General features: G+C 39.1%; 3 protein-coding genes across 5 annotated transcripts; all 3 read right to left on the reverse strand.

Annotated features, from left to right (window-relative positions):
* Nucleotides 1–25,575: 25,575 nt before the first annotated feature.
* On the reverse strand, nt 25,576–75,579 carry apbb1 (amyloid beta precursor protein binding family B member 1). Of its 3 annotated transcripts, XM_088921295.1 has the most exons (14): nt 75,428–75,579; nt 67,423–68,147; nt 50,641–50,846; nt 48,309–48,365; nt 47,767–47,852; nt 45,145–45,205; nt 42,250–42,396; nt 36,842–36,969; nt 35,085–35,199; nt 34,378–34,462; nt 34,132–34,227; nt 30,615–30,730; nt 29,935–30,111; nt 26,684–29,268 (listed from the first exon to the last, which is right to left on the reverse strand). In XM_088921295.1, the coding sequence occupies exons 2-14, from the start codon at nt 68,117–68,119 to the stop codon at nt 29,095–29,097; spliced, it is 2,145 nt and encodes a 714-aa protein (XP_088777421.1). In that variant the 5' UTR covers nt 68,120–68,147; nt 75,428–75,579; the 3' UTR covers nt 26,684–29,094. The 3 variants fall into 3 exon arrangements, with proteins under 3 accessions (XP_088777420.1, XP_088777419.1, XP_088777421.1); XM_088921294.1 differs by lacking the exon at nt 48,309–48,365 and having other exon boundaries at nt 25,576–29,268; nt 34,147–34,227; XM_088921293.1 differs by lacking the exon at nt 48,309–48,365 and having other exon boundaries at nt 25,576–29,268.
* A 1,497-nt stretch (nt 75,580–77,076) lies between these two features.
* Nucleotides 77,077–91,525, reverse strand: smpd1 (sphingomyelin phosphodiesterase 1). Its single transcript, XM_088922461.1, has 6 exons — nt 90,862–91,525; nt 85,922–86,694; nt 85,511–85,682; nt 82,739–82,815; nt 81,444–81,589; nt 77,077–80,962 (listed from the first exon to the last, which is right to left on the reverse strand). Exons 1-6 carry the CDS (start codon nt 91,072–91,074, stop codon nt 80,556–80,558), a joined length of 1,788 nt encoding a protein of 595 aa, XP_088778587.1. The 5' UTR covers nt 91,075–91,525; the 3' UTR covers nt 77,077–80,555.
* A 5,068-nt stretch (nt 91,526–96,593) lies between these two features.
* ilk (integrin-linked kinase) lies at nt 96,594–131,118 on the reverse strand. The gene is made up of 13 exons (XM_088920654.1): nt 130,935–131,118; nt 127,316–127,583; nt 115,401–115,566; nt 114,209–114,304; nt 109,631–109,727; nt 108,491–108,574; nt 104,967–105,052; nt 102,897–103,006; nt 102,132–102,259; nt 101,722–101,843; nt 100,818–100,917; nt 98,764–98,894; nt 96,594–98,458 (listed from the first exon to the last, which is right to left on the reverse strand). Exons 2-13 carry the CDS (start codon nt 127,402–127,404, stop codon nt 98,309–98,311), a joined length of 1,359 nt encoding a protein of 452 aa, XP_088776780.1. The 5' UTR covers nt 127,405–127,583; nt 130,935–131,118; the 3' UTR covers nt 96,594–98,308.
* Between the last annotated feature and the right edge of the window lie 5,102 nt (nt 131,119–136,220).

A 136,220-nucleotide genomic window follows, 5' to 3' on the forward strand; every position in this document is an offset into this window, starting at 1 on the left:
TGTACTCAGGCACATATGACAATCAAATTAATTTGAATACAACACAGCAGCTTCAGTGTTGAACAGTAAGTTTTTGTATGGGACTATCAAACTGACTAATGGCAACTGAGACAAATTGTCATTAGAAAAGGCCATTGTATGTCCACAGTTGATCTGTTGATGTGGAGACAGCATGAAGTTCAGATCCAGAATATTCAAACACAGGGAGAGTCAACACTTACTTCAAGACCATCAGAGAGACACAATAAAAACGAGGACCCAGTCCTTACTTTGAAGCAGCCAGACTAACGAAATAGTGTAAATTCACAATGGGCGTGATGAGACACACAATCCATACTATTCTAGGTCATCTTTACAATCTTTTGAAGTAGAAAGTTAAGTGGATTTTAAATGGCTGAATTATTTTATTTATTTTCACCTACTTTTGCCAGCCTATTACAATTAACAGTAAGGTTGATAAACCAACAAGTGATACAGTATGTAAAGACACTTTCAAAAATGACTTATCTACCTTGAAATAGCTGAGTTTCACAAGAAAGAGTTTGTTTATAACCAGTCCCAAGTAATTATAGTCATTGATAATTGCTATAGTTTGATCATTAATTACAGTAGATATGAGGGGTGTTACACTATTTCTAAAATCAATAACCAATTCCTTTGTTTTCGAGAAATTTAGCTTCAGAGAGAACATTTAGAAATGATTTAGAATGCGCCCACGATGACATTCTGGGTCTTTTAATAAGCTGACCAGGGTTGTGTCATCAGCAGACTTAAGTAGAAGTCTGTGTGTTTGTTCTTACAATCATTAGTGTACAAAATGTATAATATGACTAGCACTGTGGTGATCCAGTGGACGTGTAGCTAATTTCAGATAATCACCCCTAATTTGACCTGTTGAGACCTGTTTGTTAAAAAGTGTAGGTCTCATCTTATCAAGTTACTGTTTAAAATGAAGTTCTTTGAGAGCTTCTGTGATACCAATAGTAGTTGTATTGTATTAAAGCAGAGAAAAAATAAACAAATAAGATCTTTACAAATTTCTTTGCTTGGTCAAGATGCTAATTAACCAGATTTAACATTGAGAGTATTGTGTCGTTTTCTTTCTGACAGTACCTTAGCACTGATGTAGTTCAAAAGTAAGACTATTGAACTTGAACTTGAACTTTATTGCCATATGTAACCGGTACATGTACTGGTACAATGGAATTCTTACTTACAGAAAGTCTCTCGATTGTAAAACAAGTGTAAAAACACAAAATGCAAACAGTGCATCAAGACAATATACAAACAAAAAGTAGACAATGTACAAGTAAACGTAGACAGTTTGAATGTATACAATACAGACGTGTAAACAATGACTGGAGATGTGCAATAAATAAGAAATCATAATGAGGTAGATGGTGATGGTGTAGGTGTGGTCCGAGGTGGATGGCTAAATGTGTTCGCCAATCTCACTGCTTGTGGATAGAAGCTATTGAAGAATCTAGTGGTAAGTGTCCATATGCTCTTGTATCTCTTGCCTGAGGGCAGTGAAGTGGAGCTCATGCCCGGGGTGGTGACTGTCCTCTGTGATGGCCAGAATTCTACCACGGCAGTGGTCCTCATAGAGCTGTTTAATCTCGGTGAGACCACAGCCGATGATCTTCTGGGCCATATTGACCATTCTCTGCAGTGCCTTTCTCTCTCGAGAAGAGGTGCTGCCATACCACACGGTGATCCTGCTGGTGAGGATGCTCTCGATGGTGCAGCGACAGAAGTTCGCCAACACAGGTACTGGCATCCCCCATCGCTTGAGGCACCTCAGGAAATAAAGGCGCTGCTGAGCCTTCTTCATGATAGAGTCAGTGTTCACAGTCCAGGTTAGATCTTTAGAGATGTGAATTCCCAAAAACCTAAAGCTGGTGACTGTTTCCACTTCTGTTCCATCAATACTGAGTGGGCTGTGAGTGTGTGGCCTGTGTCTCTGAAAGTCCACTATTAGCTCCTTCGTTTTATTTACGTTCAAGTACAGGTTATTGTTACGACACCACCTAAGCAGCTGTACGACTTCATCCCTGTAAGTGGACTTGTCATCATCGCTGATCAGGCCTATTATAGTGGTGTCATCTGCAAACTTAATGATGCGGTTGTCGCTGTGTCTTGCTGTGCAGTCGTGAGTGAACAGGGAGTACAACCTTGGACTCAGACAGCAGCCTTGTGGGGTTCCAGTGCTGAGGGTGAGTGGTGTTGATGTTTTATTGCCTATCCGCATCACCTGTGGTCTCTCGATAAGAAAGTCCAGCAGCCAGTTGCAGACAGAGTTGCAAAGACCTAATCCCCTGAGCTTTGTCACCAGTTGACTGGGTATGATGGAATTGAATGCTGAACTGTAGTCCACAAGCAGCATTTTCACATATGAGTTCTTAGTGTCCAGGTGTTCCAAGGCTGTATGTAGAGCCAGGGAGACAGCCATTCTCATAGTCATAGACATTGACTATTGTTCTTGACTGACTCACTTTTATTTCCATTGCGACTCAGCAGAGACCATTCCCAGCCAAAACTCCGCAAGTCACTGCAAGAGAACCTGCAAAGACAGGGAGTGCAGCTTGGCTCCCACCACGCTGACAGATGTATGGGAATGCAGTAACAACATCATTGCTAGCAACTGTTTCCATTCAGAGGAGCAGCAATATAGGATGGTCATGCAGATGTCTTCCCGTACCTGTCGACAGCAAACAGCTAAGGTAAATTCCTTCTCAAGAACAATGAATCTTGAAGAGGCGATCCTATACCAATTATCTATCCTCCCCCCCGAAGATTTTGACAGATAAATTGGTAATAGATACAGCCAAGATAAACCCACTCAATCACATCATGTTTCTTGCTGGGACCTCTTCAAAATTAAATAAAACAGTAAAATAAATGCATGTAAAGTGTAATTTTTGAACTATACTAATTACAAATTAAAGTTGGCCATTTGTCAGCCCCACTGCTGGTGATTGTTTCACTGCTGGCACAACACATAGGTTAAAAAAAAACTAACTGATGCAGTGTCCAAATTCCTAGGAGTGCTTTTCTGAGATAAAACATATGAACCTCTTCATATGAATATGAAACTACAGCTTTGTATATTTTGTAAAGGTACAGTAGGAGTCACAGAATGTTTATTTTATGGACATCCAAAAATGCTGCATAGATACAAAACACCACCATTATTGTAGCCCGAGAACAAACTTGCACACTGCTGATGGACACATTGGGAAAGAAAGAAGGGTAAACAGAGACTACCTTAACAGTAGTCCACAAATAAAACTATTCTTTACTGTTCAAAGTATTTAGTCCCGTTCTTTTCAAGGCATTAATCTATATTATCTTTTTGTCAGGAGTTGCAGCGAAGTGGCTGGTTTGGACGAGGCAGTTGTAGGTCTTTTTCTGAAAAGGTTCCGTTTAGTACCAAAAGTATCCAAGTCCGAAAACATTAAGCGAAGCCGTAGTCAAGGGATAGTGCTAGAGTTTCGAGAGCCAAAAAGTTGATTAGATGAGTATCTTTCCACAAAGGTTGGACGAAGGTTGAGCTTGGGAGAGGGAACCTCAATAGTGAGCGGTGACTGAGTGGAATGAGAGGGTATAAATAGGGAAGATCATGTGAAATGATAATTGATTAATTAGTGCATGGATATCTACGGTGAAAGGTGCTTGTGGGTATGCAGTGACGTCTAAGTGCTTGCATGCGGTTCGTGACACTTGTAGGTCGATACGACATAAAGAGGTGCTGTTATATTTTGCTTCTAATGGTCTGCTGTCCATGGTTACCTGAAAATACATTATTCTGGCAGTAAAAAAAACAGGTTGCATCAAAATTACCACTTTTGCTGAGTAAGAAAGTTATAACAGAAGTAACAATAAGTAATGAAAAACATGCTGAAATTCAGTCATAATAACAGAGGCATTAAAGAGGCATGGGGGTGTATTAGTAATACATACTGAAGATAAAATTATCTATTTTTCAGAGAGATAATTGAAAAGGAAACACCTTTACTCATACATATTCTAATATCTCCTTTTCCTGGAAATTCCAATTAAAAGGAATTTATTGCAACCATCGTGTAAAGACCATTTTGTCAGTGGTGGAATATCCCACAAATAAACAAATAGTCTTTATTTTTCACACATACAGTACAAAACCACTTACTTAAATGCATACAGTACAAATAATGTCATCCAAAGTACAAAAACATCCACTAGGATTAATTCTTTAAAAGGATTTAAACTGGTATAGAAACAATGTGCCATTGATTCAAAGGATAAACCCTAAGGGACTTGAGCGATCCCTGTAATTTAGCATAGAAATGCACTTCAAGGTCATTCACTAAAAATGAGGTTTGCCTTACAATTGAGGATTCTGTCAATTAACTACTGTACATCGACCAAACTGCTGTCTCGGCACTCCTACTCTGCAGTGTCACCTTTCAGCCTCAATTAGGCAAGTCTGTGAGCTGACGCATCAAGCAGTCTTGGCAGTGAAAGAGGTTTCCTTTTACAACATCCTCTCGATTAGTACGGTAAACCACTGCAACATGGCTCAGGATCCCAGGAGCCAAATATATTACATTCAGACCCCAGTTCCTCTGGCAGCCCTTCATACTGTGCAGTGCAGATTTCACTCTTTTTTAGACTACACTTCTTTCTCTTGTCATTTTCCCTGGGTTAATGAATTTCGCTCTCAATTTAATGCTCTGCATTTAGCAATTTCATGGTTTCTTTTTGGGGCTCTAAGATGGTTAATTCATTGCATTCAGCATTCAGATGTTAATGGCATCTACACTTGCATATTAAAAATGGGGTAGAATAACTTTATTTAGTAGTTGTGATGTCATATTAATGATGGAGTCCTGCTGTCTGTGGAAGAAGAGTGGAAGAAGAGTCGTTTATTTCGTTTATTTCGTATGCCTACGGGAGAGCAGCCTGCACCAGCCAGTCTCTCCAAACAGTTATAAAGTTGGTCCTTTTATACAGTGTAACAAACAAAGTTTGGCGTAGACAGCACATAACGCAATATCCTTAACAAATGTTAACACACAATGTTCACAAGTTGGGTTAATGGACAATCCATTCTATATATGATACGTTTTAGAGTACAACTTTAGAAAAGAGGATATGTGGTCAACATTTCATAAGACGTTGTTTTCATGTTATTCTTAGTCATGTTGACAGCACATATCCTTGTGATGCTTGCAGACACACAAAGGTGAACAAAGGTGAACTTGTTGAGAAGCAAGAAAGATTAAAGAAGAGTAGTTTAACATTTCTTAATTCCTCATAGTTATAAAAAGATTTGCTCCTTCACAATCTCCCCTGGAGACCAATACTTTGCAGAAACACAATGCAAAGGTGCACTTGATTCCTTATTTTTTTCTTAGGATTATTGATGTGGGAATTTATTTTTCTCATCAGCACTTGGGGCCTTGCAAATTCACACCAATCTCTTCTGCGTTGTCAAGCTTTCCTTTTCTAAAATTCATTATGTTCCCTAATTAAACACAAGACTGTGTTCAAGCAGCAATCTATACATATAACAGTCACTGAGGCTCTCCACATCTCAGACCTGTCATTGCGGAAGTTGGCCCCCTGCTTCATCAGCCCACACAAAAAAAGACGGTTTTACACTGGCACCTACTAGCTCGCCTTTCCCCAGTCCTTGGGAAGACCAATATTATCAGCATTTCATGTTTCCCTCCTAAAACTTGCATTCATTAACCCATCTGTTCTGAATGAGCCTTCTCCACCAGTTGATGACTGCAGGGAACTCTGTCCCCTTTAGAATCAGGGCTCCCACTGATGCCAAAACAGTCTGCATACTTAGCCCACTGGAGGGGTCATGGACCATAAGAGCAGATGTGGGTGCCTATCCGCGACCTTCATGAATCATAGATGGTCTGCGCCTTCTACACCCGGTTCCCCTGGAAGTCCCGGAGTGCGCCCATTAATTTTTAATTTCTCATTTCTCATTTCTCCAATCAATCCCCTGATTAATCACCCCTCTATAAATTCCCAAACAGTGTTCTGATATTTGGGCTAATTCGGAACAGTGCAAGCCCAGGATTGCAGCTTGAGTCCTGTAGCTGGAGCTCTGCCTGTCAACAACCACAGCTGTCAGCTGCAGCTAGACACGGGGTAACAATTTCACATTTAGTAATAACAAAAGGTACCAATGTAATAACATACAGTATACCGACTTTAATATTTTACATGCTTAATGATTTATTCATGTTTTAAAAATTCACATTTTGCCATGTAGAATTCCATTTTTATTCTGGTACACAATGATTTTTCAAAAGGTAGATCTACAGTACTTATAGTACAATGTATGCTCCATTTATTTTTTTAACATAAATCCGACTATTCAGTTAATATGTATGTAATATTTAGTATTTGACAGCTTATTTAGGCTTTAAAGTTAAGAAAAAGAAAGAAAGAACCTTAAATGTCCCTTTAATAAAACTCAAGACCTTCAAGACAAGAGATGATTTTTCTGATTTCTCAAATTCAAGCATGTGTAGGACATCAAGACGTAGAAGACATTATAATTTAAAAGTCACAGACATGCATTAATTAAGTGAGCGAGCACCATGTAAATAAATTGACAAAAATCAATATTGAAATAAACCTGGAGTGTAATATGATTTTTTAATGTTTAATATTATTTAATAAGTAAAATATGGTTGTTGCACAGGGATTAAGGGATTTGTGATACAGTTGGTACAATAAAAGCAAATTAATCTTTCAGACCTTTCATGCTGTCTCATAAAAAATGCATTTATTATGATTAATAACCAAACAAAGTTTTGTGCAATTATATACTGTACATGTTCACATTATTCAAAACAAAGTGGACTGTGGAGTCATAACATGTAGAATCTTATTCTTTTAATTTTAAAAACACTAGTTTTCAGACAGCTACAGCAATAGTATTTTGTAGTTCTTCTGTCATTAGATCTTGGAAACTAAGTAGGCTGGTTCTGGGCTGTACTAGGATGGGAAACTGATTGCCCACCCTGGTCTTAGCCGACCACTGTGTCTTCTGCTTTTTGTTCTATTTAAATTATTTGTCCCAAAGCAATTGATTTCCATTTGTGCACCTTTTTTAAATTACCTTAAACTCTAAAAGAACAAATATGATTTGTTATTTGTATCAGCTCTGTACTGGTTTATGAATTTCAAAACTGCCATCTTTCAGTTCTGTTGCCTGAAATGTACAGATCCAGCCATTCAGAATGCACGAAGTGCATCAAATCTTGGTAGGTGTGGCACTTCATACCACATTATACTGCATGCAAATTGAAATATGATTATAGTATCCAGAAGCACCTTGTAAAACCGTCAGGTGGAGCTAATAAAGCTAAACGTCTCATGTACAGCATTTGAGCTGTCACCAAAAAATGCCCGGTTTCGAATCAGTATAATGTGGGCAGTATACTTGCTGTTATTGTAAAAAGATAAATGTTGTACTGACTTAACATCATTTTATAGTTATATGAATATGGAATCGTGTAACTAAGCAGCTAAAATATCACAGGTGAAACATTTTGACAACCGTTTCTTTTTTAAAAACTTTTATTGTCCTTGTAGTGGTAATGGGCAAAGCACTGCACCCAATGGTTCAAAGTGCAATTAGAGTATTACTTTTGGTTTGTTTCTTATATAGTGAATACATAAAAATAGTCCACTATTATAGCTTGTTGTTGGCTCTGGCTTGAATTTGTGTATCTGGATAAATTAAGTGATGGTTTTGTGATTAAGGATTTCTTTGTGAAATTCTTTAAGTTAAACAAAGGAGGGAAGAAGGGTTATTTTTACAATTGGCAGTCCAAGATTCTGACTGATTTAATTCCCCTCATTTAGCTGAAATGGATAAAGAAATCATGCAGCATTGGAAGGCGTTATGTTTCACTAACAGACACTCCGACTCAAACCTGTGTTGTACAGTGATATAGACGTGAGTAATGTCATCCCAATTAAACAATGTGCTTATCGCACAAATCCTGCTAAACTAGAAATTAGACACAAGAAGTGTATTATTGGACAATGTTGTGTGGCTCTGGCGGAATTTCTCTGTAAACTGAAGAGCTATAGAGGAGACATGTTGTGTATCACCTCTTTTTACACTTCTAAGAACATTCCAATGTAAATGCGACATGGAAAATATTATTAATAACCTTTAAAATCTAAAGCTGTTAAATCTACTTCACACCTGCATGTCAAGATCGCAGTTTCAAAATAAAAAAATATTAAACCTTTGATTTGATGAGAACGTTGTGATTGTTTCGTGAGGATGTGAAATGTGACCATTTGTTACAGTTACCATCAGGAAAAAAAAGTTTATTTTTTATTTATTTGTGGCTGCTGCAGTGGCTTGCAATGGCTGGATACTTAACACTCCAAAATTGTTTCATCAGTCTGTCCATGGGGAGAAGGGGGGGGCTCTCCTTGATAGCTGACAGTCCTCAATAGGCTTAAGTGAAAAATGTATAAAAACGTCATATTTACAATTTGATGAAAATAAAAATGTAAAGTTCTCTAAAGCTTTCTCAGTCAAGAGCAAGAGTTCATGTAGGGAGCTGTGTAAGCATGCGTAGGCAGCAAATGATCAGCTAAAGAGGGAAGAAAACGCTTTCAGAGAAAACAACATTTCAGGTGTGAAGAATACAGATCCTTAATTCAACTGCAGCCTAAACCTTTCCCCACACACCCTCCCCCCACTGCGATTTGAATATACACAAATAAAGCACTGAAAGCTTTACGGTAGATGATCAGGTGTTTTGCAGACGTAAGGATAGTACGTAATTCTGGCTTTATGAAGTCACACCTGGGATTCGATTAATTCAAAATAAGTTTTTTTTTTAAACTGCACCAGGTACTAAATCTTGTTTATATTAAAGTTATATCTTTATATATACTGGGCAGTGGTGGACGGTTAGTGGACGGTGCACTATTTTGTCAGCAACCTGCTAATCTGCTTAACACCTGTAGAAAACATGATTTTATTTCTGAATGGAGTGCGTGTTGCATTTACAAAATTAAAGTGTTTCAAATGTTTAATTAAGAAGTAAAAAGAACTTACAGCTTACACAAAGACTCAAAGACTCTACCTGCATAAAAAGTGTTTTTAAATGTATATACTGTATGTATTTGGTGTATGTATGCCACAATTCTGGATGGCTGTGGAGGAATAGGATTCCCCCAGTAAAGAATACTGGGTGTGTCTCCGAACTGATTAGAAGCTTTGCAGCTGCCGACTGAAGTAGCTGTGGTAAAGTGTAAATAACACAACAAATAAATAATTCCAGTAACTTGAGGGAATAACTAATTAGATGCAGATGCCAAGCGAGCAGCCCTGGGAGACAATGAGTCTGAGACCCCTGTGAAACCTCTGTTGGTGAAAAAGGGTCAGCTACAGGACATTCAGGCTGAGGCCTCTAAAGCAGAGAAGTTGACATGGTTAGAGAAGAATGTGGGGCTGCATGATGATGGGGTGTGGTGCTGCCTGCATGCCCTCACAGCCTAATGCCCTTTGCAGCCCGACAAATTCATGCTGTCAGACACCCAGGTGAGAGTCAAATGGTACGCCGGTTGTCCCAAAACTGGGTGGGGACTAGATTTACAGCAGTAGCCACTGATGTGGTATCGCGATGTGATGCTTGGCAAAGAAACTCAACTACAGCTCAGGTGTGGGTGCAATGGCTCAGAAGGACAGCCCCTGAGGGACCTGTCATGTACTGGCGAATTGACTATTGTAGCTTTCCGAGATGTAAAGGAAACACTGGACTCTTAACGATGGTGAATCTGTTCTCCTGGTGGGCTGAGGCCACTACCTCTGTAACTCACAGACAGTTGATGATGAAGATAATCCCGTGGTGCAGACTGCCCTGCCACCTGGATTCTGGTCTAGGGGCATACTACACTGGGAAGGTGTGTAAAGCTGTAATTGCCTCACTGGGAGCGAGGTGGAATTTACATTGCCCTGATCACCCGTAGTCTGCGGAGATGGTGGAACAAATGGAACTCTGAAAGACCGACTGATGAAATATCAGACTATAGGAACACTGTGGGTAGATGCTCTATCTGCGGCCCTGTGCATCCTGCGGGCTGGAGCAAATGGAACTGCGAGACTGAGCCCATTTGAGATCATCATGGGCAACCAATGAAACTCCCCGGAGGGCCAAATTTGGCTAACGGACTGTTGAGTTTGCTAACTAATTCTCTATTACAGTATTATAGGTTGTTAACCAAAGCGGTGCACAGCGCTCGTGAACAGGCTTGGAGACCTCCAGTAGGGGGAAGACACGACCTGATACCTGGCGAGTGGGTGTGGGTGAAGAAGAGATACCCTGCCAGATGTTGCAACCCTGCTGGGGAGGGACCATATCAAGTGCTACAGATGCAGCCATTCAAAATGGGTGGGGTATTTCGCGGTATACCCCGGTGGGAGTGTTGCATCAAAACGCAGTATCACACAGTATCACGCGGTGTATCGCGTCATTTGACGTCATACCGGAAAGTATCCGGAATCACCTTGTAAAACCGCCAGGAGGAGCCAATAAAGCTTAACCTCTCATGTACAGCATTTGAGCTTTTAAATTTAAACTGTGTATTACAGCATGTTAATCATCAGTCATTAAAAAGTTGGTATATTTTTATAAAAGCAAGATTGCTCAGTTAAACAAAAGTACACAACCTACCTTTATCAGAAATATTTATGCATCAAAGCCTTTACCGAAGATATTACTAATAGTATTAATAATGAATGACATTGGACAAGCTGTAAACTCAAAGTATTACGCTGGTCCACATTCTTTCTAACCGTCATTTTAAACAAAAATACTTTTAGTTTTTTCTTTGACAAACACCACAGCATTTCGTGGATAATTTCTTTAGCACATTTGTACAAGCACTTGGAATCTGTCCAAGCCCTACTTTGTCAGGCATTTTCTTTTACTGCAACAGACATAAAAACTCCCTTGCTTTTAACAGAGCGTTTCATAATTTCTAACTACGAAAATTATTTAAACTGCGACACTTATCATTCAACCAGAGCTCAAAATATCACAAGGATCCTCAAGAGCACATCAAAGACTGTATTAAAAGATACTTGTATCAGATACATGAGAATCCAGGCTTTTTTATCAACACTTTCTTTTCCATATACCAGATATTATGGAACCACTTCAGAAGGGTGTCAGCCAGTCAGATTCCAGGAATCGGTACTTTAAAGAAGAAATACACAACGGTATTCCATTTCTCCCTAAACATTTTAAGCATCAAAGTCTTTAACTAACATGTGAAATAGCGTGTAAAAAAGTGGTAGTTTTAAGCTTTTCTGCTAATATAATATGGAATCACGTATCTAAAGAAATTAATAACGATATGATTATATTCGTGTACTGCGACAGGGCTGTGTAGGGCTGTTTTGCCTCAAAATCAGACAAATGCAACATAATTTGGGCTGTGTAGTCTTCTAAGTATCTTAATAAACTTTCAGCATAGCTTTCTCCCCGTTTAGATTTATTTTTCTTGGGATCTTGGGATCAAACGTGGAAAGATTAGATTGTAATCTTTTTTATTTTTTAAATACATTTTAGAAAAGTGTAATCTATACTAAAAAGCTGTACACCACCTGCTATAAAGATACATATTGTAATACTTTCGGGCTCGGATAGGACGAACACAAGAACTCAGACTTGCGGAGTTAAAGCAAGTTAAAGCCTTGATTTTATATATCACCTTTAAAAGTGGCATCTCAAAGCAATACAGATTACAAAGTAAATACCCAACACTGATTGTACCCATCTGTCATGCTAATAAAGACCTTTAAATTGAATTTAATTTTATTACTTGTTTTTCAGGAAGTTAAAAAAGCACTTGAATTACTTATCCAGTCTCTCGAAATAAAATTATTTTTTAAGCAATGCAACTAACGTCGGGCAACATGTTTTTTTTAATCCAACATTGACAGCCACATCTTAAATCTTGTCAGTCAGCTCTTTTTTCTCTATTTGAACTGTGGCGATTCAAACAACTTGGGATAACAAGTGGTCTCAAAGTCACCAAGCTCACAGAGCTTCAACAACAGATTACAATTTCCTTAGTCCTTCCTTAGTCTTCCTGAAATTGTCAGATTATGAGTGAATAAAAGCATTTTATTAAAAACACATTTGCGTTTGTTTGGGAGCTATATTATGTATTTTTCATATGTAATATATAATGATGTGTTCCTGCTTACACATTGCACGACTTTAAAAGCTAGAAAAACAGGTTTCGATTCACATTATCTGGCGAGCCTTGTTTTGTCAAAGGAAAATTCTATTCTGCTCTGAGAATGTAGGGGGGAGGAAGAATGCCTATGGTCTTTTCACTTACTGCAATACACCAACGCATTAGCATGTTAAAGCGATTTCATTGAGGAGCCTAGCTTTCTTAACTAGTAAGTACTGTACTTACTGGGTTTTGAAGGGGAGGAGGTGTCTTTTGCTGGAAATCTCGCCCCCTTCTACTTTGAAAATACCTGTGAAACCGGTTTAATTCGTCACAGCCAGCACTCCCGCAGAGAGGGGGGTTGTACTTGCAGTGCATCGGTATAGATGGGAAAGCCAGAGCCGAGTCAAGTCTAGCCATGTGTGAGTCTAGTCTCACAGAGCTTCAACAGCAGATGACAACTTGTGAGTTCGATTAAGAATGAATAAAAGCATTTCATTAATAACGCGTTTGCGTTTGTCTGGGTGCTGACAAAGTAAAAAATTACTTTTTGACAATGAAGAACTGTGTGTGTGTCTCTCTCTCTCTCTGCTGGCGTTTGTAATCGTTTTGTATTTTTAAATACATTTTAGCAAAGTAATGTACCATAAAAGTATTGTGAGACATATTTGGGTTAACATGTTCAGTGTTCAGTGTGTGGTAATTTGTTTGGTGCGAGTGTAGTTTTATTTAAAATCTGACCCAGGGAAAAGTGTGGTGTGGATGGCTGAGGAGAGAATGCAGGCTCGCACTGTGTCCGTTATTCTTTTTGTCTTTTTGTCTTTTTGAGCCAGTGAAAGCTCTGTTGTCCTTCACATGAATGCCTGAATCATTGTACCGAACCCAGGATTTTACAGTATTTTTTCTTTTTTATACCAATAACAGCAACATACAGTTTACATAATATGTTGATGTTCCAAAATTAATATCGTTTATGACCTTCGTTATGCTCTTCGTTAATGTCTAAGCCGGAACACATCATTATATCTCATTTTGTATTTCTTTAAAAAAAAATAATAAAAATCGTTTGCCCAGCCTAACAGTATTGTTGTTATTGTTTTTATCCTGTAAAGCGCTTTGAGGAGCCACCTTTAAAGGCGCCATATACAATAAAGTTCATTATTATTACTATTGTTAATTTGCTGGACAGAGAGGTGAACATTATTACGCAGAAGACAAAGATAGCGATTTACGTTGCATTGTGCATTGTGCTGCTGTAATACAGTTTTAAATAATTAAAAGTCTAAACATTATCAGCTTTATTTATGGGTTTAAATAAAGGTGATTTAAACGCGATTTAAATCAATATAAATGTTTATATTGTAACGCATAGGTGACTATTCATTGTTATTAAAATGACTTAAATTCGATCATGTTGTGATATTTAGAAATATAAATTTGTTTGGTGCGAGTGAAGTTTTATTTAATCTCTGACCCAGGGAAATGTTTTATTTTTTAAAAGAAATGTTTGTTAAAAAAAAAAGTCATGGCTTCGACCAGATTTGAACACACAATGTGTGATGTAGGAGTCAGGAACTTAACCCACAGCACCACCGGCAAGGCCACATGAAGAGTGTTGAAAAAGCCCTACAAACATTATCAACAGACATCGTACAGCGTGTACTATTCTTGTGTTGCGGTACATGAATATAATTATTGTCACGATTATAGTCCCCCCTCCTTAAGGGTGCTCCAGCCCTTTCACTCAAGACTTTATTCTCTGCACCTGTTTCCCATTCCCAGCCCACCTTAAAAGCCAGGCACTGACGCTCATCCGGGCTCTGCATCTGATTTCCATATCGTGCGAGTCCGGGACCTGGAAGCGCCTGGTCCCGTTAAGGTTTTAACCTCTGTTCCCGTTCCTGTTCCCCGTCCGCCGGTTCCGACCCGGCCTTCGTGGTTTTTAATTCTTTGTTCTGATGGATCTCCTGGTTTTGGATTTACCCTTGTGTTTTGGATATTCCCTAAGGACTACTCTTTTGGATTGTTCGCCTCGGCCACACCTCCCCCGTGCTCCAGCGCACCTTGGACACGCCCCCCTGTCTTCAGCCCCTTATTCCTGCATGACGTTTCCCCAGTGTTTCCCCACTCCGTCGGACTGTGTCGTCCGCATAGGCTCCGGAAAGAACTGTTCGTTACAATTATATCGTTATTAATTTCTTTAGATACGCGATTCCATATTATATTCCCTTTTAATCAAATTCTAAAAGTATGCTTGTTGACTCCAGTATCACGTTAGTTAAAGTCTTCGATGCTTAAAATGTTTAGGGAGAAATGGAATACTGGTGTGTATTTTTTCTTTAAAGTACCGAGACCAGCCATATACTGTATGTTTATGTTCCAAAATTAATATCGTTTATGGCCTTCACGCGCGTTACAGTATGCTCCTATTCTTTTTATGCTCAGCTACTAAGATTTCCCTTCAGTGGTAAAATTCCATATAAATATTCAATACTAAAACGGGCACAGTAAAGACATTTAAATCTTTCTACGACCGACCAACGCACCACGAGTGCCCCTGTCGGTCAACCAATCACGTACCGCAGTATTTTGCGTCATGATGCACAAGGCCGTAGCCAATTACCCGCGGTACGTGTCTGTGCTGCGTACTTTGAGTGGCTGCATCTGTACTAACTACCGACTCTGCCATCTGAGTGACAGGATGAGATCGCTGGATCCACGCATTGCACTGTCACCGAATGTATCAATACATTCCTGGTGTTGTCATATCTATCACCCAGAAAAGATAATCAGAGTTGGGTCTATATTGCTATACCAAGATCCTGACGATAGGTCTCCACATGGCTGAGGTCTGCATTTGGGTCCTGGGGTGGAACTTTATTACAATATTTATTTGTAGGGTTAGTATTACTTATATGTATAATTGTAATCATCACTTGTACAAAGACATTGCTCAAATCTTGCTGTAATGGTGGAACTCATAATGTCATGGTAATGCATGCCTGTACACCTAAAAAAGATAAGATCTGCCATCACATTGTTTGTGTAAAAAAATAGGCAGCACTGACGTATGCCATATTTTATAAGGGGGGAATGAAGAAAGATATAAGATGTGAAGAAGGGGTTAACTAAGTCCTTTCTGCATGAGGACTGGACTTCTAAGTGACAGAGTTATGGCAGGAAAGGGGGATAACTGATAAGGATTCCAGCTAGGAAACCCCCCCAGGGAAGAAAACCTAACACAGACCATTAAGAGTGACCAAAGTCACTGGCCGGATACCGTGACCTCCCCCCATTACCATGGTAACGAGCTACGTCAGAAGTGGCAGAAAAGGGCTATATAGACTGGAAGTTTTGTACCAGTATTTCGAACAATACTTCGGTCTTATTGTTCCTTGCATGCAATAAAACTGATCTGTTTAAACTTCATCTCGGGATCCAGAACTTAATTGTCTGTTACAACAGTATGAAACTGAATAACCTGATTGATGAAAAAGGCTATTTACCCGAACAGGACTTCAGGGCTGACAAAACTAGGCTATTTACGAGGTGTCTGCCTGATCAATAAGAATATTGAAAAAATATTTTCAATTTTTCTATAGTTTTTTACAAATTATTTTTAGGATAACACTTTGATAGTGTAGTGTTTTTTGTTAAGTTCTATCATATTTCTCTGTTTTTGTTTTATTGAAGGTGAAAAAAAGAATTTTAAGAACTTTCATAGGCTCATTCACAACTCCTGGTCCCATAATCCTATTGTTCACATAAAGTCTTAAGTTTATCATCCATGAATTTACCTACACTCTTTAGAACATAACCCTTGCAGCTGGCAAGACCTTACATTACTGTGCTTAAACACTGTCCTACACTGACAGGTTAAATAGCTCAACCTTCTTAGTCTCAAAAAGAAACGATTCTGAGGGGTTTTGATCTAAGTATTCAAAATCCTCATCAGGAACCAGGAGTTACATATGGAATCTACAAGTATATTTACATCTGAGAACATGAGGTACTTCTTCACACAAAGAGTTTTGGATCAAATAACTGCATATTACCAAACAGACTAGATTTATCAAAAGCCCTCCTCTGATATGTTCAGAATTTATTAAAATATGGAACCACTGGTAGCAGGTTTTAGCCCAGAGGAAGTTTTAAACTTGGGAGATGGGTTTGTGTATCATGTACAGTGGAACATTTGAACTTAATGTATGAAAAAAAATGTAATGCTGATGAGACAAAACAGATGGGTGAAGCACATTGTAGTTACTGTATGTATCTCTGACTTATTCAAATTATTTTTAGTTTTAATCATCACCTGAACATTTTTCTATCCTATTGTATTTTCCTCAGCCAGGCTAATTTATATGGACTTTTACAAGGCTCTTTGATGTCTGCTGAGAAAAGACCTGAGACAGTATTTCCAAAATCACTAGAGAGAGGGAGTCCTGTTCTGTTGGAAGCCCTTTTCTGTTAGAATCCTACTACTGGATTATAGCTCTTATACATTGCTCCCTTCTTTGGGAAGATCCTTTGGGAAGGTCCTCTCCACCTGCCTGCCTTCCCTCTCATTTTCTCTTCACAAAACTCTCCATAGCAGAGGTATAATATAAAGTACAATGAGGCTTTCATTACATTTTCAAATAACATAGGACCTTGTCAATCCTTAATGAAATTTCCCAAAAAATCAACAATGACGGTCTTTTCAGAGGCAATGGTATGAGCAACATCCTTGGCTAGAATACTCTCCTGAAAGTGATGCCTTGTATTGTTTTCTGAATGACAAAATAGTAGACATGCATGGAAGTCAGTTGGGGTAAACCAATGGAAAAATGCAATTCTGAAAATAAAGGAGCACTGTACTTCAGAGCCACACATGATAAGGTGGAATGCATTTAAGAAAAGGGCACTAGATGCTGCCTTTGAGTTGGCTCTCTTGTCCAACAGAACCCAGAATGATCTGATAAGTGCTCTGGCTACTTATGTGCAAGGAGTCTTACATCAAGAAGTCTGGTGTGTTCAAATATTCTCAGTTCTAATTGATTAAACTACTGATGTGTCTCATATGGAACATGTTCAGGTGGGAAGCTGTGTCAGCATGCGTCAGCTGCAAAAGAACAAGTAATAGGTTTATACCATGCTGAAAAGAGAAGAAAGAAAACACAACGTTTCTGCCATGGAGCCTTCTTCAGGTGTGAGAAAGGACAGTAAGCAAAGGTAATGTAGCATAGGAGGGGCAGGAGGCGGGAGCAGTGTCACGGATGTCGGGAAGGACGAACCATGGAATGGCAGGAGAGCGAAAGAGTTCAGGGAATGCAGTATAGAAACCTATGCCCTCAGGTAGCGGACGTGGGGCGACCTGGTGCTAGGTGGGTTTCAGGACATCCGAACGTCAATGCTGAGCCCCTGCAGAGTGCAAGACCCGGAAATATATCGCCCCAGGGAAAGAGAGACCAGAAGGACAGCAAAGCAGGAAACTAGGGACAGGACAGAGTAGGAGCGCCCTTTGGCTGCAGAGGGCATGACAGTACCCCCCCTTCATGGGCGGTTCCTGACGCCCATACGAATAAATGAGCTGCACAGTACTGGGTGGAGGAAAAACCTCATTTAACTGAAAGGAAACCTCCGGGAGTCCACAGCTGAGAGCTACCCCCTCCTCTGGGGTAAAAACCTTTATTGGGTGGAGGAAGGGGGGGTCGAGTAGAGCTCTGGAGACTTAAAACAAAAAAAAGTACATAAGCACAATCACAACAGACATAAACCTGGGAGAGACCAGGGTGACAAACCACAAAAAACAGATAGGAACCAAAAACAGACACAGGGAGCAGGGGGGACCAAATAGAAACCTATGCCCTCAGGTAGCGGACGTGAGGCGACCTGGTACTAGGTGGGTTTCAGGACATCCGAACGTCAATGCTGAGCCCTAGCAGAGTGCAAGACCCAGAAATATATAGCCCCAGGGAAAGAGAGACCGGAAGGACAGCAAAGCAGGAAACTATGGACAGGACAGAGTAGGAGCACCCTCTGGCTGCAGAGGGCGTGACAAGCAGGGGACAGACAGAGTGATCAATCAGGTAGTGTGAAGTCAGGATAGGTGAAGAGAGGTGTGAAATGAAACTAACAATGAGAGAGAATTTAAAAGAAAATGAGTCTGTCGTTGAGAGAAGTCGCCCCATCGTATCAGCATGCAACTGTCCGACTACTTACATCTCGGCCTTTCTCGACAGCCTTATGAGACCGCTGGTTGAAGGTCTTCCCTCATACATCAAGGACACCAACCACGCACTCCAAATTTTTAATGATTTCCAATTTCAGCCCCCCCGAATGCTACATTTTTACCATGGACATTACATCTCTTTGCACCATCATTCCCCATAATGATGGTCTTACAGCTCTCAAACTGCTCACAACAGCTCACAAACGCACTGTGCTTGATCCACCCAACCACACCCTTATATGCCTTGCAGAATTGGTTCTCACACTGAATCCTTTCTTATTCAATAACCTTTTTTATCAACAAGTTAGTGGAGTTGCCATGGGCACCAGAATGGGACCCAGCTATGCCAATATTTTTGTTGGCTGGGTAGAAGAACACTTCTTCGCTTCCTACACTGGCTTTGTCCCTGACCTCTACTAATAATGACTATTACTTGTTCATATGCCTCCCTTGTTGTACTCTATGTGCATGAGATGGTTATAAAGGAGCATTTTCTTGAGCTTTGTAATGTACAGTCCACAACAGGGGAAGAGCTTGAAAATATGGTGATAGACCTTCTGAAAAAGAACCAGCTGAAAGTAGACGATATCCGTGGCCAAGGTTATGATTGGGCGGCCAATATGAGTGGTTCTTACAATAGTCTTCACTCTAGAATACAAAGACAAAATGAAAAGGCCTTGTATGTTCACTGCTATGCACATTGCTTAAACCTTGGTTTGGTGGAGATTGCAAAATCTCCTATATTCTTTGTGGATTTTTTCACAATTGTGGAAAAACTTTACTCCTTCATTGCCAACTCCACAAAACGTCATGCAGCATTTGTGCAGACACAGAAGTCAATGTACCCAGCTCAACGTGTTCCTGAGTTACAGAAGCTATGTCTATGTCTAGCCATTGATCCATAATCCACTGTTTGTGCAAACAATTATGTTTGGGACATTTTTAAACACTAAACATGTACAGTATATATGCATTTTTGGTAAATAAAATGAGTTATTTGCTATTTGTTATATCGACATTGTGTGAATATGTGAAGAAAAGGGAAGTTCTCCCTTAAAAGTCACCATAGGTGGTTAAATGTTCAGGATTTATAAAAAAAATTATATATGGAAGGTTAGGTATAGTATATAAAAATCAGATTAAAAGAAGTATATTGATCTCTGGTCATAATGTGCAAAGTTTAACCCAGTTTTGTAGTTAATACATTTTTCTTGTAGAAAGGCAAGTCATTGAGTTTGTCATGAAATAACCTTTTCGTATTACTTGCATGGCATCTCCAAGTCACTTTGGTGTAAATGCAATTATTATAGACTTCAGAGATTATAAGAAATGTACAACATGGTAAAATCAGCTGCGTTATCTTGTGTTACAGGAAACGTACATGCCACATCTGTCAAATAGCTTGGACTTGTGCATTTACATGGGCCTGATATAAATCTGTTATTTATACTGTACCACCACAGAATTAAAATTGTAACCTCCAAAATTGTACTGTTTTGGTGGTCCATTTGCAATATGTTAACAGAACATCAGATTTATTGCTTTACCATCCCTGCAAATTTTCCTTTGCTTTTCTTTTGAAAACCTTTGTGCCATTTTTGGGACATCACCCACTATGAGGTACACATGTAAGTGAAGGGCATCTGCAAGGTGTGCTCACACCTCTCACTCAGTACTGTGCTCATACAGTACAGATGCTCATACTTTTGGAACGTGGCAATCAACTGGAATTTCTCACCAAAGGGGGTAAAAAGCTTTGCTTGGGGATTTTGGAATACATCTACATTAACACTGAGAAAAAGGATATGAAATGCACTACTGTCATTGGTTTGGCTCTGTGCCTAGCAATTGCTGAGATTTTCGCAAATGTCAGAATTGAATTGTTTAATTACATTATTATCATCCCCCAAAACTGGTGATCCAATTCAGTTAATCTCAAGAAGCCATCAGACATGCTTACAAAGAGCAAAGTAGGCTTTTACTCTGGCCCAATACCACCTAATTCAACCTTCAGCAGGCTGAGTCTGAACATGACTTGAGTAAAGAACTACAGGACAAGCAGTCAATTTGTAAACATGCAGCCCTAACAGAGAACAGAGGATGGCGTGAAATTGCCAAATTTAAATGAATGACCGCCTGGCCAAAATAAAGTAATTACAAGCTAATTTCAGTAATATAACAGTTGTCCTGCTGGTCCAGAAAAAAATAAGTAAGATTAACTAACATGCACACAATCACCATGGGGAATATTCCATTGATCTTTCATCTTTTAACACCCTACAGGAACAAAAACAGTTCCATTCTCAGTTTAGATTAAGAGAAGCTGGAAATTCTATCACCTTAGGGTTTTGAGACAGGCTGAAAGTAAAGCAAAATATTAAATATTTATTTATTTTTATTATGTGTGTTACTGGAGATGCAGGAAGATGTACATCAAATACCACAACCGTCATACTTAGACAAGGCACCCTTGTGCAATATTTACTTAAAACAAGATAATCCCTACTTTTGTTCTCTGTGTCCATCTAAATAGCCATAATTGTCAGAGTTCAGTTCAGTTCAGTTCAGTTCAGCTGTGCCCTGGAAAGTTCAGTGAACTTTCCAGGGCACAGCTCAGAGGTTAAAAAAATTACCCTTTTGAAATCTGAATTTTATAGATCTTTTATTGAAAATGTTAAGATACTGTACTTGAGTACACTTCCGTTACAGTGGGAAAACAATAAGATCACCAAATACAAGACTTATATGAAAAATACAGGAGAAAAGTGGTCTATCCATATGTTACTAAAATAAGAAAGACTCCCTGAAAAGAAGGGTAGTTGAGAGGTGTAATATTGAAATTCCAGTAGCAAGATTAAGCTAAAAGGATTCCCCAGACAACATTAGCATAGTATAGTAAAAAACAAGATTTTGAAAGCAGTGATTTGTTTTAATGCTAACTGCTCTAGTAAGACGGAGCAGTCATTGAATTATTTATGTTTCAAGTAACTGCTGATTGCAAACATACATACCCTCATTCCTTTTTTTCCTTTTTTTATTATATAATGTTAGCATGCCCAAAGGGGTTGGGCAACCAGTTGACCTTGGACCCCTAGAGGTTTTTTTTGCTCCTTACTAAGGAGTTTTTGGTCCCTCTCCTCCTTTGTCTTCTGGTCTTTTGTTCTGTATTGACAAAATGTATGGTCACTTGCATTGTTAAGCGCCTTGGGGCAACCTTTTTGCGAAAGGCGCTATATAAAAATAAATTGAATTGAATTGAATACATACTTTTAAAAATGCCCACAGAGTTGAACAGAATGTCATTTTAAGTTATATTGGGAGAAACACTCATCTACAAACTAAACCATCAGTCTATAGACAAAAGTAATCTTTTGACTTCCAATTAATACATGTTGGGAGTTTTTTTTATTTTGACACTTGATTAAGGTTATATAATCCAGGTGGGTAGCTGCATCAGCTTGCGTAGGTTGCAAAGGAACAAGTAATAGGTTCAGGTGTGAAGAAGGCCCCATAGCCAAAACTGTGTTTTCTTTCTTTTATTTTCAGCATGGAATAAACCTATTACTTGTTCCTTTGCAGGTTATATAATCTATTATTTGACAATCAGGAAAAAAGAGCACTTGAAACCTTGTTTCCTCTCCAATTTATTATTTACAGCTGAAATCAAATTAATAACCTGAAGTTATTAAAATAAGTCATTATTAAATTACCTTTGGAAGTTAAACCTATAATACTGGAAAATTTAAGAACACTTTCAATGTGACTTTCTCACAACACATGATTGCTTGATTCTTACTGTGGTATGGAAATATTCATCCTAACTTGAGCTCTTTGTAGTGGGCACACTACACTATAACAATTTTTGTAATCATAAAAATCTGTTTTATGCATCTATCTTAACATAGCTGATAATGAAATGTACATAAATGGTACAGTCTTTTTTGTATGAACACAAAATGTTATTTATGTTAACACCGTTTATGTTAAAGATCTTTCACAGTGCTTACTAGTTTTTACAATACAAACCTTTTTGTTATAAAACAGTTATCAGAGTATTTATGCAGTTTGGGAGAGACCACAATCAACTGCAGCTACCTTAACTTTGTTTAGGTGTGTAATATTTATTCATATCATAAAATTGTATTTATGCTATTTATTCATCATATTAAACTTTGAGTTCCAAGTTTATTTTACTGAGAGACTTAAGTTAAATCCTATTGGCATGGTAAAAAAGACCTTTAATCTATTCCAAGATTGAGCTTTTTAGCCAAAATTCAAAGCACACAGTGAAGTACATTGGTGGATGCATCATGGTGTGGGGATGCTTCTCAAAAGCAGAGAATGGGAATATTGTTAAAAATCTTGAGAGATTGAGAAAAATTGAGAGAATATTAACTTTTCAGCAGGATAGTGATCCAAAGCACAGGGCCAAAGCAACATTGGAGTGCCTCAAAAATAAAAAAAGTGAATGCCCTTGAGTGGCCCAGTCAAAATCCCAGCTTCAACCCCATGAAGAACCCCATTGGTGGCATGATTTGAGAACTGCTGTCCACAAGCACTGTCCAAAAAACTTCAATGAGCTGGAGCAAATCTGCCAAGAGAAATAGGTGAACATCAGTCCTGCACACCAGTGTGCGAAGCTGGTAGACATCTACCCCAATAGGCTTAAAGCTATTAACTTGAACTTGAACTTTATTGCCATATGTAACCGGTACTGGTACAATGGAATTCTTACTTACAGAAAGTCTCTCGATTGTAAAAAAAGTGTAAAAAACAAAACAAAGTGCAAACAGTGCATCAAGACAATATACAAACAAACAATAGACAATGTGCAAGTAAACATGTAGACAGTTTGAATGTAAACAATACAGACGTGTAAACAATGACTGGAGAACATTTTATTGCATCAAAATGTGGCTCTACCAAATATTTAATGTGTGGGGTCTGAATACTTATGCAAGAAACATATTTCAGGTTTTTACTTTGATATCTGATGACAAATAAGTAATTTTGTCTATAAAAAATGTTTGAGCATGCGAATTTGCAAATAAAAATACTGATTGGAAAAAAATGTGTATCATTTGTAATAAAAAAACTGAATTGAAGTTTTAAAGGGTCTGAATACTTTTGCAGGCACTGTAAAGTAAGTCAATTTGTTTGACATTATACTCACAAACTGTATTTCAAAAGAATTTTAGTGACCACTGTTTGATACCGCGTATTAAAAGCAGCTTATAAGAGGATACTCTACCTCTGATCTTATCTAAAATATGCTTTAGTTGTTAAATATTGTTAATGAACAGGTCTTTCTATACAATCTGGCTGAATATAAACTATTTTTCTCATCCCATCTGTTGCAGATGCTTTGACCTTTTAAAAAAAATGTCTTAGCTCTACTGGCAACATTACGAGATTTAGAGTTAAAAAAACATTATTTTTGGTTTAACCCTAAATTGTCCATTTTAATTAAGAAAAAAATAATCTAGCTTGATAAAATCCTAGGGTTTATATGTTTCTCACTGGGTTTCCTTCAGACAACTTAGAAATAGATGTTCACATGCCATTTAAACACTCTAAAATGGACTGTTTATTAAACCACCAATTTGTTAATCCTAAATTTAATTAATCCTGAAAATTTCCAGAAGACATCTAAACAAAAGGGAATATTTGTCCATGTCTGAGTCAGCTTTGAACAGCTAGACCCATGTGTAGTAGTAAAGAATGCCCTATAACAGGGGTGGGGAACCTTTTTTCTGCCAAGGGCCATTTGTATATTTATAATATCATTCGCGGGCCATACAAAATTATCAATTTAAAAATTAGCCTGCTATATTTGGTCAAACATTTAATTAACTCACCCCTAATGTGATGGCTGGAACTGCTTTTCTTTGGTGAGGCGTGTGATGTTAGCTGGTATTGATGATGTTGCTACTCGCAACTGCTTTTCCAGGTTTCCGTCAGTCAGTCTGGAGCACAGTCGACTCTTTGCGATGGTAAGTTTTGAAAAGAACTGCTCGCAGCAGTAAATTGTTCCGAACAAGTGGGAAATTCATCATTGCTTATGTAACGTTTATAGAACTCAAGCAGTGGGAGGTTGTTGTACCTAGCTTTCAGCTCATCGTCACTTTGCAGCTGAATGATTTCGTGTTGTAGGTTATCAGGCACATCAGCTGGTTCCACATTGAACATTGTAGCAAAGATGTTCAATTCCATTTGTTGACTTTTCACGTCTTTGAATCTTTCATTAAATGCCCCAATTAGTTTCACACATTCACCAGCATATTCAAGTGTCGTAGAAGAGGCTTTTGTCCTTCCAGAGTTGAGAAAAAAGGATGTCACACCACTTAAGTTTTAATAACTATCCAGTGTGTGTGTCGCCAGCGACGCGATTATTTAGCTTTGATCGCTTTTCTAATCCTGCATCTTGGATTTGGAACATATCCAACGTACGTATCATCGACTCTTGAGGTCTTTTCTGTGTACTGTAATTTCCTTAATCTTCATCTGAGATTCAGTTTTTGCAAGGATTGTTGATCGTGGACGTGTGGATAAAGGTTGGATTGGAGTTATTGTCTGTGTCGACAAAGAAGTTGACAACATCGTCGTCAATCATCGGAGGCAAGGTCATCAACGTCGCGAGGAATCATCTCATCGCATCTCCTCTCATCATCACCGGATCGCCGTAGTTTCGCCACAGTGTGTTAACACTTTCTCAACGTGTACACTCCCAGCCTGCCTGGCACTGACTGTCCTCTGAGTCACCGCAATACAGGCAGACAGGCTGTGGGCAGCCAATGTGAAGCATAAGTGTCTGTCCCGTCATGTACTCGTATGTATCCTTTCTATCCCGTAATGGACGTTCCTTGCTTGTCCCTCAAAATTTACGTTATTATTATGATTCACTTAATATAAATTTATGTTGCTATGAAAAAAAGCTCCTAGATTTATTGAATTTCGAGTCCCGCCTGCAGTCGCCTTGGCAGGGCCAGACCAAATGATTTCGCGGGCCTTATATGGCCCACGGGCCGGATGTTCCCCACCCCTGCCCTATAATGAGAAATCAGTCACTGGACTAATACCAGACAGGTCTTTTAATTACAACATTGAAAAAACAAGTCTAGAAACACATGGGAAGTGTATGCTTTTTAATTTTTTAAGTGACAATTTATATTAATACACATTACACCTAATTTATACAATGTTTTAAAATAATTTAAAGTGACTGCAACAAATCTGTTTTACAGTCTGGTTTAGAAATGATAGTATGGCTAATACGCAAAGAAAACCTCCAATATCCACTATAAAAAAGTATTCACGTGGGAGAAAAGGACCACTTTAAGCCTTACATAAAAAGATCTATGTCTACAACCATAAGATTTTGTTAATAAGAAGCAAATAACAATTAAATATAAAATCCAGTTAATTCTCACCATCTCAGGAAAACAGTAATCATGTAACACACTATAATTATCAGAACATAACAAAGACGGTGCAATTAAAAAACAGCAATGTGCAGGAAGGAAGAAAAAAATACTCCATTCCCTTCCATTATACTAACATGAAGTAAGAGTTTATTCCCATTTTTAAATATTGGGATGTACATGACACCCAGGGACATGAACAGTAAGACATGTATGCCAAGAATTAGACACTGTATGCAGAATCAGTGCTTATAATGAGATTTCCTTAGTGCTTACTACTACAGCTTTATTTAGTGATGCTAGCTAAAAGTAATGTTTTGACTTTGTTAGCAGGTACATCAGCAGTGAGCTCTATCAAAATATATTTAATATTTACATCTCAAGATACTGAAACCTTGATCCTTATTTCCATACCTTAAGGCACAGACAACCCATTCGTATTCATCATAGTGGCTGATTTAATGACCGAGACTTGGTTTGTAACCTGCAGCTGCCACTGACATAGTTTCTCTCCTTAAAGCCAGCCAGTAGCAAAACTACTGTCAAATGCAAACTCTTCCCAGCACTGTAGCTCAGGGGTCTCCAACTCTGGTCATGAAGAACCTGAGTCCAGTTAGTCTTTAAGGTGACCACAAAGAGGAAAGTGTGCCATGTACCGAAAAGTTAAATCAAGTAATCAATCTGTGCTTAATTGCTGATAAGATCAGCTTTGTACATGATCTTGAAATTAATGAACAACCTGTTTAGCTGATCATGGCAGGATCACCACTGCTATAAAAGAATACCAAGTGTTTAGCCATGTATTCATAAAAACATATTTGTGGAATCATGTTTAATTGCAAACTTTACAAGGTAGTTGGTCCCAAAAGAATGAAGCAAGATGGATATGTTTTCTTTGTAAAAGGAGATTCCCTTTCTGCTGCTTTCATTATTTGTATTTCATTTTTTCTTACATTTTTTAGAACAGCCTTTCTAAATAAAACAGTGGGAAAAAATCTAAACAATTTATTATATAAACTTGTTTATTAGTAACAGAAAAATAATGTAATGAGCCCCATTCCTGGGCCATTCTATAGTATGGTCCATCTAATTAAAGCTCTACTCTGTAATGAGGTCGCCCTTTACTTTTGCATTCTCAGTGAAGAAAAGGCAAAGTTAAATAAAACATGCCAAATCAAGCTATGTACTCCAATGCAGGTAGCAATATGTACATTGTCACATCTAAAAAGGCAAACTGTTTACACATGTAAAGTATTAACATTATTGAATGGATTTGTTTTTCAATAAAGCAGTTTTTAACAAATTTTAATTTGTTTTTATTTATTTGTTTTTATTGTTATTATTTATTTGAATTTTAACAAAGGTGTTTCACGTAGAAAATAACCACAAAGTCTTTTAACTAAAGGAAGGAAACTAAAGGAAGTTTCTGCAATCTTATTGTTAATGCACTTGAGAGCAAGAAGATAAATTTACCTTTCAATTTCAAGGGATACAAAGACAATGGAACACGACTTCTCTGCAAAGTGTGGGTGAAAAACAGTATTTACTCAGGCCTCAGGACAAGCCTGATTTAAATAAGGTTCTCGCACATTTTTAATCTTCACAGATTTCTTTGTAGTAGTTCTTCCCATCTACCATAAAAATCACAACAGAGCAATATGCTGCTTCTTAAATGTATGCAACAAAATGCAATGGATTTTGAGACACTTGCTTTCCTACTCAAACAGAACAAATATTACATCATATTACATTATTTGGAAGCACCTGAGTTAATTCAAACTAAGACTCCCACGGTTCTAAAGGTATGAACCCCGAATGATCTGCACTCACTAGCTTTTGCCATGTTTAAGATCAATTTCATGTAAGAAAATCTGACAGCAGAAGTTCCTGATGGAGGCTTACTTGTGAATCAAGTCATTTTTCATGACTGAGACTATGGATCTCAGAGGTGATTCACTCCTGGAGTTCACTTTCTCATCATCCACACTAGAACAATATCACTGTTCACTTGCCACTTTCACAAAATCTCTTTTTCTTGACTCCTGTGGAAAAGCTCCAGAACTCACAGAAAAATCAAGCCCTACACAACACCCTAACTCTGGCTCTCCATTCTGTTTTAAAAAAAAACTAGCCCTTCACTTTCCTCTTGGAAGACTTCATTAAACTAATTAAAACTCACACAAAAGTTCTTCACAAGCTCATCTGTATCACACTTCTGTTCTGTGCATTCTGAAGAGATCTAAGCAAAGTTTAAAAACCTGTTAAATGAGGTAACAGTTAATCATTTCATAAAATATTACTTAATACTAAAACCTCCTGTTATCAGAATATAAACTGTGATGAAGAAAAAATAGCCTGATTCATAGTGTAAGGCTGTCTTACAAGGAAAACAAGGACTGAAAGAAACCTACGCAGGAATTACAGTTCTTGATGGAATCATATCTTTTTTCATTGCACTCTCAAGTCACAAACAAATCTGGCTAATTGGTTCATTTTTGGTAGCCTAAAATCCACCTGTGTTGGACAAGGATTTCATGGCAGAAAAGTGGGGTAGAGACAGCTTGAGAGAGAGTTACAAATGAGAGATAGAATGAGTCCTTAAAGGTTTTCAGTATTTTGAATTGTGTTGTTTTATAAAGGTTATGTAAATAACTTTATGCACTATGTACATAATTTTCATTTGAGCTGCATCTCACCTTATTTGGAAAATCAACCCCACTGTTCCCCTTCTATATTTCAAATAGTGTACAACAAGTAAATGAAAGCATGCCAGGCTATGTTTTGATCTGCATCATTCCAGAAAAACATCAGCAGGATGTCTGAAAAATCAAGGTAATTTTTATTTGCCGGAAAGAAAACAAAGACTTTGGAGTATTTTTTTTTCCAAATTTTAAAACCTGGGAAGTCCTTTCCACCCACATCTGTTAAGTTCTTATGAGGCCTGCCTGTGGTTGTCAAGGAAACAAGGACCTTACAGGTGCCTCCCATGGATCTTCAACTTGGATTTACAGAAAGGCCCGAACTTGCTTCACTTTCCCTGCCAGGGCCAGGCAGCAGTTAAAAAAATAGGGCCAGAACAATGAAGGGACAGCACTCTCCACAGCAGGTTGTTATCCCAGTGAGTGGCCAAGGAAGTGCGTTGGTACTGACAGGGGTGGGTAGCTGTAAGGCAGGGGATGCTGATAAGTGTGACATGCTGTGAGTGTCAACACTCCTTCGGGTTAGTGTTTATGGGGTTTGGGCCCCAGCCCGTTTCTGCTTAAAGCTCCCCAGAAGGTTCTGGACCCCCTTCTTCACACTGGATCCCACTCGACGAGCCACTGAGTCAGCAGGAGGGGCAGGGAGGCAGTAGCTGGAGCTCGTGCTGGGTGGCCGCGCGTCCAGACACTTCTGGTACCGTAGCTAAGGACAGAGATTCAGAAAGAACAAAGTAAGAGCCAGGAGGAGGCAATATGAACTCTGAGACATTCAATCAGGCCAGAGACATGGGATTCGGTATTAGGCAAGTGTCGCCAAGAAAACCAACTGGACATTAATTGATTCTAACTCCCCTCACAGCAGAAAGAAAATGAGAAAAATATAAGGAAAATGCATGCCAGTAAAAATAAGAGTGGAATGACACATAAAACCATACATACCTCAATAAAACTAAATCTACCTGGTACTTATGGATGTGAAAAAAGGGTTACAAAACAGAAAATTAAACAAGCAGATTCCCTTTTCTTTCAAACAGAAGGGAAAATATCAGAGGACATGCTTTAAACACCCATCACACTGCTGTGCTGCTTACAAAAACTATAAAGAAACTTAGATGCCAGCTTTTAGTCACGGTTAACTTCACCCCTGTATGAATGGTATAGAACATCTGGCTTTGTCTGACCTAAAGAGAATATGATGGTGAAACCGGATGTTATTTCATCATTCTCCCATTGTTTCACTGAAATGAAGTAAAAGCTGAACTGGGTACTGTGTCTTTGAGAAAAGGCATCAAGATTGGTTAGAGAAATGTTGCAAAAGGGTAAGACGTAAAACCCAACTGTCTTGGTCACATGTTCAGTCTGTACTCACCATGCATGCTGCCTGCACAGCCTCCGAGAGACTGGCTGCGTTGGGCTCGCACCAGAACATGTGGCAGATGAAGTTTCCTGGACCCTCTGCCATGATGAAGGCAAATGTGTGAACATCCTTCCCCACGCCCATGAAGGACAAGAACCTCACACGGCACTCTGAGAGCACCTCCTCGGTCTGTTGTGGAGAGACAAGGATTAAATATTTGCATGGCACTGGAATCCCATACTGTGCACTAGCAGGGGAGAACTATACTACTGCTGGCAGTGGCCACACTTTTACATATTGTACACATTATTCACCCGTGTTTGAAAATTGAGAACTGGTTGAATGAAACATGGTCTTGTTTGTATTGAGAGAGAATGTTGACTAGGGAGAGGGGAGAGCAAGAGAGTGTGGCATTGAAAAAAGAGAAATACATGGAGTGGGGTGAAAAGGGTTTATGTTTGACCTTTGGGGACAACAGGTTAGTTCTTTATTTTGATAAATGCTTCTGTTTTGTTTATTAAACAAACTGTGAATAAACCCAGGAACCACCAGGACCTTTGAGATTACATAGGTGTTGGAGTTTTCATGTGTGAAGGTCCCCTGAGCCATGTGGACTGAGCCTGGGCCTTCCACAGTAAGTAAAGCTCACATCATCAGAGAGTAAATGACAGAGGCAATGTTGTACGAGTTACCTCAGCAGCAATGACTGTGACTGTGGCTGATGCCACATTAACCGTTACTGGTGTCCACTCATGTTTCTCTTTGGCGTTCAGCACCGTTTCCAAAGCCACATTAATGATATCCATACCTAGAAACCACAGACGGTAGGTACACAATTAGTGCATTATGCCAATGCCATAGAAGTGCTTAGAAAACCTCTATAGGTGTGTAATGCTTCTTCCAAGGTTTCACTAGTATTCAGTTTTAATAACTAACTTACAGTATGAAACCCAGTTAAAGAAAACCATATATTTTAAGTAATTTATCTTAAAATCTGTAAAATGGGTCTAGGTTCTTTTGCAAGAATGACACACTGGGTATGTTACTTACATTCACTTTAATTTAAATGCCATGTCCCCCATGTTCCTAGAGGGCAAGGTTAAGATGATACAGGACACAGAGCCTAGAGCCTAGAGAAGAGTGCTTATATGCCTCACTGCTGTCCTGATTGACTGTGTACCACACTTCTAAAGTCAAAGTCATAAGCTAAGACTTTTTGTTTTTGAGTTTTGTTGTTTCAGCTAAGTTAAGCTCTACACATGTGCACATCCTTTTATCTCTTCAGTAAAAAGTGCTGCAGTTCCTGCTGCTATCACAGCAGTAGCTTTCACTTACACTAAAATCTAATATAATATGCTGTGTCTTCTTTTAACCTAAAAGTCAAACGTTTTGCAGTGTTCATTTCATGACTGATCAAAGAGTCAAAGACTTCATTCAGATTACACTGCATCCATGTAACCTGAAACAGTGAACCATTTGCTCATGTTCACACTCATGGGACTAAGAGATTCAAATTCTCTGTTGGCTAAAAGTCAAACTGTTCCTTTCATCTCTCTATGCATTTTCTCCACAACACTTCCAAGGGTGTTATAATTTGCTGCTCAGTAACAAAGCTTTAGGAGAGGATTTAATATAGGATTCCAGAGACATCAAGAGAAGACAATGCTCCCTGTTATCACTCTGTGGTCCACAAGCACTACAGGACTCACTTCTGAAAGAGAGGTGGCATTTTTTATGCTGCCCTTCTTGTTCACTCCCGATATGAACTTCTTTTGAAAGGTCCTATTTAATGAGAGCTTTAGTGAGTTGCACTTGCACAAGGGATTTAGAAGACAGTGTTTGTAGACACAATGCAAACCAATAGCTAACAAAATAGCTTAGTCAATTAAAGCATGGTGGGATGAGCAAGATTAAAACCAATAAAGATTCAGCACTTCCTCTAAAAGCATCTGTGCGTTTGGAACAGAAAACACAAGACAATTTACAAACTGGAAAGGATAGGAATGAGTCAGGAGTGGTTCCAGGAGAGTTGTGTGATACACTGCTTGCACATTTAAGGTCCCCTTAACATTTATGCAGATAGCCTATTCAGTGCTGTTGCATATAGCTGCACACGTGTCAACCCCATGTGTCCCAGGATACCAGGAAACCCACACCTCCCAAGACAACTTTGCTCTTTCACTGCAGCTCACGAGAGACAGGGAAATCAACCTACTAAAACTGCACCTCAATAAAATTGACTGGCTCCTACCTGCAGCACAAGCCCACAGTACAATGGCATGAGCCTGTGGTGTAAAATATTAGTCCAATGATAATCTACTTCAAGAACAACCTGAAGCTATTGTCAACTGTCACTTTTTGCTTGTCTGTTGAAGCAAAATGTATGCAACAATTTTTCTGAAGCCAGTGCTAAATATCTGTGAATATTTATAGCTGACCATGGAATGTGCACAAAGCTAAGACCTGGTTTACCAATGCCAGTGGAAACTCATACACTATCGCCTGTTGTTGATTTGCTAAAACACATGTAACACATATAAATGAGGATAACTCCCCTAAACTTCAGCCCATGCCCAGCACTAATGTTAACTTAGCAGGTGGGCACTACTGCTAACTAGTTTGCCAACAGGTATGCCTAATTTTGTGTTAGGGCTGTAATGTCCACTCACCTGCGGCGTATCTTGGTGTGGGTTTGCCCTGGGAAACCAGAGTATGCTCACAGTTTTTGCAGGGCTTACCGCTGTGACCGGACCTTTTTGCGGCCCATCCTGCTAATTACCAGTCAGGACTCTGCATCATTCCATTAATTATTCCATCGTCCTTTCTTCCCTCTAAATTCCAGAAGTCCCTTTGCTGCAGTGCTTCATCATTAATATCTTCCTTCCCACTCTCCATCTGTTTCTCTTGTGCTGACTCCTCGGCAGCTTTGTTCCGAACCAGCTTTCACTGTCAGTAGTTCACTTCTGCTCGGAACCCTTCTGCCCAGACCTTTCTCCCGCTGTTTCACTCCCATTACCCCAGCTTCATCTCCATGCAGCTCCATCAATCTGGGATTGCAGAGTTAGTTGCAGACTGCCTTCCCTCAGCTGTCAAAGCAGCTTTCACTGCAAGTAGTCCACTTATGACTGGACCTCAGGGCTTCGCCCAGCTGTTCCACCCTCATTGTTAACCCGGCTTCATTTCTAAGCAGCATAATTCGTTTAAGTTCGCAGAGCTCGTTGCAGACTGTCCTTATTGTACTCATGAAACAGCCTTAACTCTCCTCAGTTCATTGTCATCTGGAGCCTCATATTTCTCTCCATTCTGTCTATTTCACTTCTTTCTCAAGCAGCTTTAATCGCCCAGATTAAATAGCCCAGAGGAACGGAGACCGACCGGCTCGGACCCAGTCTCAGGAGTCTTAGGCATCCTTCCTAACTCGGTCTTAGGCAGCTCTATGGTGCGCGTTGGTCTGGTCTCGAATGGAGACCCCCCAAGAGCATGCGTTCCACTTTAATTGGCAATGGCATGTCTCTCTTCACTCCTGAGCCACCTTCTAGCACCCCAGCAGACTTCTGAATTCCAGGATTCAAGGGGAATTCTTTCCTTAGTTGCCTGAATATAAAAATCCGCTCAAAAGCCACGAGAGTGACAACACAGTGGCCAAAGCTCCCCAACTGTGATCGACTTCGGTGGACAGTTTCACTAATGGCTGGCATTGTGCTATGCTCTTTTTTCTACTAGAAGTGCAGTGAGGTGGCTTTTCCTCAGACTGTTGCACCTCAGCCTTTTTTTCTTGCTGACTGATGGAGGCCATAATTATATACGCTAAGCTCTACCAGCCATTATGTAATTATTTAATTATAACCTTTTCCCCTTTCAATTTTTCCTCCATCTTTCCGGAGTGCTTGATCCCTGTACACTTAAATCTCTTCGGGTTTCTCCTCAACTCTCCAGTCATTTGGATTCTGAACAATCACACCCATGGCTGTGCATGTGTGTACAGCCATGGCATAACAAGGGCTTTGTATATGTCCAGCTGGCACTGCTGCAGGCAGTCTGTTCCCAAACTGGAAGGGGTCTGAGTGAAGTTTTGTTCACATTATCACTTAACCTTTAACCCTGTATGACCAGTGCTGGCCAGACTTGCTGATCTCCTGCAATACCACTCTAATAGGATCACTCATAATCATCAACAGTCTATGAAATGTAAGTAAAAGCATTCCTTACCACAGGTTTCCTTACCTACAGGTTTAGCCACAGGGATGCTGCCTAGATACTGGACTTGAAACCACTGCACTAGCTCATTCTTTGGAGCAGGAAATTCTAAATCAAGAAAAAGAGAACAGTTTTACAAACAACAAAAAGACAAGGGAAGATTTATACTTAACGACTTTTTGATATAAATCTAATTGTGAAAAATAATTTCTACAGCTGAATATGTTTAAAAAGAGGCTATCAAATAATGGAGGTTACCTTGAAAGGGGATGTCCACCAGTTTGGAAGGATCAATGTTCATTCTGTTCAGATATGATTTGGAGGACTTTCTCTCGGCCATGATCTTAATCACACAAAACAAATCATAACACGTAAACACTCATAGTCTAAAAATGTAAACTGCTGAAATGCAACACAAAATTGCAGCCTTACACCTCTATCTGCAGAAGCAGATGAAAAAGCAAAAAAACAGGCAGACACACAGTCTGTCCAGTAGATCCCAGGTTAAAATGCACTACCTACAATAATTCACCCAGTGACTTCATTTCCTGGAGTGTGTTCACTACAGTACATATTAAAACACTTAACTGGATATTTTGGTTACATTTTGGCACATTGTAAAAAAAGAATCATCAACCAATACATACCACATAATCCTAGTTTATAAACATGTAGAGAAAGACGCATGAAAGATGCTGTATAAAATAATACTTCTAAAACCCTCTGATTTCTTCCATTGTTATACCATCACAAAACATTTGAAGAAATATTTGGCTAAAAAATTAATTTTCAACACAGTGCTGGAAAAGACTTGTATTTGAAGATGAGTTCATACCTGAATATACTGAAAAGAAAATTAATAAAAAATGCCAGAAAGAACACAGTTACCATATCTGATGAACAATACATTTTCGTCTCCACAACAGTTTTCAGTTGCTTTGTTCAGTACTTTTACACACTCCTACCTTAGAGCAGATGTCATGCATGCTGGTGGCAATGTTCTTTGCTGGAGTGTCACATCTGAACACATGGCATTTCAAAACATGGGTCAGTTTGTCTCTTGCCACATAGGCAAAATCCCTGAGGGTGAAAAAGGACTTAATTAACACAGGAGCGGAAAGACACGTACTTGACCCTCACCGCAGTTTTTGAGGTATGGACAACAGAGGGGTATCCCCATGAACATGTTTGCTGTTTGATATTTATGCTTCCATTTCAAACCTTTTTTGTCACAGTAACCCATGTAATTAATTTGTAATAAACTGTCAAAGTTGTCAACAGCATTTTGACTAACCCTGTAGTTTCTTTGTGCACTGAAAACACTATTTACTATCAAGATATTTATATCACACAAGTCAAGGGATCCAACTGTAGCAGCTGCTAGTATTGACATTGGTTTGCTGCTGTCCTGCATAACTGTAATGTTAACCACTATCTCCTGAACCGGTACACTACAGAAATGGTCCCTACAAGAAACAAATTCAATCATACTAGTGAAGGCAGAATCTTTAGTTTAAAAATTCTGTAAAAAACAGTATCAAAGAGTTAAACTTATTGAGATGAACCTTTAACAGGAACAGATGGACTTACTGATGCCAAGAATATCCTAATTCTGCTAGGGAAGAAACAGGATCTTAAGTTTTCATTGCAAAATAATTCACTATAATGAACTATAACTTATCTTGATACGACCTTGATAGAGTCCTTCATTATATGCTAAACACTCATGTCAGTATTTATCTCTAGAAATCTGCAGCTGTTGAGAACAATGACAATGAACTGATTATATATTAGTCAAATTGAAGGTTTGATTTAGTAACCAACAGCACAGTCAGAACTACACCCAGAAGGGCGCAGAAGAGGATCTTCTCGTGGATCAGACTTGGGCCTGCCTGAGGCAGGCGGCTGGTGTGTACAGCAGCCTTGATTGTACTGCACCCCCTACATGCATGCAAAAGTGAGAGAGCAGCTAGCTTTACAGGGTCACCACAATAATGCCACAGCTAGCACAGAGTGGAGTGGGTGTGATGAACAATGGGCAGTTAAGACACAGTGATTGATATATATACACTACCTCTCCCTTTGTCCCATATCGCAGAGCAATAAAAAAGTGGAAAGAAATAATTAAAAGTTAACACATGAATATTACTGTAAACTGGTTAAGGCAACAGCTCCAAATTTCAAGTTTACCTCCAAAGGCTTCGCGATGACACAAAACTCAGAAGTAATCTTCTCAAATAAATCAGAGTGGAAATTTAATTAAAAAAACATTTTTTAATGTTCCTTGGGCGAAGAATTATACTCTTAAAACTGAGCTTCAAACCTCAGAAAAAGAGTTCGCACATTTTTGGCTCATCCACTAGGTGGCAGTAAAAGGCCAATGGTGTGCAAATATCCTGGGAATTAATTTATGTAAAATAGCAAAATAAAAGGAAGTTTATCAGGGTACAAGACTTTGGAATTTCATATTTTTTCTTCAAGTAATGTTACTCAGGGGCCTTTAGACTTCTCACTGCTATATGGTACATGCTATAATTCCTGAGCTGTATATATACTCAATCCTACAAGTAACTTGATTTCTTTCAATGTGGAAATAAAATTTCCCTTATGTATGCATTTAACATTCTAGAAAGTACAAAGTTTCTCTTAACAAATATCATTCATAAAAAGTGTTGATCTGTTGAAGGCACCTGTTCTGCCTCTAGCCTGCTGTAACACCCACCTGCCATTGTCTCTGCCCACTCCCCAGACACGGATGCTGACAATGGGCTGGGAGTGCAGTAGGGTCTGACTCAAAGGGTCAATCAGATTAAGGGTCTCATTCTCCAGGACCAGCAGCATATCTTTGCCCTGCACATAAAGACAGCACATTACTACTGTACAGTAGATAATCAAAGAAAAATAAAATGTGCACTTAACACTCACAGAAGCCAAGCAGGACTGACTTGGTTTCTACATGAGGAGATAGAAGATATTAAAAATAAGTGGAAGTTGTGTGCTTGATTACAAATGCTGTTGCACACCTGCAGCTCTGTACAGCACCCTGGCTGTGGTATTCCATACATCTTCCATCTGTCAGAGAACTCACCCTTGTCTCAGTCAGTATAATCTCAAGAGCTGAACATTGTTTTGAAGAACAAATAGTACATAAACCAAGAAGAAAAGATTCCGTACAATCAAAAAGTCTTAAGAAAACCAAAAATGACTGCTACTAAATAGCCAATACTACAGACAAATGATTACAACAATTGTGTTGATTAACAATTGTGTTGATTTTATTAACAATAAAATCTGATAAAAATGGGCAACACTCACAAAAGGCACTCTTACTAGTTCCTGCCTTCACCACACAGTAATAAAAAGTAACACAGGTGTTTTTGCATGTTTTGAAAATTCCGATACAATCACATAATTACAGTTGTAAGAAAAAGTTTGTGAACTCTTAGGAATTATATGGATTTCTGCATGATTGGCTCCTAAAATGTGATCTGATCTTCATCTAAGTCATAATAATAAATACAGTCTTTATAAACACAGACAACATTTTACATTGCCATATCTTTATTGAACAAATGGTTTAAACCAATGGTTCTCAAACTTTTTGGACTAAGTGCCACCCCTGATCAAACCAAAGCATCCAAGTACTACCTACAAGTCATCTTCTCATAGGAACCACATAAAATCTCAATGACCAACATGAACACGTGTGCACACACACATATAATAAAAATAGCACTGAGCACCATTTCAGTGAGAGGGGTAAGCCTGTTTAGTTGAGCAAAGCTTTGCAAAGTCAGGGACGAGGGCAGTGAGCTTCAAAATTTTGTTGCGGTACTTTGTCTTGATTGCAGTGAGAGCAGAAAAGTATTTCTCACAAAGGTAGGTAGCAGCAAAAGGCATCACAGCCTTTAATGAGAGGGCTGAGTATTCACTGTGTCATTGGATCCAGAAATCCAACAGTGACTATTGTTTCAATTCTGACATTAAAGTCGCATCAAATGATAACTCGAGCAACTTGTCTTGTTCAGCACAGGTCAGATCCTTGGGTATTACTAGGACATCAACAGTAAAGGGGTTTCTCATCCACTCTGGTGTGGCCTCTGAGAACTGTTCATCCAATGACAAGAGGTGGACTGGAATCACATCACGAACAGCAGCATCAAGTGTCACACCATATGTGTGCAGATACCTCTCCAAAGTTGGGAAAGCAGAGCCATCACTTGCTTTGATTTTATTAACAAAAAGCTGCAACTTTTTCTTCAATGGTTGATCTTGTTAGACACATCATATTCAGTTCATTCAAACGTGTGAATATTATCAGCCAGGTAGGCTCATTTTACCAGCCACATTGGATCATCAAATAGACTTGCCAAGAGAGATTGCTGGTCATGTAAAAACATCTATACCTCAGAGTGCAGTTCAAAGAGCCTTGTGAGCACTTTGCCCCTTGATAACCATATCACTTCAGTGTGTAGCAAAAGCTGCACGTTCGCTGCCCATTTAATTACAAAGGACACTGAATAGTCGTGAATTCATTGATCGAGGTCGAGCCTTGATAGAGTTCACAACTTTGACAGCAGATTCTAACACAGATTTTAAATCCTTAGGCATTTTCTTGGCTGCCAAGGCCTGGCAGTGGATGCTGCAGTGCGTCCACTTCATATCTGGAGAAACCTCTCTAATTTGTGCAACTACACCTCTGCATCTGCCTGTCATCGCTCTAGTACCGTCTGTACAAACTCTGATGCATTTTTTGAAGTCAATGTCATTCTCTTCGATAAATTCATTCAGAAGCTGAAATATGTGCTCTTCTGTAGTTCTTGTTGGTAGCAGCTTGCAGAACAGAAGGTCCTCATGGGACATGCCCTCAAACTCATATCCAACATAAATGAGCAAACTGGCCAGATCAACAACATCTACAGAATCATCTAACTCTGCTGCAGTGAAAAGCATCTGCCCATCTTAACGAGCTCTGTCTGCGTACTTTTGACATCATCTGCCATATCAATAATTCTCTGACCGTGTCATTCGAAAGGGCCACCAGGTCGAGCTGTTTAGCAGCTTTTTCTCCACACTTAATACACGTCAGCTCTTTTGCCAATGGTAAACATTACATAGTGTGGGGCTTACCTGCTTTAGCAAGCTGCAAGCTTGCATGGTAAAATGCGTCTTGGGCTTTTGAAACTGGAGTGACACTGTTCCTTATGGTGGACTTGCGCTGCTTCAGATCTTTAAGTTTCCTTTGAAAAAAATCAACAGGCTCATCCTTCAAGAGCGCATGTTTCATGGTCAAGCTCCACCTAAGATCTGCTGGTTTCATGCTTTCATTGCTGAGAATCTCACAGTACATGACACACTGTGGTCTTGGCTCTTCCTCCTTCCCGGTGTACATAAATCCCAAACTTAGACAATTTGGATCGTACCGCCGTTTCCCGACACTTGCTAACACTAGTAGGTTCAGCAACAGAGCTCGTGTCGGTGGCCGATATATAATCCTCCTCGTTCTCAACAGGTGTGCGTGATCTATCGGAGCTCGCATCATTACTCTTGGCATCTATTCCTTTCAGTCTTGACATAATACTTGATTTTTGCAAGGTACTGTATTCATTTTCGATCAATTGTTCTGTTGGCGAATGTGGCGCTGTTGGATAAATTTTTCCCTGTTTCACTTTAAAAGGCAGTCTGGAGTCCATCTCAGAATTTAAAAGACGTTTTTTATTACATGCGCATGGGAGCGAAACAGAGATGCTCGGAGTATTTTTTTAAAACTAGCCTAGAACAGTCCTTAAATATTTGTCTGTTATCTATCACGGTTTCCTGTGCCTACAAGATTGGCAGGGTTCCAAAATCACGCACATTCTCCTGCCTCCCTATTTGCTAAAGATAAAGTCTTTTAATACAATTGGTCACTTAGGTTCGTAGCACACATTCCTATACAATGGTCTAGAATTATATAGTAGCACTTGTGTCCACTCAAGTATTAGCACCCTGTGTTGTCGTAGTTAAGTTCATAGGCTGTGTATTTGACACAAACCAATTTTATTAAAATAGAAAATTTGAAAACCCATCCCAATTTTTCAGTGCACACAACAAAATTTCCAGGGTCATCTGGCGTTCCACCTGCAGGTGCTTCGTGTACCACAGTTTGTGAACCACGGATTTAAACAATCAAGGCCATTGATGAAAAAATGTGAACCCTTATATTTAGCCACTAGTGGAACCTCCTTTGTTGACAATAACCCCTACCAAACGTTCTGTAGCTGCTGATCAGACCTGCGAGGCGGTTAGGAGGTATTTTGGCCCATTCCTCTATACAAAACTGTTTCAGTTAATGTATATTTTTGGAATGTCTTGCTTGAATGGCCTGCTTCAGATCATACCACAGCATTTCAATGGGACTGAGGTCAGGTCTCTGACTTGGCCATTCTAAAATATGGAATTTCTTCTGTTTGAGCCACTCTGTTTTTGATTTACTCCTGTGTTTTGGATCATTGTCATGTTGCATTACCCAACTTCTTTTGAGTTTTAGATCATAGGCAGATGCCCTGACATTCTGCTGTAGAATTTTCTGATACAACTTGGAATTCATCAGTCCCTCAGTGATTGCAAGCCGTCCAGGTCCTAAGGCAGCAAACCAGCCCCACACCATTATACTCCCTCCACCATGCTTCTCAGTTGGTTTTGTTGTTGTTATACAGTGTTTTGTTTTCTCCAAACATAACTCTGTGTACATTTTCCAAAAAGTTCAACTTTTGTCTCATCTGTCCAAAGAACATTGTTCCAGTAGTGATGTGGAACATCCAGGTGGTCTTTAGCACACTTGAGACAGGCAGCAATGTTTTTTTTGGAGAGTAGTGGTTTCCTCCGTGGTAACCTCCCATGAACACCACTCTTGTTCAGTTTTTTTCTTATGGGAGACTCATGAACACAGACATTATCAAGTGCAAGAGATGCCTGCAAATCCTTAGCTGTCACCCTAGGGTTCTTTGTCACCTGTTTGAGGATTGTACAGCATGCCCTGATCTTTGTAGGACTCCCACTTCTAGGGAGAGTAGGGACGGTGCTGAATTTCTTCCATTTGTAAAATCTCCCTGACTGTGGACCGATGGATGCCTAAGTCTTTAGAAATCCTTTTGTAACCCTTTCCAGTCTTATGAACTTATCAACTCTTCTTATGAGGTCCTCTGAAATCTGTTTTGATCAGGCCATATTGCACTTCAACAGAATTCTTTTGTGAAGAGCAGGTAACCAAAATTGTGTGATTTTTTATACAGCAGTGCAGGTCAAACCCACATCTGAATTGACTGGAATACCTGACTCCAATTACCCTCTTTTCAAGATGTCATTATCCTAGAGGTTCACACACTTTTTCTCATCAATGACCTTGATTGTTTAAACCATTTGTTCAATAAAGACATGACAATGTAAAATGTTGTGTGTGTTGTTTGTTAAATAAGACTTTATTTATTATGATGACTTAGATGAAGGTCAGATCACATTTTAAGAGCCATTCATGCAGAAATCCAGATAATTGCAAAGGGTTCACAAACTTTTTCTCACAACTGTATATACATTACACAAGCAAAGACACTTGGTGTAAAACAGCAAAATGCAGACAAAAGTAGAACTGGGAAACCCAATACATTCTGTCCTGGACATACTGCTGCAAATGCTTAAGCTTGAATGTCACTGTTGCTGGGTTTCAGCCTGTGACTTGACATGATCTGGCCTGCAAAGGGCTGCACAATGTGAAGAGAGAAGAACACGGAATAACACTGGTGACATGTCTGTGTCAAAAGGGAAACAGGCTTGTGGTCAAGTTAAATTGTCATGGTTGGAAATGCAATTTATCTGTTTTAACCATATGAAAGGCAATAACCTGGGTGTGTTTATACAGTGTTGCAAATTGAATGCATTGTACTTTGGTACTTGAACTGGACTTTGCAAAGCTGCTCAAGCTACTGTACCTCAAGGGCATGAAACACTGGCTTGGCATTGCAACTGTATCCTGCCAGACACTAGGCAAATAATTTGAAGGATACAGTGACTGGTTATAACCTCAAAATAAAATCCAGTCTGTCCCAGAAGAAATGAAAACCAAAATAATCCCCTCCCCCACCGCCACCTCACCTCTCCCCAGATGCCAGCTGTGTCATGCAGGTTGTGCTTGTGGTAGGAGAGCTGACGGATACAGTTATTGACTGCAATGCTGCTCTTGCCCAGGGACATGTCCTCCTCAGACATCTCCACCCAGCCCAGAGAGCGGACTGCAAAACACTGAAGAACAGAGAGCAGGGAGTCAGCAGGGAAAGGAAGCTTTCAAAGCTAAATTTAATCTCACTCTACATGCCAAAACCTCAAGAATATTTAAAGCATTTCTAGAACAAACCTATATACAAGCAATACTACAAGGATTGCAAGTTAAAAATAAAATGTTCTTTGAAATATTACAGTTGCAAAAGAACAGCAAAGGATGAAGTAAAATGCACAGTGTCTATAGAAAGTCTACACATTCTTTCCAAAGTAACAAACTGTGGACTAAAAGCCTGAAATCAAGAGACATAATTTATTTTACCTTTAGTTACATATTTTAACACACAACTTCCAAGTGAAAAAAAGCTTAAACAGGTTGAAAAGTAATTACAAAATAAAAACCTAGGAAATTGATTGGACAGGTGTATATACCCCTTAGTAACAGTAATTGTAAATTAGCTCTGGTGTAACCAACTGCCTTCTAAATCACACAACAAACTAATTAGCTTCCAGCTGTTTCAACTAGTGATTCTGATCATTTCAGAATTAAATCAACAGTTCCTTGCAGGTCTGTAGGCAATGCATCTCAAAGTAAAGAGTCAACTATGAGGAACAAGGAGCTCTGGGATAAAGTTGTGGAATGGCACAGAACAGGAGATGGATGTAAAATATTTCAAAGGCTTTAAATATCCCTTGGAGCATGGTCAAGATTATTATTAAGAAGTGGAAACTATGCGGCACCACCAAGACTGAATAACCAATTAACAAAGAAACTTTTAAGAAAGGCTATCAAGAGGGCAAAGGAAACTTTGAAAGAGCTACAGGCTTTTATGGACAAGAAGGGTCTAAAAGTGTGTATGTGACAAAATGATACTGAAAACATGTGGTAAAATGTTTCTTATCAGCAGGAAATGGGGCACTTGTCAGAATAGAAGGGAAAATGAATGGAGCATAGTACAAAAAAGTCCCAAAGGAAAACATGTTGACTTCTGCAAGAAACTGAGATGAAGTCACCTTTCAGCACGACAATGACCCAAAGCACACAGCCAAAGCAACAACAGAGTTGGTAAATAACAACAAGTTCAATATCTTCGATTGGCCCAGTCAGAGCCCCGACCTCAATCCATCTGAGAATCTGTGGAATGACTTCAAGGTTACAGTCCAAAAATGACCCCCCTCCCAATTAGACAGAGCTTGAACAGTTCTATAAGGAGAAATGGGAAAGTAGGTAGCTGCGTCAGCATGTGTAGGCTGCAAAGGTTTATTCCATGTTGAAAAAAGAAGAAAAAAAACACAATGTTTCAGCTGAGTCATCTTCTGGTGAAGAGGGCCTTTGGCCACCTTCGGCCTTCTTCTGCCAAATCTAGATGTGCGACACTGGTACAGACCTATCCTCTGTACAGAAGGTACAGTTTAACAACTACAGAGTTAGCAAAAGGTGTTTCCATCAAGTACTAACTCAGGGGTTTATACATCTAAGAAAATGTATGTTTGCTTTTTTTTTTACACACAGAGGTTGTGTATTACAATGTATAAATAAATCTTAAATACAATTCTGATTTAATGTGTCTTGATTTCATACTAGTAAGCTAAAATGTATTACTTCAGAAAGGGTGTGTAGACTTTCTATAGACACTGTATCTGTATAGGCATATTTACCCAAACATAAGCTGCACCCTTTTCCAAATTTCAGGGTGGTAAAATTGGTCTGCAACTTATATTTGAATACATGTAAAAAAGTCAGAAGCTGATCTGTTGACAAATTTACCACCAGAGTGCTGAACAGTGTTAAATTGTTTACTCATTGTTTTATGGCATTGTTGCGATCAAGTGATACAAAAAACTTTTACAGTGCCTAGCAAAAGGGTTCAGACCCTGAATGTTCAAATGAATGTTGGATTATAAATGATACTTTACAAATCTTTTCCAATCAGTAGATTGGAAGATGGAGACTCTCTGATCTGCAAGAACTAAAGTTCCCTTAATGAAACAAACTACTTGCTTAAATAATCAATAATTGACAAGTGGTGCTAGTCACAAAAAATAGTTATTTTAGATGACCTACTAGGCAGACCTCCAGAAGCAGTGTTTGAGGCACTGAAACTAAGAATTTAATCCTTTTGAGTTGTGAACAAGAGTCTTCAACAAGGAAAACTACAAAATAAACTGTTTCAAGTATACAAAATTCTCAAAGGCACTGACAATGCCTGAGTTGTTCTTCAGGACCTGCAGTGAAACATAGACCAGACAACAGTACACAAAAGTGTGTTTGAAACTGAGAACAGGAGGCACATCTTTGTACAGAATTTAGCATTTAACAGGCTACTGGGGCCTGGATGGCCTCCTCTTCTATCAAATCTTTATGTTTTCCAATTGATAGCACTCATCTGAGTAAAGAAAATTCATTTCTAGATTTAAGATAGTAATGTCAGAAATTGAAGAATCTCAGTAAAAGAAAAACTGTTTGTAGAATTAACATACTAGGCTGAAATATGCACTAAAAAGGGTGTTGAATATTAATACCCTATTTGTACATAGTGTGAGTATACATTTCCTGCCTTTGTTGAAATATTTTATAATGCACTTGTTTTATTGGTGATTATTACAGATGTCCAGAATATTCCTGGGATCTCTTGGATTACCCTGAGTTATGCTAGACTACCATGAATTGATGGTATTTTGGTACAAAAGACCAGGCTGGTATTAGCCTCTAGTACCAGAGTTCACCTGCAGTGCTGACTGCTCTAGCCAGGTAGGAGAGAAAGTGTGTACCTTTGCTTCCACATCACTGCTCAGAGATCTCATCTTGTCCTCTTCTTCTGTCTGTGATGTGCTGAAAAAAGAAAAACTACACCATGACTTTGTCACATGAGTTAACAGTGATCTCACTCTTTTAATCTAAATAAACAAACCCAAGCCTTTTTTTTTCTGGAGCAGCAGATTTGACAAAAGGAAGATTAAAAGCATTCCAAAAGGCTAAATGTTCACACTGGAATTTTTGAAAACCTCAGCACTGAAGAGGTTACCAGGCAATTTAATGGTGTGTCTAGTAAACTATTAAAATCTCCAGCAGAGATTCTACAAGCAGGACTGGAATTGGTATAAGCCTTCCTTAAACTTTAAGAAAAAAAAAATGTGGACGTGTCTTGGTCTCACACTGTATCACTGAATTCATACTCACTATAAAGGCCTTCATTTCTGCTGGTCTACAGCTCAATTTTATGTTACTTGACTATTCATTTCCTTTATCAAAGCAAAAAGACCAGTTAAAAAAAGCACAAGGTTTATATAAATCTTCTTCTTCTTCTTTTTCACAGCCTTAGTCCCAGACTGTCCTGGGGTCAGCTGCTTTGGTTGCTCTTCTCCACTTGTCTCTGTCGAGCACATCTTCCTCGCTCACTTCACATACCTCCATATCTTTTCTCACACAATCTATCCATCTCTTTCTAGGCCTGCCTCTTCCCCTGTTACCTTCCACCTCAAATTCCATTACCCTCTTTGTTACTTCCTTAACATCCCTTCTCATGATATGTCCATACCACCGTAACCTCGCCCCTCGCATCTTCTCAACCACATCCACCACCCTACATCGTCTACGGATTTCTTCATTTCTGATCTTATCCTTCATTGAAATCTGCAGAATCCATCTCAACATCCTCATTTCAGTTCCTCTCATCAAGTTCTCTTCCCTCTTTCCAACTGCCAAGCATTCAGCTCCATATAGTAGTACAGGTCTAATCACAGTCTTGTACATTTTGCACTTTAACTTTCTAGGAATTTTCCTGTCACAGATTATTCCAGTTATTTCTCTCCACTTGTTCCATCCAGCTTTCACTCTTTGTTTTACTGCCTCCAGTGTTTCTCCTCCCTTTACCAGTTTTGATCCAAGGTATTTAAAGCTATCAACCTGTTTCAGTTTTCTTCCATTTGTCTCCTCAACATTGGTCATAGTATCTCCTCTTCTCTCCATTACCATTATTTCAGATTTTTCTGCATTCATTTTCAGTCCACCCTTTTCCAGACTCCTCTGCCATTTGAATACTTTATCCTGTAGTACTACTTCTGAATCTGCCATCAGTGCCACATCATCAGCAAAGATGAGTTCCCAAGGCACTTCTGTTCTTACCTCCTCTGTTAGTGTGTCAATAATGTTTATAAAAAGGAAAGGACTTATCCTTGGTGTACTCCAACTGTGATTTCAAACTCTTTTGTCTCTCCCCATTGTGTGACCACCTTCGTAGTTGCATCTCTATAAGTTGCTTGAACTAACTTCACCATGCTTTCTGGTACTCCTTTCTTCCTCAAGCACCAATACACCACCTCTATGGGCACATGGTCATATGCCTTCTCCAAGTCCAGAAAGGCCACATACAGCTTTTTCCCATTCTCTAGTGTCTTCTCCTGTAACTGTCTCATCACAAAAATGGCATCTGTTGTGCTTTTCCCCGCTGAGAATCCAAATTGTGAGTTGTGGATCCTGACTATCTTCCTGAGTCTCTTGTCCAGAATTTTTTCCAGGATTTTCAATCCATGTTCCAGAAGTTTTATTCCTCTATAGTTTTTACACTCCATTGGGTCTCCTTTCTCCTTGTAGATGGTAACCATACTGCTTTTGTCCATTCTTCTGGAATTCTCTCTTCCTTTGCAATATTGTTTAGCAATCTCGTCAGCCACTGAATCCCCTCTTCATCGAGGTTCTTAAAGTGTTCTGCTGCTATTCCTGATGGTCCAGTTGCTTTGCCCACTTTCATCTCTTTGATAGCTTCTGTCACTTCCTTTACTGAAATTTCTTGGATTGGTCCACACACTACGTCTGCCTCCACTAGGTTCTCCCTCTCATTTTCTACATTTAACAGATTTTTGAAGTACTCCAGCCATCTTTGCTTGATCTGTTCTTCTTTAATCAAGACTCTGCCTTCTCCATCCTTGAGTACTGCCACCCGGATAATATCTTTTTTCTGTCTCGCTCTATGTTTAGCAATCTTGTAGATTTGGTCCTCTCCTTCCTTTGTTTCAAGTTTCTCATACCATTCTTTCCAGGCTCTTTCCTTTGCTCTTGCTACACTTCTTTTTGCTACCTTCTTTAGTCTCTTATAGTCTTGTAATTCTCCAGTGCCTTGTATGCTTACAAGGTTTATATAAATCTTATATATAAATGGGTTTGGTTTTTTAAACAAGTCTAGAAAAAAATAGATTTTCTTAAACACACAATGGACACCCAGCTAGCAGAGAGTTTCTATGTCCTTAACATTTCGATCTCCATTTTTAAATGGCAATTGGTTTTGCGAAGAAATATTCATGAATTTGATTACATTTTTCTACACCTCTATAAAGACATTCCAAGAACAAAACACGCAGGTTAATGCAAATCCAGTCTGAATCGGCACAGCCTACCCAAGATTGATGGAAGCATAACGCAGTGTTGCCCCTTCAAACTCCTTCAGGCTATGGTCAGAAGACTCATCATCCGCATGTAGGTCCTGCCAATGACAAGTTCAAAGTTTTTCAATTCCCCATACAGTCAACTCCAGAGGGCTCCAGAGAGACAGGCATGACCTAGCACTGACATAATATTTTCTGGTCAACTCCATATTGAATTTTAAAAGACCAAAATTAAAACTAAGGTTATGAATTTTCTCCATATACATACCATCAAGGAACATACTATTTTAACATAATTTTTATATTAACATATATAAACAACAGACCTGGCTCAGCTCTCACTGAAAAGACTGCAAACTCACAAGCACCTAGTATCCTTCTCTATTCTCTATAACACATGGCAAGTCTTGAAAACCACAGCCAACATTAGATGCACCTACATCTGACAGCAAATGTGCAAACTTTGCGCGCTGCTTGGAGAATGTCAGACACAGCTGAATACTGACAAAGTTCAACTGTGAGAAAAATCCTTCAGTGTCATCAATTCTTCTCACCTTCCAGAATTCCCCATCCTCAAACTTGTCAGGGCGGGACAGGCTAGTCCACGTCAGCTGAATGAGGTTGCAGATGAGAGGATGCAGATACACAGGGGTGGACCGGTTTACAAATGCAGGGGTTTGGAGTAGGATTGGTGGGCATGTAGGAAATGAGTAGGATTGGTGGGATATGGGCAAGGAAAGAAAAAGGTAATATGAGACCTTTCTCTTCATATATTCTTAGTGAAAGCACAGGTCGACTGAGGGCAGGAATAAAAGAAACAGTACTGACTTGTATGTTTTTAGAAAATAATATATTTGAAGCATTTAATTTATTTGATTTAAAATTACAGTATAGTTATAAATTGAGTCTACTTTCCTAGGCCAGTTTTAAAATGTTTTAGTCAAAAATAAGGACTGAACGTGTTCATTTTATGATAACTATAACAGAGAAAGTTCTTTGGAAATGATCAAATAATACTCTTAACCATCTATATTGCTATCTACTAACTGGTTCCTTCTGTCAATTTCCTTGAAAAGATCACCAAAAAGTTTGACAAAAACAAAGTCAACATAGAATTTCAACTGATATTAGACTTTATTTGACAGTAGACAAATAGTGTCAACAAATAATCAATGCTGTGTGGGGAAAAAAGTAGACAACACTACATTCTCTTTAAAACCACAACAGCAACTTCCTGCCAGATGTTTTCTGGCAGGAAGTTATAATGACTCCAACTGAAGGAAGCACTTAAAATGCACTTAAAATGGCGGAATCGGCACTGCTTAGCACTTTCTGAAAACAAAATCATCTGATTCACTAAGGGAGGTTTGGAAGTAGTCAGCCAGGATTTTTCCAGTTCCTAGCGACACAGCAGCTTCCCAGGCAGCTGCAGGCTTGCAGCCACGGTAGCAAGGGACACGCCTCTACTCCAGGTGAGACAGGATCTCCTAGTAATCCTAGTCACTATAGAGACTGAACAGTCCCGAAAGACGAAATGGAGCTTTCTGCACTTCCTCACTCTCCCCATCTGAACACAGGTGTTATTGCTTTCCATTATGGTTCAAAGATGAAACTGTCAGGTCCTAATGGTGGATAAATAAAATAACTGGCAATTACTTGTATCTTAAAAAGAGGAGAGGAATTCTTTATATTCTTTTATATTAGTTTCTAGTACTAACTTGTGAACTGTAAATTGTTTTCTCTTCAAATGTCATTGTTTAATGCATATAGGGAATAACCTGGCACCTACACAAGTAGGTAAATGCACAAGCTCTGCCATTATCATCATTATTTCCTCCTGCTGTAGCTGAGCAAAAATAACTCTTTTATTTCTCTAATGCACCCTGCTCTTACAATATCATAGGAACATGCTGAAGGATTTGAACCCAGCTAGGAAACACAAGGCCCATTGTTTTAACACAACATTTAATAGTGAGTTGCAGATTATTCTTTAAAAAAATAATAAGAAAATAACAAAATATAATGTCAGAATGTCAGAATATAACGTAATATAATGTATAAATATATGTCAGAAACATCTTAGAATTTCTCCATCCTATGATGATGAACATGGAGAGAAATGCAGAACAATATGCTAATTGTTGGGCATAGCATATGCTATTACTTGACCGATCAACCCAGTCCAATCCAAGCGCAAGAGCATCTAGTCACCGTGGAACTCTGTACTGTACTGAATGATAGCGACCTGACTGCAAGCACTATAATGTTCATGTCCTGTGACCTCACTTCCTGCAGTCTCATCTGGATGTGACATCCTTCCTGTAGGGAAAAACACATCCTTACACTAAGCAAGGAGCGATGGCTTTCTTGTAAGATGAGAATGAGTTATGCTATGGACAATTTACACACCAGACCTGAACCCCACTAAACATCTGTAGGATGAATCAGTGGGATTACTCGTAAAAACTAGGGCTCAGAGACTAGTGCACAGCCACCTGCTCATGCAGGAGGTACGAGAGAAATGGGACACAATACCACAAGATGACATCTGCAACCTGGTGGAAAGCATGCATCACAGCTTTCGACTAGTATTCAACAGAGGCCAAACACCATTCTAGCCTGTAACACAGTAGACTCACTGTGTTGATTAATTCTGTTAATAAATGATGATCAAGATTAAGCATGAATTTACCTTTGTCATATCTCTCAATAAAATGTCAGTGTTTCTACTAGAAAAATGTTTTGCTTATATTCCTGATAGGTTTGGGAGTCAGATTTTTAAGGCAGGTTTAGTGTTGATGACACAGTCATTGGTTTCTGTGTCGTTAGCTATGGATCCAGATGTCAACCTCACCTAGAGCTCAACAGCTGCCATATTTCCCTCACCTGCGTTTCCTCAGATGGTGTGGTACCTTGTGATGCGATGGAGGGTTTCCCAGAGCCCAGGCCTTCCTCCAGAGGGGAAGGGGGCTCCCACTGTGTGGTGCCAGTGGGAATGTGCCAGTAGTAGGTTCCTGAAGTGTCTCGAACCCGCATCCAGCCCGCCGGCAAATCTGTGTCTGTCTCAAAGGCACTGCGGTTCCAGAAGGACTCTGCGAACCAAAGGAACAGTAAGAAGGTGTCAGACACAGGGACACAAGGCACAAAATCTTTATGGAGTCCAAAAACACATCAATATAAAACAGTCCCAGTTCCATATTAAAGTAAAAAGTTAGGGAATAATAGTGCTACAGTTTACTACCGTCAATATAATGTAATTGGCAGCAGCAAATCCAAAGAAAGTTCTGTCTTTTTTTTTAGTGCAGGTTGAGCTCCATCATCATTCTAGATAGGATCTGGGTTATATCACTAGCTGTGACTGGGGTACCCCGAACGGCAGCAGATAATTGCTCTAGTGCTGCCAAGAGCAGGGTGGGATTACTCGGCACACAGCTACCTGTGCAGCCTCTCAGATGTCTGCAGACATGAGGTGCTATTAAGAAGGGATATGACTCTGTAACAATCAGTTCTGAACCTCCGGTACAGGGCTGTGTTGCCTGTGACATGTTAAAAGATGAAGGGGTCAGAAATGAGCAGGTTACAGAAGTCTGAAGACAAGATTCTAAAATTGGTTGGGTATAACAAAACATAATTGGCAGTTCTCATTTTTTTTTATTGCATAGAAGGAGGCACTGTAAAGGAAGAGTTCCAAATTTACTTTGTGTATTTGGCCAGGTGTTTTCTTTTTATTAAACTCTTCTCACTAACACAACCTGAGCACAAAGTTGAAGAATTATGTTTCCACTAAAAAGTACTCAGCAGAGCTATGTAGAATTTTTCTGATACAAGTCCCACAGTGCCTACAGGAAAAATGGAATCAGAAGGAATAATGCAGGTCTTGGTTACATCACAGCAAATTCACTGCACAGGCCTTAGACACTATAAAAAAGCTGGCCAACTATGCACTGACGCCGCCAAGTCTTGGCCAATGGCAGCACAGACCTGAACCAGCAATGTCTGGATAAGAAGTTGGAAACAACTACTAAAAGTGAAACAACAAGAATACAACTTTTATTTTCTGATTAACAGTGTAGGGGTTTTGTGAATTTACTGGCACAGTGTTTAATTGTAACAGTAAATTGCGTGAGTTCACTTTGGCTATTAGGAATCAATCAGCAGTACAACAAGGGGTCTCCACAAGGATTCAGAGCACATGGAATGCATTTATACATAAAATGATTTGATTAATGATTAATGTGCGACACATTTCTACATAAGAATCAAAGTATTTAAACAGTAATGGGAACTAGAACATGACAGTACAATTTCACATTTTCGTGTATAAAAATAATATATATATATAAAGACCATGTAAGTGTAGTAAATGGGAAGGTGAAGGCAACACTAAAATACTTAAATTGAACTTTTATGTACATTATACATTATTTTATTATTCAACTATAGTACTACATAAAGTTGAAATAAATATTGTACGTATGATTAACAAAGAAATCTTATTTTGTATAGAGTAAAATGAATTATTTTTTAACTTATCTAACAATGTAGTCTGTGCTTCTTGACATTCCTATGAACTTTGTCAGGGCGCTTTGTGTTTTAAGAACGAAGTATGAGCATAGAAAAATGCAAGAATTACATATACATCTAAAACATACAGTTATAAAGTACATTAATAACATATACTTTTATATGATACATAGCAATACGTTTACTAGGAATTTGCAATTTTGTATGGTGCTTTTTCATTTAAGTTGGGGAATGTATGTCCAAGTCTGTAATGTACCCATGTTTATTAGTGCAATGAATGTGAGTGGTGGAAGTCTAAGCCTACATCAATTCACCAACATTTAAAGAAACTTAGAGATATGTGCAATTTCTTCTTAAGCTAACAGCTATATTAGGATAGATGCATTCATTTAAATGTTTTATACCCGTTTTTAATTAAAACCTACAACTACCTCAGCTGATCAGTAGATGTTTGTAGATACTTCAAGATAATGTAAGGCAAAGCTCAGGTCCAGACAATGAGTGTAGAAAAAGTTCGTACTGTACATTCTTGTGATAACAGATCAGTTATGTGACATTTTTAACTTGCATTTTCAGATGACCTTATTTTCCACAGATCATCCCCTTTCTGTGGAAAAAATCTATTCCCATTCCAAAAACTGGCAGGCTGATACCCACCATATTACAGAAACTCTTGGTTTACACAGAAAGACCTAGACTTCTTTACATGGAGGTCTCAATAAGTCTGACATTTACTACACTTTCACTGGATTACCACAGGGCTGTGTCTTGTGACATCTCAATAAGTCTGTTGATGACACAGTTCTGGTCAAGTTATTAAAATACCCAGAAAAGCATGGGTTCATTCTAAATTATTTTAATAAATGTTGTAATTAGTTCTCTTTGAAGAAAAATGCAACACCCCTCAAACCTGCTTTTATTAACGGTCAGACATTGTCAACAATTTGTAGTCTGGCCATTAATACAGCGACAATTGGGACTGGACTCATAGATAAACATAAAATGTGACAAACACTGTGAGACCAACAGATATTTCAAAATAGTTGCTTTATATCTTGAAAAATGGTTTCATGCTCAATTTCAGAGTTTCTAAAAAACTTTTTCACCTTTTTCTGTGTATGTACCTTACATAGGTAATGATCCGCTTATTGTTACTTTAATATTACATTAGTCCACTGATAAAGGTTAACACAGGACTTACGGTGGCCACTCAGGATGTGCAGTATTTCTTCCACATGCGTTATCTGTAACGCAGTGCATTGGGTTACATAATTCACTGAGATTAAAGATGAATTATTGTTAGGTGGCGCTTATGGTGTGTTAGATGTTAGTGAAACAACTGCTTCATTTAATCTGTTTCTCTACTGTGCATGTTTAAATTCACTCAATGTGGAATATTAATATGGAATTGTACAACTAAAGGGAAATTTTGGTAGCTGACAAAAAAAACAGAATTATAACATAATATATACCTAATGTATATTACTGTATTACTTATATTTTAGATAATATACTTAATGTCTGTATTATTTATATGAAGTTAATTGTACATAATTTAAATTTTGATTATGAAAAATATATTTCATACATACTGTACTGTAGGGGCTTTAAACCCATACGGCCTCATAGGTAACATCTAAAGTACACACAGTAGATGGTAGTGATAGCTAAATATAAAAATAAAGTACACAACAGAATCCCACCTTCTTCATAAACATTGTATACATTAAAGTCTTAACCCTGTAACTTACGGTGGTTATTTTGGAAAAAAAATAATGTGCTTGTTCTAGCTATATAAAGATTATATAGTTCATAAAAAGCTATAATGTTTCACCCTGTTCTAAGAATATGGAATAAGAACATTGTACTTGCTGTTATTACTGTTGTAAAAAAGGTTGTAGCACTGATTTAATACCATTTGATAGGGAACATTAATATGGAATCATTTAAATAAAGAAAAGCTGGCAGCTAAAAATATCAATTTTAAATATTTTTATGTTAATTTTAATGACTTTTGCAGTCCTTATAATTGTAAAGGACTATAAAACGCTCATAGAATGTAATGTAGAATGTTGCGCTCATGTGATACTTTAGCACAGCAGTTTAGATGGCTAATCAGAAGATGACCAGTTCCATTCCTGGACAGAGCATTTCAGCAACGAGTAATCAGGAAATAATTTAACTTTAAAATGTTGATTATAAAAATATACATCACACAAACGATCACATTGCAGTTCATTGATGTGTACACTACTGTTTCGGTATATCTGTGGATAAGATTTCATATAATTTGCATGTGTGGTAGTAAGCTAAGGAAACTTTGGCAATATCGCTCTGTTTATTCATAGATTTGTACTACTTAATAGAGTTCATCTCGATTGTCCTAGTACAAAACTGACAGTAAAAGAAACAAAATGCATTCATTCAAAGCAAACTAAATGAGGTAAACCTGGCAATACCTCAAAGCTTTGTACTATTAAATATGTGTACTATTAAGTATTCTGTGTACAAACTAAAAATTGCAGGTAAACAAATATTCATCAGTCAAAATGGGATGACGAAATTAAAGTTTTATGTCAAAATCCAAAAAACGTTATTATGTTAGAATATATAAAGCATGAATCTAAAGTAGTCTAATGAAATTTAGTTTTTACATAAAATATTAAGAGTTTTAAAACTGTAACAAAGTTAAATTGTACCAGCATGTGAATATTTTATTCTCCGTAGCAACTTCCCTCCGCTTTGATAGGCTAAAGCATGAAACGTTACCATTCTGCAAAGAAGTGGGGGCAATTCCATTCAGTGGAGTCTGCTCTGCTCATGAGCACCCTTGTGACACACAAATTTAGAAATGGGACACCCTAAGCCCTTGCCCTTGACTTGAGTGAGAGCGTGCATATGAAGGGCACAAGAACACAAGTGTGCCTATTGGGACTCGGCCATAGGAAATGACATCAGGAGTGGTTGCTAATTACTGACAACCAAGTCTGATTGAAGGTGGTTGTTGTCATCCCTCCTGAACCTTTGTTACAAACTCCATTTGTATTAATAGTTACAACAGATACAAATCTTAACAGATTTTTAAAACAAAAGTTATTAACCCTACTTCACACTTTCATGTCAAGATCACGACGTGCACAGCAGGCTTTTTGTTTTGATTATACTATGAATTAGTCCCTGAGGCAATACCGTCCAAGGTTTTGAAATTATAATTAAAAAACAAACTTTTGCACGAGAAGTCCTGTACTGCTTGCAAAGTAGCTGATTCTGACAAACTTAAACAGCTAATTTTGCTTAAAGAATTTAAGGTCTGTCTGCTTGACTGTATTGCAGCTAATTTCATGGATCAGTTCTGACACCAACTGTGATATCCAATCTAAAATTAAGATCTGCTTCTTTGACATTACGCAAAATGGTTTTGACCCTTATTAAACTTCAAGATCTTGACTGTTTTGACTTTCTATTTGTTTTTTAGCTGAAAAAGAAAATGAAGAGGTTTTGTAATAAATCTTTTTTGGAATTCCATTTATTATAAAATCACAGACATCGACACAGGAGCTACTGCGGTTCATAATCTCTCATTAATTTACAAACACATTGAACTCTGTGACACTGCACCCCTTTGACTGAATTTTTATCACCTTTATTACCTTTGTCTGTCCAGGGGTGGGGGTTGGGGCTGACGTTACTGTCTAACTTCCTCAATTTAACATCTGATACATCCCCAGCACCTCTATGAGACTGTGAATGTAAAGTGAACAAAAAACTATTTCTATTTTTTGCTTAATTTTTATGCTAGTGCTCTGAGAAATGCTTAGAATAATACTTTCACCTTTGGAAGATGAGCAACTTCTCTATTATTAATTAATCTGGGAAGTGTACTCTGGTTGCAGGAGCAAGTCTTCCACAGAACAATTTCATTCCAAAATGAAGGACAGTAGAGAAAGCAAAACCCTTCCCAGAGAAAGCAGAATTTTAATGCAAATGACCTTCTGTGATTTTCTGCTCTTTGAAAACACTGCATGAGCCAAATCATAATTCACCATGAAATGAAGATCGTTACTTTTTAAAAATACAAGTATGAGGAGAGATAAGAAAAGCAAACATATCTACATTATCTGTCCACAATGAAAGAAACTCTCCAGGGTTGAGCAACAAGGAGTATGTAAACACAGACATTGTCACCTTAAGTACAGATGCAGCCATTCAAAATGCGTGAGGTATTTCGCGGCATACCCCGGTGGGCGTGTCACAGTATCACGCGGTATGACGCAGTTAACGTGGTGTCACGTGGTTAACTATCCGGCGTCGCCTTGTAAAACCGCCAGGGGGAGCTTAACCTCTCATGTACAGCATTTGAGCCTTTAATTTTGAACTGTGTATTACAGCATGTTAATCATCAGTCATTAAAATGTTGGTATATTTTATGAAAGCAAGATTGCTCAGTTGGACAAAAGTACACAGCCTACCTTTATCATAAATATTTATGCATCAAAGCCTTTACTGAAGATATTACTAATAGTATTAATAATGGATGACTTTAGACAAGCTGTATACTCAAAGTATAATTTCTTTAGCACATTTGTACAAGCACTTGGAATCTGTCCAAGCCATACTTTGTCAGGCATTTTGTTTTACTTCAACGGGCATAAAAACTTCCTTGCTTTTAACAGGGCGTTTCATAATTTCTAACTACGAAAATGATTTAAAATGCGACACTTATCATTCAACTAGAGCTTAAAATATCACAAGGATCCTCAAGAGCACAGCAAAGAGTGTATTAAAAGACACTTGTATTTATCAACGCTTTCTTTTCCGTATACCAGATTTTATGGAACCACTTCAGAGGGGTGTCAGCCAGTCAGATTCCAGGATTCGGCACTTTAAAGGAAAAATACACACCGGTATTCCATTTCTCCCTAACGATTTTAAGCATCGAAGTATTTAACTAGCATGTGAAATAGCGTGTGAAAAAGTGGTAGTTTTAAGCTTTTCTGCTAATATAATATGGAATCGATATTGATTTAAATCGTGTTCTGATTTAAATCGCAAACGCGTGTTTAATTATATGTGTTTTTTAATCATAATCAGGCTAATGCAACATAAATTGATACAGTATCTTTGTCTTCTAAGCATCTTAATAAACTTTCAGCATAGCTTTCTACCCGTCAAGATTTATATTTCTTGGGATTTTGGGATCAAACGTGGAAGGATTAGATTATAATCGTTTTTATTTGTCAAATACGTGATTGTATTTCTGAATGTTATGTGACACCTACAGTAGTTCACTGCTTTAAATACATCGAATTAAGAAAGTTATGTGTAGCACTTTAGATCTTTTTTCTGAACCAGGGAAAATCTGATCATGTTTCTCTATAACAATAATAAAAAAAACTTTATTTTACATATCGCCTTTAAAAGTGGCATCTCAAAGCAATACAGTAGATCGAAAAACAGTTAAAAGGGACCAGATTAAATACCAGACAATCGCAAACGCATTTTCAATAAAATTATTTTATTCATTCAGCAGTTTGTGAGAGGAACATCCAGCAGGGAGAGACACACACACCGGTTTTCATTGACAAAATTGTTTTTTTTCAATTCCTTTTGTCTAACAGGAATGTTTTGTTTGTGGACAAACTGTTAGACAAGAGGAAAAGACCGCCTCCTCCTACGAAGCATTAATCGCGTATCTAAGGAAAATTGCAGTATACCTTTGTTCATGCACATCATTATACAGTACAGTATCTCAATTTGTATTTCGATAAAAAAAATCGTTTGCCCAGCCACTACTGTTGTTATTGTTTTTATCCTGTAAAGCGTTTTCTTTTTCTGCGTTTTCCATTTCCTTTTTCTGATCACTCGCTTTCTGGATACACATCTCACCTGTCCTGTTCTTTGTTTTCCTGGTTTGCCGATTATGCCTGCTGCGGTCCACTCCTACCCTCACACCTAAAGAATACTATTTTAAATTTCTTGGCGCAGTTCATTAACCCTTGTATGTGCTGTCCGCGCCCAAAATGCAATTAAAAAAAAGTAAAAAACCGCGCTCAAAATGCAATTTAGAGCTTAATAAGATACACTCCACAGGCAAAATTAAAGACAAAATTAAAGACGATTAAAATCTGTAATCTTTCCACTTGTACTGTGAGTCATCGGACAGTTTCTGCTTTGTGTAAGGATGGTGAGAAAGCTGTGTTCAATGTATTTAAGGGACTCAGAAGTAAAAGAAGATGCTTCATATTGCGTGACTAATTTTAAAAACCAAGTTATAAATGCAGACGCTCCCTCGGTGCCGCGCCGGGTGTAAATATCAAAGTATACATTCCCAACAAGAATTGTACCCATCTGTCAAACAAATAAAACACCTTGAATTGAATTGAGGGAGAGATGGGGGTAGTGGGACAGAGATACTGTAGACAGACTCAAGGCAAATAAGATACTTATGGGTACGCAGGCATTCACGACAGCAACATACGAAACGTTTGCACGTACTGTATAGTTAAGTTATTACTTGGTTTTCAAAGTGCAACGAAATACAATATTGTTGTTGCTGCTGTTCTGGTTGTTTTTATCCCGTAAAGCGTTTTGAGAAGCCACCTTTAAAGGCGATATATACTGTAAAACCACTGATTCTTATGGAATGTGCTCCGCAGGAGATTCAAATTTTTATTTATTTATTTTTTAATCGCGTATCTTAGGAAATCTCAGTATAACTTTGTTCATGAACAGTGGCATGTTACATTATCATTCGTTTTTTTAACAAGGCTCGCCAGCTAATGTGAATCGAAACCTGTCTTGCTAGCTTTTAAAGTCGTGCATGTGTAAACTGTACTAGAGGGCATGCAAGTTACTCTGCCCCTTTCAGCGGCAGGGAGTCCCTCTGCTGCAACACACAGCAGACAGAACGGGAGACTATTGCCTTTCATATCTGACACCAGTGAAGTAAAAGGGGTGTCTAAAGGGGTGATTTTAGACCACATTTTAGTTACTTTATTTTGTTTACTTTTAACATTTCTGTAATTTACAGTAGATGTCACAATAGAAGCCCGAAGCCTATTATACTCAGTCTAGCCTTGGATCCTCTGAGTCCCTTGACTCAGTTATTGCATATTAATTTCTTGAGATACGCGATTCCATATTATATTCCCTTTTAATCAAATTCTAAAAGTATGCTTGTTGACTCCGGTATCGCGTTACTTAAAGACTTCGATGCTTAAAATGTTTAGGGAGAAATGGAATACTGGTGTGTACAGATGCAGCCATTCAAAGTGCGCGTCACAGACACGTACCGCAGGTGACGTCGCTCAGTATGACGCAAGATGACGCGTGGCACCGCAGTAAGTGATTGGTTGACCAACAGGGGCACTCGTGGTTCGTTGGTCTGTCGTAGAAAGACTTACAGTAAAAACGTCTTTGCTGTGCCCGTTGTAGATATTGAATTTTACCACTGAAGGGAAATCTTAGTAGCTGAGCATAAAAAGAATAGGAGCATACTGTAACGCGTGTGAAAGCCATAAACGATATTAATTTTGGAACATAAACATACAGTATATAGCTGGTCTTGGTACTTTAAAGAAAAAAATACACACCGGTATTCCATTTCTCCCTAAACATTGTAAGCTTCGAAGTCTTTAACTAACGTGATACCGGAGTCAACAAGCATACTTTTAGAATTTGATTAAAAGGGAATATAATATGGAATCGCGTGTCTCAAGAATTTAATAACGGTATGATTATATCCGTGTACTGCGGCAGGGCTGTGTAGGGCTGTTTCGCCTGCCTGCTCCAGCGAGCTGACTGTAGCCGACTGGTCTAGGTGCGTGCCTGCCAACGGGCAGGCTGTGTGCTCGAATCCAGCTGGACCTTCTAGTTTTATTTATTTATTTTTTAATCGCGTAACATAAACATATTACCGTATGCAAACTGTACTGTATACAGTATGTATATGTATATTTAATGTCTTAACTGTGCCCGTTTAATTGAATTTAAAAAAATTATTTAACACGAACATTAAGCTGTTTACATCTTCCGCCTGAGAACAGTCACCCGTTGCTACCCAACGCAGAATGGTGATTGGCTGACACCATCTGACACCCCTCTGATTGGAGAAAAAAGACGTGCTGGTTTGCTATACATACTGTAACAGGAAGAGGATTTCTTTCTATTCAAAACGTGTATTTTAAAAGTTTAAGTAAAAACCTTACAGCGTACACAGATTTCTAAACTGATCAGGATCGTTATCTTTGTCTTATGCATAATAATATTCACCGCTCTGTGCAGCAAATTAATAATAAACTTTATTTTATATAGCGTTTTAAACGAATAAGTAATTAGATTGCTCATAAACCTAATCACTTGCTTTTTCTTTTTATTTAGGCTCAGATTTCAACTATAGATCGTATTATTAATAACCATAATAACAACCAACCAACAAAAACAACCATATAAACATAATACCAACCAAAAACATAGATAACAACCACAATACAAAATCAAATATATCAAACCATTTTACTCTCGCAAAGTCCTCCAATTATCATAATCCCGCCCCTTATGCAAAACCAAACCTTCCTCCCATCCCAGTTTATCCTGTTTATCATAAACAAAATCCACCTCAATTTTCAACATAAAGCATTACACAAAATCAATACCTCAACACTCCATACTCAACAACGATAATTCACAAACAGCCAGAACATGTAACTACACATTCCCAAACAGACCTAATTTCCATAGCCCCGCCCCTTATGCAAAACCAACATCCCTCCCCTGTTCTCTCTCTCCCCTGGCGGTTGTAATTGTTTTTATTTTCAAATAAATTTTAGCAAAGTCATGCATTTTAAAAATCTTAAGATTTTTATATTTATGTCTTTCTTTAGTGGTTTCATTAGTGACAAAGGCTAAACTTTCTTGGAAAAATGTCTTTTATGTAAACCATGTTTGCTATTTATTCATTCAGGGCTAAAATATGTTCATTGTATTCTAATGAAAGAAGGGTTCCTTTCGCCGTAGTCGGGAGCCTAGCCTTTAACTAGTAAGTACTGTACTTACTGGGTTTTTGAGGGGGGGGGGGAGTGTCTTTCGCTGGAAATCTCGCCTCCTACTTTGAAAATACCCGTGAGACGGTTCAATTCGTCACAGCCAGCACTCCTGCAGAGAGGGGGGTTGTACTTGGAGTGTATACAGTACACGCGTTATGCTCTTCGTTAATGTCTAAGCCGGAACATATCATTATATCTCATTTTGTATTTCTTAAAAAAAATCGTTTTCCCAGCCTAACAGTATTGTTTTTAACCTGTAAATTTGCTGGACAGAGAGGTGAACATTATTACACAGAAGACAAAGATAGCGATTTACGTTGCATTGTGTATCGTGCTGCTTTAATACAGTTTTAAATAATTGGAAGTCTAAACAGTATCAGCTTTATTTATGGGTTTTAAATAAAGGTGATTTAAACGCGATTTAAATCAATATAAATGTTTATATTGTAACGCATAGGTGACTATTCATTGTTATTAAAATGACTTAAATTCGATCATGTTGTGATATTTAGAAATATACATTTGTTTGGTGCGAGTGAAGTTTTATTTAATCTCTGAGCCATACTGATTCTTCTGGAAGCGAGTTTCCGCCAGGGAGTAAAAAAAAAACACACTATGGTATTCTCTCCAATGCAGTGCAGTTAAAAACATACCTCTGATGCTGCTCCTAAATGAATATCGTTTATGACCATCAGAGGCTTTATGCTCCTTTTCTTTTTTCCAGTGGATTGAACAGGGAGAGGCATTTCATGATGTACTTTTCACTGATGAAACAACAGTGGCTCTGGAACAGTTTTCAACCATGTTGTTTTATAAAAAGGGGAGATATGTACACGTTACTGAAGCTAAAAGTTTAGCCTTTGTCACTAATGTAAACACTAAATAAAGACGTATAGAAATCCCTACGTTACAGACTGTATATGGCTGGTATTGGTAGTTTAAAGAAAAAATACACACCAGTATTCCACTTTCTCCCTAAACATTTTAAGCATCAGAGTCTTACATGTGGTTATTTATTGCATAATTTAATTTTGAAAGCCACTGAGACATCAGGTACTACTGTTGTATTTATGAAAAAGAAACAAAACAAAAAACATACTAACAACTGTGCCATCCTACTCCTTAGTTAATACATTTTATTATTCATAAACAGTTAACATTGTTAGCAAAATATTTTGAATTATATTTATCCCTATTTTTTCTTTAGTTTTGTATTTAACTTATTATATGATAGTCAGACTTAATGTATATTTGAACAATGAAATGAAAATATATTTTTACAAGATTTTACATTAAGCACTTAAAATTAATATGGTTAATAAAAGTAAACTGTAACATGCTGTAACAAGATCGGTTAAACTGCGAAGAAAATGCTTTCAGAGAAAATGTTTCAGGTGTGAAGAACATAGATCTCTAATGCAATTTCAACCAAACCTGTTCCCACACACCCTGCCCCCACTACCATTAGAATATACACAAACATTCGCGTTTCATTCTGAGCAGAAGACCCTCACACCTGAAGAGTGCTGGCTGTGACGAATTAAACCGGTCTAACTGGCTTCAATCACAGACCATGTGACATGGGACTCAGTAAACTAACAGCGCCACTGGATTTGATAATACCTAACCAAAATCCGCAATATGGAAACAGAACCTGTGTGATTGTTGATAGATGATGTACTCGTAACATTTTTTCAAGACGAACTACAACATTTAAAAAATGACTTGTATGTACTTGATCTCTAATCAATCCACGGGTCCCAGCACAAAACGAAAGTAAAATGCATACCGTTTCGCGCTTCTTATTAGTTGCTCAAAAGTAATTTGACCGTATGAAATGCATAATATAAACCTAGAAACATATACGTGAGCAGTACTTAAGCACTGTAGTATCGGTGTTAAGACATACCTCTCAAATACTGTAAATCAAGTTAAAAATATCTCAAGACCGATTCTGGTCGTAATGAAACCATGTTTCGTGTATGTTTTCTTTTTCATCTTGAAATAACTCATTTCTAAATACCTTTTTCACTGTTAACATCTTGCAGCAACTTTGCGAGCAAAATATACACTCTGACAGTTCATCCTGCTACCAACATTAAATAAAACAAATCTTAAGATTTCTATATTTATGTCTTTATTTAGTGGTTTCATTAGTGACAAAGGCTAAACTTTCTTGGAAAAATGTATTTTATGTGTTGCAGAAAAAACTGACTTGCTTTAACAAAATATGTTTACAAATCCTTTCACCTGGCATTTTCGTAGTTAGAAATTATGGAACGCTCTGTTAAAAGCAAGGGAGTTTTTATGTCCGTTGCAGTTCTTTTGCAACATGAATATAATTATATCGTTATTAATTTCTTGAGATACGCGATTCCATATTATATTCCCTTTTAATCAAATTCTAAAAGTATGCTTGTTGACTCCGGTATCACGTTAGTTAAAGACTTCGAAGCTTACAATGTTTAGGGAGAAATGGAATACTGGTGTGTATGTTTTCTTTAAAGTACCGAGACCAGCCATATACTGTATGTTTATGTTAAGATTTCCCTTCAGTGGTAAAATTAGATATGAATATTCAATACTTAAACGGGCACAGTTAAGACATTAAATATACATATACATACTGTATACAGTACAGTTTGCATACGGTAATATGTTACGCGATTAAAAAATAAATAAAACTGGAAGGTCCAGCACCTTCCACCTGGATTCGAGCACACAACCTGCCCGTTGGCAGGCACGCACCTAGACCAGTCGGCTACAGTCAGCTCGCATGAGCAGGCAGGCGAAACAGCCCTACACAGCCCTGCCGCAGTACACGGATATAATCATACCGTTATTAAATTCTTGAGACACGCGATTCCATATTATATTCCCTTTTAATCAAATTCTAAAAGTATGCTTGTTGACTCCGGTATAACGTGAGAAATGGAATACCGGTGTGTATTTTTCCTTGTGATATTTTAAGCTCTAGTTGAATGATAGGTGTCGCATTTTAAATCATTTTCGTAGTTAGAAATTATGAAACGCCCTGTTAAAAGCAAGGAAGTTTTTATGCCCGTTGAAGTAAAACAAAATGCCTGACAAAGTATGGCTTGGACAGATTCCAAGTGCTTGTACAAATGTGCTAAAGAAATTATACTTTGAGTATACAGCTTGTCCAAAGTCATCCATTATTAATACTATTAGTAATATCTTCGGTAAAGGCTTTGATGCATAAATATTTCTGATAAAGGTAGGTTGTGTACTTTTGTCCAACTGAGCAATCTTGCTTTCATAAAATATACCAACATTTTAATGACTGAAGATTAACATGCTGTAATACACTGTTCAAAATTAAAGGCTCAAATGCTGTACATGAGAGGTTAAGCTCCCCCTGGCGGTTTTACAAGGTGACGCCGGATAGTTTCCGGCAGAGCGTCAAATGACGCGCGATTAACCGCGTGACACTGCGTGATACCGCGACACGCCCACCGGGGTATGCCGCAAAATAACGCACCCATTTTGAATGGCTGCATCTGTATGTTTTCTTTAAAGTACCGAGACCAGCCATATACTGAACGTTTAAGTTCCAAAATTAATATCGTTTATGGACTTCACACGCGTTGCAGTATGCTCCTATTCTTTTTATGCTCAGGCACTAAAATCTCCCTTCTGCTTTGTGTAAGGATGGTATCAAGAGCAATCTTAAGTGGTGAGAAAGCTGTGTTCAATGTATTTAAGGGACTCAAAAGTAAAAGAAGATGCTTCATATTGCTTGACTAATTTTAAAAACCAAGTTATAAATGCAGACGCTCCCTCGGTGCGCTGCTCTGGTGCGCCGGCTGTTACACAGTGCCTGTCTGCCGTAAGCGTTACAATATACATACCCAACACTGCTTGTACCCATCTGTCATGCAAATAAAACACCTTGAATTGAATTGAATTGAGGGGAGAGGGGGGGAATACTAAAGCCAATACTGGCTCAATACCCTCAATGGGCTTTGACGTGCTAATGCGTTGGTTTAACAGTCCGGGTGTGGCAGGCTTCCAATGTCAACTCGACTCGATTGGAAGACAATGAACGTATTTTAGCCCTAAATGAATTAATAGCAAACATGGTTTACATAAAATACATTTTTCCAAGAAAGTTTATAATAATACGATCTATAGTTGAAATCTGAGCCTACTTTAAAAATAAAGGAAAAGCATTTTCAGAGAGTAATCATGCTGTGTTTATGTAGAAAAAGCGATTAGGTTTACGAGCAATCTAATTACCTATTCGCTTAAAACGCTATTAAAAATTTACTCTGTTGCACACACACACACAATAGAAGCAGGCACCGCTGTCAGAAGGGAAGATATGTTCAAAATATCGCAAATATCGATCATGTTGCGATATTTTGAAATATAAAAGTCAATTGATTGTCCATAATATCGCTATTCTATTTTTTCGAAGAAATGTTTGTTAAAAGAAAAGACCAGCACCAGCTGGATTCGAAAACACAACCTGTCAGCTGGTAGTCACGTCTACAAGACAGCTCACATGAACAGGCAGGCGAAACAGCCCTACACAGCCCTGTCGCAGCACACGAATACCATTATTAAATTCTTTAGATACGCGATTCCATATTATATTCCCTTTTAATCAAATTCTAAAAGTATGCTTGTTGACTCCGGTATCGCGTTAGTTAAAGACTTCGAAGCTTAAAATGTTTAGGGAGAAATGGAATACTGGTGTGTATTTTTTTCTTTAAAGTACCAAGACCAGCTATACACTGTATGTTTATGTTCCAAAATTAATATCGTTTATGACCTTCACACGCGTTACAGTATGCTCCTATTCTTTTTATGCTCAGCTACTAAGATTTCCCTTCAGTGGTAAAATTCAATACCTACAACGGGCACAGCAAAGACGTTTACTGTCTTTCTACGACAGACCAACGGACCACGAGTGCCCCTGTCGGTCAACCAATCACGTACTGCGGTGCCCCGCGTCATCTTGCGTCATACTGAGCGACGTCACCTGCGGTACGTGTCTGTAACGCGCACTTTGAATGGCTGCATCTGTACTAACACTTAAATGTTTTCTACAATTTTAGCAAGGAGCATTTAGTATTGTTGTGCCTGGGGGTGGCAGCTGAATTTCAGCAAGGTTTCCAACTTTATTGTCTTACAATAAAGCCAGCAGCCATATCACCCTGCAACTCACAATTGGCAACCCACTGAAGCTAAGCACGTGTGAGCCTTGTCAATACCTGGATGAGAGACCTCCTGGGAAAAACTAAGGTTGCTGCTGGAAGAGGTGTTAGTGGGGCCAGCAGGGGGCACTCAATGTGTCAATGTGGGTCCTAATGCCACAGTATAGTGACGGGAACACTATACTGTAAAAAGGTGCTGTCCTTCAGATGAGAAATAAAACTGACGTCCTGACTATCTGTGGTCATTAAAAATCCCAGGGCTTTTCTAAAAAAGAGTAGGGGTGTAACCTACTCTTGGGTGTAGCCAATGGGAAATTTGGTCCCTTACCAATCATGGCCTCCTAATAACGCCCCATCTATGAATTGGCTTCATCACTATTTTCTCCTTCCCACTAATGGCTGATGTGTGGTGAGTGTACTGGCACACTATGGGCTTACTACCCCCCCATCATCAGAGCTTTGCTGGAGAATAAAATGACACATTTTATTTAAAATTTAAATGACACACATGCTGCATAAGGCTCAATAACACTTTCTCTGACTGGGGGTGAAATTATTAATATTTATAATATATATACAAGCTGGTGTCAGAACCCTAATTTTTACATTGATTTAATAACCTCCTATTTACAATTTATCACACCCCCTGTATTTTTTTACATTTCCTTAACAATACTAAAGCAAAATGAATAATTCCAAGACACTATAACTAAATCTGCATACAGACAAAAATGCATAATACTGAGCAACATAGTGATGTTATGAACATATTATGACTGTGATAAGCTTGATGCGGAGGCAAATGATTTCAGAATTCTTAAAAATGGTTCAAGAAATCTCAAGAAAAGTAACATGCTTTATGAAACATGCTTTTTGTTGCTGATCTGTTCAGCAGTCTGAAAGCTTAGGCTGTTTACCTGAATCCCCATCTGGGGTGCTGTTAGCAGTGCTGGCTTGTGAGAGAGTGGTCCAGCTGGAGTCCTCGTCACTGGGTACTGCATTCCTTGTCCTGAAGAACAGGCAGGTGTTCTTAGAACCATCCTTACGCGAATCTGAGCTGCTCTGCGTCTCTGAGGAAGAGTCTGTGTCCTTCTCCCCCACCAGTGGTCCATCCTCCTCCTCTTTCCCTTCCAACCTGTCGGATGTGTCAATTACCAGAGGCTGGTTGGCAATGTTCTTGGTGGACACCTCCAGGTCAGAGTAAAAGGACAGGAAGTTCTTGGGGGACATGTTCTTCTCCTCAGTGGAGGGGTTTGGGTTGCGGTTCAGGTCCTGCTTCTCTGCCACCTTGCGTAGCTGGTTTTGACCTTCTTTTACCCACTTGGCATTGGTGGGCTCATTGGCAGCATGCTTATGGGATTGCTCATTCTCCTGGTTCTTGACTCTGTCCTCATCTCTGCAGTAGGCCAGCTCATTGGAGCGCTCACTGGGCAGTGCCAGCCCCATGGTCGCAGGAAGGTCAGTGGAAGCATAGATGTGGTGGGTCTTGGGAGAGGCAGAACTTTTGCCCACCTCAGGGTCCAGCAAGGTGCTGTGAGGGTAGCGCAGGCTTAACGTCAGGTGTTGCAGACAGGTGTTTTCATTGGCTAGGTCTGACGGCTTCTCCAGTGACATGACAAAGAGCTGGAGCACTGTGAAGCTTCTGAAAGAATGAGGAAGAGATAAAAAAGTTATGAATGAATAGGACACTGGGCACCATCCCCATCACTACAAATGCATTACATTGCCCATACCTTTACTGTTCAGTTCACACTTTTAACTATGATCAGGAAGCCTGATTTCAGATCAGCTAACAAGAAGAGCTAAAAATTATTTCGTTGTTTTTGCAAATTTCTCATTTCAAACAAATGCAGTTGGTATTTCATGCACACCCTCAAAAAATGCAAGAAAATGCTTGCTAAATCCCAGCTCCTGAATGAGATGGCTGTTTATTCAACACCCCTGAAGACTTCCACTGTACAAATGCGCTGCCTCTAACAATGCTCCTTAAAAGTTTGTGAACCCCTTCTGTAGTTCTTTAAATCTTACATTTTCAGTATGAAATCCTTGTTTAATTAAAACTAGTCCTTACTTTTCTAAAAGAAAGGGTTTATATCCACAAATTCTATGTATTGTTTAGAGGAACTGATGTATGCAATAGAAAAAGAAACAGGTAAATAAGAATTAGTGCACGTGCAAAAGTAAGTCATCAGCTCAGTCAATGAGGTAAGTATAACTAGGAGCTAAAATAATTGCATACCAAATAAATCAATCAAAGTGCCACTCACCAGGACAAGGTTTAGAAGGCTTCTACTATAGAAAGGTAAAAACCAAACTGACTAGGTTCTTACCCGTTCTTACCCATACAAGTGTAGCAACAAGGCCTATTATTTTACTTAGAATTAAGTGGTATTTCTAATAATCAGCTAGGTGTCTCTCTCTATATGCACAGGAATATAGCTAAAGAGGCCCCCTCTTGGTTATCTCAGGATGATCTACAGGAGTTGGTGACCTAAAGGATGGCCTTTGCATGTCTACAGACATGTTTACAGGTCTTTGCATGTGGGAAAGTAAGGGAGGTGAGTTTATCTTTTGGATAATGATCTTCTGAAAAAAAAACTATAGCATGGAACGAACCAAGTTCCTCTTCTGTCTACCTTGTGGACCCCCAAGAAGACAAACTGTGTACAGACTGTTTTAAAGATCGAAGTCAGCAAGATGATTGCTTTAGCAGTGCTGTCTGAGCCACACCAAAGCTGCTCCAGAAACCCAGCCTAGCTCCTTTTTACCAGCACGAAGTTTAAACTCATCAAGGACATCTGGACAATGAATCTTTAAGTATTAAACTGCATTATTCACATCATAATTCACAAGAGCTGAACCAGTGCACCAAATGCATGTTTGATGTTTAGATAACAATAGTTAATGTATATTTACTTGTGCCTGAGAATATAACTGTCATTTATTTATACGAGACTGACTGAACCTACAAGCTAGACCATAGCACGTTATAGTCAATGTGTATTTTAACTCTAAAGTTATTAACTTTTATATTTTTAATTCCTCAATGAACGATCAGCATTCGTGTTCACAGCAGATAGTTCTACAGAGATATTCTATTACATTGTTGATTATGCATATTTTGGTTATATAAATTAATTGGATATTGTATATTTAGAATCCAAGTGTGATAGTGTAAATTATTATGATTGATTGGTTCCTAAAAGTCATCAAGTACTCTCTGAATTTACGGTTTGTGATACAAGGCAGGGAGTGTCTGGTGTGGGGGTGGAGCCCCAGATTAAGGGAGACGCGTATCCATAGAAACCACACCTGACGTGAATAAGTGAATGAACGGCAAGTGTAGAAGTGGTTTAAAACTAGCCGGAATACTTCCTGGAGAGGGGAAAGATTCAGCAGGACTTCAGTCTTGCTGTGGCTGCAGTGGTGAGAGGATGAATGTGGAGGCTGTGCTGTGAGAGAGCTGGGCTGTTTAACCCAACCTGTTGGCATCGGAAGAGGATGTCAAGGCTGGAGGCGGACCTGGGAGTCTAAGGCACTGGTTGAGTATGAAACGGTGACCTAATGGAATAGGAGCAGGAGTCTCCATGATGGTGTCTGAGAGCAGGAGGTTCCTAGCAGTGAGGACAACGGGATGAACTTGGTGAATCTGAGACTCCAGTTAAAGGGCCCAGAAGTAATGGAAGGTGGAGTCATGTATTCTGTTACCCCGATTGGGGGGTCAGTGTGATCACCACTCTTGGAGGAGAGTGTGTGCAAGATAAAGAAAAGGAACCCAAAAGAGCTTATAAAGGAACGTGAACAGGGGAGAATGGGAGCCTGACCACACCCAATGCAGTGTCAACTACCCCCATGGCACCACAGGTTATAACTTCTGACTTATTATATATGACTTATAGCAAATTAAAACCCCCAATCTCCAGTTTAGTGCAATACTTCATGCAACAACCTAAAGAGTCCTCAGATTACATCAGGGAGAGTGGTGTAAGTGTTCATCAGTATGTAGAAGGTTCTAAAGAAGGTTCTAAAACCATAGCAAAATGTTTTGGAATGCATATTGAAGCACAGATGGAGAAAAATTAAGATCATGGAGACTCGACTTAGGTGTAGACATCCTTTAAAATTATGGGTTTAGTGTGGCTTTTCTGTCAACTGACCTGAACTACTTTCCAACATTGAGGGAACTATCAATTCAGAGTCATACCAAAATATTGTAGAGCAGAACATCAGGCCATCTGTCTGTGAGCTGAAATTAAGCCAAATATGTGTTCTCCACCATAAACCTTAAAGACCCTAAATGACCCTAAACATTTCAGCAAATCTACCAAAGAATGGATTAAGATGAAGAAATTTTGGGTTTTGTAACGACCAAGTCAAAGTCCACATCTCAACCCAATAGAAATGTTGTGGCTAGACCTGAAGCAGGCTGTCCATACAAGACAGCCAACAATCCGGAGCAATCTGTTCTATAAGGAAGAATGGGCAAACATTCATCAAGCACATGTAAGAGACTAGTTAGTAACTATAAGAATTTTGTTTTTTTGCTCTTATAGCTCATAAAGGTAACACTACTAACACTACAATACTTTGAATTAAAAGGTTCAATTACTTTTCCCCAAGAAAGATCACTGAGTTTCTATTAAATAAGCACATTTTATTTAAAGGGAAACTGCAGTCCCAATTTCTCAGACCTCTTATTATATCTCAGTAACAAAATAAATTAATTGATCATTTAGAAATATTTTACAAATTTTTAATTAAGCACAAAATTGTGAACTTTGTATACTGTAAGTTGCTGTGTTGTTGCAAACCACTGGTCTCTCCACAGGTGAGAGCAACACTTTCCACAAATTGTGACATAATGCAGCCCTGCCTGCTCACTAGTTGCTGTTATGAAGAATGTAATGTGATGTACGAGCAAATAAGTACAGATTCTGCAGCAGACATTTCACCTCATTCCAACGTGATCTGCATGCAGAGATGTATTAGCAAGCCTTCTACTTTACAATGTAATAAGGCCTCTTCACGTCACCAAATGTTTTGTTGCCTCATTTGGCATAATATGGTGCTATGCATACCTGGAAACTGTATCTATTTTATGAATTGGAGGTTTTACAAGTTACTGTGTACATTTTAGTGCTGTTGTGGTTTGAAATGCACTCATCAATGCTAATTCTTTCTAATTCTGAAATATAAAAAGTGTTGCCCTTTCCCTTTAATAAATAATGAAACACTATATATTTTTGCATGCATGTCTGTTATTTGGGTTATCTTCAGTAAATATTGGAGTTTGGATAAAGTTTTAGCTCTTTTAAGACTGTCTAAGACATGAAAGATGTAGCATTCACATATTTTCAAGCAACACTGTGTACGATCCTGTAAAGCAGTGGTTCTCAAAGTGTGGTCCGTGGACCACCAGTGGTCTGGGAGTGTGTGCCAGGTGGTCCGCGGGCTGACCTAATCATCTTTCTTAAAAAGCAAGTCTGCGCTGTTTAAGTCAGAGGAAAGAATATTGTAGTGTTCGCTATGAAGGGGCTCCCCCTAGGAGCACTGTTAAGAACTGCAAGCTGTAAAAAGTGGGAGGAGGGACTTGTGTGTTGATTATAAGTATCGGGGTTCCACTAGCCATTAAGGGGACTATGTGTCAGTAATGGGGCAAGCACCAGCCTAGTCGGCTTGGCTGGCTTGAGGGTCTGCCGAAAGGGCAAAGTTTCCATTCATTCTCATTGGCTGTACCCTTCTGTTGCCTTTGTGTTTTAATGAAGCTTGAGTTATAGCTGACCACCTCGCCTCTTCATTCTCCCCATCAGCGCCTTGAAATACACTTTTTGTTTGCTTACGTTTTCTCCCACTTTGCCTTGTGATACAACCAATTGTGGCTTAAATATGGTAAAACGTCAGTTTTACACCTTAAAATCAGTTTAATTTAAGATACAGTTTTCTGTAATATTTTGCTTTAGGTCATATATCAACCCGCATCCACCCAACCTGATCTAAAATCTTTTTTTGAACCCGAGTCAACCCGGGCATCACTAGTTGTCATGATTGCGTGGTTACACTGTTTTGATGTGCGAGTGTGGTTCGACCTTTGCACTGATTATTGTTCGTACCATTCTGTTCTTACTTTTGAATATGTTACTTTGAGTTTAAAGTTCAAGGTGTAATTTAAAGAAGCAGTCGAAGCAGAAGGGTTATTATGGAACTCTGGCTCAAATCTGGGACTCTGAAATGCAAATATAGCAAGGATAGTGACAGCACAAGAGCGAGTAAGATGCTGAATAGAAGTGAAAATGCGAGTGAGGTCATTTGTAATCCATACCAGCAGTGCTGTAATTCTAATTCCAACAGCTTGATAAACGTGATGTGCAAGGAAGCAGAAGCTGTGCTTAATGTGATGTCTTCGTCCGGGCATGAGACTTGTCCAGCTTGTATCCAAATATCACTTCTCTCATTGCTCAACGAAAGCAGCTCCATTCGTCACATTAACTTTTTAAGTAATGAAAACATCTGCAAAATGTGCAGCATTGTTTGTAAAAATATTAGTACATTTCATCAAATTTAATTCAATTTTAGTTATTTTTAGTACATTAATAGATGATTCATTTTACAGGGTAACAAGTGGTCGTAGGTATAGGTGGTCCACCACATCCATGACTTGGTGTAAGTGGTCAGCAGACCATAGAACTTTGAAAACCACTTCTGTAAAGCACTTATCATGTCATAGATTACATGCTGCAGGGCTGCTGTGTAATCTCTGTATGAGGGGTGTATATGTTAATTTTTCAGAGATTATGAAGATTTCTCTGTTTTACAGAGTTTTACAGACTGACAGTTACTATGAGTAAAAACAACATCTGTTTTGAAAATGGGCAGCACAGTGAAGCAATGGTTAGGATTGCTACCTTGCAGCACTGGAGCATGGGTGCTTTTGTATGTTCTCTCCTTTTCTGTATGGGATTCCTGGAATAGTCCAAAGACATACTGGTAGGTTTATCGGCTTCTGGAAAATTGCCCCTGGTGTGTGTGTTTCTCCGTTTTTGACTGCGTGTGCCCTGTGACGGACTCCCATCCAGGGTGTGTCCTGCCTTGCACCAGCTGCTTGCTGGGATAGACTCCAACTGCCCCGTTACCCTTTATTGGATGAATCAATGGATGTATTTATCTTTCAATGATTGATGAAAGGCACAGAGTAATACAGATTTCACCAGACTGTACTGATGATCTTGATGCAAAAACCTGTATTCCCCTAGTGCTATAGAACTGACCATAACATCAGTTACATGTGAGAAGAGTCCACCATTAGGCCAATCTAGATATAATAATAATAATAATAATAATAAACCAGTAGTTAATTCACCCAAGTATCTTCTCTAGCAGTTTACAGAAAGAAACCAGGGTATCTGTTTCATCAACATGGTGAAAAACGTGGTGGTGTTTCCTAAGCTTCTTACATACTCACTCTTTGGGTAAAGAAGAGCCACCTATCCTCAGCTTTAAATGCACTTCCACATAGTTTCCACTTTTATGACTAACATAATACTCAGTGGGTTACATTTATCTTTACTTATAGTTAGCACGTTAGGTCAACTGAGAAAAAAAACCCATCTACAATGACAACCCATTTATATAGCTTACTTACTATACTTATATATACTTACTAGTGCAAAGTGACTGAAGTGCATCACTCAAGGACAACAACGGGCCCACCTGGGATTTAAACCCACAACACTACAGTCCAGAGACCTGACCGCCCCCACAACATCGCTGCTCACTGTTCCTTATTTTCAAAGCTAGGTCTGCAGATTTTAACTGCCCACAATATTTAATGCACTGTTTTTTAATACCCACAAATACAGTTTTTATTTCTTTGTTTTACAATAGACTTTAAACATATTATAACTGGACTGCCTAAATTAGAAAATCATTCAAAGTAAATGTTCTGAATTATTTTTTAGTCACTGAGGATGACAATGATTCGGTTTTTTTTTCAGAATCTCTTCCTTTCGCAAGGAAACAGAAATATTCTTATATTTCTAAACAACCATTCGTAGAATAAACATTTTTAATAAAGGTGATCACAGATGATGGACACCAAATTGTAAATAAAGATTCAATACAATTAAAAGAGCTGTACTGTAAAATGAACATCGTATTGTGGCGCTAAGTATAGTTCAAAAGTAAATACTGTAGCTACATATAACGCGATGGGGAGCCGCATCTTGACTAATTAAAGGGCCTTCCGCTTCACACATCGTATCATTACAATCTTAAGCATAATGTACTTAACATTATTACACGAAATACCAGAAGTAACACAGTGATTATAATTTAATCAGGTATTTGGAAGAATTACAAAAAGCCATATTAATAACAATGCTCTATCACAGCTTCATTGATGTTTTCATAAAGCACTAAAGAGAGGTTTACTTGTACACGCACTGATCAAGATTCCCACGGTACCGGTACCTTAGCAGTACCAAAAAACGTGGCAGAAAGAATCCGTTATATTTGCCGATAGTAAACAATACAAGGGCTTAGAGGCAATACATGGAGGCCTCAGTAGATAGTCCCATGCCCGTGCCCGTGAGCCAAGCCGGCCTCTCCTGCAGCTGCCGCGCGTAGACCAGCCACGCACCCTGGGCACAGTCCCCCCACTCATTTCGCATTTGGAAGAAATCAGCCAACAGGCAGAGCAGCAGGACAGAAACCTTAGTTCAGCACCGCTTAATCAATCTTCCACGATCCTTGCAGGACATACAGGCATTGTGTTTTTCTACTATCTCCTAACTATTATTATCAATATTCAGCCTATCCCCGAATTTATCCCCAGCCTTTTCTTCACATTCTCAACATAAGAACACCCAGCACCGAATCAGCGCACCATTGTCCCCTAGCTCATTCAGTAGGTCGCTTCAATCTTACCTTTTATTTACTTTCTTTCTCCTGCGGTTTTCTTTGAAGTGTTTGAAATACAACCCGCCTCCTAAGGAATCAATTTTATTACTAAACTGCACTACTTTGCGGGCGAAACACTGCAGACGTCACCGTAGCCACGTCATTCCGTTGGACGAGTCACGTTATAGAGGTGAAGGCGAAAGATAGCGCCTATAGCTGCCTGAGGGTGGGGTTCCAGCACACCATAGATATAAATAATTATTATTAATGGAGCCCAAAAGTAGGAGGTAGATTTCTTATAGGAAACTGCAATTAAGCAGTGCCTGGCACAAGAGCGATGACGATTGGATGATATTAACAACGTTTCGTTGAGCGATCCTGCGTTGACCAATCTGGTACTCATGTAAAACACCGATGTAGGCAACGGTCAATAAAACTATAAGTTGTCATATATTTCCCTGAGCTCCATATTACATCTTATACACAAAATGTTTAGTTTTCCATGAACATTGAGGATTTTCCTTGTATGTTTTGAAAGTATGCATATGTGCACGCTTAAGCTTTGGTCACAGAGACAGAATAAACGGAGGATGAATTATGTAGTTTAAACAAATTTGGTGTAATTAAAAGAGCAGTATATCAAGTATAATTCACGAATTAGCATGCAAATTTAAAAAAATAAAAATACCGATAGCTGAGTATTGCCTTTCCAGTTTCCAGTTGTATGAAAATCATTCCTTTATACTGTTTTTAAACCAGCTATATTTTTTGAATGTGTCCAGAATCAGTTTAAGGAAAAGCTGTCAACAGGTATGTAAAACAATTTAAAAAATGCCTGTTTCCAAACTTTTAAGGAAATAAAATGTTTTGAAAGTTTTTTTTTTAGAAAGTATGTTTGGAACTAAAACTATTACATCGACACAATCTGTAAAATTATTAAGATATTGAAATTCCTTTGAAAATACCTAATATAAACTGGGGCAGAACAAATCTAATGTGTGTAATATAACAAAACCATGTAATATAAAAAGCATTCAGATATCCAAAATGTAGCTGTACTGTCAATTCAGCTTTGCATTTAGGTAGGAGGAAGACATAACAAACCTAATTCCTGAAATTTGCATTTTTGTTTAAGATTGAGATTGACACTTCAAGATAGCTTGCTATTTATTGGTGCAAAAATCTTCATGGTTCAAGGTAAAAATGAATATTTTCTCAGTCTCTCTGAACATGGAGTTTCCAAACCTTAGAATAATTGGAAACAATCATTTCAATGTACAACTACCCTTTGTTGATTTATAAGGCATCCATAAATTTTTCCTTGTAAATGTAGTGCACATTGGGCTGCCATTACTCTCAGACAACTTCTCCATCTTTAGTAATTTTAAAAGAGACGTTTAATGTTCAGGCATTCAAGTACATTCATGGATCTTCACTGAAGCAGCAGAAAGAGGCTTAAGATGTCTCTGGCTCAAAAAGAGGACATTCGTGGGGATTAGTTTAATGCCACCTAGACACAAGCTGAGGTCTGATCACCCTCAGCTGGGTCACCTGGGGGAGGGTGTATGATATTGAAAGAGCCGATGAACCCAGGAACATCACTGATGATGTGTCTAGGAGCATCAGTAGATGTATTAATTCAGTCACTGAGAAGTTTACAAAAGCAACAAGAAAATGAGGATTAAAACTTTTAATTTTCAGAACCAAATTATACAAACATGAATCACCAGGTATAAATACATCTGGAGTACAGAAATTTACAAAAAACTGAACAACATTACAATAAAAGTAATTAAGAATACACAATCAACCATTAACATTTTTGGTAAAGGTCAGTAGATGAAACAATCCTTATAAAAAATACATTAGGTTTAGGCATCTTTAAAATTAGGATACTGGTGCTAGTTTCTTAAGTAATTATTTTAATCTCAGAGGTTTTAATGAAACATAACCTCTTTCATTTATTATTCCTGTCTCCTATCAGTCTCCTCAAAAAGTCTCAAAAGACACAATTAAGCTTCATGAAACTAGAATGATTGATAATGGCTGGTAAAATACTCAAAGGATGTAATTAAGTCTCCAAATTTTGATATCTGGATAACAGGTAATAGAATTTTTTTAATGTGATCATCCTTGTTGAATTCCAAAATTCTTCTTCACCAACATAGATTAATAACAGAATGCATTATAGACATACAGTACATACAGTCTAGTGATAGAAGGGCCATAGAAACTGGCAGCCTGGCTGAAAATCTGAAGCCTCAAAATAAAATATCTTTAGAAACTGCAGTTCAATTAAAAAAAACATTTGTCTATCATGACTAGCTGTCTTTTAGCTCATGTGCATTGTAGCCACTCTGGAACTCTACAAACAGGAAGAGCAACTGTATCAAAGAAACAAAAAGACACAAATGTATACAGCAGTCACCAGGAAATTGTGCTCAGCAGAATATACTGCAAAGACAAGAGTCCTAAAACTGCACTCAGCATTGAAAGGTTCTAGCAAGTCCCTACACACTTTAACAACATTGGCAACAATTTGAAGAGCAGTCGGTGGTTCAGTATATGTTCTAAGACTTATTATGGGTTAATTAAGCGTCACTGCATCATGCAAGGAGCAGTTGTTTTGCCATGTGTTAACTGAATTGTTGCTTGATTGAAGAACTAAGTTTGGAATTAATTGGCCAGTCACAGGTTATGCAACCTGCTTAGGAGCAGTTTGTGGTACAGGATGCATTATTGTATAATATAGTGTACTAGTACATTGTATAGTGTAATTGGTGTGTATCATACTAGAAAAAAATAACTTTTGGAATTAACTGACCTATAACAGGAGTAGTTTGTTTAAGAGGAAAAAGCAAGCATTACAACTGAAAATACAGAACAGAGAAATGCAATGTTAGTGGTGCTAAGAAAGTCAGAGACAGAACTTGAAGGAGGCCACTAAATGAGAGTTTTGGTTTAGGGATTACTTTTTAAGAGGTCAACAATAAATTACATTTGTTATTTGATTTGAGATTTTTTAGATAACAGGACAGTCATTTAAGGGTAATATTTTTACATGAGTTTTTTTTTCCTTCTGCTCCATATTTTGGAATGTAGAAAGCCAGCAAATTGTTAAAAAAGCACATAGAGTTATTCTATTCAAGATTGGAAAACATCGCCATAACCTAGAACCAGTCCTGGACGCACACCAATGAATCAAATATACAGGGACAGTTTGGAGATACTGATTAACCTGACCAGCATTTCTTTACAAGATGGGAGAAAACTTGAGCAGCTGGTAAAAACCCACATGATCATGCAAACTCAGAACACAGAAAGCACCACAGTTCTGAATCCAAACCAGGACCCAATAAAATTATGAATACAATAATTCAAGTATAAGTTGCATATTTGGTAGAGTTCAGAGTTGGTGTTAAGAAGTAGGAAATCAACCACTATTCAAATGTATATTCAATACTTTTTCATAATTCCATCAAAACCTTTTATGAGTTAGCCATATCAGCATTAATGGGGAAATTAAAGCCAAACCACTGATACATTTTAAAAATTAATCAACATCACTTTTAATAAATGCCTATCCAATTCAGGGTCATGGTGGCCTGAACCTATCCTGGGAACAATCGGATAAAAAACTGGATACACCGTGGACAGGTCTATCACAAAGCACACACATACATCGTGTAGCTTTAAAAACACTTCAGTTCTTGAACAGTAGAATGAGGTTAAGAATTGGCACAAAACCTGTGCTGGGCTCTCCCTCTTTTTATTTTTCAATTATTGTTTATGATTTTAATGACTTGGGCCTATGCAGCACTGAAAACACTGATCGTAAGAGTTTGACAGTGTCAATCCCACCCTTGTCTGCACAGTATAAATGGATAAACAATAAGAGGTGTTTATTGGAAATGACTCACATAAAAGAGATTTGTGAGACCTGTCCTGAGTGCAGAAAATAGTTATGAGCTCAACTGGAATGAAAACCAGGTCATTTTAAAATTATACTGTTATCTTGTTTATACAGATCAAATTAATCTTGCTCTCAAAACAAGAAAGAAATATATTTTCTTAAATTTTAAGAGACCTTAATAATGTTTCAATCAGTAGGATTTCATGATCAGTGATCCATTTTTTAAGTATACTAAGATTTTTTAAAAAAGTACTTCAGTAATACACTGTTTGGAATTGCCAACTTATCCACACAAGGCAACTGCAGGACATCCTTATGCTCTCTGGGATACTGTTTCCATACAGTAGTTTCTCTTGCACAATGACTCCAAATTTTGTTTCTGCTTGTCTACCTCAATTTTAAGACACTGAAAAAGAAGAATGTTGTTTACTGGTTCACTGCAATGGGATTTCATTGTTTTTACGCAGGTGTTGAACATACTGAAAGAGGTCTTATTTATTCAATCACAAAACATGTCAGCATTATTTACAGACAGAATTACATAAGGCAGGGAAAAGGGGCACCTTACTGACTGCTTACTAAGGCTTCAATGGGAGGTAGACAGACAAGAAATAACTTGAAAACAGAGGGTCCTGTGTGTGTGCCATCTGGAAGACAGGCACTTTTCACTGATTTCAGACAGTTACGCTGATGACTTCTTAAACAAATGCCCAACAAGTGCCTGGGCCACCTGACCCATCTGTACCTCTGAGAGTCAGCAAATGGCAGGCAGGGCCTGGAAACAGGTTATCCCGACTAGACTGGTATCATTCATGGGTTCAATAATTCCATTAACGCTTGGCCATGTATTAAAGAATTTACTAGATAATATAATACTGTACTACTCTCTGAAGAAAAAGGCACATGAGGCTTAGTGCATGGCAACCATAAATCCCCCTACATTCAAAACCAAGCTAACCCTAATAACAGCCTGAAAATGAAAGTTAAAGACAACTTCTTGGTAACAATTCAGTCAAGTGTGGAATCAAGGTTTAGTAAGAGCCATTTAGCAGCCTCCAATTAATTCAATCTTCATACAGAATATTTACTCAATATAGCTAATAGAAGACGACCAGATTTTCCATAAAAATACAGGCCATTTTAGAGGATCAATACAAAGAATTGGCAGCAAAAATGTGGCAGGTGCACTAATAAGTTCTGTAAGGCTATGAATTGCCACTCATTCTGAAGGGACCAATGTGGCTAGCACAGTGCTCTTTTTCTAATGACCTTTGTAATGTCCTTGTAGGACACACCTGTGCCAAGACCATCACACAGTTTGGAGTCTTCATACCGCCCAGTGCGCAGGAAGCAGAGAGCAGCAGTCTTGCAGACATCTTTGCAGGGCTCAGACACATGGCCTTTGTGGTTAAAATACCAGAACTTTTGGAAAATACGGTCATCCTGGAGGAACGTTTTAATGAGTCCATCCCAATCAGCAGGGAAAATGGTCTCAAGCTTGTACATATCTCGAGCCCTGTACAGCAAAGTCCAGCTGGGGCCAATGGTATGGTTGTTGGCTTCCGTTAGATTCAGAATGTGGGTCTCATGGTCCAGCACCAAGCGAGAGCTGCCTGAGTAATTACCATCCATGTAGTATACACGATAACCTGTCAAGAACAAACAATTCAAGTGTAAGGCTCTCTACCACAAGCACTTTTCAGGACAATGCAGAAAACACAGGATTCACTGATTTGCTTTGAGTACATACTGTATATATTTGGTTGCCTCTTTCCTACTATTCATGTGATAATATTCCCTCTTTTCTATTTGGTAGAGAAAAAACAATGTTTTCAAGAGAAAAGTCATTTATTAGTTCAGATAAATATACTTAAACTGTCTACTGTTTAGATAAAACCTGATCTGAAAGTCCAGGGATTCTGAAATGTCAGTAAGAAATTGGGAGACACTCACATATAACACATGTAATATTTAAGCACAACAGTTTCCAATTTCAAGCTCAGCTAAAATCCTGGCAAGACTTCAGAAAGTGTAGATAAACACAGTATAGAAAGGACATCACCAAATTCCTATCAACAAATGTTAATTGAGTTGTCCTGCAGCAGGATCAGGATTACCTATGCCAGTTACCTGGATTGAGGTTGACAAAGGTGGTTACACTGGGAGCAATAAAAGCTACACCTAGTGGGCGGGTCAGGGTCTCTTCGTCATAGAACATCTGGAACTCATCCAAGTGTGTGTGTCCGAAAAACTGTCCTGCAATAGTGCTCTCATATCTAGGAACACAAACACAAACTACTGCTTCAGGCCAAACATGGAGACTTTAAGACTATAGAGCCAAGGCTTTTTTTCTGTAATCTTAAAAAGACACATTCAAAGCAAGGGTGAACACTGCAAGATTTTTCCACTAGAGCTGACACCAGATTAAGCAATAGGATATCCAATGCTGTTTATAAGCATTACATAGAACACATAAACCATCCATAGTCAAATGAACACCCAAAAAACAGTTTTTACCCAAAACATGTCCTCCAGTGGTATAAATGACAGTTTTTTTTAATGTTAGATCCTGCATACACTTCACCATATGCTGTGGTATTCATATCTGCACATTTTTGTGCTTGGTATTCTACAGCAAAAAACAGTGGCTATCGAAAGTATTCACCCACCTTGGACTTCTCCACATTTCACTGTGTTAAAATATAGAATAACAATGTATTTATATGGGATTTCTTGCCATTGATCAAGACAAAATGTCCACTAGTGGAAGTGGTTTAAAAAGAAAAAAGTAGCCCAATCAAGTCCCAGACTTCTGTCCAATCATGAATTTGTGGGAGAAGTTGAAAATTGCATTCACCAACAGTTTCCATCTAACCTGAGAGGGTTTGAGCAATTTTGCAAACATGAATGAGCAAAAATTAGTGTCCAAATGTGCAACGGTGATAGAAATTTATTCAAAAAGACTCATGGCTATAATTTCTGCCAAACATGCCTCTACCAAATATCGTTATGGGGGTGAATACTTATGCAATCAGTTATTTTCTGTTTTATATTTGTAATTAATTGTAGAGGATCTGTAGATTTTTTTTTTCACTTTGACATTAGTGTTGTCTGTCAACCAATAGCAAAAAGTCCCAGTTATGATGTTGTATGAAGTGTACAAAAGTCCAAGGAGGGTGAATACATTTGATAACCACTATATCATATTATACCTGCTCACTTGACATAAAAACTAAGGAGCAATCAGTGCCATTTAATAGGATTTTAAGAGATTATGTAATGAAATGCATAAAACAGTATAGCCTATTTCAATCCTTCAAGAGATTTCAAGAGATCTCCTACTGTATTCTAGATATGATATTTTACCACAGCCATCGCTTTTTAATCTTATGGATTTTGTACAATACATACTTATAAAGACACACCTGTTAACAATATGGTAGTAATTCCAGCTCCAGCTCTTTAAACACAAGCCAGGAGGAATATGCCCAATGATGTGTACCTGACAAAAAAAAGGACAGTCATAATTACCTGTAAAGAATACAATTGTGCCACAATTACAGTATCACAATATAAGGTACAAGAATTAAGAGCAGTTTTAGTGGCAATTGAAAAGCCTGTCAGTAAATGTGACTGCAGTAGAGAATGCAGACTGTTATCCCACCCTAACAAGCAACACAGCTGTGATCAGTAGAGTATGAGAATCCAGAGTCCTAATTACATTCAGAATGACAATGATTTGGTTCACTACTCACTCCAGGTTTTACACAACAGTGGTGCACTCTCCAACAGTCTTGCTTCCTATAATACAGGACACAGGGAAAAGCAGGACTTCACTGTGCCATCTTGACACTGAGTCAGGAGGCTAAGCACAGACTGAGGGGCCCTATGAGGCCCTATTATTCCTTCATTATTTATCAATGATAAACAATTTGATTAGGAGAGAATTAAGAAGTCCTCTGTGTGGTGTAGAATTTATTGTTACAGCTTTGGGTGACCGAGAAGTGCCTCTTAGATTTTAGATAAAGTTTGTGAAACTGGGAAGAGTAAACAATTCTAACTTCAAAGCAGAGAGGATATTTGCTGAGGTCTGGGGGGTCCCTTGACTAGAAACAATAGTAAAGTTTATCTTAGTATGCTGAGGCAAGTTGTGGATGAATAATTGCAAAGGAGCAAGGCAGAAAGACACAGTATAAGTTCACCTTACGAGCACAGGAAAGGAGAGAAAAAGAGGGGAGGAAGAAGGAAGAAACAAGGAGAGCAGGGAGAAGAGAGAGAGGTGAGGCCAGAGGAGGTGGAACTTGGGACTTGATGCTTGCACCAGTCGAGAGCCGCTACTTCTTGATCATCCAAATCAAATCTGACTGGAGTGAAGTATTCAAACCTCATTGGAGAGTGTGATTTTCTGTGTTTTTTGGGAACTTGGGTTTCCTGGGTAAAAGATACCTCAGTTAGAAATGTATTTTCTGATTAGGGTGCATTTTATGGGTAGGGATATGGGTACATTAAGAGTTTAATGCTTAGTAGCAGTCTAAGTTTTTCTGGGTGACCAGAGTTTTAGGCTTCTGAAAACCCTGTAAATACTGTTATATAATGTAACTTTGCATTTTGTGTCTTGTGTAATTTGCCTTGATTATTACTCCTCTCAAGCTGTGCCAGAGAATATCTAACCAAGCTAAATAACAGAAAAAAGAAACAGACCATGACGAACTACAGGCTCAGTGACCACAGCCTGGCCTTAGAAACTGGGCGACATAGGCAGACTTGGCTGCCCAGAGAGGACAGGCTGCGCTCCCACTGCCAGCGGAGAGAAACAGAGACAGAGGTGCACTTCTTACTGCACTGCGACAAATATTCTGGGAAACATTCTTCCCCAAATTTACACAGCCAATCCCAGAATTCCCACACCTGCCAGAATCAGAACAGGTCCCAATCCTACTGGTAAGAGGGAGGAGTGAACTCAGTTGAACTGGCAGCCCAGTATGTGTTCTCCTGTCACAGCCTGAGAAACGGTGAGTCTGTCTCCCAATAATGCTCCATCTGTCTATATGTAAATATTTATGTATTTTTATTGTAAATGTCTGTAGATTTTTTTGTTTTGTTTAATGTTAATTGTATTTGTTTTGCTTTGGCAACACTGATTGTACTCATCAGTCATGCCAATAAAGCACCTTGAATTGAATTGAAAAAAATTGAATAAAAAATTCACGTGCCTCTTGTTATACCAGCCATTCGGGTATACAGTTATAAATCACATACAAGTTGGGGGCTATGAATAATTATTTCACTTATTTACTAAACTTACTCTGTCAATTCCTGATTTTCACCAGTTTCGTAACCCCCCATTTGTAACAGTATTTATTTCTGGACACCACAATTGCTTATTTGAATGTTTATATTTCACTCAACTTTCATTTTTTCTAGCACAAATAGCAATATATAATTTCTAAATTGGATCCTACAAAGGAAAAAACAGCCCATATTGATGTTTATTTTATTGCTTAGCTGAAGCTAAGCAGGTGTGAGCCTGGTCAGTACCTGGATGGGAGACCTCCTGGGAAAAACTAAGGTTGCTGCTGGAAGAGGTGTTAGTGGGGCCAGCAGGGGGCGCTCACCCTGTGGTCTGTGTGGGTCCTAATGCCCCAGTATAGTGACGGGGACACTATACTGTAAGCAGGCGCCATCCTTCGGATGAGACGTAAACCGAGGTCCTGACTCTCTGTGGTCATTAAAAATCCCAGGGCGTTTCTCGAAAAGAGTAGGGGTGTTACCCCAGCGTCCTGGCCAAATTTCCCATTGGCCCTTACCAATCATGGCCTCCTAATAATCCCCATCTATGAATTAGCTTCATTACTCTGCTCTCCTCCCCACTAATAGCTGATGTGTGGTGAGTGTTCTGGCGCACTATGGCTGCCGTCGCATCATCCAGGTGAATGCTGCACATTGGTGGTGGTGAAGGGGACTTCCCATTACCTGTAAAGCGCTATATAAGTGCAAGCAATTATTATTATTATTATTATTGTAAAAGTGGAAGATAACTAATTATAATGAATGCATTCTAAGCAGGATCCCAGGGCAGGCCTTTAAAGATAAGCAACCTAAGCTTCCTGCCTTCAGAAAGTTAGAATTCTGCACAGTGAATTTAAAGAATGACATTAAATGTCTTAGCTCTGTGAAGCAGACACTGAAAAGGTCACCTTCTCGCCCTTGTTCTCAGAATCCTGCAGGATGTTGATAAGCCACTGCAGCTGCCCAGCAGGATCAGTGGAGTTGATGATTAGCCAAATGTTCTCCTTAGCACAGAAGTTCATGTTGAGGGACACCAAGCGCAGGCCAGGCTGTATTTCCACAGTGTAAAACCCCCCCAGTCTGCAGAAACAATTTTACAGTTAGGTGTTCATGAATCTTTATAGTTTTATTACAATATAATATGTTAAAACAATGGCAGGGACATACAGTTTAAAAGCATAAGTCTTTATCTCATACTGTAAGTAGTTATTTCTGGCTACTGTAATTTTTCTTCTGATATTGAAGTTCTCAGAGCACTAAGAACAGTGCTGACACACTGTCCATCCATCCCACAAGCACACCAAGAACTGTAGTCTCACCTAAGTGTTTTCAGAGCTGCTGCGGGTAACCAGATGTTCCACTCATCTGCCATCCTGTCGTAGAGCCACGCTGAGGACCGGTTGCCATGGACAAAGGGAGGGGGGAAGAAGTTGACAGGTGTGCTTTCATGGTTGCCCACTGCAGGATAAACGGGCACGCTGCCCAGATACTTGTGGATCAGCTGGCTAATGCTGCTGAGCTCCATGAGCTGCTGGCTGCGCGTTTGGGCCCAGATATTGTGAGCAGGGATGTCTCCAGTCCAGTAAACCCAGTCCCAAGGGCCAGTGGCAGCGAGGTGCTGAAGGAGGTTCTCCACAGTGCGCAGGGGCAGGTCACAATTGCTGTAGGTGCCCCAGAAGCCAGCACCGCTGTGATGCCAATGAGGAACACCAGACTCATTCCGGCAGCACAGAGGCTCCTTGCACTCAGCGGTGGTGCCCTCAGTATAGTCGCGGTCCCAGTGCACATCAGTGAGGAAGAGGACTCTGCTTTGAGCTGAACCTGGTTTAGGAGGAGAGGGAGGCACCACTGGAGGCTTGGGCACAGCTGGCAAGGTGATGTTCCATTCAGCATAGATGTCATAATGCCCGCAGTCCCTGCCCACCACCAGAGCACAAACCTCAGCTGGCTGGAGAAGGGATTCCCGCAGCACGTAGATGACATCTACTTTGAAGAGCTCGGTAATCTGAGTGCACACCCTCTCATCTGCAAGGTGCAGTTCCTTGCACACTCTGGCTGCCAAGGCTGCCACTCTGTCTTCAATCTTCTCACTCTGCACAGAAGGAAAAAAGCTTAACAGGTGACCATGCTTTCCTCTGTGCAAGGGACACCCCCTATTGTCTCTCAATGCTAACCCAGTAGCACAGAAATCTCTTTCTCTCATTTTTCATTCTCATTGTGCTGGTCCTGAAGGGCTTCTGTCCACCTGGCTTTATGAGTAACTTTTAATTCTCAGTTACTGAAGACCTCACAACTAGTCAGGTCACTTGAACAACAGTGTTAGGAACCAGTAAAAATGACCGTAACCAATTATGAGTGAAAGTGCTCTTTCATTCAGATCTGTAGTCTTTTCTTAAAAAACCTTTTGAATTTTATTTTGCTTGAACAGTTAACAGTATGTGAGACCCCTTAAGGTAATAATCACAAATATGATACCACAAAAAAACTTCCACAATGTAAGAAACTACATCCAAAAATAGAAATAATGTTTAAACAGTGGAGAACCATTTCTTATACTACTAAATATTACATCACAACCAGTTCCTGCCAATGCCCATAACTTCTCATTGTGAAAAGGGCAAATGTTTATTACTCAAAACAAGATCATTGCATATACCGGCTACAAGAACATCAGCTAGGACAGATGAGAGGAGGTCATTCAGCCAATAGGGTCCTATTTCTGTACAGTTCTACAGTCAATACTGGTTGCACTGGGAACAATTACCAGTATGACATTTCTTTAAAGCCCCCACTGATTTCACTATTTAGAGTAATTAATCAAATTTAGCCTACAGTGCCTATATAAAGTCTACACCCACCTTAGACATTTTATAGTGTTACAGCATGGAACCACGATGTATTTAACTATGAATTTTTGCCACTCATCAACACAAAGTACTCTATAATGTCAAAGTGAAAAAAAAATCCAGACATTTTACTAAATTAATTAAAAATAAAAAAACTAAAATAATTGAATGCATAAGTATTCAACCCCCCCTCCCAGAGTTAATACTTGATAAGACCACCTTTGGCAGCAATTACAGCTGAGTCTCTTTGGGTAAGTCTCTATCAGATTTGCACATCTTGACACTAGAATTTTTGCTCATTCTTCTTGGCAAAATTGCTCAAGCTCCATCAAGTTGGATGGGGACCATTTGTAAACAGCAATTTTTAAGTCATTCCACAGATGCTCAATTGGATTGAGGTCTGGGCTTTGACTGGGCCACTCCAGGACATTGACCTTTTTGGTTTTAAGCCACTCCAGTATGGCGTTTGCTTTATGTTTTTGGGTCACTGTCCTGTTGGAAGATGTTTTCCTCCAGGATTTTTCTGTAATTAGCTTCATCCATTTTTCCTTCTATCTTTATGTTTTCCAGTCACTGCCGAAGAGAAGCATCCCCAAAGCATAATGCTGCCACAACCGTGCTTCACTTTAGGGATAGTGTTCTCAGTGTGATATGCTGTGTTAGGTTTGCGCCAAACATAAAGTTCAATTTGGTCTCATCAAACCAAATCTTTCTCCAAATTGTTGAGTTTCACATGCCTTTGTCAAACTCAGGTGAGATGTGATATGATTTTTTTTCAACAAAGGCTTTCTTTTCGCCACCCTTCTGTACAAGGCAGATTTATGAAGTGTGCAAGATATTGATGTCTCATGCACAGATTCTTCCATCATGGAGGACTGTAACTTCTTTAGAGTTGCCATAACCTCTTGGTGGTCTCCCTTACTACGGCTCTTCTTGCGTGGACACTCAGTTTTGGAGAACAATCTGTTCTGGGCAGATTCACAGTTGTTGTTATATTATTTCTCACCTTTTTAATGATGGACTTCGCTGTGCTTCGAGGTATATTCAATGCCTTGGAAATATCCTTGCCCTGACTGGTGTTTTTCCAAGAACCTTGTTTTGGATCTGCTTGGAATGTTCCCTGGTCTTCATGGCATAGTGTTTCCTTGGAAATGCACTAAGTGGGGAAGCTCCCAGACACAGGTGTATTTATTCTGAAATCATGTGAAACACCTCAACTGCAAACAGGTGAACTCCAGTCAAGTAATTATGTGACTTGGAGTTGGTTACTTCTCTTTAGGTAATTTAGGTTTGTCAAAGCAAGGGGGTGAATACTTACTGTATGCATTCAATTATTTTCTGTTTTTTATTTTTAATTTAGTTAAATGTCTGGATTTTTTTTTACTTTGACATTATAGAGTACTTTGTGTTGATGAGTGGCAAAACATCTCAGTTAAATACATCATGGTTTCATGCTGTAACATAATAAAATGTGAAAACGTCCAAGGGGGGTGTAGACTTTCTATAGGCACTGTATCTCTCTTTGGAAGATGGGAGTATATAATGCAACACCCAGCAAAAACCTACACAAGGAGTAGGGAACATGCAAACTCCTCACAGTCAGTCTTCATAAGATGGAATCAAAGACTGGACCTGGAGCTAGGACGTAGTAATGCTAATCTTCATGCCACTATGCTTTAGGGTAAGGGCATTTCATTTTAAATCACACACAATGCCACCACCACCTCAGATTGCTCTCATAGAGAGAGCTATGATAATCATTCCTATAACATTATGTTAAGAAATATAGTTTACTCTGTAAAAAAATAAGCTAATTGATAGCACCCTAAATGGACAATTTGATCAGGTTGGATTCATAAAATATTCTGTAAAAATACCAAAAATGTCATCAGTTCTTTTAAAATTTACCTTTAAGAGAGAGATTTCAAGATTTCAATTAAAATTAAAGGAAAACTGAAACTTTCATGAAAACTTAATGACTACCCTCCTTTGTACTATTTTTCTCTTTAGGACATCTTCTATTGGAGTAAGAAGAGTAGTTTCTTCTTGAAGTCTCTCACCATTTCCTCTTCATTAAGACAGTAGTCATAATTTTTTTTCTAATCAGCCTTAAGTCTTTTTGACAAAAAGTGAAAATAACTCCTCAAAGAGTCACTCCAAAATGTCAAAAATATTAGTTTCTTCTTTATTTTCACTTTATGTGGAGTTAGGTTTAGATGGAGTATGGAACAATTAAGAAAAATTAATAAAAATGAAAAGTCCCCACAAATGTAGGAAGACAAATGTGCATGTGAACTGCAGTTTACAGAGTTAATTCATAAGATTAAGTTCTTAATGCTGGCATTTATGAAGGTATCTGCAAAAATGAACAAGAATTAATTCAAGATTTAACAGAGATTTGTGTCAATGTGCTACTCCTGATCTGAAGGCTTCAAAGCCAAAATATTTATTTTTACTTTTCAGCTTGGAACCATCCGTTTCTTCAGAGAACTACAATTCTGGTCCTGGAAAGCCCCAATCCAATTACTTAATTTTATAGGACACCTTGAAAACCAAGGTCCATCAAGTAAATAATTTAATAAAGGAAATTCTGAACCTTGAGTGATGAATGGTCTTCAGAATTTGGCTTCAAACTATCATTTAATCACTCTGCAAAAATCAGCTGTTTAACTGATTATAGATAAACTGTCCAGCATTTTTACAAATGACTTAAAGGCTACCTGTAAAACTAGCTGGTCAAAGGGCAGGGACCAGAGTTGGAGATACCCGGCCTAGTCTACTTGTTCCTTGAACAAGTACAATATGAGAATAGTTAAAATGTTCCTCTAAATTCTCATGTCTCCTTTCAGACATGTATAAACCTACTGTAAGACAAGTAGGTAGCTGCGTCAGCATGCACAGGCTGCAAAGGAACAAGTAAAGGTTTATTCCACGCTGGAAAGAGAAGAAAGGAAACAAAAGCCTTTACATCAATCGGACGGTAAAACTTCTACTTTGGCGTTATTTTCCAAACTACTTTTGAATATTTAATAAATACTGAATGTAATTAGTTCTATGAATTGATAATTTACAGATAGCGACTATTTGTCTTTCGAGACAAGTAATGTTTTGGGCTATATTAGTGCTTATTAGAACTGTAAACCTCCCCTAAGCGCTAATATTTTTCTTTCACTATGATGATACAGATACAAATCTGATACAAAGATGTATACAGATACAAAGATCTTTTCAAGTTAATAATTATGTAGTAGCACGTACGTGTGGTTTTCACGTTTAATGTAAATAAATGGATAGCATTTACCAATAAATTCGTTTACTTATTGAATGTCAGTGATTAGTGAAAGAATCGTAGGTTGTTTGTTGTCAAAACTGACAATGAAGATTACAGTACTTTAAATAAAACGTTCTCTCACCAAAAGAGCAACATCGACTGCGGTGAACACGACTTTACAGAAAGGGCAAGTGAGATTTCTCCAGCCGAACCGAGCCTTCAGTTGAGACAGCGCCTTTCCGGAATTGATGACGTACTCTCCCATAGACACGGGTGAATCGTGCGCCGTACGCAGTGGAGAGGCATCCAGCACTGACACCAACAGCATACAGAACCCCAGCATCGCTGCCTTCATCTCCTTTCTATCCTTATTTTTCTCCCGTTCTGTACAGAGACTGAGCTCAGTTTCCAGTTTCCGTCGAAGACACTACTATGAACCCCAAATTTTTCTCAGCAGCTGCCGTGTTTTAGATTCTACTTTTTAAAATATCCCTTCTATTCCAACAGCGACAACTGCCTCTCGACGTCTTAAACTCAAGTGTTACTTATAAATCAAATCCCCCGGTCACACCATTAGCCCTTCCGACAGCAGCGCTGCGGAGTTTCTGCTTGTTAACGCACATCCGATGGTGTCAAAAAGCAGGACGTGTTTGATGCGACAGCTCTACTCGTATGCACAGACAGATCCCAGTTGAACAAAATGTGCAAATCGTTTAGAAAAAGAATCACAAACTAAAACCGATAAAGCTGCAAATGGAAAAAACCTGTGTCCTAGTTGTGCGAGGTAAGACGTCGGAGTGCTGTCATGTGACAATGATGTCATGTGAGCACGTCCACCTAGATCTTCTAAATAAATTGCATGGATTGGCTGTATTTATGCATACGTCAAGTAAACTGTCCTCTTCCATGTTTTGAGTTCTTTACATTCATAACATTTTATTTAACAGCTTTATTTTATCAGTTGATCTTTTAGCGGCGTAATTTCAAAGAAAAGGGAGGTTTTTGAACTATAAAACGGTTTTGGGCACAGATACCGTTGTAAGGTTCTAACATAATACTAATGTAACCGTACTACAACATAACCAATGTATTACCACTGTAATGTAACTGCACTCACACTATTGCGTTATTTTTGTGATTGTAATGATGACACGGGGGTGCTTGTATGTAACGTCTTGTAAATATAAATGTCTAGTTCCAGAATTTAACATTTTCCAGAATTTACTAGCTCAGGTCCTGACAGGTTCTGGTGCCAGTGGGGACCCATGCCAATGAACACAACCCTGGACCTTGGTGAAAGTAGACCTGTGGGACTTCCTCTTTTAAATAATCAACATCTTAAGGCTGCAGAGAAAGGATAATCTGATCCACCTAAATTTTAAGTGGATCAATTTAATAATTCCCACTAGGTGATAGGCTGTAAAAAATGTAAGTAAACAGAAAATCTTCTGGATTTCAGAGCCTGAGGAATGCAGCCATAGACTCATTAATTTATTAATTGATACTGCATATCACAGGAATGATACTAAGTTACCCAGGCCAAATGGATTCAGCCATCCCAAGCACCTCTGTGAGCTGTGAACATTCAGTAGTTGCTTAGGTCAGTCATGTTGTCTAGAAATTGTAAACGTACCTGTAATGCATGTCTTTGATCATCCCAGACTGCAGTTATGTAGGCTACAGAGGAATGTCCTAAGCTAAGTGATAACTGGTTATCCATTCTAACTGCTACTAACATGACCAGTTTTGTATTTTTTGTGTGTCTGCTTTCCTCTTTTAATCCTCTTTAAATCATGGTCTCCATGCATTTTCAGCACAAACAGTATGTCAGATGAAAATCAAAGATGGAATGACACACTGTTTGCCTAGAAGCGAATCAACTGGGGGTGCTGAACGGGCTGAACCAGTTCTGGAACAGGGGGACAGAGAGGAAGACAGAACAAAGGAGGAAGAGAGAGTGATTGACACAGGAGAGAACTCAGACACACAGGGGACTTGAGCAGAGTGCAGCTGAGGACTGCTCAGGCATTGTCTTCTTCCACCAACTCTGTATAATATTACATTTCAAGTGGGTAGCTGCGTCAGCATGCATAGGCTGCAAAGAAGGATCCACAGCCAAAATGTTGTGTTAACTTTCTTCTCTTTTCAGCATGGAATAAACCTTTACCTGTTCCTAATATGACATTTTGTTTGGGAATGTCAGTGCTGAACAGAATGCTGCATGCAATGCATACAGACTATACAGAGTTTCATCACATTCTTCTGTGTAGCGGAAGGAGATCAGACTGAGCTGACATCAGGTTATCAGACCAGGATATAAGACAGAGCTGATTTGGGAGAGTGGTGCTGTTGGACTTTTTTTTTTTACTGTTGTCTTGGGTACTGAGGACCTTGCTGTCAATCTGTTGAGTATGTTTCCCTACTGGGTACTTTTTTTTCTTGTTCTTTCTAGTAGACAGTGATAACCGATTATAATTTTTTAGAGGAATAAAAAGTGCATTGTGTACTATAACTGTCTTTGTCTTGAAGGCTATGGGAAACACAATGAACCTTTTGTAGGGGCAGGTGCAGGGGTCCTAGCACCTTAAAATTCTAAGGTGGTGTTGTCAGATACAGTTCCTGCTTATGGTGGTTACTATATATTTGTGATACCAACAGAGCACCAAAACAAAGAATAATGTCGTAACATTGATGCCCACATCTAAAATTGTAATTTAAACTTCTGCTTTTCTTATTTCAGTAAATTCAGGCAGAATTTTGTAAGCCGCTTTTGATAACTAACAGACAAGATAAACTCCTCCAGCCAATACACAGCACAAAAAACTCATATGAGGCCCAAAGAAATAAAGTCTAAAACACATAAGTTATTTCCAAATGTATTAAGGTGTTAAAATTTATCTATTTAAAAAACTGACCTTTAATTCGGTTATAAGTAATATCAAAATTGTGCTTGCTTTAGTTTAAAAAAATGCTTGTTTGCAGAACACATTCTACATTGTGTTCTTGTTCTCTTTGTTTATTCCACATTCTTGATTAATTAACTAGAGATGGTTAGTATTTCTAAAAAAGGGCTGATCAGTTGAAATTTGAACTAAGAGAACGTTTATAAACCTCTAATGCTGGCCAAGCTGCATTTAGAGAGATTTCTTTCCCTTCACAAAAAATAAACAAGAAATTGCTATGTGAGGAGTTCATCTGCATTTGATGGTACATTAAGCAGCCTCTGACAGACATGCATCAACCATATAGGCACTTATGCATCCAATAGGGCCTGTGTTAATCTACAAAGAAAAGAGATATATTGTGAAAAGATATGTTAAAGCATCTCTTAAGATCATACCAACCGTATTACTGTGATCAGCAAAGTTCTCACAATCATCTGGTTGGAGTAATTGCAAAACCAGTTTCCTTTAACATTTCTGCAATACAGAAGAATACTTTCTAAACTGAAAATCATAAAACATGCTGCAATTGTAAAGGTCCTCATGTTACTATTTTTACAGCTTGTATATACATGTTATACAATGCAGTATTATTTATTTTTAACTAATTATGATGCAATGCTTTTCACAACTCATTCCCATGTTGTGTGGTAAGGAACATCTGTAAAAATAAGAGAGGAAGTGATTAACAATACCTAAAAGGTTCAGAGAGTTTAAACTACATTTTCAGAGAAGGCAGTTCGTAGTTATAAATTAGGTGTCAACTACTGTCCTCAAAATGTCTCACTATTGCATTTCTAAAGTACTTATGGAGTGATTTAAAATACCCATTCTGTAAGCCCTTGTCACATACTATATAGAGGTTTGGCCACATTTGCTTTTATATTAATAAACATTATAACATAACAAATATAAGCTTGATACTGTCACAAATAGGTAGTTACAAAAATGGTGAATAACAGAAAAGGACATAATTGATTAATCAATGTGTAAATAATAACCCACAAATGATTTTGCCAAGACTGTACCTGTGTGGTTGGTGTAGTTAGAGGCACATGAGTTTATTTTTCTCAGGTACAGCTTTGGTGAAAAGAGTGATAATTCAGCCACTAGGTTAAACAAATATTTAATGACAACGACAAGGTTCACACTAAATAACACACAACACAAACATACAACACACAAGTTAAACCATGTACAAACTTTCAAATAAGGCTTCCCGAAGGTCTAACATCCTAACCATCCAGAAATACCCTACACTGTTTTTAGTTTTTAAAATAACAGAAAGTCACCCTCTAAACCAAACATAATAGAACCTTGATTCTGCTAAGTGAATGGAAACCTATCTCCCTATTCTTAAATGCATCTAGTAACCAGGAGAGGCCATTTGTTAACAATGGATTCTTTACACAGGAAAACATACTGTAGTTTCCTGAAAACCACAGAATAGCAAGTTCTCTTAACAGGGTTGAAATAGCTCCAATCTGATCCTTCCAGGTGATATGAAACAAGGACGTCTCGCTTACCTCGTTTCTAGTCTCTTTTCTTCCCTTTTCCCCATTTACTTTCTCCTCTAGTAGTCTCCATTTTCCCCCTTTCTCTCTCTAGTTTTCTCCTTCCTGGCTTCCTGTTTTATGCTCTGTTCCTGGACTCTTGATAGACAATTTATCCACAGCATAGTTAAGTAAGGTAAACCAAGGTAAACTAGACAATTGCTTTGATCACTGATCCTGGACACTTACATCTCAGCAAACATCCCCTTGCATTGAAGCTGGAAATGTTGACAAGCCAGGTGTTACCCAATTTATCTAGATTTACTTCATAACAATACAAACATACAAACATATTAAAAGACTGCTGACTGCATTTAAACTTCCATTTTCACAATTTTTGTGTGAACAAAAAGGGTAGTCAATTACAGAATTAAAATTATTTTCTTATTTAGTCATATTGTTTCTTCTCAAAGTCTTTTGAAGACCTTGTTTTCTTAAAACATTCACTTCTTTAAAGTTAAAACACCTCAGAACATTACTAAAACTGTTACTGCTTATTCATTTAATTAACTAGACTAGCTATGCAATTGAGAACTTTGAATTTTGGAACCAAAGCCAGAAGACACTTGGCTCTCGAGGAGCCAAGTTTGAAACAAATGCAGTTTAATGATGAAGTACAAGGATCCCAATCCTAATCTATCAGTTTTTCATTCTCCACAATCCTATGCATGTTGATTGGTCAGTCACAGGTTTTGTTCATTATTCCAGGGCTGCCCAACTGCAGTCAGTGTCAGCAGGTTTCTGTTTCACTACAGCTTGTAAGGATGTAATCAAGCTGATCAATGAAGGCCTTCAGCTGTTGATGATTCAACATGATATTGATTGAAGGGTTGTAATTTAAAGGTCACCCAACACTGATTAAATGAATACATTCCTCTACTGAAGTTTCAAAGTTATAGGGATAGTTCACAGATGATCCTTGCCCTTAGAAGAACCGTGCCATTTTTGGAATTAGTGTATTTTGAAAGTATCTTTGTACTACAAAGTCTGAGCTGGGGCACTGCTTTCCAGAAAAAGTTTAATTTGTTAGACCATAACACAAAACATGTTACAGCAAGAGGTCTTATTTCAGTTTGTGTATGCTCATACCAATGATTTTGGTAAGGTAAAACCAATAGAAGCTTCCTGCAACCTAAAATTCGTCCTGCTAGCCAAACCAATTAAGCTTACCTGCCAGATATTATTTGTCCATTTCAGCCACAAAATGGCTCTAAATGGGTATGAAAATGACCAATTATATACATTCCACAAGGCAAAAGCTGACACAAACACAGACATGATGGAAGTATCACTAAGGAAACTTTCTTGGGCCACTATTTGGTCTCTAGTATTCTATGTAAATATTTGTCATAAAACAAGGATGTCCAGCCTTTGCTCTGGCTACTATCTGAAGATTTTTATTTCAACTCTTGCTCTTTTATTCCAACTTTATTCAGTGCTCTTAAGATACAGCATACAGTTACTATCTTTAATGGATCAATTAAACAGCATCTTTAAAAAGACCTGGAAAATTTGAAGAGACAACAAGAAGTGAACCACCAATCCACTTCATATCTTCAAGTACACCAAAAAAGTACTGTTAAATATTCCAATGTTAAGAAATATAACAATACTCCCATTAGACATCCTGTCAGACTTAGCTCCTTTGTTTAACAGAAAACCAGGAAAAACATGCCAAACCGTGAAATCATAACATTTTAATAAAACAAACAAAAGAATAAGAGGGAATCAAGTGGCAATGTGAAAGAACACTACAAGAAAACATTGTGTGCTCATATAATTAGATACTGCAGAATATAATTAAATAGATACAGCAGAGTCTCATAAAAAACATGGCCTCCAGTTTACAATGGAAATCACAAAGTTTTTAATATATATATAAATTACATACATTTGTATAAGACATGCTTCGTTTACTTTTTCCCCTGTGTGTTAACACAGACAAGCAAGCTGGGGGGGAAGGATAGCTGGTGATGTGAAATTATGCTAGAGAGAGAAGATCTGCTTCTACAGAACGAAAACTGAGCACCACAGCAGAAATGCACGGAGCTGGCATCAGGTCGGCTGGATGGTAGACAACCTGTCAACAACCCACCCCCCCCCATCCTTTTTGCTCCTGTTAATCTTTATTCCTGTAAAGAAAAGCAAAAAAAGACAAGGAAAACCCTGTTTCCAAAGAAACTCCCTGCCAAACTCAGTAACTAAGATGATATAATTCTGGACAGAACAGCCTTTGTAGACTGTCCAGGCTTTAAACAATCCTGGTTAGAAAACAGTATTGTCAAAAGGAGGAAATAGCCAAAGTGACTAAAATTTGAAAAAGGAAGTACATCTGAAAACTTCTGTTTGACGGTGCTCTAGGTTTCCTGTGACTGACAGGAAAATTAGTGGACATCATAGATGCTTCTGCCACTCGGTTTCTGTGCTCACCATCTGCACCCTTTATAAATAAGCAAGGTGAAGATTCAATGCTATTCCCTTAAGGAGAAGTGGAATTAAAAGAAGCCATTTAGAATGCCCAGGAAACACTCCAAACTTCAAATCTGTAGAGAGTGTTATTGTGGCTATTACAAAAAAAGGGCTGCATGGTTTACTCTATTATGATCAGTGGAATTTATTAAACAGAAATCTTAAAACTGGAAATTAAATGAAGTCTGAAGTCCACATTGAAATATGAAGCGAGCAGGTTACTATGGTGGGAGCATTGATGAACTCAGCTCAGCTTGGCCTCTCTATCCCTTTCCTCAAACTGGGCTTCAGACAGTATTGATGAGCTGTACACTGTGCTTAAATTTCAGTCTTCATTTTCTGCAGAGGAAACTATCCAACTGGCACTATGTGCTGGACATACCTATGACACATGGGCCCATGGCTACTCCAATCAAACAGGAGGTATTAGAGTGGAGGAACTAAAGCTTTACATTCTGTTTCTTTAGTGGGTTTGCAGAGCACAGGGGGTAAATAAAATAATACTTTCCTCAAGAACAGTAGAGGTATAGGGGTGCTGCTGGCTCAAGCTAGGTTATGGTGGCATTGAGAACAGCAGTAGTGAGAGTTAAGGCAATATAGGTTTGCACTACTAGGACGGGGTAGGTCACTTCTCCTGCATCTTCTCCAGGATGGGGACAATCATGTCAAATTTGGGCCTCTTGGCAGGGTCCTCATTCATGCAAATCTTCATCAGCTTGCAGATGTGAGGCGAGATGCCTGGGGGGATCGTGGGCCTCAAGCCTTCCAGGGCCACCTGGCAGCACAAAGTCCAAGAGTGAGAAAGTGATTCAGGCAGACATTTCAACACAGACAAGTAATAGACAGCCACAGCTACTGACAGGCAGTACTCTCCCATGTGCAAATAAGCATTGCTTCTAGCATTAGATATGCTGGAGCACGTGCTGTTAAGTGTCAATGTGCCGATGGAAGTTGATGCAGAGGACTAACTGGTGCCAAGTAAACATTCAGAGGGTTAAATGCAGCAGATGAAACATGTACATTGCTCACAAAATAATTGAGGGCTATGAGAACCTTTTGCAAACAGCTCTGTCAACCTACTTTCATGCCAATCTCCATGTTGGAGAGGTCAGCAAAGGGCACTTCTCGAGTGACCAGCTCCCACAGCAGCACTGCAAAGCTCCACATGTCAGCTGACCGGCGGTTTATCTCCTCTGGCTTTTTCTGCAAGGCTGTAGGGAAAGGCAACCGGGGTAAGAAATAGTACAAGACCAATACATTAATCCTGATACCAGAGCTGACTTCTAGTAGAGGTTTTAAGTTGCCTACCCTAAAAGGAAAACATACAAACAATAAATAACATTTGTTATACAACAGAAATCTGGAGTATCTAGTCAGACGGCAATGCTATTTTTATATTTTGGAGTTAAAAGAATAACTAATGAAGTTAAAAGGAGTTAATGAGTGCATTTCAAACCACAATAAAATTCAAATGTACTAGGTACACACAGCGCCATATTCTGCAAAGCAGAACGAAGCAACAAAATGTCCGTGACTTCATGAAGTGAAGTTTGTAAAGAAGCAGGCTTGTGAATATATCTCTTTTAATCCAACTGAAATATTGCTCTAGATTTCAACATGTTTTGTAGACCTAAATACTACTTGTTCTAACGTGATCTGCATTCAGATTTAACATTTCTGTGGAGAAATGCCTGCTACACAACCTGTACTTATTCTCTCATACATCACATTAAATTAGCCACTGTAGTGACTAGGGATGTGTCCCTTTCCTGCTCACATCACTATTCATGCAAACTCTGACTCTTGCCTGTGGCAAGACCAGGGGTTTGTGACAACATGGCAAATTTCAAGATAGCAAGACAGTACTTTGTAATTTTTTTTAATGTCAATTAATTTATTTTGTTACCAAGATTTAATAACCGGTCTGAGAAACTGGGACTGCAGTTCCCCTTTAAAACAGGACCCTCATGTGTTCGGTCCTAGGACCATTTCTGTAATATGGTTTCCTTGGCAATACTAAAGCTTTGGCTGGATGATTACATGCCCTTTGCTGTGCTATCCCAGTGAGTTATTATGTTTTATTAGCCTTACTGGCTCTACTCCAAGAATGCTTCACAATTCCACAAATGACTGACCCCCTCAACCCATTACAATTGGTCAGCTTGTTGAAATTGTCAATGACTATAAGTACTTGGGACTGGTCATTGACAAAAACCCAAAATGGGACACATGTTGTGACGTCTATAAAAAAGGCCAACAGAGACTCTAAGAAAACTCAGGTACTTTAAGGTAGATAAAACTATCCTTACATTTTTCTACAAACCATTCATTGAAAGTATCTTAACATACTGCTTCACTTGTTGGTTTGGTAACATAAGTACCGGTAATTGTAATAGGCTGGGTAAATTAGTAAATATAAGTGGCAAAATAATCGGGAATAATCAAATCAACTTAAGCATCCTTTACAAACAGATGGTGACTAAGAAAGCCATAAGCACCAGGGAGTGTGTCTCACCCCCTCAATTGTGAAATCACACTTCTCCCGACTGGGAGATGCCTCTGTGCCCCCAGATGTAAAACCAACAGACTCAGGAAATCTTTCATTCCCACTGCAATTACACTCTTAAACAATGCAAAGTAACTACCTTGTCTCTTGTTTCTTTTCTCCTGTAACACTTCTGTATTCTCTTCCCTTTTCATGATGTGTATTTGTCATTGTGTTGTGTTTGACTGTGCCATAAAAAAAAATTCCCCTAGGGGACAATAAAGCTTGAATTGAAATTGAAAATGTTTCAGTTTACTAGTTAATAGCTATATAGATCTATGATCAAAGTATGATTTATGATTAAATGTTTAGTCATAACCTGTAAATATTTTCAAGGCAGTTTTAATATCTTTAAAAAATTTTCTGGAATGAGAAAGCTCCTTAACTCTCTTTCTCACATGTTTTGAAGAACCTGGTTTCTCTGTATATGTTGGGTCTGTGCAGTGTACAGACTACTTTGGATAACTGTCCTATGTGTGCACTCAAGATTTTGGCTTGGACTGTGATTGCACGCGTGAAGGATGTCATGTATCCTTCTTAAGTCCATCAACAGACTTAAAATAATACAACAGTTAGCAAATGCGTTTACCCTCTGGCGCAACCCAGGCTGGAGAGTACATCCTCCCAGGGCACTGGAATGAAAACTTGACATCTGCCATACTGATCCGTGCTGTCATGTCCTCATCAATCTGTCAAAAACAAATAAACTCCAATTGTCTCAAACACCATGTTTAAAGAAAAAACTAGGTGAGCACAGAAAGAGGTGGTTTTGATCTGGCAGTGAAGGCACTATAGGAGAAGACATGTAAGGCTTTTTACGCCATATGAAGGAGGCTCTGTCATTTCCCTCCAAAATTATCTGGCTCTAAAAACGTAATCTAATTAATTGCACATGAAGTGTGGGGTCAAATCACAGACCAGGATTTCACAAAATGAGACAAACCCCTTATAGAAGTCCTGTATGCACAGTACAGTGAAAACACAAAACAATGTATTCATGACTGAAGTAGACCAACACGTATACTGCTAATCAATATACAATAGAGAAAAATAAAAATAGTGCCTACAGATAAAAAGGGTTACTAGAATTCCTACCACGTGAAGGCTCTGATGACACAAAAGCCCCCCACCAGTTAAATGATTCTGAGGCTCACTGTCCTTAGGCACAGCAACAGAAACCAGTATCAGAAAATCAGTTCTACAATGGCACAAATCAGAGTTAACCACATCACAACCAACCCAAACACCACCTTACCCATGGGGACACACATACGTAATCAAAACATGTAGAAACTAACTCTCACAAAGTACAGATCCAGTAACCACAGCTTGGTCATAAGAACTGGGCAACACAGGCAAAGACTTGAACTTTCTGCAGCACTACTTGTACTTCCCCATAATAACTTTAATAAAATAATAAAAAGGGTGTGGGTCAGTGAAAAGAGAGTGAGAGGGAGTGAGTGGGTCAGTGCAGAGAATAGGGATTTACTCACCATTATGCTCTTGCTGTTAAGATAATGCCGGGGGATCATGGGCTCCAATGTGTGTAGAAAGGCCATCCCACAGGCAATATCAAGCGCAAACTTCACTGCCTGGGTTTGGTCAACCACAAAGGCTGTGGGAGGGATGGAGAAAGCAGGAGAGCAGGATGGATAAGAAGATCAAAGAGTCTATAGTACGGTTTTATTTTACATTTCTCTTATAATGAATGGTGTCCAATTAAATGCTGAACATGGGTTCAAGTAAGAAGAGGATGCTATATATTTTCAGTTGAGGTAAAATGCAAGATTTTTTAAGCAACATAATTTAGGACCAGAGAAAACCTCTGAAAATCTGGAAATTGCAACCTCTTGCAATCTGGCAAGTCTGCAGGTTTCTCTGTGGAGCTAAAAACTGTACTTACTTGTCCCTTCATGCAGCACGTTGTACAGAGATCCATATGGCATCCAGTGCGTGATTATGATAGGGTGGGGGGCAGGTGGGGACTGGCAGGCTCCCAGCATGGGCAGGACATTTGGGTGGGAAAATATCCTGGACACAGGACAGGATGGAGAGGGGACACAAAAGTACAGAACAGAGGGCAGGAGGGGAGGCTTCTGTGAGACTTGAATTTCATCATTTTTCCAAACATGATTTAGTTTACATTCATCTTGAGCTGTATGTGTGTGTCAAATGCCACTGCAAGCCTTTCACAATAGTCAGATAGAGATAGCCCATGCTATTAGCTGTTCTCTGGCACAACCCCTGTGTTAACAGCCTGATAAAAAAAAACTAATTTATCTCTCTTCTGTGCAATACTTGTACAGCTCACATCCTCTTGCTAAACATTAGCAGTTCAGACTCTGCCCAATTGCAGAATGAGTCACAGTAACAGATATCAAGATTATTTACAAAATAATTAGCTCCCAGTTTGCTCTAAACAGGGGGACTGGTAGCTCCCTTATTTTATTTGGGGTATAAACGTGTCATATCTAGCATGTCCAGAGGCCAAGAGGAAATAGAAAGCGTCTTTGCCATATTAGGCTTGTGGACACTTGAGGGTACACTACACTTGAGGGTAGCAGCCGAGAGGACCTGCTACAGGAATAAAGAGACAGAGGGACAGGGGATCTACATGCGCTTCTTGGGATGGGACCTGGCACTGACCACAATTAGGCTGCAAAACTACCTGAGCTTGGGATACTCTTCGTTGAAGTCCCGACTTTTGCGTGTGGTCCAGTCACGGACTTTGAGCACCTTCACGACGATCTCATTGCCCTGCCAACGGCCCTGCCACAGCTGCAGAGGCAGAAAGAGGTCATCTGCATTGCTAGTGCTCTTGAACATCGCAACGGACACAAAATCACACCCAAACTGCATCCGCCTGCCCTAGTTAACATCATCATTTTAGCACACTCAAATGCCTTGTTTGAGTTGTAGGGATAAGGCCTATTATTTTATTTATAATTAATTGTTATTAAAAATCAAAGATTTTTTTGTGTGCATTGACCTAAATGGGCCTCTCTCTAAATGCAGAGGAATGTAGCCAAGAGGCACCTCTGATAAGAGACATGGTAAAGCTGCGCCAAAGCCAAACAGTGCAATTATATATAGTGCAGATGGGTTCCAGCCAGTCTATAGGCTCATTTGGACACGATCTTAAACTCACAGGACATGGTCAATTACCCAAAGGAAGATCCAACAATGAGAGATCTGTAGGGTGGGTACCAGAACCAAACCTGACAGCATATCACCCATAGTGTGATGTCATACCTTAAAAGCAAGAACCATTTTCGCTGGTTAACCTAATGGTTTCTAGTATCTCCAATTTAACCAGCTGTCTGGCTTTTCCCAAACATAATGACTGCAAGTAGTCCGAGTCAGAACTTAATTTTTCTTCAGGGTGAGAGAGTGAGCCAGATAGTACAGAATTCTGCCCGAGATATTATTTCTGAAATACAAGAAATCTCGTGTTCACTGTTATTTTCACCTGATCAACGAAATTCTACAGTTGGACTTTATTGTCGAAAATCTAGAATAATCAAGGATATTCTGAACAAAGCTAATGCCGGGGTTTAAAAGAGTTCCCCTTGTCTACCTTACGGCTGGACCCCAAGAAGATAAACTGTACAGCCTGTTTTGAACTCTGAGAGATGCTACTTTGGCAGTGCTGCCTGATTCAATGCAAACTTCAAAGCAAATCAAGGCAAAGTTCTCTCTCTTCTATCTGCATGGGGAACCTCCCAGCACAGAGCTGCTGCCGAGCTGGAATACTGACGAATCCACCCGTTTTATCAGCGGGAAGTTTTAACTCTTCAAGGACGTCTTACCAACTGAATTTTGAGTAAACTTCCTTTTCACATTATATTCTTCGAGAATTGAACTATTATTCCAAACACAGGTTTGATGTTTAGTTCATGATAGTAATTTATGTCTGAGAATGTAAATACAATTTAAATATGAGACCTATGAGCTACAAAGGAACAAGTAAACAAGTAAAGGTTTATTCCATGCTGAAAAGAAACAATTTTCCAAGAAGGTTCCACAGCTGAAATATTGTGTTTCTTTTCAGCATGAAATAAACTTATTTGTTCTTGCAGCCTACACATGCTGACGCAGCTACCTACTTGAACCTATGAGCTAGACTGTAACATGTAATAGTCAATACATGTTAACTCTGATCTTTGTTATCCCTGAGTAAACAATCAGTTATTCATATTACAGCAGATCATTTTATAAACATATTCAATTACATTTGTTGTTTGTTATGCATGTTACATCTATAAACTGTATATTGCATGTTTAGAATCTGTGTGTGAAACCGTAAATTATGTTTGATTAATTCTTAAAAGTCATCAAGTACTCTGATTGTTACAGTAAATTAAAACTCCACTTCACCTACAGAGTGCTCATCAAAAAACGATGGATGATGTTCCTACGCCTGCCAAGAGATAAGTCCAATTAATATGGAATCAAAAATGTCCTGCTGGTGCAGTGAGTGGCACACAATTCTCATGCATTGTTAGCTACAAATTTGTACCAATTCATTTCATTGTGTGTTTTGGTAATTTGTAACAAGCTGTGAAGATCAAACTTCTTCTCAGAGCAACAGGAATATTTAGCTTTAACTGCTATAAACCTATTAGCTTCAGGCATCCCCTGTAATGCTCTCTTCAAAATGTTTTCAAATCATAAATTCCTCTCCTAATGCAAGGCATAAATAAAGAATGGAACAGGACTGGTGACCTTGCCAACTCACCTCTCCAGAGTGGTTCTCATTGAGCTTGGCTGTCAGGGACAGCTGCTTATAGTCAATACCAGCATGTTTGTTCAGGGTGCCATTACCTACAGACCAGAAAGATTAACACAGTAGGGTTAACACTACCCTTATAAAGAGTACCATGGGATCTTTAATGATTAAGCAGTCAAGACATCAGTTTAATTTCTCATCTGAAGGATAGCTCCCCTTACACCATAGTGACCCAAGTCACTGTAATGGGGGGGCATTGACTCCTCCAGTGGGAAGAATACCACCTACTTATTAAAATAAATTATAGCAGCCTGTTTTTTCATGGTCTCCCATTCCCAGTACAGACCAAACCCAGATTTGCTTAGCTTCTCATCCAATATCTGATAAGAGCATGCTGTGGTCATAACATTTGCTTTAATATTATTTATAGCACTTGGCACAAAGCAAAGCTAAAACAAATGCCATGACCTCTTATGCACACGGTATGTCATTTGTGCAGATGAACAAGAAAAAGTGTTTATACTGTAAAAAAAGTACAATATTACCTATTAGATAAACTTCATATAAAGAACAGGCACAAGCAAACTGTTACTTTTTATAGGGGGCTGATACTTTGTGTAGCAACATAGTTGGAACCTTTACTTCATGTTCCATTTCTCAACAACTGTTGAAAAGGAATAACATAAGGCCATGTCCCAATTCTCGCACTGAGCCCTAAGCCCTTCCTACAAGTCTGTACTTCTGTGATGTAGCGTAATTGTGGACTTCTAAGTGCATGTATTCAAGGGTGCATCCTTATAAAAAGGGTAATGGGACACCATTGAATGACTTCACTCATTTTTATATGGCTCACTGTCAGAATGTGATCTGTTGCTGATGCTTTTTTCCAGCAGCTAAGTGCACGTTGGCCAATAATTAAAACAAATTGGTTTTTTCCATTCCCTGCTTGCAGTTTATAGAAATTGAATGCCTTCTTGTCTATCCCTGCACAGATGTAGTGACACATCATATTTATTCATGTTGACACAAAACAGGCAAACTAATGAAATCTTTGCAATATCATTCTCCGTTTATTCAAGGTTTTGTACTACTAAATACATTTCATATCGTCTTTTTCAGTACAAAGATGACAAAAGCATAAACAGCATTTTCATTCATGTTTATTTAAACCACACACCTTAAACTTGGCAATACCTCAAAGCTTTGTATGATTAAATGTGTACTATTAAATATTCTTTGTACAAAAGTAAACAAATATTCATCAGTCGAAATGGGGTGACTAGATAAAAGTTTTATGTCAAAACTTTATACCTAGAATAGATACAGTATGAACCTAAAGTTGCCTTATGAAATTGTTTTTACTTAAAATATTAGGAGTTTTAAAACTGTAAAATAGTACATTTTGACTACCACATTAATATTTTATTCTCCATGGCACATTCTCTTTGCTTTGATTGGTTAGAAAGTGAAATGTCACCCTTCAGCGGAGTTCACTCCGATGCAGAGAGGGGCATATTAAGGGTGCGTGGGGGCACTCATGAACACCCTTGTGAAACACAAATTAAAAAATGGGACACCCTAAGCCCATACAGACTTGAGCGTGAACACAGATATAAAGGCTGCAAGATAACAAGTGTGTATATTGCAACAGAAAATATTATGAGTTTTAAAACTGTAAAACGTTTATTTTTACTAAGACATTAATATTTTATTCTTCATGGCAACTTGAACATGAAAAGAATTGTGTGTAATTCCCTCTAAGTCCGCTCCAATGAGGACTTCAGAAAGGGGCACATAAAGGGTGCATTGGGGGCACTAGTGAGCACCCTTGTGAAACTCTTGCAGACTTGAGTGGGAACACGCTTATAAAGGGTGCAAAACCGTCACACTAAGCCCCAAGCCCTTGCTTCCAGCACTGCACTTTTGTGACAGTCACATCATTGCTTTGGATCTTTTATCCCACAATATTAAAAGGTTTTCCACCTCCCTAATAACACATCTCATGATTTCATGGGGCAGATTATATTCATCATGAGTCCATGTAAAATCTTTGATAATTCCTATACATATAAATTGATATTTAAATAGATGTTTCTAGAGTAATTATTTTACACTGCTTTTTCACTGTGCTAGTATCACATTTTATGTCAGATTTGCATTTGCTGGTCATGATTAGAGTAATTTCACAGGAAAAAAATCACATCCACGAGCAACAGATAACACATTCCAGAACAGTACAAGCTGAGTGTGTTCATCCGCTGCATAGCTATATTTCACAACAGTAAGTCGTTTTGAGTTACAGACTCCATAAATGATTATATGTGACTGGGAATGTTTTAATGATGTTGCTACATAAGAACATTTCTGTTCCATACTTAACCTGACACTGAAGTAGCGGTCTCTGGGTTCTCTAATTGCATCTCTGGCATAAAAACTTGGATGACTCAAAACAATTTCCTTCACAAACTGAGACAAGACTGAAATCATGCTACTTAGATCCTCCCATCATTTATGTAAAGTCAATATAGTAACCCCATCAGTGGATGGCACTGTGCTTGAATTTCAATCACATTTGAAGAATTTAGGGGTGATATTGATCCTGGCTTGACTTTTGATTCATGTACAGAATTCTGTAAAAAACATTCTTTCATCTTACCAGACTATGTCAACTGTTGTCTCTGTAGCATAAAATCTGGTCAATACATTTGTCTTTTCTAGAATTGATTGCAATGCTCTACTCACTCTAAATCTACACTGAATGCGAATACATCTGGAATTCAGTAGCCTGAACTCAGAATCCTGATGACATCACATGCAAGCAATCATATTATGCCCATCTTGGAGTCCTCACACTGGCTTCCTATCAGCTTTCAAGCAGACTCAAAATCTTAATGTTTGTCTATAAGGCCCTACATGGCTTGGCGCATCAGTAATTATCTGACTTATAATCTGTCTACTCCCTAATTTGCAACCTTTGTTCTCCTGACTTTGGTTTCACCCAAGCTTGTTTATTCATTGGGTGACAGGGCCTTCTCCTGCTAAACCCCATAGCTTTGGTATTTTCTACAAAGGAATATAAGAGTCAGCAACCCTGAGTGCATTTTAATCTAAACTCAAATTCTTTCATGTATAAAGGCTTTTATTTAATTAGTGTGTGTCAAATCCATTTTCTAATGATCTTGTATTTTCTACTGCACCTCTAACCATGTGATTATTATATGCTTATTTTGTAATTTTCTATCTTTATAACATTTTCACACCAGCTGAAAAGTGCTTTAAAATGCTACTTATTATTATTCATTGGCTTGAACCTCTCATGTTTGCATCAGAACATTTTTAACTGTTTAAGCAGAGGCTCCAGCTGTAAATGATCTTACAAAGAATATTTTAACACTATCTTCCCCTTGGTCAATACAATAATTTTTGTAATTTTATTTTCCTCCAACACGGAAGGATTTTAAACAACTTAGAAAATGCAGACCTCCCTGTCTAACATCTTTAACGTGAAAGGGTGAGAGAAAGAGGTGACTCACGGGGTCGTGTTCGAGTAGTGCCCTTCCAGAAAGTGTCCTTGTAGGGTACCTTGGTCAGACTCTGTCCCAGCTTCTCAGCCCGGTCTAGAGAGAGTATATGGTCAGTCAAAAAGAGGAGAGAGGAGAAGGTCAACCCTAATTGTTTGGTAATTCATTGGTCATGTCAATCAAGGTCTTAGAATCTGATGCGAAACAGTTGATTTAGAGAGGAGACTGAACACGGCAGAGTCACAGGACAACACTGCTGAAACTCACAACAAATCTTATAATCAGTATGTACTGCTGACAGGGCTTCATAGGAGTCTCAAAAGACTTTTTTTTAATTTACATATCTATTTAAGCACACCAGTATGACAAACATTCTGCAAAACCACACATTCCTTGTAAGTTTCTGTTTAAATGTTTTTTCTCAGGTGAGGTGATCTCAGTTCCTCTACATTCTCAGAACGAAGTTTACCATCCAAAGTAATGGTCTGCTACATAAGGAATTTTCTTGCCACACTCTTTACAGTTGAACAGCACCCAATTCTATACTACCGATGCTGTTTATCATATCCTTAATTTTGATTCAATCTTTACTCTAGTTTCAGAATAAATATGGTAATAAATACTATTGCATTCATCTTGATTCTCAATAATCACTTTGGATTCTGGACCAGGCCAAGTAACTGCTACAGCAGCGCCCAGGACTCCCCAAGCACTGGCATGCTGTTGGCTGAGTGCCAGCCAGACCTGGGTAAGCATTTGTCTACCAGGGTTCCCACAGCTATCAGAGCAGCAGTGACTCCTGTGCCATGGTTTTCTTGCTTTTACTTGTGAGGGTACGGTGACATCAGGGGAAGCGGTGCCATTCCTCCAGTCAGCTAACTCTCCTGCAAGGCACGCGGCATGTGAAACGCCAGATGTTTGTGACCAGTGGGCTTATCACAAAACTTTAAAGAGGAAAACATCTCTCTGGGTGTAAACAAACTGGAAATTGTATTGGCCGATTGCCAACTCCACAGTTAAAGGAGCTTGCTTACAGGAGTTGGAGACCTGTGGTAAAGGAAAGATTTCTTCAACATTTTTAAACAGCACTTAAAAAATGAATTCAGTTCCAGCTTTCCTATCCCTCTGGGGATTAGTAAAGGGTTGTCTTACCTCTGAGGATTTCCCGGAGGTGTGGCTTGGCCTTGTCCATGGGCATCTCCCCATACTTGTTACAGATGCTGACCTGAGCACCACTATTTACCAAGTCCTGGAGTGAAAACAATGCAGATAAAATGATCTTGAAGAGAAATATTGACATATTTTTCCAACAGCATATTAAGAAAGTGAGGATTACAACTGCCGGAACTACGAATATGGTTTGCATTCCAGGAATAGCCAGAGAAAGATATGGTGCTTGTAATCACCTTTTCATCAGGCTTAAATTGATGTTAAAAAGCAAGGGAAATTCATTCATTGCTTGACACAGCTTATAACTAAGTAAGAGACATATTCAGTCATCTGTTTCTTGAACAAATGCAAACTTCCAACACTCCCATGAATGTTAACCATAATATCATGCAAAATAATAATAATAATAATAAAATAATAATAATAATAATAATAGCACATAAAATACACAGAATAAACAAAGAAATGACAGACCTAACTACATGTTTGCATTTAAGCAGAAATTTCCAATGAAATGACAGCAAAAGAAACCCTGTATTAGAAAAATAAATCAGTCCCAGGGGGCACATGTTGGTCATGGGTCTCCAACCCTGGACCTGGAGTCCTGTTTCTAATGAATGGGTTATAGTTTTAAGTCACTGATCAATAAAGCAAGTCACCATTTATATTATGAGTGCTGTGGGGTACTCAGATTTCAATCCTAAATTCTCTGAATTACATAATTTAACAAATTACCTACTTAATCAATCCTGATTACATTGTTCTAGTGTTTAGACATTGATAACCTATTTAAACCCTAGAGCAGTGGTTCTCAAACTGTGGTACGCGTACCGGCAGTGGTACGTGGCGTGCCGCCCGGTGGTACGCCAAATGACCCTGGAACTGTGTTGTGTGTGCTGAAAAATCGGGACAGGTTTTCATATTTTGTATTTTAATACGTGTCGAATACGCAGCCTATGTACTACGATACATTGCGTGCTAATACTACAGTGGACACAAGAGATACTCTGTAATTCTATACCACTCTATAGGAATGCGTGCTATGGATGCAAGTGACCAATTGTATTTAAAAAAAGCTACTGTATCTCCAGCAAATAGGGAGAAAGGAGAATGTGCATGATTTTGGAACAATGCCAACGTTGTAAACACAGGAATGCATAGAAATACGTCCTACGAACGCGGGTAATCTTCTGAGCACACGAAAGCGTGATAGCAGAAAAATATTTAATAACTGTTCTAATTTGAGAAAAATACACAGAGCGTCTCTGTGTTTCGCTCCCATGCGCATGAAATAAAAACTTTAAATAAATACGGAAATAAAAACGGAAACGTGGAAAAATGCAAGCTTGCGGATTGCTAAAGCAGGTAAGCTACACTATTTTGAAGAACCTTATTTACCGTTGGCAAAAGAGCTGACACGTATTAAGTGTGGAGAAAAAGCTGCTAAACAGCTCGACCTGCTGCCCCCCTCCCCATGAAAGACACAGTCATTCATAGAATTATTGAAATGAAGGATTATATCAAACGTACACTGATAGAGCGCGTTAAGATGAGCAGATTTTTTTCACTGCAATTAGATGAGTCTGTAGTCGATTCGGTCAATTTGCTCGTTTACGTTAGATACGAGTTTGAGGGTACGTCCCATGAAGACTTTCTGTTCTGTAAACCGCTACCAACAGGAACTACAGGAGAGCACATATTTCAGCTTCTGAATGAATTTATCGAAGAGAATGGCCTCGACTGGATAAAATGCGTCTGAGTTTGTACAGACGGTGCTAGAGCAATGACAAGCCGACATAACGGTGTAGTTGCACGAATTAGAGAGGTTGCTCCAGAAATTAATGTACGCATTACAACATCCACCGCGAGACCTTAGCCGTCAAGAAAATGCCTGATGATTTAATATCTGTTAGACTCTGTTGTGAATTGTATCAAGGCTCGAAAAATTAATTCACCTCTGCTTTGCTCAACTAAACAGGCTCACCCCTCTCACTGAAATGGTGCTTTTTTATTAGTTGTTGTTAATGTTTTTTTTCCTGTAAAACACTTTGAGAAGCCACCTTTAAAGGCGCTATATCAAATAAAGTTTATTATTATAATATTTATTATATGTGTGTGTGTGTGATTGTGTGTGCACATGCACGCTCATGTTGGTCATTGAGAATTTGTGGGGTTCCTATGAGATGATGACTTGTAGGTGGTACTTGGATGCTTTTGTTGGATTAGGGGTGGTACTTGGTCCAAAAAGTTTGAGAACCACTGCCCTAGAGGATTTGGTCTTAATCCGCAAGTACAGTTAAAGAATTTTAGAATAGCAGTACTGGTTTCCAAGCTATGGCCATTAATCATAAATCATACTTGCTAACTTATCACTGCTTAACTTATTAAGCATTTCTTAACCAGTTAGCAGTGATGTCAGTTATATACAGTGGTGTGAAAAAGTGTTTGCCCCCTTCCTGATTTCTTATTTTTTTGCATGTTTGTCACACTGAAATGTTTCAGATCATCAAACAAATTGAAATATTAGACAAAGATAACACAAGTAAACACAAAATGCAGTTTTTAAATGAAGGTTTTTATTATTAAGGGGAAAAAAAATCCAAACCTACATTGCCATGTGTGAAAAAGTGATTGCCCCCTAAACCTAATAACTGGTTGGGCCACCCTTAGCAGCAACAACTGCAATCAAGCATTTGCGATAACTGGCAATGAGTCTTTTACAGAGCTGTGGAGGAATTTTGGCCCACTCATCTTTGCAGAATTGTTGTAATTCAGCCACATTGGAGGGTTTTCGAGCCTTAACCGCTTTTTTAAGGTCATGCCACAACATCTCAATCGGATTCAGGTCAGGACTTTGACTAGGCCATTCCAAAGTCTTCATTTTGTTTTTCTTAAGCCATTCAGAGGTGGACTTGCTGGTGTGATTTGGATCATTGCTCTGCTGCAGAACCCAAGTGCGCTTCAGCTTGAGGTCACGAACAGATGGCCAGACATTCTCCTTCAGGATTTTTTGGTAGACAGCAGAATTCATGGTTCCATTTACCACAGCAAGTCTTCCAGGTCCTGAAGCAGCAAAACAGCCCCAGACCATCACACTACCACCACCATATTTTACTGTTGGTATGATGTTCCTTTTCTGAAATGCTGTGTTACTTTTACGCCAGATGTAATGGGACACACACCTTCCAAAAAGTTCAACTTTTGTCTCGTCAGTCCACAGAGTATTTTCCCAAAAGTCTTGGGGATCATCAAGATGTTTTCTGGCAAAACTGAGACGAGCATTTATGTTCTTTTTGCTCAGCAGTGGTTTTCGTCTTGGAACTCTGCCATGCAGGCCATTTTTGCCCAGTCTCTTTCTTATGGTGGAGTCATGAACACTGACTTTAACTGAGGCAAGTGAAGCCTGCAGTTCTTTGGATGTTGTTGTGGGTTTTTTTGTGACCTCTTGGATGAGTCATCGCTGCGCTCTTGGGGTAATTTTGTTTGGCCGGCCACTCCTGGGAAGGTTCACCACTGTTCCATGTTTTCGCCATTTGTGGATAATGGCTCTCACTGTGGTTCGCTGGAGTCCCAAAGCTTTAGAAATGGCTTTATAACCTTTTCCAGACTGATAAATCTCAACTACTCTGTTTCTCATTCGTTCCTGAATTTCTTTGGATCGCAGCATGATGTCTAGCTTTTGAGGATCTTTTGGTCTACTTCACTTTGTCAGGCAGGTCCTATTTAAGTGATTTCTTGATTGAGAACAGGTATGGCAGTAATCAGGCCTGGGTGTGGCTAGAGAAATTGAACTCAAATTGAACTGCAAATTGAAATTGAAGCTTTCCAAAGATGTGATAAACCACAGTTGATTTAAGTTTTAACAGGGGGGGCAATCACTTTTTCACACAGGGCCATGTAGGTTTGGATTTTTTTTCCCTTAATAATAAAAACCTTCATTTAAAAACTGCATTTTGTGTTTACTTGTGTTATCTTTGTCTAATATTTCAATTTGTTTGATGATCTGAAACATTTCAGTGTGACAAACATGCAAAAAAATAAGAAATCAGGAAGGGGGCAAACACTTTTTCACACCACTGTATGTCACTCGATAAGGAGGGATTTTGGATTCTAGCTTCCTTATCTTATCTTTTACACAAACATGATGTCTTTTGTTGAAGAACCAAAATTAAGGATAAAACATGTATTTCTACTTGACAGTATAAACATAACCCTCTTGCTACAGGGTTATGAGAGGGGAGCTGTAAGGGTTTCTGCAGTCTGTAATTGTTGCACTCTGTGTCAATCCTGCTGGACATTCCCAATACAATTCTTAAGGCTGCCTTTCTAATGCAAAAAAAAAGTGCTAAACTACCATTGTTTGCATTATGCCTGGTGCATATTTCTAGAAAAAAAAACAGGTTGCATTTAATAATCATTGATTACATTATTCATCAAAAACCATAACAGCAACTTTGGGTATAAAACATGCAAACTGCTTTTCTTGTTAAAGCAACACAGCCCCAGTCCACAAAAGACATAGGACAGAAGTGGAGATTAGCATGTGGAGGGCGAACTGACCTCAGCAACAAGGTCCTGACCCCAGAAGCAGGCGTAATGCAGAGGAGTGTTGCCATGCTCATTGGCAGCATTGGTGTCAGCCTTGCATTGGATTAGCTGGAACAGAAAAAGAACTGTCACTCACACAGCCACCATATCTCATATATAGCCACTTCCACATTGCTGCTGCATTACATTGCTGCACCCACCTCTCCCTACACTATGGATATTTTACTGCTCATTCACTTTTCGATATGTTTTTGTATTAATTTAATAATGGTGGGTTGTTAGCGCTGTCTCGCTGCTCTTGGGTTCTTGGGTCAGTTTTGGACTGGAGTGCCTTCTATGTTGAGTTTGCTCCACATATGCTGGCTGCGTTTGATTGGTGACTCTAAATTGCTCCTGCCCATGTGCTGTGATGGACTAATGCACTTTCCAAGGTGTGCTATAACACCAGGAATAAGAACCTTTCTAGCACTGGATGATTAACTTAATATTATAACTAGTACGAACTGTAGACAAACTGTGCTGTTGTGTAGCCTAATAGCACACAAATGTTATAACCACTGCAGCTGAATTCTGCTGTTTAATACATATGCTGTATATTCTGCCTGCAATTCTATCTTCCCATAAAACAGATGTCAGTACTGACACTAGAGGTTGCACCTCAGTTCCCAGCAGCCTAACTAGACGGTTTGCTTGACACTTGTTTTTTACTGAAAACAATTAAGGAGATTTTCCAAACCAAGAACTGAAAGGGGAACTACACTGAAATGCCTGTAGTTGTACGGTTGTAAACCATTGTAAATGTTTAACAACCTGTTTAACCACTGAGCACTCAAATGTTCTAGAACTACTACACCTTTTACTATAGGAAGTAGTGATCTACAAACTGCAAGGTAATGCCTCTATAGTTCAAGTAGGTAGCTGCGTCAGCATGCGCAGGCTGCTTCAGGTGTGAAGACAGCTCCCAAAGAAGGCTCCACAGCCGATACATTGCGTTTCCTTTCTTCTGTTTACAGAATGGAATAAACCTTCACTTGTTTCTTTAATGCCTGTATAGTACTGATGACACACTGGCAACTGAATGTCGCCAATTGTAATACATGTCAATCTGGAATGGTACAAGTGTAACCCGCCAGTATGAAAGACTTTCTTAGATCTTCCACTCTTTTTAGCAGCATTGCATAAACAATAATTTGATGTTATTTACCTTGCCAACAATGTCACGATGACCATGGCTGGCTGCCAGGTGTAGAGGTGTGTCGTCGCCTCGGTTCATGACATTGATCCGCGCCCCTCGCATGATCAGCATATCCACCACATTGGAACGGCCCTCCCGGCAGGCCCAGTGCAGAGGACTGAAACCATGGTCATCTCTGAAACGGGGGGGGGGAGAATGTTACTGCACATAGAGAGCAAGGCAGCATAGTGATGGTAATGGTAACCATATTAAGTTATAATTTACACCAAGCACTTCAGAACACAGGATACCTGCAAATTGTCACTTGTAACTGGTCTGTACATAACGTTAAAGGCCTAGCCAGCTGTGTCTGGGATTGCAGGTGACACAAACTGGCAGAGTCAGCAACTTGACTGGATACCTGAAGCAAAACAAACAAACTCTCCCTGTCAAACATAAGGATCTCACAGTATCTCAGAAGATGAATGGGTCTTGACACATGGGAATGTCTCTTCATTTAAGAACAGTTACAAGGGAGGAATGACTTTTGATGCAGCTGGCTTATTTGGTAGTTTATAGCTAATTGATATGATAGGTCTCCTTCAGCCATTTCTGAAAAGAATCCAAGGTAACAGTTTTGACATGATGGCTCAATAACTTGTTCTGCACTCCCACAACCTCTTGCAGGACTTCCAGCAGAATAAAGCTAAGGCCAGGTGGTAACTAGATTACTGAACTAGCTTGCAAAGTGACTAGAAATTTCAATATGGATTCATGCACATTTGTTTGGCTAGATTACACCAACTTTCGGCCAGGCAGTCCACCAGTACTGTATAAAATGGTGGGAAACCCTGCTTTGCATAAAGAAGTCTCCTGTTCTGTGGAAGTTCTATATACTATGTCCACTTGTACCCTTGGTTCTTGTCTGACTGTTTATTGTGAAGAAGACCATTGGGTCAACTTTGCAGCTTGCTTTGTGGATTTCGAATACTATACTTTTGAAGACTAGAGGTCCCTTCTTAGTCTTTTAGTTTAATATTAAAAACATTTAGTTCCTTCAGCCTCTCAGTATAGGACATTCCCTTTAGTACAAGAAGGTATCTGGTTGCTCTTCTCTGGATCGATTCCAGAGCCATGACATTTTACCTATACCTTAATAACCACAATTATACCCAATATTTTAAATGATAGCATAGCAGTGTGCTTTTGTTTAGCTTTTTTTCTTGCTTGGCAACACTGTCTAGATTATGTAAATTATTTCTAAACCTAAAAACCTTAAAAAGCTTCAAAACCTTCTACATAAGTAGCCTCTTCTATCTCAGTGTTTTCTATTTTGTATTTATAGTTTATGTTTTTGTTACCTGAATGCATAACCCTGCATATATCTACATTAAACATTGTCTACCCAGTCTTGAAAATCTTTTTGAATATGAAATTACCATTTCTACAATGTAAACTGTATTAGTGAACTATGTTCTCAGCATCCCTCTAAGATAGAACTGCCTTTACACACAAACAGTTCAGAACAGGCCCAAAATTAATACATAGAATGACTATTGTAACAAGTCAGCACTGACTCATGTGGCGAGTAAGACCCATTGAGTAAGACTGGTTAGTCAAGAAGTAGACAGACACAGCATTTCTTTTCAAATTCATCGGTCTTGCCAATCTACTTCACCCTGAAGAAATAGTCTCTGAAAAGACAGGAAAAATCTGATGGGGTTCCAAGCACTGGATGGCAATCACTCTACTATTCTACAAGACCTGCACATACAGTAATCACAGCACCATGTGGAAAGTTTTACCTCTGCAATGCTATGCAGGTAAATAATGAGAACAGAAACTCAAAGTGACAAAAAACCTATAGGTGAGCATCAACGGCTTCTCTCCTCAGATCAGGAGTTTGAAGTCTATCTTTAAAGGACTGTCTCCTAAAACCATCTATCCATCTCTAGTTGAAGAAAGGTGATTCAGGAAAGAAGGAAGAGTTCTGTTTATTTGGCCATATATGGGCTGACAACTCTTCCCAGCTAACTCTTTATTCCTGCAGTCTAGTTCTAAAAGTGTCACAAATAATATTCAACCCAATTGCCAGGATGATACTTGGTATGTTGTGATTCAAATTCATCTGGGGATTATAAATCTGTACCTCTAGCTGAATAGGCTTCACTGTTGTGAACACGTCCAACATGTAACCGATATCCCCCTGTCAATTCAGAAATGGGTGTAAGAAATTAAGTATTACTATACCATTTCAGAGCTTAGGAACACCATTAAAGAAATAGATAACTGTAAACCTTCAGTTTAAAACATGTTAACACATCTGACAACTAACTATGAAGGTATCAAGAGGATACACTAAGAAAATAAAACAAAACCAAAAAACAATCCAGGAAACAGGTATACTCCTTAACTTCAGATCATGTGTTATATTCTGGGTTGTCAATTGTCAAAAATATGCAAGGGTTAAATTTTTAAAACAAAAATGTTTAATACATTAATAAATCTATCCCGAAAACTGACAGATTAATAAAATCACGCTTCTCCAGCTAACATCAGCTCCATCTGGATGCTTTGTCTGTCTGTGAGCAACACAGATACAAGTCCCCAGGTCCCCCACCCCCACACAGTGCTGTGCAGTTATTTCAAGCCCTGCCAGCTGCTAGTTCAGCTCAGGAAGGGGAGCAGAAGAGAGGGGGGTCAGATGAAGGTTCCCTGTCAGCACCCTGTATATCAGAGTGCCTGGGTCTGGCCTGAGTTGTCAACCCACTCTGCTAAGGCAGTTTAGGGATCGTGCAGAGCTCGCCTGCAGAGAGGGATATTAGAATGAAACAGCACTGGACAACTCATACAGCTCCAATTTTGTGGTATAGTTTACTTAGTGGTGAATTTGTGCATGTAGTGTAGCAAGAGTTCGCCTAAACTATCTTTGCCTCAATACATTACACCAATGTATTAATGAAATTAATTGAAATCTCTTTAAATTTAATTAAACCTAGAGAGATAGCAGTAGCAAAGAACCCAGGTAGAATACCAGATCTCATGCAGGCAGTGCTACACATCTGCAACTCTACAGACCAATTAAATTAATTTCAGTGGTGGGGTTAATGATGTAGCTGTGCAGCTTTGAGGTCCTAGGCTCGATTCCCAGCTGGGGTGCCTGTCTATGAGGAGTTCATGACAGTTTCCTCTGAGTGCTCCAGTTTTCTATAATCTCCCAAAGGCAAATCTTAGGGTTAAGAGGACACTCAAAGTTGGCCTTTGCTGAGGTGGTGCACGTAACACAACCAGTACTGGCAATGGGACTACAGATAAAAGGACTCTCAAAGGACTTCCATGAAATGGCCTCGCCTTATCTACTGTCTTTTCAATGTTACACTTTAAAATAATGTCTGTGCATACTTAGCCCACATAAAATCAAAGAGAAAACTCAAAGTTGAGTTTCATCTCTACATTTGATGGTGCCATGTTAGTGGCAGCCTGCTACAGCAGCTCTATGTCTTTTTGTTTCTTTCCGTTAGTTAATGCTAGTGTGTTAGCGTTTTTTCTTCATACCCTTGCCGGCAACTAGATTTGCGTCACAACATGATAGATACTAGGAAGCTGAGATACTTTTTCTTGTTTTTTCTGGTACTCGGACCTCTGTTTCTATCGGGTTGCAATGCCGATAGCTACAGAGGCATTGTCTACATGCGGGACCAGCTGATCGCGCTAATGCGTCCGGCTCTACTCACTGGAGAGAAGCCATCAGTTCCGGAAGAGCTGAGGAGGAGAAGCCGAGGCTGTAGGGCTGGTGAGACGCAAAAAGCGAAGAGAAGGAGATTTAAACCCTATCTTTGATCATTATGGAAAATGTGAGGTCCCTAATGAACAAGATGGACGAACTGGGAGCATTGGTGAGGAGTCAGAGGGAGTATAGAGAATGCAGTATCATGTTTCATGGAGACGTGGCTGCAGGAACTTATTCCAGACTCGAATGTTACCATTGGTGGCTTTCAGACGGTGCGGGCGGACAGAAACACCAAGAGCGGTAAGAGGAAAGGAGGGGGGCTCGAGGTGCTTGTCAACAACAGATGGTGTAATCCTGGACATATTCATGTTAAGGAGCGCGTCTGTAACCTGGACATTGAACTGGGTGCCATAGGACTGCGTCCATACTATCTGCCGCGGGAGTTTAAATGCGCCATCTTTGTTGTTGTTTACATTCCACCCACTGCAAACGCAGAGGCAGTGTGTGACGTCATACACACAGTCACAGCCAGGCTACAAACAAAGCACCCTAGCGCTTTTATAGCTATTTCAGGGGACTTTAACCACGCCTCTATTTCCATCACTTTACCTACTTTCCACCAGTTTGTTAAGTGCCCGACCAGAGAAAACAAAACACTGGACTTATTATATGCCAATGCTAAGGATGCATATAATTCCACAGCCCTTCCCCCCCTTGGCAGATCAGATCACAATCTTGTCTTGCTTACACCACTATACACGCCTATTGTCCAGCGCCAACCTGCAACAATGAGGACTGTGAGGAGATGGTTTCAGGAGGCTATGGAGGATCTACATGGTGCTTTGGAGGGTACCGACTGGGATATGCTGTGCGAACCACATGGGGACGACATAGACAACATGGTGGACTGTGTCACTGACTACATTAACTTCTGCGTAGACAACACCATCCCCACCAAAGAAGTACACTGCTTTTCCAATAACAAACACTAGATCACCAGCGACCTGAAGGCTCTTCTGAAAGACAAGAAGAGAGCCTTTAGGAAGGGGGATAAGGAAGAGGTCAAGCGTGTACAGAGGGAACTAAAGCAGAAGTTAAGAGAGAGCAAGGACACCTACAGGAGGAAGGTAGAGGACAAGCTGCAAAGGAATAGGGTGAGTGACGTATGGAGCAGCATGAGAGAGATCACTGGCTTCAAACAGGCTGGAGGTGCAACGGAGGGGAACCTGGAGATGGCCAACGAGTTGAACTAGTTTTTTAACAGGTTTGATTCAGGGCTCTCTGTGCCTCAACACCCATCCCCCCACAGCCACACGTTCCCTAACCCTTCACAGCTGCGACTGCCCAACACCTCCTCCATCCCCCCACAATCATGGCCGCCTACAGCTACAACCCCCAACAGCTACTCACCCCCCCCATCCGCCACAGCTGCCACTCTCCAACACCTCCACCATTAACACCTGCAGCACTGAAAGTCTATGAGCACCATCCCCCAGGCCAGGCTGACCAGGTGAAGAGGCTGCACCAGGGTAAGGCCACAGGACCAGATACCTGTCCCAGAGTTCTGAGGGCTTGTGCTGATCAGCTGAGCGGAGTGCTCCAGCGACTGTTCAACCTGAGCCTGTGCTTGGAGAAAGTCCCTGTGCTCTAGAAGACATCATGCCTGGTCCTGGTACCAAAGAAAGGGCGCCCCTTTGTCCTCAATGACTACAGATCAGTTGCACTGACTTCTCACATCATGAAGACACTGGAGAGGCTGGTCTTATCCCACCTGAGACCCCTGGTTAGCTCATCACTGGACACCCTACAGTTCGCCTACCAGCCCAGTGTTGGTGTGGAGGATGCAATCATCTACATGCCGCAAAGGGCCTACTCACACCTGGACAAGGCCGGCAACACCACAAGGATTATGTTTTTCGACTTCTCCAGTGCCTTCAATACCATCCAGCCCTTACTTCTAAGGAGGAAGGTGGAGGAGATGCAAGTCGATGCCTCCATGATCTCGTGGATCACTGACTACCTGACAGGCAGACCACAGTCTGTGAGACTTCAGAACTGTGTGTCTGAACAGGTAGTAAGTAACACCGGGGCTCCTCAGGGGACGGTTCTTTCTCTGTTCCTCTTCACCCTCTATACCTCGGACTTTAAATACAACTCAAAGTCATGCCACCTGCAGAAGTTCTCAGATGGCTCTGCAATTGTGGGATGTATCAAGGGTGGGCAGGAGGAGGAGTCAGCAGCTTTGTGGAGTGGTGTGGGGAGAACCACCTGCAATTGAATGTAACAAAGACAAAGGAGTTGGTGATAGACTTCAGGAGGAAGAGGGTCCAACCTACTCCTGTCTACATCCATGGGAGTTGCGTGGAGATGGTGGACTCGTACAAGTAAGTGGGAGTGCACATCGACGATAGACTGGAATGGTCTAAGAACATCGAGGCCATTTACAGGAAGGGTCAGAGCCGACTTTACTTCTTGAGGAGGCTCAGGTCCTTCAATTTGTGTAGTAAGATGCTACATATGTTCTATCAGTCGGTGGTGGCGAGCGCCATTTTCTACGCGGTGGTATGCTGGGGCTCTGGGATTAGAGCAGTGGATTCTACCAGGCTGAACAAGCTCATCAGAAGAGCAAGCTCTGTCATTGGGTATGGCCTGGACCCCCTGGAGGTAGTGGCTGAGAGGAGAATGGTGTCCAAACTAGAGGCCATCATGGACAATGTCTCCCATTCCCTCTATGACATGCTTGCAGAAATGAAGAGCACGTTCAGTAATAGACTGATTCATCCATGGTGCGACAGGGAGCGCTACAGGAGGTCATTCTTGCCTTCTGCCATAAGACTGTACAACGCATCCACCTTGCGTCTGGGCAGAGGCAACATTGACGGTGACCTGTTTCTGGACTGAACAGTAAACTGATACATCTGTTCTTTTTCTTTTCCCATTTAAAACTGTTTTTGTGCAATATATGCTAGGGACCTGTGCAATACATTTATATTTATAGTCATATTGTGCAATATGACTTTTTTGTGTACTTGTCTGTTCTGGTTTGTTCTTTGTGTAGCGGCAATGCTTGTTAATAAGACAGAATTAAGAGTTGCTGTGCTTTCCCAAATGAGGCCCCATCTCTCTCTCCATCTCTGTGGTGCAGCCACAGAGAAGCTATTCATGCAGGCTGATATAAGGTTATCTTTTGATAAGGGACAGCTCCCAAATGGGGATGCACTTAGCTAAGCCTGGCTATCATGATCAATGGTCATCCATTGGCGCCTATCTGTCTAGGGAGTGCCAGATGGACATCTGGACTGCATTCCTAAGTGTCAGGAGTAAGTGACTCATATCTCACCTTGATCAACCAATCGGGGACTGGCAGGGCGTGGTAATACCATGTGGGTCTCTGATGCCCATGAAACTTTCAGCCAATGAATGACCTGAAGTTTCTCCAGGTAAAAACAGGCAACAGAGAGAGCCTGTAGAGGACAATTCCAGGGCAGGATGGCCCACAGGCCAGAACAGTTGGGAAGCGCAGGACATTCTCGCAGCGCGCCTTCTGACCATCCTGAGACTCAGCCCGGACCACCACGTAACGGCCAGTGTGTCCGAGTGCCAGAACTTTCCTTTGTTCTAAGAGTCGAGAGCGGAGGTCGCCAGCGCGTGACCAAAGGATCCACCCGAGGTTAGCATCAGCAGCAAGCCTCTTGAACAGGTCGGAACTGTGGACAGCTGAATCAGTATTCAGAACTAGCGCTTCATCAGGAATGAACCGGTCTTCTTCCTGACCCGCTGGGACTCACAGTCAGTTTTCTCCTGTGCACAAACTTTGCTAGTTAAAGCCAACACTAACTAGCCGGTCTTCAGAGAGCAGCGTAGCAGAAATCTCTCAAGCCGCACTGAGCACTGCTTGGCACCGAGCCAGAGAGTGCGGATTGGACAGCAACAAGCCTGCAACTGTTTCTTTGCTTGTGTCTGCAGGAGATCTGAATCTCCAGAGATTGGATGAGTATTCAACTTCACTGCATTACAGCACGAGAATTCAATTGTTATCCAGTTGTAACCAGTTCATTTACGAAACGGTCTAAATGAATGATATACTGAACGTATGTCCTCTTGGTATGTGTAACTTTTCGTAACTGAATGAATATATACCTTTTGTATACCTTTTGTATTCTGCTAACCCTCACGATAAGATCTGTTATGTTTATATGCACATTTTATGTATTAATAAATGTATTCTCATGTATTAGTACCTGTGTGTGTGCATTGTTTGAGTTATATCGCATGGTTGGATTCTAATGCCATTAAAAGAATCATTTTGTGACTTACTGCTACAATTAATAATTGTCCCAGTAAATGCCCAAACCCCTACATTACCGGTGCCTCGTGAGAGGATACTACATTTGTGTGTTCTGGACTGTGAGTAACTCTTCTTAGTGCACTTCTCACTGTACTGATTGTATTGTATTATTATTATTGTATCATTCGTTACACTGTGTCGGTGTTGTCTGTGTTAAGCTGCTGTTGCACTGCAATTTCCCTCATGGGATCAATAAAGTATCTATCTAAAAGCAACCCCAACAACTAAGGACAAATAACCACACACACTTTCAGAAATAACCAGAATATACAGCATCCAGAGTTGTGGGCTCACCCATCACAAAAACCATACAGAAGCCTGAGTCATGAGCGACCTCCAGGAACAGAGGGCATGATTTATCAGAGTAGGCTGATGGAACTTCTTTTCAGTTCTCAGAAAAACTAGATTTTAGAATGTTAAAATAAGCCAATAGGAGAAGTTACTTGAGTCTGTAATTTGAAATCAGTATTCAGAATGGAACAAATTGAAAATTAGTCATAAGTCTATACCTGAATACCTTACAACAAGAACTAATGTGGGCAGATGTTGTAAAAGCCTCACTACAAAGAAAAAGATGTTTCAGAATTCAGCCAGTGACAAAATCACCCATTTTATACAGTCTTAATCGATATTGTGATATTTGGTAGCACAAGCAATCATAAAATCATAAAATCTAAGCCCAAAGACAAATCTGCTTTCCATTGTTGGGTGGCAATGATATGTTCTGCTGATCTGCTGAATTCACAATAGTACAAACTGTATTTGGGAGATCCGATACTCATTACTTCACCTGTGTCTTCTTACTATACAAAGCATTTGGAAGGAAAGAGAAAAAAAAACTACTACAAAATAAAGAACATGTTATCTGTTCTATTTAGTGGACAAAACCTCTTAGGAATCCCATGGTGTCATGAACAGGGAAAGCTGGGAGGGTTGTGTGGTGTGCCTATGTGCATGGGCAGGGCCTGTCCTTTCTGCAGACCTATGCTCATGCTGGGAGGATAAATATAAACAGCAGTCACTGCTGCACACCTACCACACCAAACATGGAGTCCCTCTTTCACACAAGCTTTATTTATCATTCACACTCCAGAATTTCTCTTTGGCCTGTAATTTTCTTTAACCACTTTCATCACACTCTATCAACTTCTCTCAGACTCTGGCAGCAAGACTGACTGCGAGACCACACACAATTTACTAACACAGGCTGTATCCTGAGGATACGTTGAAAGGAGAAGGGGGAATTATAAAGAATTCAAACTCCTCAGGGTAAGATTATTGGAAAATTACAACAGAATCTCATAAAATAGACTACAAATAATGGCATTTTATGACTCCAAGTCGATCTAATTTTTAGCTCCTGGAAGGACACCTCGGTTTACATTGTGACTTACAGTGCAAACCGAAAATCCTTTGAGTGTAAGTCATGGGGTGTGGAGGAAGATGTGTTGTGGTTCTCCATTTTTATGGTGTTAAACAACCATCCTCCTTCTAAACTTCACTGCAGGAAAGGAGTTAAAGGAAACAAGCTGCTGTTTGAGGATTGCAGGGTAAAGGAAATGGTGAAAGTGAGTGTGGAAAGTATTTGCTCTACACTCTCCTCCCCCAGAAGGCTCCACCTTTCTACACTCTGGCTTCCACCCATACAGCAACCTCCTCTCTCCCTCCTCCCTCAGTCCTGCTTTGTTCATTTTTGGTGTGGTATGGACAGAATTTCCTAGAGCCTCATTTGTTATTCCATGTATGGAAATGTTCAAATCTGCCCTGTACTGCATTTCATGCACGCACACATTCTTACAATCCCAATAACACTTCACCAGAGAGGCGCAGTGAGCCAGTATAATCACACCACTGGTAGAGAAAAATCATTTTACTGCAGTAAGTAAAGCTGGGAACTGATGTGTCATTGCAGTTCTTCCTCTCCCACTCTCCCCAGGGAGGCAACACGCAATCAGCTAATGGGCTGGCGGCACACAGTGCACTATAGGCACACTGGCCTGCTGACCTCAATGCAAGACCCTGCTTCAGAGGCCCTTGAAATGTGCAAGGGATCAGAATGAACAAAACTCTGGAAAGCACGATTTACTGACACCTCCTATTTCTATTCATACTGAAAAATTATAAAAATGCAAACACTCAGGCAACTATGCCAACACATAATAATCCTATTTATAAACCACTGAGCCACACAGTTCAATATTCATTAAATTCACAACATTCAAAAATTTTAAAGTCCCAAGCTAGAAAACTGGCCATACCTTCAGACTTAAATCTGCCAGCGATTTCTTAAATCTGAAAGCAAACATTTCCTCTGAATGGGGAGCTGTTTAATTTGCAATTCAAGATTTTAATTTTTGTCAGATTGCACATACAGTGTTCTGTGCACTTCTCAAATATGGTTAATCTCAACATTTTCTATTCCAGTACATAACACCTTTGTAAAGAAAAGGAAATGTCAACGTTGCACTTCATTTCTCAAATACTATGTGTACGATCATGCATTACAGAGAGTCATAAATGATCAGGCTACAGCTCCAGACTATAAATGCCAAATGTGCAAGTCTTGAATCTCTTCCATCGTTGTGCTAGTTCTTTTAAACAGAATGCTTTACCACTAGGCAGGGGGATGGGTATATGTGCCAGAATGGCTCAGTAAAAGGCACTGAAGAGTGTTAGATAGATCTTGCCTTTATTATGAAACTATTAGTACAAGCTCCTAAGGGGTGACACTCACTGGCGCAGGGGGATTTTCCCTATCTCAACACAGAATGGAGGGCTTGGCAGAAGCTGCCTGAGCTGGCAGAGTTGTCAATGAGATCAGTACAAAGCCCTTCTGGCGCCATGGGCTTCAAGTAAGAAAATCAGCACAAGGCTTAATCTTAATACTGCCAAGGCTGCCCTTATAGTGTTAAGAAGATAATAGCGGATTCCGTCCATCACGGGAAATACCCTCAACAACGCTGGTCTCCACTCTTAAAACTACGTGGACTGGAGAAACTGGGATAAAATACCTCATTCAAGCATGCAACAAGGATGTCTGCAGTGCGGACTTGAACCCGCAACCTGTCAGTCCAAAGTCTTACCTACTACACTATGCTATCCATAATTCTGCTATAGCTAGTGTTATTTAGAGCGCTAAGCAGACAAACCTTTGTTGGACTGGCCATAGCTAATTTATAAATTATCAAGTTTTTCATCTCGGGGTGTTTAGGTCTGACTTTTTCTTTTTAAGTCCCAGGCTGCTTCAGTCTAGAATGAACTACTGGCTCAGCACTGCTTGACTTAGAACTCTAGTTCTGTCCCAACTGTCATCTTTTTCTTTCCCAGAACACCACAAAAGGCCCACTTACTATACAGAGTAAAAAAGAAGCACATGCAGTCAGCATCCGAAAAGCTAGGAAACAGGGTTAAAACCATGAATATCTGTGCAATTAAAACAACAGTTATGGTAAACAAATTACACAAATGACTTCAAACATGTAATAAACCCTTATTATACCTTTTAACCAGAATAGACAAGCGCCCCCCAGAATACAGAGGACCACCACTTATACTGATGGATTATCTTTCAAAAGCCTGCAGTGACTTTCTATTAAAAGCTTTGCTTTTTACTTGTTAAAGTTACCCATCTAGTAACCATAATCAAGCTGTTTTATCACTCTTTCACTGTCATTCTAACTGTCATTCTTTCTTTAGCAAGTGCTTTAGTGCTTTGCCACCTCCTATGCTTCATAAACAGAAACTCACACCGCAATCCAATGCATAAACTGTTAAATGTTTCAGATTTGTTGGGATCGCAAGTGATGGCAACAACGCATTGCAGATAAATATCAAACACATTGTGATAAAGCTACAATCTTTACTTACCCTTGGTTCAGGTCGTTCTCGGTGTTGTCAAGCCACAGGCGCACTGCTACAGCATTGCCCTCTCGACACTGGGTGAAGATGTCATCCATGACTGGCTTCTGCTCTCTACCCACAATACCTGGAGTCTGAGGTTATACTCGGTGCTCAAGGGAAAAACAGATCTGCAAAGTCAGTCCAAATGAGGGCTGGATACCATTCATCCAAAAGTGGGGGAGTGTATCCCGCAAAGATGATCCGAGACAGTAAATGGGCTTTCCCACCTGCCCACCTGAAACACACAGCAGTGCATTACTGTATAGCAAGGCTTGACAAAATAGCACAAACACAACAAGTCTAAAAAACGCTTGGACAACAGATACAAACCAGAAACAACAAATTCACTAAATTATGTGCTACTTGCTGAAAGCTGCTGGAATTTGCTGACTTTCCTCAATTGAAAAACAATATTCAATGCATGTCCCACTTCCCCATTCATCTTGGGAGTCCACATCTCCACATCTTCATGATAGGAGCAGCACATGAACAGCACAGTCCACAAACAGTGACAGGTCACCCTTCATTTTGCTTCACTGTTTGCATCTCTTTCAAAATTCAGCTCTTTTTGTAAAGTTGCTCTAAACACACACAGATCTATTTTTATTAAAATCCAAACCTGAACATTACTTTGACTACTCACAACAAGAATAAGTCTCCATTCTGCTGTGCTTCCCAAATTTTAACATCAGGTGCACATCTGCAATGTTCATTTGGCATTTACTTTTAAACAAAAAGATGGTATAACACCGTATAATGTTTCAATATAAAGTGTTATTTTTTAACAATAAAGAAGACAAGGAATCATTAAATAGTTATTAATAAACACCTCCACCTTGAATACTTTCGATGGTTGCAAACATAAGGGCGGATGTTTGTCTGAGCTTAATGGCCATGTGTAAGTAATATACAAAGTGCATCGTGACTTACACCTGTGTTGTGAGCATTAAACCTCAAACAACACTTGCATCAATGAAGTGCACAGTACTGTGGAAAAGAAATATCCTTAATTTCCTGCAACTGACCCTTGAAAACTGGTACTGTGGGCTAGGTTGAATTAACAAGTTTTCAAAGTCAAGACCTCTGACAGAAAATATTACAGATAGCTTGTAAGGGAAGGGTATGGTTAAAAAAAACTCTAAAACTTGCTACAGCCACATATCACCATAAAATGAAGAGGAAACTGTTTATTGCAATTGTAATCCTGCTCAGTATGAGAGGAACCGCAGGTTCAGACATTTGGCTCGTCTGCTTGGTTGGGGAGCCAATGGTGTGAAGCAACCATTTGTGGGATTATGACTGAATGCCTCTTAAGTCAGAATCCTGCCTAAACGCTACTTACATGGTGAGATTCCCAGCCTGTGCCTTTGTTTTCAAACTGTTTGATTTAAGAGAGTAAAAACATAAGAAACAAATGTACACTTATCGTTAACTTGATTTTATCACCTTGATTCTATGAAGTTGTGTTGTTTTAAAGACTGAAAGGTACATCTTTTTTTGTAATTTCTCTGCGAGAAGGGGGATCACATTTTTCTCCTTCTGGCTGTTAAATCATTTTTGCTTTGTTTTTTAATGTACAGTATCAATCTCTTCTTTGACAAGGATACTATAAATGATTTCAACATATTGAAACTTTGTAAAGTTTGTAATGTAATTGTTTGAATTGTTTCCATGTTCTGTGCATTTGTCAATACCTCTTCATTTAATGTTTATTCTAGAATAAGAGATCCTAATAACTGAGAGATCAGTGATTTTTGGGGTTCATTTGGCAAAAACTTCAGTGATGAAAACTGCTCAACAATGGCTATGCTGGCATGGAAGTCTGAAGGAAAGGCTTCATCAACAAGTGGCAACAGTGGATGAAAGCACATACTCCTGGACCGTGATGTCCTTGCATTGCTTCGAGATGCAAAACAGACAAGTACCTCTGAATGAGATGACTATTAATCTAAGGTGTGAGCAGGCAGTTTCGTCAAGTACAGTCTGTCGAGAACTTCAAAGAGGAATACTAAGGCTGGGTTGTGTTGCATAACCCCTTTAGCACCTAAAATGCACTTCTGCAACTAAAGTGGTGCAAAGAACAAAAGACGGTGAGCCACTGAGCAGGGAAAAAAATCATATGGTCAGATGAGTCAGCCCTCAGCCTGTTCTCAACTGTTCACGGTAGCCCAATGCCCTGGTGTTGCCTTTATTTTGACAGTTATCTGTATATATTTCTAAGTCAAAACACTACCAACTAAATTGCAGGTCAACAGATTTACTGTTGCTTCTACACATGACAAGATTTGGTGTGAAAAGATTCCATAACGAAAACCTGAATAAATTGTGTAGTTAGCAAACCTGAGCATCAAATAAGCCATTTACACATAAAGAGCATAACTTCTCTATACTTGCTGCATAAGGCAGGAAAGTTAATTCAAAACCTGTACTCTCACTTCTTCAGTGGATTTAAGCTTCTCCACCTTGTTGGAGGCTGCCTACTTTTAAAAAAATGCTTGGGGTTGATGGCAGCGATATAAGATTTTAGATTTTCAAAAGGAAAATGCCGCAGCAGCTGTTAAACCTGGGTAACCACGGTGTATTCGATTCTTAAAAAAATTTCTTACGATACAGTACATCCCTGAAGTGCAGTGATGAATAATAAGTGCGTTTACTTTTAAATCCTAACAGATATATCATGCCGAGATAACCTGGTTCAACAGGGAAGGGTCAATAATTATGCCGTTCACCTAAATCACACCTTAAGAGCTTTTAGCTAACGTTTACGACGCACATACTGTGGATTCATATTACTTAACAACTTAACAACTAAGAGTTGCAGATGCCTCTAAATAGCAGAATAAAAATTAAAAAGCTAACTGAGGACAACTAAATTCAAATGTCGCCCTGGTAATGAGGAAATCCTTAAAGGCAAAACTCTCCTGAAACTTAACTATCAGTTGTCAAAAATGCAGCACAAAACCTCTCACTTCATCACCCAGGCAGGGTAAACAGGCTGACACGACTCCCTGACCCCTCTCTCGAAAAACAACTAGGAACGGAACCAGCCTTACTCCACTTTCACATAGCTGTGACTGAGATCAGGAAATAAAAAATTCAGACTAGGACCTAATTATCATAAAAAGTAAAGGATCCTCATTCGCTCGTCTTTATTCCACACAGCAAATTAACCACCAATGAACACCACTTCTATAAACTGTAAATCCTGTAGTAAGTATACATCAACTTCATCGCAAGTTATCTGCGGTGACTTCTGTCCACGACAGCAAATATCCATGCGGCTTTCAATTCAAACAAAATTGTGCGCATTTAAACAAACTTTCAATATTTAAAACCTTAGCAGAATCATTTTGACCTGAAATGTCAACAGTAATAATGTTTTGACGGTTTATAATGAAACACCGTAAAAAAACCCGAAAATGAACATCCCACACCTTAGAAAAAATAACTAGGCTAAGCTAAGTTTTTTTTGCTCCCGTATACCCTTTCTGAACCGGACGCAAACAAGTTACAGCTCTAACATTTATAAAAACACAGAGAAAATGTCCCATCTTAAACACAAAACAAACAGTCATGTATTTTTTACCTGCACGTTTGAATTAAGGTGTTTTTCGCTCAGATTATGTGGACGATTACACTCAACCCAACTACGTCCCCCGAGGTCCACACCCTCGTTTTGCTGTAAAATCTCTTCCTTTCGTGGGGGGGAGGAATGCGCTCTGCATTCTCCGTCACAGCGCCACCCACTGAGAGATCTCTTTCCGTACAGCACCGAAACGCTCTCCTAAACTACTTTTATTCCCTCGTGGAAATATTATCACTTCCCTAATGGAAACATTATTTCCCAGTGACGACAACAACTAGGCGCCTCAAGTGATATGAACTTGTGTTACCGGAAACCCTGAAGACATGCGCGTACTGTAACGCTACAGTGTGAAAAATTACTTCCTTCTATACATTTTAAAATATGTGGGCTTGTAAAGCGCCGCTCGTCCATGCGCAATTGAACGATGTCCAGTACACAACCTAAATTAAGACAAAACACGAATTTAATTGTGTACAAAGTTTGCCCTATCAGCTGAAAATAATTTTGCATCAAGATAAAAAAAATTTAAGAATAAAAACGTTATTCCGAGAATTTCAAACAGAGTTAAAGACAGTTACATTAAAAACTACCATTCAGAGATAAACAATGCTAAAATGATTTAATGTTTTAATGAAGATATAATTAAAGAACTGACCTTTTAGCAGCTAAAGAATAAACAATATTTTAGCCTAATTATTAATCTAACGTTTAATGTATTGTTCAGAGCTAAATAGTAACAACATCCTGCTGGTGGCAGGGCTGAACGCTGATATTCGCAGAATAAACTTCTGATTTTTCAGGGAAAGACGTCCTGACGTCAAGAAATGAGAAGTGAATTATGTATGCTTTCATTTTAATATGTCATACATTATTTTTATTTCTTATTTTAAGTAGTATTTGCTTTATACATCAATGAATCCAGTGAGCCTCAAACACTCAGGAGTGTTGTAATGTATGCAAAGTGTATAAAACGTTTAAAACGTAGTTAACCATAGCTGTTAAAAGATAGATTCTTAATATTACTGACAGAAAGATCATGTTAATTAGAAAAGCTGTTATTGTTTCTTCAAAATAATAGTGACTATTGAAATAATTAATTGTCATGGACAGGTGACCCCTAAAAAAACAATACTTCTTCTTTTGTGCCCAAACTACATACAGAGGGTGCTAGGTCCCACATTAACTTTCCAGAATAGTACAAAGAAACCCCACCTAATCCAGTTATCAACATATATCTCCAATGAGAAGTCCAGTAGTAGTTTTCTCTGAAACCAGCTTCGGTCATCTACTTTCTTCCATAACACCATGGAAAGAGATGAAACTCAATGTAGTCTTTAAGTGGGTCTTAGGCAACTTTTCCAGTGCTGCTCTTCATGAACAACATGGTTCCTTCATGGCCCCCCCTGCTACCAAGTCCAATGTCAGGCAGGGGGAAAGAAGACGATGCCAAAGCCTTCCTCAGCCACTTCCTGTAGAATCCATGGTGTCTTTGTCCTCTCCAGGGTCCAACTGCCACGATCTGACAAACAAAATTCTTCTGTCAAAAGGTTTCCTTTTATCTCTTAGAAACAAAGGGCTCCTTACTCTTCCCCCTGGGGTTTTGATCAGTTGCTTTAATTCTAAATTTCTGTCCAATGCATGAAAGTACCTCCCAATAATGTTCACCTCTGTTTATAGACTTTCCTTTATGGCATATTGTTGATTTAAAAGTACATCGCACTTTACCAACACCTTCCAATTCCAATTGCAGTTCTCAGTGGAATGTGTTCTGGGAATCTGAATTACAATAGTTTGTAGACAAGAGCTAAGTCGTTTCTTCCAGACCATTGTTTAATGGTAAGTGGCTTGTTGTAATCATTTGGATGACCATCAATTTTGCATTTATCCTTTAGACTAAAAATGTTTGATTGTCTTGATAGGGGGTTTTTGGAATGAATGCCTGAGATGTTGTGGAATTTTCTTTTCTTGTTCCATTCCTTCTCTTCCACAAGGGCAGGAGACTTACTAATTCTAGACAAATTCAGTCTTATATTATCACAAAATTCAGTTTATGTGCTTTTAAAGAGTTCCTAACCTTTCCACACATTCATTTCTAATTTTATGTCAGAAATTGATGTAGTCCGTCCATTTTTTAGTATTGCTGAAATCTGCCTATTAGTATGTCCGTCCATATGGGGATTGATGACAGAATTTTTTTTTCAAAAAAAAATGTTATGAACCAAAATAGGCATTGGGCTCTTTGTTCTCCTGTGTGTTTATATATGCCATTGCCTTAATGTTATTTTTTTAAACAGTGAAGAAATTGAATCATTCAAATTCTATATGCATCCAAAATCAACATTTGAGTCCTCAGCACCTGTAACAGTGGGGACACTGCTAGTGTTCAGTTGTGACACTCGACTTTTGAGATTGGAAATAGACTCTGTGACAAGTGTGTTACTGTATATACTACCCATGAAAATGCAGGTGTCATAAATATGAGAGGAGAGGTCTTCTAATCCCGTGGAATTAAGTATGACACTGAAGATATATATGCCAACATTGTGTCTTTGACACTTTCCACTATACTGCTTTCATGAGTTCACTAGCTTGCATCATAACATGACTTTAACCGGCCCTAAGTAAAGTACACCTTAATTCATGGTCCCGTGCAGTCCCATTGACAATTTTCCCACATCTTTTGAGATAGCTTTCCATAGTGTCCCAATTGAAAATATTTAGTCATGCTCTGAGCAACACTATGGAGTGATCACTTTTAATTTGAAAAGGTAGTGTGTTATGCCTCTTTTCTTGATCTCTAATAGCTGTTAATAGTTGCTCAACAGCACTTTGAGTGCTATGGGCACAGCCGTATATGGTGGTACAGGACTGCATACAATCGCCTCTTAATACAAAGTTTGTTTCTTGGCCAAATCCAATTTAACAATTCCGTGTATTACATCCCGAAAAGCTGGGCCACAATCAAACACCTGATTCAATTAAACATACCGCCTTTAATGGTGCAGCTGGTATATTTTGAATAAATCCTTTCACATATTTGTTAGTTTTATCTACACTTTCAGGTGTCTGTTTCAAAAATCGAACAGCAGCTGGTTTGTCACTATCAAGTAGATTATTGGCTTGATGTTCAGATTTAATTATTCTCAGAGTGGATGTGCCGCACTCAACCCCAGATGTTATTTGCACCTTTCTTAGCAACTCATTATATAATTTATACACCCTGACATTTATCATTTCCTCTCCCAATTTCGGTCTTTCATGTTTACTAGATGGTCTTGCTTTTAAAGTCTCACAAGGATGCTCTGTCAGCCATCTGTAAACTACCTGAAAAGTTAGATTTTGCAGGGTTTCAGGGGTGATAACAAAATTCATTTTACAGGACTTATGACCATAGTACCCATGTATTTTCATATACAGTGGTTCCTAGAACATCTTCTAATACAGTTGTTAAACCTGTGTGACTTAAACATTATGACATAATATTGGTTTGTCTCATTGATTTTTGCTGCAAAGACATGGTCCCATGTGCAGTATACTTCCTGAAGGACCTTCCCTTGAGATGCTGCACTAAATCAGCAAAGGCAGTTCCTGGGAAAGGGAAAAGTGTGATTTTGTTTGTATTGTGCTTCTGAAAAACTTCACCTTGGCTTTTTCTGATAAAATTATCTCTGCAAAGTTTCCTGGGTTATTATAGCTGGTTTTAGAAAATTACCACTGTGCTCTCAACCTAGTGTCAGGTCCCCAGTACCGTCTGGGTGCTTCATCTTGTGTGTTTTAATTTCAGGGGTATTCTCATAACAGCTACCATCTAGATTCATACCACCGACATCACTTCTGCAGGCATCCATACTGTGCATTTTGCTTTCAGAAGTAATAACATGAGGAACATGTTGGGTGACGGATGCACTACATACAATATTATTTTCCACTTCTGAGTCACCATTTAGCTTGACTTCCCTATCCTGGGAAATCTGTTTGTCTGTTTTACCACAATAAGGCCCAAAAATGAGATAATCCAGTGCTGTTTGAACACCAATGTTGTCATGTGATACATCCATGTTACTTTTTTTTTGGTTACATCTGACTTATGTATTACACTGCTGATTGCTTCACATTTGTTCAAGAAACTGAAACCAGTTTTTAATGTAATGACTTTAACATTAGTCTGAGCAACACAGAGAACCTACAGATTCAATATCTTTGTCATTCTGTGTAATACCTACACAAAGTTAAACCACTCATTGCAAGCATCACACTCCACCTTTGGTTTTTTTGTCTGTTGGGTGATTTACAGATGCATTACAGTTCATGCCTTTTCAAAACATTGCCTGTCATCCACTCTGTGCCTAAGAACCGTTTTTTTACTGTACTCTTATTCCGTGTCACAGCTATGGTTTTGGTCGCAATACTTTGATCTTTAGTGTCTGCATTACTTTGGTTGGGATCACGGTTGTTGTTTACACTTTTCCCTGAACCATCACTGCATGGTCCCAGTCTGGGAACAGCAAGTGGTCTTATAAACCCCAGCAGCTTTAGCAAAGACACTTATCAGACAAAACCATGGTGATGTACTATTAGCTGAGGGTCTGTAGAATAGATTTGAGGTATTTTTGGAGAGGCACAAATTTTGGTTTGGTCTGGAGGGGGGTGAGACCGCTCCCTGTCCATTGCTGCACAATCCCAGTCTGGGAACAGCAAGTGGTCTTATAAACCCCAGCAGGTTTAGCAAAGACAGTTATCTTTGAATAATAACCTTTCATAACCTCCATAACCTTTGAATAATAACTTCAAATAATTATTTGAATAATAATAATAATAATAATAATAATAATAATAATAATAATAATAATAACCATATGGTTAACCATAATAAAACCATAGTGATGTACTTTTAGCTGAGGGTCTGTAGAATAGATTTGAGGTATTTCTGGAGAGGCACATATTTTGGTTTGGTTAGGAGGGAAGTTAGACCACTCTCTGCACCATCACTGCACTCCCAGTCTGGGAATGGGAGGTGCTCTATAAACTACAGCTGTTTTGACAGGGACACTTATCTGACAAAAACAAGGTGATTTTCTATTTTCTGAGGGTCTGTGCAATGGATACCAATAGATACCATCCACCTTTGGAGAGGCACAAATTTTCCCCATCCAATTCTGCACTGCAGTTTTTCTAGAGGTGGTCCACCCAGACCAACAATATTAATGAAGACTTAAAACTGAATGAAGAAGGGTGATTTCCTATTAGACGACTGTCTTAACATTGTATGTTTCACCACATTTGATG

This window comes from Atractosteus spatula, chromosome 7 (assembly GCF_055471065.1).
Source record: "Atractosteus spatula isolate fAtrSpa1 chromosome 7, fAtrSpa1.hap1, whole genome shotgun sequence".
In the NCBI taxonomy this organism is placed as follows: domain Eukaryota; kingdom Metazoa; phylum Chordata; class Actinopteri; order Semionotiformes; family Lepisosteidae; genus Atractosteus; species Atractosteus spatula.

What these genes read in the sequence shown, in the direction of transcription:
- apbb1 (XM_088921295.1), bottom strand. Translation starts at nt 68,119, where the DNA reads ATGTCACTGGAGAAGCCGTCAGACCTAGCCAATGAAAACACCTGTCTG. An exon ending in CACCCCAGATGGGGATTCAG is followed by an intron (nt 50,847 to 67,422) that starts GTAAACAGCCTA and finishes TTTGGTTCGCAG; the next exon opens with AGTCCTTCTGGAACCGCAGT. An exon ending in GCAGTGATGTGGAAGCAAAG is followed by an intron (nt 42,397 to 45,144) that starts GTACACACTTTC and finishes TCTGTTCTTCAG; the next exon opens with TGTTTTGCAGTCCGCTCTCT.
- ilk (XM_088920654.1), bottom strand. Translation starts at nt 127,404, where the DNA reads ATGGATGACATCTTCACCCAGTGTCGAGAGGGCAATGCTGTAGCAGTG. An exon ending in ATCGTGACATTGTTGGCAAG is followed by an intron (nt 114,305 to 115,400) that starts GTAAATAACATC and finishes TTTCTGTTCCAG; the next exon opens with CTAATCCAATGCAAGGCTGA. An exon ending in GTCAGGACCTTGTTGCTGAG is followed by an intron (nt 109,728 to 114,208) that starts GTCAGTTCGCCC and finishes TTTTCACTCCAG; the next exon opens with GACTTGGTAAATAGTGGTGC.
- smpd1 (XM_088922461.1), bottom strand. Translation starts at nt 91,074, where the DNA reads ATGAAGGCAGCGATGCTGGGGTTCTGTATGCTGTTGGTGTCAGTGCTG. An exon ending in GCAGCTCTGAAAACACTTAG is followed by an intron (nt 85,683 to 85,921) that starts GTGAGACTACAG and finishes TTGTTTCTGCAG; the next exon opens with ACTGGGGGGGTTTTACACTG. An exon ending in TACTACCATATTGTTAACAG is followed by an intron (nt 81,590 to 82,738) that starts GTGTGTCTTTAT and finishes TTGTGTTCCTAG; the next exon opens with ATATGAGAGCACTATTGCAG.